This window comes from Nicotiana tomentosiformis, chromosome 2 (genome assembly GCF_000390325.3).
Source record: "Nicotiana tomentosiformis chromosome 2, ASM39032v3, whole genome shotgun sequence".
Classification (NCBI taxonomy): Eukaryota; Viridiplantae; Streptophyta; class Magnoliopsida; order Solanales; family Solanaceae; genus Nicotiana; species Nicotiana tomentosiformis.
In genome coordinates this window covers 84424417-84568595 of record NC_090813.1, presented here as the reverse complement: position 1 = coordinate 84568595, position 144179 = coordinate 84424417, and the positions used below count along the sequence as shown (strand labels likewise).

At 37.7% G+C, this 144179-nt stretch overlaps 9 protein-coding genes across 11 annotated transcripts in view; 6 read left to right on the top strand and 3 right to left on the bottom strand.

The window, feature by feature from the left end:
• Window positions 1-2370, top strand: part of LOC104106762 (plant UBX domain-containing protein 4) — a 3423-nt gene extending 1053 nt beyond the window's left edge. The window contains exons 2-4 of the mRNA XM_009615381.4: window positions 541-829; window positions 1259-1354; window positions 1733-2370. Coding sequence (XP_009613676.1) covers window positions 541-829; window positions 1259-1354; window positions 1733-2104 — 757 coding nt within the window. The 3' untranslated portion in view covers window positions 2105-2370. The remainder of the gene's footprint in view (window positions 1-540; window positions 830-1258; window positions 1355-1732) is intronic.
• Window positions 2371-64001: 61631 nt separating this feature from the next.
• LOC138905184 (uncharacterized) lies at window positions 64002-65228 on the top strand. The gene is made up of 2 exons (XM_070193690.1): window positions 64002-64736; window positions 65016-65228. The coding sequence occupies exons 1-2, from the start codon at window positions 64002-64004 to the stop codon at window positions 65226-65228; spliced, it is 948 nt and encodes a 315-aa protein (XP_070049791.1).
• Window positions 65229-84763: 19535 nt separating this feature from the next.
• LOC104106763 (homeobox protein knotted-1-like LET6) lies at window positions 84764-90699 on the top strand. 2 transcript variants are annotated; one of them, XM_009615383.4, is made up of 4 exons: window positions 84764-85861; window positions 86125-86371; window positions 89613-89857; window positions 90276-90699. In XM_009615383.4, exons 1-4 carry the CDS (start codon window positions 85535-85537, stop codon window positions 90477-90479), a joined length of 1023 nt encoding a protein of 340 aa, XP_009613678.1. In that variant the 5' UTR covers window positions 84764-85534; the 3' UTR covers window positions 90480-90699. The 2 variants fall into 2 exon arrangements, with proteins under 2 accessions (XP_009613678.1, XP_009613677.1); XM_009615382.4 differs by having other exon boundaries at window positions 84766-85861; window positions 89607-89857.
• A 1127-nt stretch (window positions 90700-91826) lies between these two features.
• Window positions 91827-96907, top strand: LOC104106764 (chromatin remodeling protein EBS-like). Of its 2 annotated transcripts, none has more exons than XM_009615384.4 (5): window positions 91827-92074; window positions 93147-93489; window positions 93572-93640; window positions 94451-94586; window positions 96645-96907. In XM_009615384.4, the coding sequence occupies exons 1-5, from the start codon at window positions 92002-92004 to the stop codon at window positions 96669-96671; spliced, it is 648 nt and encodes a 215-aa protein (XP_009613679.1). In that variant the 5' UTR covers window positions 91827-92001; the 3' UTR covers window positions 96672-96907. The 2 variants fall into 2 exon arrangements, with proteins under 2 accessions (XP_009613679.1, XP_009613680.1); XM_009615385.4 differs by lacking the exon at window positions 96645-96907 and adding an exon at window positions 95510-95970 and having other exon boundaries at window positions 91836-92074.
• A 2199-nt stretch (window positions 96908-99106) lies between these two features.
• Window positions 99107-104369, bottom strand: LOC104106766 (O-fucosyltransferase 15). The gene is made up of 10 exons (XM_009615386.4): window positions 103934-104369; window positions 103128-103217; window positions 102951-103050; window positions 102799-102860; window positions 102548-102636; window positions 101578-101698; window positions 101353-101496; window positions 100895-101229; window positions 100267-100507; window positions 99107-99578 (listed from the first exon to the last, which is right to left on the bottom strand). Exons 1-10 carry the CDS (start codon window positions 104273-104275, stop codon window positions 99273-99275), a joined length of 1830 nt encoding a protein of 609 aa, XP_009613681.1. The 5' UTR covers window positions 104276-104369; the 3' UTR covers window positions 99107-99272.
• A 3665-nt stretch (window positions 104370-108034) lies between these two features.
• Window positions 108035-108808, bottom strand: LOC104106773 (zinc finger BED domain-containing protein RICESLEEPER 1-like). Its single transcript, XM_009615396.1, has one exon. It carries the CDS (start codon window positions 108806-108808, stop codon window positions 108035-108037), a length of 774 nt encoding a protein of 257 aa, XP_009613691.1.
• A 2025-nt stretch (window positions 108809-110833) lies between these two features.
• Window positions 110834-111250, top strand: LOC138905183 (uncharacterized). The gene has a single exon (XM_070193689.1). The coding sequence runs from the start codon at window positions 110834-110836 to the stop codon at window positions 111248-111250; it is 417 nt and encodes a 138-aa protein (XP_070049790.1).
• Window positions 111251-122621: 11371 nt separating this feature from the next.
• Window positions 122622-129827, bottom strand: LOC104106767 (protein STRUBBELIG-RECEPTOR FAMILY 8). Its single transcript, XM_009615387.4, has 16 exons — window positions 129499-129827; window positions 128870-129002; window positions 128709-128780; window positions 128558-128623; window positions 128395-128466; window positions 128193-128264; window positions 127494-127565; window positions 127350-127415; window positions 127188-127253; window positions 126792-127102; window positions 126385-126641; window positions 124939-125210; window positions 124721-124856; window positions 124123-124265; window positions 123880-124036; window positions 122622-123064 (listed from the first exon to the last, which is right to left on the bottom strand). The coding sequence occupies exons 1-16, from the start codon at window positions 129629-129631 to the stop codon at window positions 122915-122917; spliced, it is 2178 nt and encodes a 725-aa protein (XP_009613682.1). The 5' UTR covers window positions 129632-129827; the 3' UTR covers window positions 122622-122914.
• A 9679-nt stretch (window positions 129828-139506) lies between these two features.
• On the top strand, window positions 139507-140184 carry LOC104106774 (uncharacterized). Its single transcript, XM_009615397.1, has one exon. The coding sequence runs from the start codon at window positions 139507-139509 to the stop codon at window positions 140182-140184; it is 678 nt and encodes a 225-aa protein (XP_009613692.1).
• The last annotated feature ends 3995 nt before the right edge of the window (window positions 140185-144179 follow it).

Below are 144179 nucleotides of genomic sequence, written 5' to 3'. Positions count from 1 at the left end.
GAGCTATAATTTTTATATCAATCTTGTAACTCGATGATGTCAGACTACAAACTTATTTCAACTTGATATTTACATATACCTTCAGTCTTTTCCTTATTTTCAGGTTGTGTATATGACCAGTATATAATTTAGACATCCCATGAGCAGTTTTTTTTTTTTTTTTTTTTTAGAGAAGTCCATAAGCAAGTTTTTTCTTTTTTTCTCATCTCAAAAAATGCATGTCAATTTGTTTGTTATTATACCTATATTTTTTGGCTGTATCTTGATTTCTACTATTCAACTTGAATGTTATTCTTATCTCGATCTAAGGTAGCTTTTGAGCACGTCATATGTGTTCTTGCTAAGTGTGTCGCAACTCGTGATTCTAACAACTAAGTAACGTTAGTTTGTCCCTTGTATCCATGAAGCATCTTCTGTCTTTTTTGCTATTTTGTGCACATTGAAGATTTGATATATAAAACTTTGAAGGGAAGATAGAGAGGCCAGCATGTTTCTGATGCATAACTGTATCCCTGATCCTAGCTATGATTATGCTTGTAGTGGAATGCTTGTTCAAGATCCTTCAAAGCATAATGATGTGGACTCCATCTTTGACCGAGCTAGGCAAGTCGGTGCCACGCAAGGTCCTCTGGACAATGTCGTCCCTAGTTCAAGCTCAACAAGCTTTACTGGAACTGGGAGAACACTTGCAGGGGAGACAGTACCAACATCAGCTCCTCAACCGCCTGAGTCCATTGTACACAATATTATCTTCTGGAGAAATGGTTTCACTGTAAATGATGGCCCTTTGAGAAGGCTGGATGATCCTGAAAATGCATCTTTTCTTGAGGTAACTGTAGTGAGAACTAAAACAAAAAATTCATGAAAAGGAACAAACATCGTGGGTCGCACGATCCTACTAGATAGTGAGTAGTCAACGCGTATTTCTGCTTTACAAATTCTCATGCTGCTAATATTAGTTGTCCTTTCTTATCATACAATTTCTACCCTCCTATTATCAGGAGAGTAGGGGCATGACATCTGCAGATGGCTTCTGTAATTTAAACTCTCCATTTGGAGTAAATGCCCGGAGTTAGCCATAGCTAGATTTTCGTTTAAGACCATGCTCTTAAGCTCGCATTTGCATATTGTTCATCTGTTTCATATGCAAATTAGCCACTTCGTTTTTTCTGAATATTTTGCACAGTGTTTTTGAAGCTAAAATGTTTTCAGTTTTGGATAATTTTGGGTTCTTAATGTACTGGTGCTTCATTTGCAGAGTATCACAAAGTCTGAATGTCCAAGAGAGTTGGCTCCTGCAGATACTAGGTCCCAAGTGCACTGCAACCTCATAAGGAGGGATGAGAACTGTCCTGTGAGTATTGCATGTTCAGTCCACCGTTTTTCTCGTTTTTATCTCCTCTTGACACACCGAATATGGAAAAGGGGATATAAAAAGGAAGAGGAACAAGCTAAGTAACACACATATCATTGGCCATAGTATGTTAGGTTTTAGTGGATGTGTACTCTATTATATATGATAGGAGAAAAACATGACAACTAATCTATTTGGAGAGTCTTTATTTCTCCCCCTTACCCTAGATACCCGTTAGGTTTCGTCCTTTTTGAGAAGCTGCAAAATCCCTTCTCTGATATTGACCGCAAAAGAATTTAAAAAAAAAAAGTCAATAAACGTGTCATTCAACAGTTGACACAAACCTTAACCATGATTTCTTTTCCGGCGCACTTGTAGGTACCAGAGAAACGCCAAGTACCATTTCAGGGAGTGGGAAGAACACTAGGAAGCAGCTCAACTCCAGCAACCTCCGAGCCATCTGCTTTGGTTCCCATAAGCACTGCCTCGGCACCTACAAGCGTTCTGGATGATTCATTGCCGTCAACCTCGCTTCAAATTAGATTGGCTGATGGAACTCGCATGGTTGCACACTTCAATTTCCAGCAGACTGTTGGTGATATCAATGCCTTCATTGATGCTTCAAGGCCAAGTGACACCAGGGCCTATCAACTGCAAACGGTTGGATTTCCTCCTAGAATCCTCAGTGACCCAACCCAAACAATTGAGCAAGCAGGACTGGCGAATTCAGTGGTTATACAAAAATTTTGATGAGCTGCAAAATCAATTTCTTTTTATTTATTAATTCCGTACTGCTGGCAGGATATATGTTATACGTTTACGGCTGGATATTATTTTTAATCTTTGTGAATCTAATGTTCATCTGAATGAAGATAGCAGTGGTTTTTTGTTTAGAATCTATGTATTTCTTTAATGGGATGTTGTACCTTCTCGGTCTACTACTCTGTCATATGGTATTTTGTTTATTTCGTGTAAGAACAACTGTGGTGTGGAAAGTAAGTATAATGGTTTTTACACGATTGGAGCATTTAAGAAGAGTTCCCAGTATATGGTTTAATGTTGACTTGATGTGGTGGAATATTGACACACAGTGTGTAGATCTTAAGATGAATTTTGTGGTATGCTAAATGCATTGGCTAACTGTTGTATTTGGTATGAAAGTTGAACTGAATGAAAATATTTACACGAGAGCAGTAAAAAGTTCAATGGTGCGGACAGGATCATAGAAGCCATTGAAACTTCTTAATCTTTAGTTTAATCATTTGATTATAATTTGTCTTATATTTTGTAAGTTTCTTAGGATTTGGTCATACAATTGTGTGCATTTCATCAATTTCATAAATTTATCTGCATTTTGTTTTATATTACCCATTGAAAACACCACTTAACTCCATATACATTTAAAATATTTACTAGTATCTATAAACGTGCTGTCACGACCCGGAATTCCCACCGTTGGGACCGTCGGAATTCCCAACGTTAGAGAATCATTAAACCAATCCTTATTTCATTCAGTGATTAATACCAAATTAGCTAAGATGAAATATAGTGAGTGCGGAATAATATCAAAATTTTATTAACTACTACCATCCGGATCTTGAGTCATAATTCACGAGCATTCAAGAATTCACTACAAGAAATAGTCTGAAAGAAATACAACTGTCTGAATGAAAGAAACAGTAGAACATAAAAGATAGACGGGGACTTCAAGGTCTGTGAACGCCGACAGATCTATCTTGAGTCTTCAGATAGCGGTCCAATAGCAAAATCTCGATCAACCCGAGTCGGTACCAAAATCTGCGCAGAAAATGCAGAGTGCAGTATCAGTACAACTGACCCCATGTACTGGTAAGTGTCGAGCCTAACCTCGACGAAGTAGTGACGAGACTAAGGCAAGGCACCTACAAATCAACTCGTACAATTTAACAGCGTATATACAAATAACAGTAATGAAGAGTTAGACAGGAAATATTGGGAGGGGGAAACATGCTGGGGGAAATATGGGATAAGGAACTACTGCAGAATGAAAATCGGAACAACCAATATACTATGAATCAACAGAAACAACAAATACAGTAAAGGAAAAGTGCACGACATCACCTTTCGCGCTTTACTCTCAATCTCACCATTAAACAATAGAAACGGCACGGTATCACCCTTCGTGCATTAACTCTCATCTCATAGCACGACATCACCCTTCGTGCATTAACACTCACAATATGGCACGGCATCACCCTTCGTGCATTAACACTCACAATATAGCACGACATCACCCTTCGTGCATTAACACTCATAATATGGCATGGCATCACCCTTCGTGCATTAACACTCTCCCTTACCATAATGTAATGCATAAATAACAACAGGGAGATAGAATAACAAGTACAAGCCTTACTTCAACATTTGGTTCCACAATATCAATCTCAACTTTGAAATAAATACTCAATTATCACCAGAGAATCCGTAATCATGATAAGAACGATCAGTTTAACAACACTAGTCTAAACACGTAACAATTAGGCATAGGAAAGAGACAATATAAGAAAAATGGGAGAAAACAGGGAAAACAGGTAAATTGGCGACGTATAAGTACTCATCACCTCACATATACGCCGCTCACATGAATTTCACATAGCAAATAATCTGAGGTTCCTAATTCCCTCAAGTCAGGGTTAGACACAACACTTACCTTGTTCCGAAGGCCACTTAATTCTCAATCACAGCTTTTTCACTAGAATTCACCTCCAAATCAGTCGTATCTATTCAAAAATGACTAAATAATATCAAATATTGCTAAAGGAATCATGTATATTGCATAAATTAAATTTCTCAAATTTTCCTCCAGAAAGTCAAAAATCGACCCCGGGCACTCTTGGTCAAAACCCGAGGTTCGGACCAAAATCCATTTACCCATTCACCCCCGAGCCCCCATATATAATTGGTTTTGGAATTTGACCTCAAATTGAGGTCTAAATTCTCAAATTTTCGAAATCTCTAGTTTCTACCCAAACCCCTAATTCTACCATGAAAATTCTAGATTTTAGGTTGAAAATTTATGAAATGAAATGGGTAATTGAAAGAAAATGGTTTAGAATCACTTACCAACACTTTGGGGAAGAAAATGACTCTTGAAAATCGCCTCTAACCGTTTGGTTCTTGAAAATATTGAAGAAATGGCTTAAGTCCCGTTTTGATTCTGTTTTATGCACTGGGCGACAGTCGAGGCACTGTCGCGTTCGCGAAGAGTATTGGCTGCCAAGCCTTCGCGTTCGCGAGACCTTGCCCCCCGGCCTCCGCGTTCGCGAGACATGGCTCGCGTTCGCGATGAAGGAACGACCAACCCTCCCCCAGGTCCCCAAGTGCTTCGCGTTCGCGATAAGCCGGTCGCGTTCGCGAAGGGTAAATCCCCCATCACTTCGCGTTCACGACCAGGCCTTCGCGTTCACGAAGAAGAAATTTCAGCCTCACCAGTTTACTCTTCGTATTCGCGAGAGTACCTTCGCGAACGCGAAGAAGGACATGCCAGAACACCGGAATCTGCAGAAAACCAGATTTTTCCAAATCTAAAACATCTCGTGGCCTATCCGGAACTCACCCGAGCCCTCGGGGCTCCAAACCAAAAGTGCGCACAAGTCTAAAAAGATCATACAAACTTGCTCGCGCGATCAAATCGCCAAAATAACACCTAGAACTACGAATTTAGCACCAAATCGAATGAAACTTTCAAGTAAGCTTTAAAATTCCTATCTTCTCAACTGAACGTCTGAATCACGTCAAATCAACTCCGTTTCTCACCAAATTTCACAGACATGTCTTAAATACTATAATGAACCTGTACCGGGCTCCGGAACCAAAATACAAACCCGATACTAACAATGCCAAACACCAATCAATTCTTAAAAATAATAAATTTTCAGACTTTTAATTTTCATCAAAAATTCATCACTCGAGTTGGGGACCTCCGAATTCGATTCCGGGCATACGCCCAGGTCCCATAATTCGATACGGATCCATCGGGACCATCAAAATATGGATCCAGGCCTGTTTACCAGAAATATTGACCAAAGTCAACTAAAATCAACTTTTAAGGCAAACATTCTTATTTTTATCAATTTTCAACATAATAGTTTTTCGGAAACACGCCCGACTGTGCACACAAATTGAGGAGGGTAAAAATGAGATTTTAAGGCTCAAGAGCACAGATTCGAGTTCTAAAACATAAGATGACCTTTTGGGTCATCACATTCTTCACCTCTAAAACAACCGTTCGTCCTCAAACGGACATAGAAAAGTACCTGAGCTGGTGAAAAGGTGGGGATATCTACTTCGCATATCGGACTTGGACTCCCAAGTAGCTGCCTCAATAGGTTGACCTCTCCACTACACTTGAACTGAAGGGTAACTCTTTGATCTCAGCTGGCGAATTTGCCGGGCTAGAATAGCCACCGGCTCCTCCTCGTAAGTCAAATCCTTGTCCAACTGGACAGAGCTGAAATCTAACACATGGGACGGATCGCCGTGATACTTTCGAAGCATGGACAACTATGAATGCAACATCACGAACCTCATCACACCCTTCATGGGTGATACCCAAAGAAATACTCTCTCCCCAACTATGAATGCAACATCACGAACCTTGCGGTTGGCATAACTCTTCTGCCTAGACTGAGCTGTGCGAAGTCGATCCTGAATAATCTTGACCTTATCTAAGGCATCCTGTACTAAGTCTGTGCCAAACAACCGAGACTCCCCCGGCTTGAACCACCTAATTGGCGACCGGCACCGCCTACCATATAATGCCTCATAGGGAGCCATCTGAATGCTCGACTGGTAAGTGTTGTTGTAGGCGAACTCTACAAGGGGTAAGAACTGATCCCACAATCCTTCGAAGTCTATAACACATGCGCGGAGCATATCCTCCAAGATCTGAATAGTGCGCTCGGACTGCCCGTCCGTCTGAGGATGAAATGTTATGCTCAACTCAACCTGCGTACCCAACTCACGCTGTACTGCCCTCCAGAAGTGCGAGGTGAACTGCGTACCTTGATCAGAAATGATATATACGGGCACACCGTGAAGACGGACGATCTCACAAATGTAAATCTCTGCCAACCGCTCCGAAGAATAGGTAACTTCCACAGGAATGAAGTGCGCTGACTTGGTCAGCCTGTCCACAATGACCCAATCTGCATCGAACTTCCTCTGAGTTCGTGGGAGTCCAACAATAAAATCCATAGTGATACGCTCCCACTTCCACTCAGGAATCTCTATCTTCTGAAGCAAACCACCAGGTATCTGATGCTCGTACTTTACTTGCAGGCAATTTAGACATCGAGCTACATATGCAACTATGTCTTTCTTCATCCTCCTCCACCAATAATGTTGCCGCAATCTTGATACATCTTGGCGACACTCGAATGAATAGAATACCAGGAACTGTGGGCCTCCTCAAGAATCAACTCACGAAGTCCATCCACATTAGGCACACAAATAGGACTCTGCATCCTCAAAACTCTATCATCTCCAACAGTAACATGCTTGGAACCACCGTGCCGCATTGTGTCTCTAAGGAAAAGTAAATGAGGATCGTCATCCTGCTGATCTTTGATGTGCTCAAACAAAGAAGACCGAGCAGCTGTAAAAGCTAGAACATGGCCGGGCTCAGAAACATCCAACCCCACGAACTGGTTGGCGATCTCTCACTAACTGGAATATAAGCAAGGCTACCCATACTAGCTAAATTTCTACTCAAAGCATCAGCCACCACATTGGCCTTTCCGGGATGATACAATATGGTGATATCATAGTCTTTCAATAGCTCCAACCACCTCCTATGCCTCAAATTGAGTTCCTTCTTCTTGAACAAATACTGCAAGCTCCGATGATCCGTGAAAACCTCACATGGCACGCCGTAAAGATAGTGCCTCCAAATCTTCAGCGCGTGAACAATGGCTGCCAGCTCTAAATCATGAACATGGTAATTCTTCTCGTGAACCTTCAGTTGCCGTGAAGCATATGCAATAACCTTGCCACCCTGCATCAATACCGCACCCAGACCAATACGAGATGCGTCACAATATGCTGTATAAGATCCTGAACCTGTGAGTAACACCAATACGGGTGCCGAAGTTAAAGCTGTCTTGAGCTTCTGGAAGCTCGCCTCACACTCATTTGACCACCTGAACGGGGCACCCTTCTGGGTTAACCTGGTCAACGGGGCTGCTATGGATGAAAACTCCTCCACAAATTAACGGTAGTAGCCCGCCAAACCCAGGAAACTACGGATCTCTATAGCTGATGTGGGTCTAGGCCAGTTCTGAACTGCCTCAATCTTCCTAGGATCCACCTGAAGACCATCTACTGATACAACGTGACCCAAGAAAGCAACTGAACTCAACCAAAACTTGCATTTTGAGAACTTAGCATATAACTGGCTGTCTCTCAGAGTCTGAAGAATGATCCGAAGGTGCTGCTCATGCTCCTCTCGGCTGTGGGAGTAGACCAAGATATCATCAATAAACACGATCACAAAGGAAAGCAAGTAGGGCTTGAACACCCAGTTCATCAAATCCATGAATGCTGCTGGGGTATTTGTCAACCCAAATAACATAACTAGAAACTCATAATACCCATACCGAGTCCAAAAAGCTGTCTTAGGGACATCGGATGCCCTAATCCTCAACTGATGGTAGCCAGATCTCAGATTAATCTTCGAAAACACCTGGGCACCCTGAAACTGATCAAATAAATCATCAATCATCGGCAATGGGTACTTGTTCTTGATGGTGATTTTGTTCAACTGCCGATAATCTATACACATCCTCATCGATCCATCTTTCTTCTTCACAAACAACATAGGTGCACCTCAGGGTGAGACACTAGGCCTAATGAAGCCCTTGTCAATCAAATCTTACAACTGTTTCTTCAATTCTTTCAACTCTGGCGGGGCTATGCGGTATGGCAGAATGGAAATGGGTTGAGTGCCCAGAGCCAAATCAATGCAGAAATCAATATCCCTATCGGGTGGCATCCTCGACAGATCTGCAAGAAACACCTCTGGAAACTCACAAATAACCAGCACTGACTCCATGGAAGGAACCTCCGCACTAGAATCGCGGACATAAGCCAAGTAAGCTAGACACCCCTTCTCGACCATATGTCGAGCCTTTACATAAGAGATAACCCTACTAGTAGAATGGCCAAGAGTCGCTCTCTACTCTAATCAAGGCAACCCCTGCAAGGCTAAGGTCATCGTCTTGGCGTGACAATCTAATATAGCATGATAGGATAACAGCTAATCCATACCCAGTATGACATCAAAATAAACCATATCGAGAAGTAGAAGATCTACACGAGTCTCAAGACTCCCAATAGTGACCACACACGAACGATAAACACGGTCTACAATAATAGCATCCCCCACTGGCATGGACACATACACAGGAGCACTCAAAGAATCATGGGGCACAACTAAATATGAAGCAAAACAGGATGACATATAGGAGTAAGTAGATCCCGGATCAAATAGAACGGAAGCATCTCTACTGCAAACTGAAACAGTACCTGTGATAACAACGTCAGATGACTCAGCCTCAGGCCTGGCTGGAAAAGCATAACACCAGGGCTGGGCCCCACCACTCTGAACTACGTCCCTGGGACGGCCTCTAACTGGCTAGTCTCCACCTCTAACGGCATGACCTCCACCCTTAACAGTTTGGCCTCTAGCTCTGGCTGCCTGACCCCTACCTCTGGCTGGCTGAGCAGGTGGTGTAGCAACTGGTGTCGGAACCATGGCACGAAAATTCTGATATAGTGAGCTTTCTGTTGCCCGAGGGCAAAATCTAGCAATGTGCCTCGGATCACCACAAGTATAACATAGCCTTGGCTGCTGTGACTACTGACCCTGAAACTGACCCTGTCGACCTGAGTAACCACCCTGATAACTCTGGAGTGGAGGTGTACTAATAGGAGTTGGTGGTGCACTATAAGCTAGTTGGTCAGAATAAGGCATAAGAGGACCACGACCACCTGAGGCACCGTGGGATGCCTGGAGTGCTGAATGAAATAGCCTGGGAGGATGGCCTCTACCAAAAGTACCCCTGCCTCTAGATGAGGCATTGTTGAACTCACCGGAGTAACGAGGCCTCTTGTCAGACCCCTGACCTCCCTGAGCAAGAACCATCTCGACTCGTCTGGAAACATTAACAGCCGCCTAAAAAGAAATTTCACTCCCAGTCTCCTTAGCATATGCAATCTGATAGGCTGAGCAAGTCCATCAATAAACCTCCTCACCCTCTCTCTCTCTCTCTCTCTCTCGGTGGGAAGCAGAAGAATAGCATGGCGGGCCAAGTCTACAAAACGAGTCTCATACTGAGTAACAGTCATACTGCCCTGCTGGAGATGCCTAAACTAATGGAGATGCTCCTCTCTCAATGTGATAGGTATAAACTTCTCTATGAAGAGCTGAGAGAACTGGTCCCAAGTAAGAGTAGGCGACCCGGCTGGTATGGTCAACAAATAATCTCTCCACCATTTCTTGGCAGAATCAGTCATCTGGAATGTAGCAAAATCGACCCCATTGGTCTCCACTTTACCGATGTTCCGTAGAACCTCGTGACAGCTATCGGGATACTCCTAGGGATCCTCTGAAGGAGAACCACTGAAGTGAACTGGGAAGAGCTTGGTAAACCTGTCCAATCTCCACAAAGCCTCAGAAGACATAGCTAATCCATCACCGGTCTGTGGTGCAACAACCGGTTGAACTACTCCGACTGGATGAGCTGCTGGAGCCTGATACTGGGGAGCTATCTGCTCCAGAGCGGGAGTAGTGGAAGTCCGGGCCCCTCCTCCAGCCTGAGAGACGGCTGGTGCCATGGGAAATGCGCCAGTCTGGGCCACACTCTCCATAAGACCCATAAAACAGACCAAAGTGTCCTGAAGTAATGGGGTGGCAGTGAACCCCTCTGGAACCTGAACTGGTCCGGCAGGAACAGTGTGGGCTGGAACCTCCTCGTCAAGCTCTATCAGAGGCTCCACTACTGGGGCTGCTGCTCGGGCTCTAGGCTGAGCCTTCCCCTACCTCGGCCTCTGGCACGGCCTCGGCCTCAACCCCTGCCCCGCATAAGAGCTGCCACTGGAGGCTCTGGCTGCTGCTCAGTTGAAGAAGCGGTACGTGTTCTCGCCATCTGTGAGAGAATAAGAGTAGAAAAGTTCAATCAGTATTGAGAAAACAACATCGCACGACAGAGGAGAATAGAAGTGAAATTTGTTCCTAAACTTCATAGCCTCTGGAAGTTAAGCACAGACGTCTTCGTACCGATCCTCCAGACTCTACTAAGCTTGCTCGTGAATTGTGAGACCTAGGAAACCTAGTGCTTTGATACCAACTTGTCACGACACAGAATTCCCACCGTCGGGACCGTGATGACGCCTAACATTTCACTTGCTAGGCAAGCCACTGTTAGAGAATCATTAAACCAATCCTTATTACATTCAGTGATTAACAGCAAATTAGCTAAGATGAAATATAGTGAGTGCGGAATAATATCAAAATTTTATTAACTACTACCACCCGGATCTGAAGTCATAATTCACGAGCATTCTAGAATTCACTACAAGTAATAGTCTGAAAGAAATACAACTATCTGAATAAAAGAAACAGTAGAACAGAAAAAATATATGGGGACTTCAAGGTCTATGAAAAGTGTACGACATCACCCTTCGTGCTTTTACTCTCAATCTCACCATTAAACAATAGAAACGACACGACATCACCATTCGTACATTAACTCTCATCTCATGGTACGGCATCACCCTTCGTGCATTAACACTCACAATATGGCACGGCATCACCCTTCGTGCATTAACACTCACAATATGGCACGGCATCACCCTTCGTGCATTAACACTCACAATATGGCACGACATCACCCTTCGTGCATTAACACTCTCCCTTACCATAATGCAATGCATAAATAACAAAAGGGAGATAGAATAACAAGTACAAGCTTTACTTCAACATTTGGTTCCACAATATCAATCTCAACTTTGAAATAAATACTCAACTATCACCAGAGAATCCGTAATCATGATAAGAACGATCAGTTTAACAACACTAGTCTAAACACATAACAATTAGGCATAGGAAAGAGACGATATAAAAAATGGCAGAAAACAGGGAAAATAGGTAAATTGGCGAGGCATAAGTACTCGTCACCTCACATATACGCCGCTCACATGAATTTTACATAGCAAATAATCTGAGGTTCCTAATTCCCTCAAGTCAGGGTTAGACACAACACTTACCTTGCTCCGAAGGCCACTTAATTCTCAATCACAGCTTTTCCACTAGAATTCACCTCCAAATCAGTCGTATCTATTCAAAACTGACTCGATAATATCAAATATTGCTAAAGGAATCATGTATATTGCATAAGTTAAATTTTCCAAATTTTCCTCTAGAAAGTCAAAAATCGACCCCAGGCCTGCTTGGTCAAAACCCGAGGTTTGGACCAAAATCCATTTACCCATTCACCCCCGAGCCCAGATATATAATAGGTTTTGGAATTCGACCTCAAATTGAGGTCTAAATCCCCAAATTTCTGAAATCCCTAGTTTCTACCCAAACCCCTAATTCTACCATGAAAACTCTAGAATTTAGGTTGAAAATTTATGAAATGAAATGGGTAATTGAAAGAAAATGGTTTAGAATCACTTATCAACACTTTGGGGAAGAAAATAACTGTTGAAAATCGCCTCTAACCGTTTGGTTCTTGAAAATGTTGAAGAAATGACTTAAGTCCCGTTTTGATTCTGTTTTATGCACTGGGCGACAGTGTGCATCGCGTTCGCGAGGCCACTGTCGCGTTCGCGAAGAGTATCGGCTGTCAAGACTTCGCGTTCACGAGACCTTACTCGCGTTTGCGATGGTTACTCCCCCTGGCCTTCGCGTTCGCGATGAAGGAATGACCAACCCTCCCCCAGGTCCCCAAGTGCTTCGCATTCGCGATGAGCCGGTCGCGTTTGCGAAGCGTAAATCCCCCATCACTTCACGTTCGCGACCAGGCCTTCGCGTTCACGACCAGGCCTTCGTGTTCGCGAAGAAGAAATTTCAGCCTCACCATTTTACTCTTCGTGTTCGCGAGAGTACCTTCGCGAACGCGAAGAAGGACATGCCAGAAAACCAAAATCTGCAGAAAACCAGATTTTTCCAAATCCAAAACATCCTGTGGCCTATACGGAACTCACCCGAGCCCTCGGGGCTCCAAACCAAAAGTGCACACAAGCCTAAAACTATCATACGAACTTGTTCGCATGATCAAATCACCAAAATAACACCTAGAACTACGAATTTAGCACCAAATCGAATGTAATTTTCAAGTAAGCTTTAAAATTCCTATCTTCTCCACTGAACGTCCGAATCACATCAAATCAACTTTGCTTCTCACCAAATTTTACAAACAAGTCTTAAATACTATAATGAACATGTACCAGGCATCAGAACCAAAATACGGACCCGATACTAACAATGCCAAACATCAATCAATTCTTAAAAATAATAAATTTTCAGACTTTTAATTTTCATCAAAAATTCATAACTCGAGCTGGGGACCTCCGAATTTGATTTCAGGCATACGCCCAGGTCCCATAATTCGATACAGACCCACCGAGACCATCAAAATACGGATCTAGGCCCTTTTACTAGAAATGTTGACCAAAGTCAACTAAAATTAACTTTTAAGCAAACATTCTTATTTTCATCAATTTTCAACATAAAAGTTTTCCGGAAATACGCCCGGACTGTGCACGCAAATTGAGGAGGGTAAAAATAAAAATTTTAAGGCTCAAGAGTGCATATATTCGAGTTCTAAAATATAAGATAATTTTTTGGGTCATCACAGCGTTCTACGTTAATAATGACACATTATGGTTTAAATATTTATTTATATGAAGGAAGAAAAAAATTTAATTAATGAGAAAAATTATATGTATAATAATACAACAATCGTCCAAATACTGAAAATATTACTACATTAGCATAATACGCGAATTCAAAATGAAAGGACTGTTTGACCAAAAAGTGTAACTTCCGATTAAACTATTAAGTTTATGTAATAATGGATTAAATATATTAAAGGATAACAACTCTAGACACTAATCCCGAAAACATACAGTAGATGGGACAAATCCCGTAAATGGTTTATGACAATAAGTGCAAATAATATTTTAAAGCATGAACATTAATGGAGATATAACTAACAATAAATGGCAATAAATGACATTTAAGTAAATAAGGAGAAAGATTCACCCAATAATGGATGGGTTGAACGAATATTTCTCCTGGTAATGATGAATGACAGAAGGGTTTAAGATTCGTATGAATAATCCTCGGATATGGTGGAAATGTGGGGAATAATATGAACAAGAATCTTTATCAAAAGGTAGTCTTTGTATTTTTGCAAGAAAGAAAGTCTTCTTCTCAAAAGTGTTCTTATCAAAATAAATATTGCATGCCCCTATCATTGTCTCTTCTTTCTATATATATGGGGCATTTTCCTAGAAAATCTTAATAGTATAAAAATAAAGGAAATATCCACTAGAATATTCCCTTTTAATATCCTATCCTAACAAAGTAGTCGTTACAAGTCTTATCATCAATAGTCACTCTCGACCTCGACCCTTGTCGACTACGACTCTTGTTGCCATCTCGATTACGGCTCATGTCGGCACCTCGGCCAATGACTTCGTTACATCTTAGGCGAACTCGACCGACTCTTTCCTTAATGCCATATTACGTTAAATTTCCTAGGGACAGATTTTGTCCTATACAATTAGTCCCTCCGCTTATTAAGGCCGACGCCAGAAGGCCTTGATGAGCGAACTCTGTATAACGTGACCGAAGTTTTTAGATAAGATGGATTAGCCATAGTGATTAGGGACGAGTAAGCGGCGTGTCCCATAGTGAATCGTAAGTTATGGGATCATAAATCCCATGAATCAAGGTGACATCATGGCGGCTGACGTCATTATGGCGCAATTTCCAGAGACACTACTTCGTTTTGCGTGCGCCTCCCGATAGAGCATGTCGCTTCAGTTATAGTGTCACGCAATGATGGTTAATTTCTTGGTTTTGATGCCTGCATCTCTATAAATAGGGGTGTGTGGGTAACGTATTAACATTTTACGAAACTTCTTATACCCATAAAACTTTGCATCTTCTTCTTCCTCCATTGTTTGAAACTCTTTAGTGGTTTTAGTGATTCTCACTGCTTTTCAACACTTCTGTGCTTAAAACATCTTTTCTCGAAAATATGGTTAACATACCTTCTGATTCTGGTACGGCGGCTGACCCTACCCTTGGAGGTACGTATGCCTCTTTACGGCGACGATGTTTCTGTTGCCCTTTAATATGAGAGGTTTCCTACGATGGAGAAAATAATTACTCGCAGTGAAAAGACTAGATCTGACTTTTCAAAGTTGACTGAAGGCGATCCAGAGGCCTCGGAGTCGATGATGAACGAGGTCGGCCTCGTTGAGTTTAGGGCAAAGTTCAAAATTTTGGCTCACATCGATCTGATTCCGGTAGGGCGTGATGTGGTACAGATACATCGCCCAGGATATTGCACGTTCTATGCATATCCGTTCTATGTAGGTTATTCCTTTCCTATTCTCCCATTGGCGGAGGAATTTTGCCGCTACTACGGCATCTGCCCGGCCCAACTCTAACTTTACATCTACAAGCGTATCCCTATGTTGAGGAAATATGCGGAATTGGCTGGCCGTGGGGTCTCACTTTGCCACATGATGCATCTCTTCGCCCCTAATTTCTATAAGGGGACGATGCTGCACCTTCACCACCGAGGAAGTAAAAGTTTGGTGGTGAAGATGGACGATAAGGCAAATCATCAGTTCTGGCTCAACTACTTCTTCGTCAAAACCGAGGACGTGATGGTCAACGCGAGCGGATTCCCCGAGGCTTGGAATTATGCCAGTAAGTATCTTTTTGCCTCGTATTTGTTTTACCTGTTTTAGTCGTAGTCTAACATTCCGTCCCTTCTTCGCGCAGCCGAGACTTTGCCCCCTCCTTTGGTCGGGGACATTCATAACTAGGTCAGCCAGGTCTTGCCTCACACAGTGGGGGATCGTGAATGGCCAGCTTGTATCAAGAAATTTAGGCCTGCGCCTTCAATGATCGATGAGTTCGTCTATATGTATCTATCTTTAAACTTATTATCTTTAATCCATACCGTTTTGACCTCATGGTCGCCTGCTCATTACGGTTTTATATAGGAAGTGGCAGACTTTTAATTTTTCGTTTTCAGTCCGAGGATCTTCGAGAAGGCCGAGAGCTCCTGCTCTAGTGTTCCGCAAAAGGAAAGCAACTTTTGTTCCTTCTGCCATGGTGAGGTATGCTAGGTCATCGACTATGCCTGTAGCAGGACTCTCGACTTCCCCTCTGCATTATCTAGTAGACGAGGATGATGAGGAGGAATTGTCACCGAATGGTGATAACTTGCTTCCGTGTAAGAGGCAATCTCTAGATGTCGGCGAAGGAGTTGTCCGTGCGGGGATTCGGTGATGGAGAATTTCGTCATCCGAGTAACGGTGACCATAGAGCTTGGAGATGACACCGAGTTACCGCCCACGATTCCACCGTCGTCGGGAATCGAGGACGGCACATCCCTCCCTGATGCCATGATGGATTTTGAAGGGCCGTTAGCGAGAATCCCTGACATCTTACTGCAGGATGAGGCATCGATCTCGCTACCAGCCGAGGATCCTTCTTCCATGGTCGACATAAAAGGAAAACGCATAGCCTAAGAAGGTTACGAGACGGGCTCCAATATGGATGACGAGGAAGTAAGGATGATGGGGGAAGGACTTACCCGACTTGAGGTGAGATTGGAGGGGACCACACAGACTATTGCGATCCCCTTGGACCGGGATTTGCTGGTTAATACAGAGGACGTGATCCCTTCTCTTGGTCCCCTCTGTACCGATGTGGAGGGTAAAACCCTCGAGAAGCTAAAGGACGCCACTTTATCAAGGAGTATAGTCGGCCTCACTCTTAGGATAAGCATTTTGATCTCTCTCAGTTTTTTTTTACGTTGAGTTCAAAGTCTCGTCCTTACTCCTCGTTTTCTGTCTTTCTTTCAGACCGTGATTTTGGAGATCGAGAGTGCCTGATGGGAGGAGAGGCGTAATGTCATTTTTCAGAAGATAGAGCGGAAATATCGTGAATACCATGATAAGCACCGTGAGATTTGCAGGTGGTTCGGCGAGGGCGACAATTTTTGGGCTCTCATTGACGAACTGAAGGAGAAGGATGACGAGTTGGTGAGGGTCATTAGAAAATGTAGCATCCTCGAAGGGGCGTTGAGGGACAAAGAAGAAGAACTTGAGGTGAGCACGGGGGTTGAGGCCCAATGTGCCAATTTTCAAGCCCACGTGGTTTCGTTGCGCGCCGAGCTCGAGGGGTGTCAACTCAGAGTAGACGCTTTGAGTGGCGAGGCTGCTGATAAGGTAGCGGGCTTAGAGAAGGTAGAGTTGGCTCAGTTGTCGGCTATAAGGAAAGCAGAGGATTTTACAATCATGATCCGCATTCTTCGTTTTGAGCTGGAGAGTGTTTTGGAGATAGCCAGGCTCAGAGAGGAGTGGCTTGATGAGTGGATAGGGGAGCTGGAGAAAGAGGCTTCGAGCCTTAATGATCGAGTTGCTGTTCTCGAGGCCGAGAAGGCGCAGTTGTTGGCTCAGCCGTCCTCTTCCCGCACTTCTGCTTTTCCTGATGTTCCACGGGATTTGTACAAGGAATCGATTCATGCCGAGGCCTAGCTAGATATATTCAGGGATTTGATGGGGGAGGGGACTATTTCAGAACCTGACTTCGAGGATGCTCGTGCTAAGGCGCGTAAAGCTCAGTTTGCTTGCGGCTATGATCCCGCTACACCGAAAGCCGACGACGATGAGGAGGATGTGAGCATGGATCGGATTAAACAGGTTGCCTGGTACGAGGATGAATATCCCACTAGCGATGGCGATAGCAAGGAGGTAGGTGGAGATGATCTGGGCTATCAAGCTGGTGGTGCTGCTGGTCCAGGCAGTGATTAGTTGTTCTTCTTTTATGTTTAGCCGCAGACTTGTGTGTACTTTTTGTAGGCGTATATTCGAGCCTTTGTAAAAAATATTCTAAGTATGAAGTGTTAGTTTTGTTATTCGTACCTGATTCCTTTTCTTTGTTCGGGTTTGTGCACTTTTTTGATTTTGTTGCTTGGTTGACTTTGTCATAATAAATTTTTTTGAGTAGATTGAACGAGGTTGAAACGAAGCCTAGGTTTGATTGCGGCCGAGGGCAAGTAGGTGTTGGTTCGAGGTCGAACATGTCACATATTTAGTTAAGGCCGTGGGCCGATTAGGTGTTAATTCGAATGAGGTCAAATGTAACTTTCATTTAGTTAAGTTCGTGGGCCGATTAAGTGTTAATTCGAACGAGGTTGAATGAAACCTTTATTTAGTTGAGGCCGTGGGCCAAGTAGGTGTTAATTCGAACGAGGTCGAATGTAATCTTTAATTAGTTGAGGCTATGGGCCACGTAGGTGTAAATTCGAACGAGGTCGAATGTAACCTTGATTTAGTTGAGGTCGTGGGCCGAGTAGGTGTAAATTCGAACGAGGTCGAATGTAACCTTCATTTAGTTGAGGCCGTGGGCCGAGTAGGTGTATATTCAAACGAGGTCGAATGTAACCTTCATTTAGGTGAGGTCGTGGGCTGAGCAGGTGTAAGTTCAAACGAGGTCGAATGTAACCTTCATTTAGTTGAGGTCGTGGGCCGAGTAGGTGTAAATTCAAACGAGGTCGAATGTAACCTTCGTTTAGTTGAGGTCATGTGCCGAGTAGGTGTAAATTCGAACAAGGTCGAATGTAGCCTTCATTTAATTTAGGCCGTGGGCCGAGTAGGTATAAATTCGAACGAGGCCGAATGTAACCTTTGCTTGGGGAGAGTAGAAATAAACTTCATGTACTTGTGCTTTGTTCATATTCTTGGAGAGATTTACATATTTTTCGGGCATTGGCTGGTAGTTCAGTCCCAGTCCCGGTCTATCTAGTCCCTTTATTGGTCGAACTGGAAAAATAGTGAGAGATCGAGTAATGAACTAGTCGTCCAGTGTCTTCGTCTGTGCGAACTTCAATCCTGAAGTATCCCCGTCATCGCCTCATTAAAAACCTCCTCGAGAAAACCCAATTGGGACAAAACTCGAGTGAGGGAAAAAGAGTGCGACTTTGGGGACCTCATCCTTTAAAAGTTAAAGTACTTGAGGTGTGTAATGTTCCAGTTGTTTAGTAATCGCTTTCCTTCCATTGTTTCTAGTGTGAATGACCCTTTGCTTGTAGCTGCCATGATTTTGTAGGGGTCATCCTAGTTTGTTCCTAGTTTGCCTTCCCGTGGATCTTTGCTTGCTTGTGTTTTAGCTTTAAGCACGTAGTCCCCGAATTTAAGTAACCTGATCTTTGCTCTTTTGTTATAGTAGCGTTCTGCTTGTTGCTTTTGGGAGACCATTCTCACGTAGGCCATATCTCTTTGTTCCCCGACTTCATCGAGTTCCTGTCTTCCATTGTCATCGTTTTGGGGTCCTCTTTCACGGAAGTATCTTAGGCTGAGCTCCCCGACCTCGACTGGTATTACTGCATCAGTCCAATAGACAAACGAGTATGGCATTTCCCCTGTGCTTGTTTTTGGCATTGTACGGTAGGCCCAGATTACTTCTGGTAATATTTCCAGCCACAGTCCCTTGGCGTCTTCGAGCTTCTTCTTTATGATGTTCAGTATTGACTTGTAGGAGGACTCCGCTTTCCCGTTGCCCGCGGAGTGGTAAGGCGTAGACAATATTCTTTTGATGTGCCATTTTTCAAAAAGGTCGGCGACCTTTTTTCCTGCAAATTGAGGTTCGTTGTTATAGCTGATTTCTTTGGGGAGACCGAAATGGAATATGATGTTTTTCCATATGAAGGAAATCACTTCATGTTTGTGTATTTGGGCGAATGCTCCTGCTTCTACCCATTTAAAGAAGTAGTTAGTGAAAAGCAAGAGAAATCGTACGTTACCTCATTCTGCCGGGAGGGGGCCCACGATGTCCATTCCCCCATTTGATGATCGACCAAGGAGAAGTTACTGAGTGTAGGTGTTCGCCTTCTTGGTGGATCATTGGGTCGTACTTCTGGCATTGCTCACATTTTTCACGAATTTGCGACCTCATTTTTCATGGTGGGCCAGTAATACCCCGCTCATATGAGGCACCTGACCAAAGCTCGATTGCCGTAGTGAGCTCCATAGTGGCCTTTGTGTACTTCAAGGATGCGCCGCATCTGATTTGGGCCTAAGCATTTCTCCAGAGGGCCGCCATATGTCTTTTTGTACAGGTCGTTGTGAACGATGTTGTATCTGGCCGCTGTCATTCGCCGCTTCTTGGCCTCTTTTTTATCGTTGGGGAGTATGCCATCCTGCAAATATGTAATAATATGGTTTTGCCAGTCCCAAGTCAGGTTTATGGTTCTTACATCGATTTGGTCTATCGACGAGTTGAGGAGGTCGACCATATTTTGGTCTCCGATTGTAATGTTTTTGGTGGCTGCTGCTAATTTGGCGAGGCCGTCCACTTCGATATTCTGTGCTCGGGAAATCTGGTCGAGCTGACATTCGTCGAACTCGGGTAGTAGTTTGCAGATTTTGGTTTGTTATTTTTGGAACCTCTGCTCCTTGATTTGGAAAGTCCCTATGACTTGGTTGACCACGAGCTTGAGAATTGCAGCGCAACCTTAGCCGATATGCCCCGTATTTGAGTGATAGTATTAATCCTGCAATTACGGCCTCATACTCGGCTTCGTTGTTAGTCATGTCTGGGCACCTTATGGACTGGCGAATCGCTTCGCCTGTTGGAACTTCGAGTAGGAATCCCAGCCCGGACCCCGACGTATTAAATGCGTCGTCGGTGTGCAGGACCCAGAGGTCTTGTGTTGGGGAAGAAGCGTGGGCGGCTTCCTTTTCGACTTCGGGCATTATTTGCGCATTGAGGTCAGCGAGGTCCTGTGACTTTATCGTCGTTCGCGGTCGATAGGTAATATCGTGCTCACTTAGTTCGATGGCCCATTTGGCCAATCTGCCTGATATTTCAAGTTTGTGTAAAATGCTTCTTAAGGGGAAAGTTGTGACGACCGAGATGGGATGGCATTGGAAATACGGTCTAAGCTTTCGTGAAGCTACGACTAAGGCCAGAGCCAGTTTTTCAAGATGGGGGTACTTGGTCTCGGCGTCGACTAGTGTCTTGCTAATGTAATAAATGGGAGATTGCATACCTTTATTTTCTTGGACTAAGACTGCGCTCACAACTACTTCGGATACGGCAAGATAGACGAGGAAGGGTTGTCCTGGTTCCGATTTTGAGAGCAATGGTGGCGAGGACAAGTACACCTTTAACTTCTTCAGGGCTTGGATGCATTCAGGGGTCCATTGGAGGTTGTTCTCCTTTTTTAGTACGCTGAAGAACTTGTGGCATCTATCGGAGGATCGTGAGATGAACCTCGAAAGGGCGACGATACGGCCAATCAGCTTCTTGACCTGCTTTTTGGTGGTCAAGTGCTCTGGTTTCCCGTCGATGGCCTTGATTTTGTCGGGGTTGACCTCAATACCCCGCTGCGACACTAGGAAACCCGAGAATTTCCCTGAGGCCACGCCAAATGCACATTTTTCGGGGTTCAGTTTCATGTCGTATTGCCTGAGTTTGCCGAAGGCTTCTCTTAAGTGTTCGATGTGATCTTCTTTCCTTTCAGATTTGACCAGTATGTCGTTGATGTATACCTCCATTATTTTTTCGAGTTGTTCTTTGAACATCTTCGTCACCAGCCTTTAGTAAGTTGCCCCCGCATTTTTCGATCCGAAAGGCATGACCCTGTAGCAGTATGTCCCCTGGTGGGTGATGAGGGCGGTCTTTTCCTGGTCTTCTTCCTCCATAAGGATCTGGTTGTAGCCCGAGTAGGCATCCAAGAAATTTAGCAACTCGTGCCCGGCTGTCGCGTTAATGAGCTGGTCGATATAGGGTAATAGGAATGAATCCTCGGGGCAAACTTTGTTCAGGTCGTTGAAATCTACACACATCCGCCACTTGCCATTCTTCTTTTTCACCATGACCACGTTGGCGACCCATTGGGGGTACTTCGACTCCCTGATGGAACCATTTTACAATAATTTTTCCATTTCTTCGCGCACTGCATCATTGATTGCGGAGTTGAACTTACGTCAAACCTGCTTCACCAGGGGTAGAGTGGATCGACGTTTAATTTGTGTGTGGCGATCTCCTTTGAGATACCTGGCATATCTGCATGGCTAAAAGCAAACAAGTCCACATTAACAGTTAAAAATTCACGAAACTTACTCGGTTCTTGAAGTTTGTAGCCGATGTGAGCTTTCTTGCTGTGGTCGTTGCCGTCTAATTGGATGGGGTCGAGGTCCTCTATGGTCGATCCTGCGGTCTCGATCGAGTCGGGATCTTTGATGACGTCTTTGTTGTCATCGCTTACCGACCATGACCCTGTTGATTGCTATGCCTCTCTCTCTCTCTCTCTCTCTTAATTGTTGGGTGGTCGTGCAGTCCAGGGCGATGCGATAGCACTCTTGGGATGTGCGTTGTTCCCCACATATGCTGAATATGCCCCAAGGAGTTGGGAATTTGATGACCTGGTATAATCTGGAGGGTATAGCTCTCATGGTGTGTATCCATGGTCGCCCAATTATGATGTTGTATGACGTGTCCTGGTCCATGATGTGGAATGTGGTCTCCAGAGTGACGCCACCCGTAGGACGGGGAGTGTGATCTCTCCAGATGTTCGTTCAACTGCATTGTTAAAGCCTATTAGTGCGATGCAGCATGGTACTATCTTGTCCTTGAGTTTCATTTGTGTGAGTACTCGAGGATGGATAATACCTGTGCCGCTCCCATCATCTACCATAATTCGTCTTACGTCGGTATCTAAAATTTGTAAAGTAATAACGAGAGCGTCATAGTGAGGGAATGCCAAACCGTTGGTAACTGACTTATCGAAGATGATACTTTCTTCGAGTTCGTTATACCGTTTGTGGGTGATCGGCCGTTTGAGCTTGTGGGTTATGGTGAACTTGATGTTGTTGATGGAAGCGTTGTCCCCACCACCGATGATCATGTAGATGGTACGGGCCGGTGATGGCGGCTTCAGCGGCCCTTGATGTTGTTCGCATCCGCTGGCGAAGTTGGTCCTTCCCTAATCGCTCAGCAATTCTTTGAGGTGTCCCTGTCACAGCATGTTTACGACCTCCTGTCTTAGGGCGATGTAATCTTTGATTTTGTGTCCTCGCTCTTGATGGAACTCACAGAGGGCGTCTGATTTTCTAGTATTCGGATCCGACCTCATCTTTTGTGGCCACTTCACCTTTGGTCCGAGCTTCTCCAAGGTGTAGACGATCTCTGTAGGTGACACACAAAAATTATGAGCAGATAGTAAAGGGGGTATACCTCTCTCATTCCGGTGAGTCCCTGTTCTTGACCGGGGTGGGCCTTCTTCATGGCGAGATGAGGATACAATGGTAGTTCTGACATATGGGAGATGTCGTTCCTGGTTTGGCCGTGAGGCCACTGGATCTTTTCTGATATCACTTCTCCGATCTTTTCTGGATTCTGCTTGTACTGAGGTCAGTCGATGAGTCGGCCCATTGAGGTCGTCTTTGCCTGCTCGGACTTCGGCACAGTACGCATTATGTATTTCGTCCCAAGTTGTTGGGGGATATTTCATAAGCCGACTTAATAATTTTCTTGTTGCCCTTGAACCATTCATGTTCAGCCCGTTTTGAAAAGCGGCTACGCCATTCCTTCTGATACATTGGGCAAAGTCATTCTTATTCGGTTGAAACGGGCGAGGAAGTCCTTCAATCCTTTTCCCGGGGACTGTTTGATAGCAAAGCTACCATTCACTCTTACCTCGGCCTTCTTGGCCCCGGCATGGGCCGTCATGAACTTATCGGCGATTTCCTCAAAGGTATCGATGGAATGAGTTGGAAGTTGCGAGTACCAGGTTAATGCACCTCCTGTGAGGGTTTCGCCGAATTTCTTTAGTAGAATGGAGGATACTTGTTCTTTGGCGAGGTCATTGCCTTTCATGGTGGTGACATAATGGGTCATGTGATCCTCGAGGTCGGTCGTGCCATCGTATATTTTTGGATAAGGTGGCATTTTAAAGGTCTTTGGTATGGCATGTGAGGCAGCGCTATCACTGTACGGCTGCTCGAAGAACCGACTGACATCTCTCTTCGGCAATAACTTAGGAGCGCCTAGTATTTTATCGACCCTTTCTTGGTGCTCTCTCATTTGATCCCGAAGTGTCTTGTTCTCGTTTTCCATTTCCTCCATCCTCTTCAAAATGGCTGTGAGAGCATCGTCGCCTGCATTGTTAACAACACTGTGAGTAATACTTGTCGTCATGGGTGGAGGAGGCTGATCATGTTGCTCGTCCACTAGTGGTGCAGCACAAGTTCTCGCCTTTACTGCACCCGCGTCCTGAACGGGATTATGGAGGACGCTGGTTAGTGTATCAGTTAGCCAAGCCTCAAGGAACTTTTTTATCGCTGGTGGTGTCTCCTCTCCCACGAATGTGAAGGCTATCTTGCCATGGGGTTTTGTGATGCTGCAGTGGGGAGGGGGTGATCCCCCTCGCCCAGAAGAGGCATTAGGCATTGTGTCCTCGTCAACTGCTTCAGAGCTTTCGTGGATGATGTCCATGAGGTTAGTTGGGAGGTCACTCATTATTCTCCTTCTTTATTCTTTGTTACCTGTCATTTTAGATCTATGCCTACAAAGAGAAGAAGGTTCTTCTTGTTTTTTTTTTTTTTGCATCAGTAACCAGTGTCGGTTGTAGATCTAGAAGAAACTAAAAGACTTAGCTAGAAAATCCCCACAGACGGCGTCAAATTGTTTGACCAAAAAGTATAACTTCTGGTTAAATTATTAAATTTATGTCATAATGGGTTAAATCTAGTCAAGGATAATAACTCTAGACACTAATCTCGAAAATGTACAGTAGATGAGACAGATCCCGTAAATGGTTGATGACAATAAGTGCAAAATATTCTTAAAGCATGAACATTAATGGAGATTTAACTAACAATAAATGGCATTTAATTAAATAAGGAGAAAGATTCACCCAATAATGGATGGGTTGAATGAATATTTCTCCTTGCAATGATGAATGACAGATGGGTTCAAGATTAGTATGAACAATCCTCGGATCTGGTAGAAAGGTGGGGAATAATATGAACAAGAATCTTTATCAAAAAGTAGTCTTTGTATTTTTGCAAGAGAGAAAGTCTTCTTCTCAAAAAGTGTTCTTATCAAAATAAATATTACATACCCCTATCATTGTCTCTTTTTTCTCTATATATATGGGGCATTTTCCTAGGAAACCCTAATAATACAAAAATAAAGGGAATATTCACTAGAATATTCCCTTTTAATATCCTATCCTGACAAAGTAGTTGTTACAAGTCTTATCATCAATAGTACCTCGACCCTTGTCGACTATGACTTCTGTCGCCATCTCGATTACGGCTTATGTCGGCACCTCGGCCAATGACTTCGCTGCATCTTGGGCGAGCTCGACCGACTCTTTTCTTAATGCCATATTACGCTAAATTTTCTAAAGACGGATTTTGGCCTATACAAGGACATCATCAGAACTTACACAAATGACCAATTTAGTTATGTTAATTAAATCATTATGTATTATAGTTTAAAGGTATCTGATGTGATGGTATCTTACCGAACACTTCCTTGTAGACGATATTTTTTTGTGTATGTTTCCTTCTAATGCTTTGATTGTTCTGCCATAACCAGAACTCTTATTGTCGATATTAATATCCCTCTTGAAAGTGCAATATATAGTTATTCGTGCAAAAAAATATATTGTTGTAAATGTAGTCCAATAGTTAAGCGTAGATTTTGGAACTACTGATAGTACTTGCCAGGAATCACCTCCTAAACTATTACTTTTCCACAAAACTGTTCATTGATATCTAATATATCTCTAAAACTCTAGGCAATTGTTTCGATCCTTTGACACTTAGCCATAAATACTTCATCCCATATTATCAATTTAGCTTTCCTTATAAATTTAGCACTATTTCTCTGCTTTGATATGTTTGTGATGGGCATTTCACTTGTTTGAAGAGGTATATTAAAGCTAAAGTGAGTTGTATGACCTCATAATAAAATTGCTGATGATACACTAATTGTTATTACTGCTAACAGTATCATGCATCTTGATCTAACATTTGCAAGTAATGCATGACAAAGGAATATTATTTCGATTCTAGTGGAGGCATCTACAAAGGAGAATCCCGCTATACCAGAATCGACTCTTTATAATATAGTCTTGAGAGTCTGTTCTTTTTCAGAATTTAGCTTTGATTGTGCTTCTTCAGACACTTAATACTATATTAATTTTTTTTACTTTGTTATCTAATTTTTTAAATCTCTAACGCTCTTTTTATGGAATAAATTTATGTAACCTAAGATTTTTATTTTTAACTTAAAAAATAATTTTTGTCATATGATGAATTTAAAAAATAATTGAATTGAATTCTGTTGCTAAATAATTAATTGAAAGATTTGGTTATTTGGTCTTAACATAAAAAATAATCGGTTGATTCAGATTCTTAATATTAGTTCATCTCTGATTTTGAATATTTAATCGTAATTATAATTTTATCCACCATAAATGTAATTTCAAAGAGTAAAAAGATCAATCTGACATTTCACTTTTAGATATTTTTGCAAAATTATTAGTGGTATTAATTCTTAGTTGTTCTTTAGTAATTGGGTATATTTTTCAATATTACACGAAAAATTAATAATAATAAAATATTTTGAGTAGGAAAGCAGTTCAAATATAACATAAAAAGGAAATTTTACCTCCTATAGCAAAGGTATACACCCTATTTATTATAAACCAAAATTATTTTAAAATATTATTTTCTATAGCTACCTTTTATATTTTATAGCAAAATAAGTATTTTATGGTATATACTACCATTAAGGCATGAAATATACTATTTATGTTTTTTCTCTCTCTTAGACAGCTGGACATACCTATTTTTTAGGGATTACCGTTACTGTATTCATGAATACATGGCGCGAATAAATGTGAATACATGTGCGTACAGCTGTATTCATGAATACAACATCGCGAATACAAGCGCGTACAGCTGGACTGCCCTGGTTTTAGACGCTTTTTGCTACTATATTCATGAATACATGGCGCGAATACATGTGAATACATGCGCGTACAGCTGGACTACCCTGATTTTAGGCTCTTTTTACTGATGTATTCATGAATATAGCAGCGCGAATACATGTGCGTATAGCTGGACTGCCCTGATTTTAGGTGCTTTTTACTGTTGTATTCATGAATACATGACGCGAATACATGTGAATACATGCACGTACAGCTGGATTGCCCTGATTTTAGGTACTTTTGCTGCTATATTCATGAATACAGCAGTGCGAATACATGTGAATACACTACCGTAACAACTTAATAGTAGCTATAGGAAGTAATTATGTATATGGTAGCTATAGGAAGTTAATAGGTGATTTCTGAAAATTATCGTGGGGATTCCCCCCCCCCCCCCCCAAAATTTCAACGCGTTATGCAGTCAATTTAACATTACTTTTTTTTTTTGGTATTGGATATTATGGAGTGATAATGTATTACCAATACGGAGGTTTCTTATGAAATTGATTTTATTAAATTAAACCTCCCTACATATTTTTAATAAGAATTCAATAGATAAAATTTTATTAATTTTAAAATATTAAATATTAAAAAAATTAATATAGAAGTTATTGTAGTCCAAAGAATAGGTTATTACAGTTATGTCATTTCCCTATGAGTTCTTTTGTTTAATAATTTAGGACTATTTTGGTCTATCAATATTGTATTCGTGCTTTTATAACAACTAGTTTTTGGACACGTGCGTTGCACGTATATTGCTTAATATACAAACTCAAAAACGGAGTAACACATATTCTAAATAAGAAAAAATACAAGATCAAAGTGATGGATAAACAATATTTTTCGAACTCTTCTTTATTCGTTATTGTGATTTACCCTGTAATAGCTATGAAGCATATCCTAACACCAACTATAGCTGTTATATAAGTGTATTTTTCTGTAATCTAACACAATTCAGACACACTATAAGTTTTTTTTAAAAAAAATGAAAAGGCAAGCATATTCAGCTAACAATAAATATGATCATATTACTTAATAATATAACTAACTCTAAGTACAAAATGGGCAGAATTGTTATTAGTTTTGTGATAGAGAATCCAAGTAACTTTTTGGAAGAATTATAACACCAATTTAAGCTTAAGTAGCAAATTATTAATCCAATACTCCTTCCAAATAATAAATAATAACGCTTTAAAATGAAACTAGAGACGATTGATTGGCCTGAATAAGACCCCGTATGAATCTTATATTCTCCATTTTTCTAGTAAGATGTTGGTTGTTACGTGAAGATAGAAGGTAAAAATATACATATGGAAGGTCATGTGTTTTGTTCTAGCTGCTTGCGAGTACATATAGGCATCAATGCATCATAATTAACATATTAATTTTCAAAAAGTAAATGCCAAGATATGTGTTGGAAGATTTTTAAAAACTGATTAAGGATGGATATGAGCCTTAATTTCGTCCTCGACCTCAACCCTTAACCCTAGCTCTCTCTAAAGATTTTATGGTTTTAGGCAAAATATCATTTGCAAGGAACAATTCGTCCTCATGGTAAAAAGAGCAACTTCAATACCTCTCGGTATAGAACGTAACTAAATGCATGACCAGACTCGAATATAACATACAAAGAGAAAATGATGTAAAAGAAATTATAAACATAAGCTTGTGAAATATATACTTTCTTTAATTTCCTTACCTCCTCCCTTTTCATGAACTGAATCAACATTCTTTCCACTACTTATCTTCAATTACCCTAACAGATAGTAATAAATTCTCTAATACCTTACAAGTTAAAACTAACCCTTTTTGGGATGAATAATATCCTTGAAGCCCTTTCAAAACCACATCAATTAGAATAAAACCGTCAATCATATTGGCGGACTTTTCTTTTGAGGTGCAGCCTCCTATTGAACGACTAACATTTACAAACCAAATTTATTAGCCAAAATTCAACAATTCTATAATATGAAAGTCGGGGGAAAGAACTTCTTTTTTTGATAGATGAAAATTTATTGACGTAAAAAAGGTACAACTTTACAAAGGTAGCGTACTATATTATATATTTAACGCCCCTAAAATCAAGCTGACTATTCACATAAACTGGAAATCTCTTATCTACTAAAGAAAGTAGAGCGCGTTAATTTGACCCATAACGATAGATATTTGGCTCCTTCAAAATGTTTCATGGCATGCAAGAGAATATGTTGCATAAATGCTACAATATTTAGTCAATATTCGTAATAGTACTCATACCTCACTGTTGCAGAATATAAAGCTTAATATCCCATCCACGAGAAACACTTCCTAAATTACTTTCGAGAAGGAACTTCAGTCCTTGAGGAGGAACAATTACCTACTCAACACTTACTCCAAGTACTTGATCGGGATATATATTTTGGAAAAGTTGGTGGTTATTGACTTTAATTGGAGATACTTTGGAGGCTGATATACTACGAATATCTTGCCCATCGAATACTCGCATGTTTTTCAATTTGAATCCAAATAAGAAAAATATTTCAGAAACTTCACAAAAAAAATAAATCACATACTCCAAATGCTCTTATAGTTTTTCCTCTTTTTGGTAGATAATGAGCAACAGAAGATTCATACTTAATAGAATATACAACACCGAGCATTGGATATGGTTATATATATAAATATGATACAAAAGTAGGAAATCTGGTACTCCTACTGTCACACATATCTGTCCGCTTAGCTATTATTGGATCATTATAACTTTCTTTTCTTGAATGAAGCAATAGAGATCACCCAGTATAAGGAGATCGAGTAGGAATGTAGAAAGAGTGTCTCTTGTGATTCCATTACTATCACACAGATTTGAGAGAAAATAATTTATAACTAAGAGAAGAAAATGTCCAGTCATCAGCCATAAGTTGTCCGCCTATCCTAATCCATCCCTATAATTGTTAACCCAGATGGGTCTCCGGCCCAAGCTGATAAAGGAAAGCAACAGGTCCATTAAGAGAGGCAGCCCAATTTACTTGTATTCATTTTATGTTAGGCTGTAGATATTATTTTATCTTTGAATTCAATTAACAAAATGTATATACATGCCACGTGATTAAAATAATAAGACAGATTGGTCAAGATATATTGGACCGACTCATTCCCTCATATATCTTCATCTCTCTCTTCGCATCTTTTTCATCTAGGGTTTCTTTCCCTTTGAATCCTCCAAAGCTCGTACAAAATTCAAGTTAATATGGTATCAGAGCAGGGATCTCGATTCCTGTCGTTATAAGCTTTACTCTGATGGTATTTTTCTTCAAAAACACTGTCAATTTAGGTATTTGTTCGATACTCACTGCGGACCTGGCGATCTTCGATTTTAGCCGATAAAAATTGGGAATTTCCTCATTTCTGACTTCAGACAACTTAATCCAGCAGGAATCTTCGATTGCTCAAGTTTTTTCGGCGACTTCGTGTGTTCAATTGTTTTCTAGGGTTTGTGTGTTCTCAAGACCTTACTTCTTGGGTTCTAGAAGAAGGTTGGTAACATCTTTCTGGACTATATTCTTCGAGTTTATGTAGATTTTGCTTTGCATGCAATTAGTATTTTGTCAGCATATATTTTGCCTGAAATTTAGTGTGAACCTATTTGTTTATCTCTAGACTTTTGCTATTGTTGTACTCTATACTATGGGTAGCCTCACGAACAACGTTGAACCTTTGTCTACTACCAACGGCTTTGCTCCGTTTACGCTAGACCCTTCTCACCCTTTCTATACCTATCCATCTCACAATCCTGGCAGTCAATTAGTGTTTGTGTCGTTCAATGGGTGTGGTTTTGCTCTTTGGCGTAGTTGTATGCTCACTTCTCTCTCTACAAAAAACAAACTTAGTATATTGGATGGGAGAGTTTCACAACCCTCCCCTGAATCACCTTATTTTCCATATTAGGAACGATGTAATGATATGGTGAAAGCCTGGATAATAAATTATGTATCCAAGGACTTAGCTACTAGTGTTATGTGCTTCAAGACTGCCAAAGAAGTATGGAAGGACATTAATGAGAGATTTGGTCAGTTTAATGGCTCTAAGTACATCCAAATCCAGAGGGAAATCAGCTCAACTACTCAGGGTTCATCTGACATAGCTTCCTACTTCACAAAAATGAGGAGTTTATGGGATGAATTAAATTCCTCCTATGTATGGCATGTTTGTTCTTGTGGGGACCTACCTAAATTCATTGAAGATCAACAGTTATTTCAGTTTCTCAATGGCCTAAATGATTCTTATTCCATAGTCAAAAGTGTTATTATGTTGATGAACCCTCTTCCACCCATCAGTAAAGTCTAGTCACTCTTGCAACAAGATGAAAGCCAAAAGGAAGCCCAATCTCCTGCACCAAATTTCTCTGGTGATATATCCTTCTTCCTGGTCTCTCATGCATCCTCCATCACTAATAGGAACTTCACTCTAAAGATCAATTTTGAGACTAGGAAGGGTACTACATCTCGTACTTGCAAGTACTGCAAGAAACCTGGTCACAGTGTGGATAAGTGCTACAAACTCCATGACTTTCCACCAGATTTCAAATTTACCATAAATAAGAAGTCTGCCTCATGTGTTCAAGTTGAGAATGCAGCAGTTGTCCCTACAAATTCCTTTCCACAAACTACTAACTCCTCAACACATGGGTCCACCAAAGAACAATACAAACATCTTTTGACCCTGTTTCAGCAAGCTCAAATGTCTGTTGGTCATACTTCTGAAGCTACAAATGTGGACAACTCTGCTTTTGCTCACTTTGCAGGTTTGTTTAGCAGATATGATGTAGCTTCTGTTGATTCTCATACATGTGCATCATCACAATTAGGGGTAAATCCTTGGATCCTAGATACTGGTGCAAATAATCACATGACACCATATAAATACCTTCTATTCAATGTGCATTCATTGATTAAATCTTTTCTGGTAACTCTACCTAATGGATATAAAGTTAAAGTTATATCAATTGGATCACTGCATCTTAGACATGATATAATTTTGCTGAATTTCCTCCTTGTACCATCTTTTCACTTTAACTTGATATTTGTCCACCAGCTTATATCTCAACTGGATTGTTTAGCACTTTTTACCAAATTATTATGTTATTTACATGGCCCTTCTCTGAAGAGGCCATTGGAAATTGATAATGCTGTAGGCAGTCTCTACTACCTCTATCCAGATGCAGACATGTTTCCTACTTCATCTACTTCTATGTCTTATTGTTCTCCTTATAATTCTTTACTTGTTTCTAACTCTGATGCTAGTATTCCTGCTTGTAATCAATCTTCTACACTTGTTTCATTACCCGTATCTTCTGATAAGTCCAATCAACTTACTCATCAAAGACTTATTTTGGCATCAAAGATTGAGGCACATGCCTTTTAATAGAATGAGATCTATATCATATTTGTCTTATAAAGTATCATCTAAACAGTCTTTTATCTGTCCTATATGTCCAATGGCCAAACAACAGAGATTGCCTTTCTCTGACAGTATTATACATTCTTTTGCCCCTTTCCAGTTAATTCACATTGATATTTGAGGTCCATACAACACTAGAACATATAATAGTTTTAGATATTTCCTAACATTAGTTGATGATCATACAAGAGTTACTTGGACTCATCTTTTATCTTGTAAGAGAAATGCCTATCTATTCTTAAAGCTTTTGTTAACATGGTTAGGGTACATTTTTAGTCATCTGTTCAAGCTTTTAGATCTGATAATGCCTTTGAACTTGGTAGTAGTTCTGAGGCCATTATGTTCTTCTCTAGCCAAGGGATCTTACATCAAACTACAATCCCTCATACTGCTCAACAGAATGGAGTTGTAGAGAGAAAATATAAGCATTTGTTAGAAGTTTCGAGGGCACTCATGTTCCAATCTAATCTTCCCCTCAAATATTGGGGAGATTGTGTATTGACTGCAACCTACCTCATAAACAGAGTGCCCTCAACTATACTTCAGAATGTTTCTCCTTATGAGAAACTTCATCACACTACTCCAACATCTTAAATCTTTTGGTTGCTTATGTTTTGCCATTTCCCCTAAGATTGGTAGAGATAAGTTTCAATCCAGGTCTATCACTTCTGTTTTTCTGGGGTACCCTTGTTGTAAAAAGGGCTACAAACTCCTCAACCTTGACAATCATGCCATATTTTTCTCAAGGGATGTAGTGTTTCATGAGCATGTTTTTCCTTATAAATCCATTTCTCCTTCTATGTTTCCCTCTCCCTCAGAATTTATGGATCCTATCTCTCCATAAACTACTTCTGTTCATGCCTCTGATTCTCCTAACACTTCTCCTGCTAACACTCTTTCTCCTTCTGATTCTTTTCCTAATACTTCTCCTCCTCCTAGTGCTCCTAATCCTAACATTTTACTTTTTGATTTTAATAGTTCTGTTTCTACTTCTCCAATTACTCCTACAAATACCTCTACTCCTATTTTGAGGATGTGATGACCCGATAGGTCATCTCATGTTTTGAAACCTAATTCTTAAACTGAAGCCTTAAAATCATGTTTTAGACTTTCTCGATTTTCGTGCGTAGTCCAGGCGTTGTTCCAGAAAGCTTTATGCTCAAAACTGAGAAACATTAGGAATGTTTGCTTAAAAACTTTATTGAGTTGACTTCGGTCAACATTTTTAGTAAACATACTCGGATTCGTGTTTTAACGGTCTCGGTTGATCCGTACTGTGATTTAGGACTTGGGCGTATGCCCGGAATCACATTCGGAAGTCCCTAGCCCGTGATATCGGACTTTGTCAAAATTTGAAAGTTGAAAGCTTAATGAATTTGAAATGTTTGACCAAAGTTTGACTTTTTAGATAACGGGTCCGTATTTTAGTTCCGGAATCTGATATAGGTCCAATACCATATTCATGACTTGTCTGTGAAATTTGATGAAAACGGAACTGGTTTGACGTGATTCAGACATTCGGTTGTGAAAATAGAAGTTTCAAAGTTTTCCTGAAAATTTCATTTGATTTGGTGTTTAATTCGTTGTTTTAGGTATTATTTTGGCGAGTTGATCGCGCGAGCAAGTTTGTATTATGTTTTTAGACTTGTGTGCATAGTTTGTTTGGAGCCCCGATGGCTCGGGTGAGTTTTGGATAGGCTACGAAGTGAATTTGGACTTAGAACATTGCTGGTGTGCTTCAGTTCTTGTTGCAGGCCTCAGATCTCGCAAATGCGAGATCAAGCTTCACATTTGCGACTACTGTTGAGTTCGCATTTGCGATCTACTCATCGTATTTATGAAGTGTAGCTGGGGAGGCCAGAGTTTGCATTTGCGAACAATTTCTCGCAATTGCGATGGGAGCTAGGAGGGGGTACTCTTTGCATTTGCGATCACTAGGTCGCATTTGCGATCTAGCCTGAGTTCGCATTTGCGAACTACCCTTCGTACTTGCGAATAATGCAGAAGTGGGATGTTTCTCGCATTTGCAATGGAATCTTCGCATTTGCGGGCTTCGCATTTGCGGGCTTCGCATTTGCGAAGCCCAGGTCGCAAATGCGACATCTGCAGCTGAAGAAATAGGACTTAGACAGGATTTTTGGTTCATTTCTCAAATTTTCAAAACCAAAAACCTTAGAGGCGATTTTTCCAAGACTTCTTCTTCCCCAAATCGTTGGTAAGTGATTCTAACCTATTTCCTTTCAACCTTTCTCTACTTTTCCTAAGATTTCAACCTAAAATCTAAGGTTTTTCATGGTGGAATTGGGGGTTTTTGGGTAGAAACTAGGGATTTGGTAAATTGGGGATTTAGACCTCAAATTGAGGTCGGATTCCAAAAAAAAATAACATAACCGGGCTCGGGTGAATGGGTAATCGGGTTTTGGTCCGAATTTCGGGTTGGATCAAGCGGACTCGGGTGTTGACTTTTTTAAAAATGGCCTAAATTGAATTCTTGCAATCGTGGGTAGTTCCTAAGGCTTAATTCGAATCGTTAGGTTGGTAATTTGCTAGATTCTATCGGTACGGAGGCTTGTTTGAGAGGCAAGGTTGTGGTTGAGCAGTGAGTGATCTTTGGAGCGAGGTAAGTGTTATGTCTAACCTTGATTTGAGGGAATTAGGAACCCTCGACCTATTTGCTATATGAAATTCATGTGTGCGACGTATATGTGAGGTGATGAGTACTTATGCGCCGCCAAATTATCTGTTTTTCCTTGTTTTCCTGTTTTTCTCATATTGTCTCTTTCCCTGTCTTAGTTGCTATATGCTCTAATTGTATTCTCATGCCTATTTGCTACTTGTTAGACATTGTTTCCCCCTGTTAATGATATTAGTTCTTCCATAGTCTCATTATCTCCTATTAATTGCTTAAGCCGGTTTATCAATACCTTCTTGTCATATATTCTGAATTGGTCTCACTGTGTAGTATTATTTATGTGAACTTCCATGGTGTACAAGCTTCCTATTTGTTTCGGTTTGAAGTTTAAATATTGTGAAGGGTTCTGTTATTTGAATTGTAAAATTTCTGTACATACTGAGTAATTAGTATTGATATGGTAGGATCAGGTTGCACGCCGCAACAGGTGGAATAAGGGTGATATATTAAGGAGGAATAAGGGTGAATTGATACTGTACGGTGAGAACGGATTACACGCTGCAACAGGTGTAATAAGGGTGGATTGTTGGTGGAATAAGGGTGAACTATAATTGTGTTATTGTGATATGATGGGATCGGGTTGCATGCCGCAACACTTTTATTTATATTCTGTTGTTTATGCTATTATAAGAAAATAAGGGAGGAATATGAGATGTACGGTGAGATCGGGTTGCACGCCGCAACAACCTATGTGTTTATGTTTTCCCTGGACTGTGTTAGCTTTACGGTATTCTTTATTACACTTAAGGATTGGTAATATTTGAACGATGTTGACTTACTTCTGAGAGTTGTAATTATTCTTGTAGATTACTGCTTTATCCTATTCTGTCTTCCTTCTTTTGCTTTTATCATATATACTATGTACAAGCTGTTATGTGAGTGACCCGCCGTAGCCTCGTCACTACTTCGTCGAGGTTAGGCTCGGCACTTACCAGTACATGGGGTCGATTGTACTGATACTGCACTCTGCACTTTCTGTGCAGATTTTAGTGTTGTTCCGAGCTGATCGTGAGGTTGGTTGCAGGATTCATCTGATAGGAGACCCAAGGTAGATCTGCCGGCGTCCGCAGACCCTGGCGTCCACTTCTATACATTACACTTTACTGTTTTTTCCATTTCGAAAATAGTTGAATTTCTTTCAGACATTTACTTGTAGTGAAATCTTAGAAGTTCATGAATTGTGACTCCAGATTTGGGTAGTAGTAGTAGTATACACACACACACACATACACACACACACACACACATATATATATATATATATATATATATATATATATATATATATATATATATATATATATATATATATATATATGAGGCTATTATATATAATTCCGCACTCATTTTAACTCGTTATAGCTTATTTGTTGTTAATTACGGAATTGTAAGGAAATTGGCTTAATAATTCTCTAATGTTAGCTTGCCTAGCAATTGAAATGTTAGGCATCATCACGGTTCCGACGGTGGGAATTTCGGGTCGTGACAAGTTGGTAATCTACCAGAACTGTACAACAACCCACTTATCTTAAGGATTACCTCTGCTCTTCTGCTCAATTCCTTGATCCTCATTTATCTTCCTCCAAGGTTTCTTCTGGTGATATACATGTGTATGAACCTCAGTTCTACTAGTAGGAAGCTTCACATCCTACATAGCAAAAGGCAATGTTAATGGAATTTTAGGCACTCGAGGGAAATCAGACTTGGTATATTATACCTCTCTCACCTCACAAGAAGGCTATCCCTTGTAAGTGGGTGTATAAGATCAAACAAAGAGCTGGTGGCTCCATTGAGAGGTATAAAGCCAGGTTGGTGATTAGAGGGGACACACATAAGGAGGGCATTGACTATACTGAAACCTTCTCTCCTGTTGTCAAACTCACCACCATCAAGTGTTTGCTCACCCTTGCTGTTAAGTGGGGATGGACTGTTTTCCAGCTTGATGTGAACAATGCTTTCCTACATGGTGATCTTCATGAGGAGGTTTATATGAAGATTCCTCCTGGTCTTGAAGTGTGTGCTTATCCTGATTTTGGCCCTTTAGTATACAGACTCAAGAAGTCTCTTTATGGCCTTAGGCAGGCTTCCAGACAGTGGTTTTCAAAGATGTCTGAAGCTCTGCATTCCAAAGGCTACATTGCTAGCATGAACGACTACTCTCTATTCACTAAATTTCTTCAGGCTCTCAAGTAGTATTAGATGTATATATTGATGATATCTTATTAGCTGGTAATGACATTATGGAGATCATTAAAGTCCTTTTTAGATGCACAGTTTAAAATTAAAGACTTGGGGATAGTCCACTACTTCCTGGGTTTGGAGATCTCCCTATATTCTCAAGGATATATCATGTGCCAACACAAATTCACCACTGATCTTCTATCTGAATTTAATTGCCAACACTTCTCCCCTGTGATGACTCCCTTGGATCCCTCTGTCAAGCTTGTATTAGATATGGGTACTCCTGTTTCTGATCCCAGCTTGTATAGAAGGTTAATTGGGAAGCTCAATTTTCTCCAATATACCAGGTCTGATATTTCATTCTCAGTGCAACATATGAGTCAATTTCTTCAAAATCCATAAGTGCCCCACATGCTAGCTGCTATACATGTAATCAGATATTTGTTGAATGACCCTGTCAGGGTATCCTTCTCTCCAATTCTTCTGATTTTCTCTTTGCAAGCCTATTTTGATTCTGATTGGGCAGCTTGCTCCATTTCTCGCAAGTCAGTGACTGGTTATTACATTACTCTTGGAGGCAACCATATTTCTTGGGAAAGCAAGAAACAACCTACTATATCTCTATCTTCAGCAGAAGCTGAGTATCGGGCTCTTCGCAAAGTTAGAGCTGAAGTTACTTGGTTAACTAGGCTTCTGGGTGATCTTGGTTTGCCTATATCCAGCCATGTCCCCATATTTTGTGACATCCAGGCAGTTCTCCACATTGCCAAAAATCTAGTCTTCCATGAACGCACGAAGCACATTGAAATTGATTGTCATTATGTGCACACTTATCTAAACTCTAGGTTGATTTCTTTGTAGTTTGTCTCTAGCACACAACAGTTGGCTGTTATTATGACTAAGGCTCTTTCTGGTCCTTTGCATCATGGGATTCTCTGCAAGCTTGGTGTGTTCTCACCCTCCAACTTGAGGGGGGGGGGGGGGGGTTAACCCAGATGGGTCTCCGGCCAAAGCTGATAAAGGAAAGCAGCAGGCCCATTAAGAGAGGCGGCCCAATTTACTTGTATTCATTTTATGTTAGGCTGTAGATATTTTTTTATCTTTGAATTCAATTAACAAAATGTATATACATGCCACGTGAACAAAATAATAAGGCAGATTGGTCAAAATAGATTGGACTGACTCATTCCCTCATCTTCGTCTCTCTCTTCGCCTCTTTTTCATCTAGGGTTTCTTTCCCTTTGAATCCTCCATAGCTCGTGCAAAATTCAAGTTAACAATAATATACATGACTACATGAGAGAATTATTTTCTTTTAAATACATCATTAAATATATTCCTTCCGATCCACAATAAGTGACTATTTTATCTTTTTATTTTGGTCTAAAACAAGTGTCCATTTAAATAATCAAGAAGGAATTATTTTTATTTTTCCAAAATTTACTTTGCATATTCTAATGTGTCAAGGTAACAATTAATTAAGGTTAATTTAGTGAATATATTTTTTTTTTTAGGAGTTCATATTTCCTTAATGAGTGTGCCAAAGGTAAAATGGTCACTTATTGTGCACAAGAGAAAGTATTTTTGAAGAAAGACCCATGACTACATGAGAGACTTATTTTCTTTTAAATGCATTATTAAATATATTAATGAAGAAGACCATTCAGATACAGTAAGATGAATTTGGTGCATACGAGGAATAACTTTTCAATTCTTCGTAATCTATTTTGGCTTTTGAGCATAACAAAGAGAAGCTAGGTTAATCTGCATAGTAGTGTTTGAAGAAATAATATATTTCTTTAAGGGCATAAATATCCGTCAGCATTATAAGGGCATGTTCGTCTTTTAACTTTTAACTTTTTGCTTCATACTTATAATATAATATATAGTATATGATATATGATATGCTATACGCTTTTCTTTTTTCTAAATGGATTTGGATAATATAATACATTCTCAAATTAAATTAGTAATAGGACAATATAATAGGTTTTCAAATTAAATTAGTAATAGAAATTTTTTAAGAAGTATATCCTAAAAGTAATAGGATTACATGGCTAAAAATATGTCTCTATGCCGAATGTAATTATTATACTAATAAAAAACCTAACGTGTTCCTAAAGGTATTAGGTTTACATGCTAACATGTAGTATAATATGTCTATATGCCCGAAAGTAATTATACTAATAGTATTCCTAAAGGTAATCATGTACGATTTCTAATGTGTATTATGTCCTAAAACTAATAGGATTACAAGGCTAATGTCTAGAATTCCGATTATGTCCTTTTATTGTGAGTTATTATGCTTAATATTTAAAGGTTATTTTTGTAAACCAACATTATATTCATGCTTTTATAATAAATATATATATATATATATATATATATATTACATTCTATACCTACTTTATAAAACTTTATTTACTTTTTACATCTTTAATATCATTATATGCCATTAAACAAATTCCACCTTTTAAGGAATTGGATTATCTCTCTCTCCAACTTGATAAATCTCTTAAAACACTCCATCATCCCACGGAATTAGGATTATACATTTTCACCAAAAGATCTGAGCCCTAATAATTTCTCTTGTTCCAAATGAACAACCCTCTCTATTCTTTCTTATGACCTGTGGGGGCAGAAAGAGAAAGAATATGAAAATGGAGCATTAGTTTTGTATAAGACAATACCTCTTTACCATTTATTTGTTAGATGAAGTGTTACATCTTTTTTGTTTTTCTCTTATATCTGTGTAATCAAAAGAAAAGTTAAAATAAGATAAAAATATTTTAATTTGGGATATAGTATCTAAACTAAAGAAATATCGGAATATACTATTGAAACCAATACACCACAATATTCTAATAAAAAATACAATATTCAAATCAACACGCTACAGTATTCTAATTTGAAATACAATATTCAAACCAAACATACCATAATTTCCTAATAGAATACAATATTCAAACCAAATATACCACAATATTTTAATGTGCAATACATTCAGTGGCGAAGCCACATGCACCAAAGGACCGACACATCTTCGCCAAAAAATTATATTGTATAGCTCGATAATATTTTTAAAAATATGTATATATACTATATAATGACACCCTTGACTTCTTGGTGAGTTTGTTCCTTTATATTTTGACTCCCCTTAATGAAAATCCTGGCTCCGCCACTGGATACAATATCCATACCAAATTACAATTGATTATCAAAGAATATAGTATTCAAACATGTCACGCCTCGAACCTGGCCCTGGATGTAACACGACACTCGGTGCCTGACAACATGTGACCGAGCGAACCAACTGGCTGGCTGAATCAACATGTGATATCATAACATACTGAATGCGGAAGATAAACTAGCACATGCTGATATACTGAAAGTTTGAATGATATAAATCAAAGTGTGGAAACACTAATACAAGTCTGAAACACATCTGTAGTCAACATTTCCTAACATGAAAAGCTTGTGACTCTGTCTAACTGTTACTCTAGTCTATGAAGCCTCTAACGAAGTACTGAAAAAACTGACTGTTTGAAAATACTAAAGACTGTAAGGTAATGATAATGCCCCGAAAGAACTGGGGATCACCAAATAGCTGGTACGAGAAACCTACAATTCTGAATCGTCAACCTGTAAATCATTACATGTATCGTGAAATGCAGGCCACGGACAAAAGGGACGTCAATACATTTGTATTGCAATGGTATGTAAAGCAACAAAAAGAAAGAATTATAAATGTTAAAACTGAAACTAAGCTGATAAATAAGAATTGGTAATTGATAACTGAAATGATAACTATTGAAAGTAAGGATATGAATACTCCCTTTTTCAAGATGATGAATAACCTATTTATCTGAATAAACTACGGCCTCGGGCCCAATATATATGTGCACAAGCTACGGCCTCAGGCCCAAGTATATGTATATATAACTACGGCCTCAGGCCCAAAAATGTATAAAACATCAACTACGGCCTCAGGCCCAAACATGCATAAAGCATAAACTACGGCCTCAGGCCCAAATATGCATAAAGCATATAAACTACGGCCTCAGGCCCAAATACAGGTGTTCAACATTCAGGGATTTAAATTCAGGAATTGAGAATCATACAGCAATATATGATGCTGATATATTGAATCATATTGAGTTACATGATACTAGAATACTGAATAGGACTAGACTGAGACATGTATTGTTAGACTGATTATGAAAACTGAAACTTTAAATGTTTATGACATGCTGAATTATCTAGACTGAGACTCATGGGCATCAAAACCAAGTCTATATTGATTACACACTAAGCTCACAACAGTTAGAATGAAAGTCATGAACGAGTTATGAAGCTAGAGAATAGAATTTCTGCAACTATTCAAGGAACTAGGATTAACTATATTTCTAAGGTAATTAGTAACGTTGTAAAAGAAACGTAGTGTAGGGAGAATCATTAACATTCCCAAACATAGAGAGTTAGCCTCACATACCTTAACTTCCTGCTCTTGAGCATAATACAATATTTTCCAACCCTTTCAACTTTAATCTATATCAATACAAGTCAAAGGGATTTCATATTAGCAATAATACTCATGTTTTGGTCACTTAGGCATTTTATCAAATACTTGGTGGGTATAAAGCTTCATAACCCTTATTAATGGTGTTTCTACACCCAGCAACCTATTCTCTTCCTCCTAGCTAATCTTACAATCTCCAATTATTATAATCAATATCATTCTTCATCACCCATAAAATAAACAACACCCTTAACCAATAATTAATAACCAACAACCCAAATCCATAACCGTTCATGCTTTTCTATCAAACTCATCAACTCATATCTCATTAACTTAGAGTCTATAATTATTAATCTGATGTTATAATCAATTAGAGGGTGAATACATTACCTTTTTGAAGTTCAATCCTCTTGAATTCTTGGAGTAAGTTGAGAAGGACCAAGACAGAATACTTGGAGTGTAAGTTCAGTGGTGAGACTCAAGGAGGGGAAGGGGAGGTGAGGCTGGACTCGCAGGTCATCCCTATGAGAAGGAGTTTTAAGTACCTTGGGTCTATTATTCAGGGGGATGTGGAGATTGATGAGGATGCCATACATCGTATTGGGGCGGGATGGATGAAATGGAGACTCGCTTCGGGTGTTTTATGTGACAAGAAGGTGCCACCGAAACTTAAGGGTAAGTTCTACAGAGTGGTGGTCAGACCAACGATATTATATGGGACTGAGTGTTGGCCAGTCAAGATCGCTCATGTCCAGAAGATAAAGGTAGCAGAGATGAGGATGTTGAGATGGATGTGCGGGTACACCAGGTTAGATAGGATCAGAAATGAGGTTATTCACGACAAGGCGGGTGTGGCCCCTATTGAGGACAAGATGCGAAAAGCGCAGCTCAGGTGGTTTGGTCATGTGAGGAGGAGGAGAACAGACTCCACGGTGAAGAGGTGTGAGAGGTTGACATTGGAGGGCCAACGGAGAGGTAGAGGTAGGCCAAAGAAGAGGTGGAGAGAGGTGATTATACAAGACATAGTACAACTTCAGCTGACCGAGGACATGACCCTTGATAGGAAGGTATGGAGGTCGAGGATTAGGATAGTAGAGTAGGTAGTCTAGAGTATTCATAATAGTAGTATTGGCACGCAGCCTCACTTTCTGTTGGTAGTAGGTTTTTAAGCCTAACCGTTATTTTCTTTCATTGTTGATCACCTTACTGTCTTGTTGTTTTTATTCTGCTTTTATATGAATTTTTGGTACTGTCCCTTCTTGTCTATATTTTCATTAATGTGGTCCCTATGCTTTCCTAAGCCGAGGGTCTATTGGAAACAACCTCTCTATCCTCATAAGGTAGGGGTAAGGTCTGCATACTCACGACCCTCCCCAGACCCTACAGTCTGGGATAATACTGGGTATGTTGTTATTGTAATCCTCTTGAATTCAAGTTTTAGGGTTTCTTTTCTCAATCGTGATGTCCAATTCGAATATCTAATGATTTGGAGGGTTTACCCATGTTATTAAGGAATTGGAGAATTGAAATCAACTTAGAATCATCATTAGAACTTACCTTGGATGGTGGAGGAACCTTTGAGGAGTTAGGTTCTTGAGAGCTTCCCTTTCTAGAGCAAGTTTTTTATTTTTTGGGGGTGTGGGGGACGAAGTAGGGCTTTAAAAATGACCCCCCGGGTGCTCTCCTGCGCACCTAATGTGCAGAAGGTAGTAGCACTGCGACAAGTGCGTGGCCGCGCACGGGACCATCCGGCGCGCATATTGCAAATTGCTCTGTGAAATGCACATAACATTTTGCACAGAGATCCATTCGGGCTCCACAATATATTGTTGGAAAGCTATTTCAGAGGGCTACAACTTTCGGTTTTGCCTTTTCCAAAATTCCTTATATATTTTCACTACACCCTACTGCAAGACAGACCTTTTGTAAACTTAGTCGATTTTATCGAATCTTATGCACCTCACTCTTCGTCTTGATTCCAAAACAACTATTTTCACCCATACTAATCCTGCTAGGACTTCATATGTCTAAAATATCAAATTAATACCCATTTAACATATCCACACCTAGTCTGAATGTATGGAGTGTTACATTATCTCCCCCTTGGGATCATTCGTCCTCGAATGATTGTCCTAGCTGTAACTATGACTAACTCTGGACCTCAAAAGGGTCTGGTGGAAACATTTGAACAGTGAAATTTCATGAACGCTTATATACCAAACTGAACGAATACATGATTACTGAACTGTTGAGATATTGAACTGAATGACTACTGCATTAACTGAATATTGGTCTGCCATGGATACGTGAATACTGAACTAACATGGATATATGAATATTGAACTGGCACGAATATTTGAGTACTGAACTAACATCAATATTTGAGTATTAAGATGGCATGAATATCTGAGTACTGGACTGACATGAGTATCTGAGTATTGAACTAATATGAGTAAATGAGTACTGAACTGACATGAGTATCTAAGTACTGGAAACTTGAATGTCATAACATGACACGTGAAATACTAGTTGTACGGGCATAAATTCTGGTGGCAACTCTAACTCATAAGCTAATTGGTTGATCCTTCGTAGGACCCTATACGGCCCGATGTAGCTGGGATTGAGCTTTCCTTCCTTCCCAAATGCTATAACACCTTACATAGGCGAAACATTCAGAAACACCCAATCATAAACTTGAAACTCTAGGTCTCTATGTCTCGCGTCCGAATAGGACTTTTGCAGGCTCTAAGCTGTTTTCAATTGCTCTTGAATCAAATTGACTTTCTATATAGCGTGATGGACCAAATCTGGTCCAAACAACTCTGTTTCGCCAACTCTGAACCAACCAATTGGCGATCTATACCTTCACCCATATAGAGCTTCGTACGATGCCATCTTGATACTGGAATGGTAACTGCTATTATTAGAAAACTTAATGAGAGGTATGTGATCATCCCAATTACCTTTAACATCATGGACATATCCTCAAGTATCAAAATAATGCACTCTACCTGGCCATCTTTCTGAGGATAAAAAAACTTGTGCCTAATTCTTTCTGAAAGGTTTTCTAAAACTTCGATGTAAACTGAGCATCACGATATAAAATGATCGACAACGGGGACCCATGCACTCTGATGATTCCTGAATGTACAACTTGGCACAATCTTCTGCTGAATCTGTGTTCTTCACTGGCAAGAAGTGCGCTAACTTGGTAAGTAGATCTACAATCACCTAATCAAATCATGCTTTCAAAATGAGTGAGATAATCCTGTTATAAATAAAAATATTTACCATCTCCACTCAAGAATATGGGTATTATGTGGTAAAACACTAGGCTTTCTGCTGCTCGACTTTCACTTGCTAACAATTCGGACACTTGGCCACAAAGTTTGCGATGTTCTTTTTAATTTCTTCCATCAATGAATCTCCTTAATACCATGAAACATCTTTGTGGAACCTGGGTGAATAGAATAATTGCAATTGTGGGCTTCTGACATAATTTGCTCTCTGAGCCTATCTATGTCTGGAACGCATAGTCTGCCTTAGTACCTCAAAGTACCATCATCCCCCCCTTGTTCAAAAGCCATCATCTTATTCTTGTGAATCCCTTTTTTAAGTTGTAACTAGTAGGGATCATCAATCTATTTCTCTTTCACTTCAGATACTAAGAAGGAACAAGTCCCTTTCTGGTCAACAACTCCACCATCTTCGGTGTCCGAAAGTCAAACTCCTTGCCTGGCTAAGCGGTGAACTTATTTCACTATAGATCTATTGTCTACCTCAATCATGAGTTATACTTCCCATACTTGATTATCTTTTTAAGATACTTCCTAAAAACACTTATAGAATTGTTGTGAGCTAAGTCTATACTCCGAAGATCAGAGTCTCGTGAAATGGCACTACCCTTATGATACATACCTGGGCATGGTTTCGTAGTTTTTATATCCCTTGCTAACTATGTGGGTTTCAAATGTCCAATTGGACTTACTGACGATTTTCACATCTCCCCCTTAGACCCAGGGTTAAGGTTTCGTACTTGCGTATCCTTCTCTTATGTTGGGATCCAAACAACTTCCCTTATGTTCTACAATTCTTTGCACTTTACATCAATGACAACTCATCTTCTGACTTACTTTTGAGCAATCTTCCTTACTAGGAAAAACTAGATTACTTACATAAACATAAAGTTAATGTATTCACAATTATCATATACAAACATAACCTAAGGGGGAACTGTCATATCTTTTATCTCACAATAATAGCTGCTTCTTATAGTAACTAACATGGTACTTTCTAGTTCAAATATGAATAGATTTGAACAACTTAAAATCATTCCCTAAAATTCATATCGGTTGCTCTTAGTTCTCATTTCATACATCATGTCTTCTTAGTCATATACATTAGTCGTACGAAAAATACATCTCTGATAAATCACTTCCTGCACCATCCGGCGAGTCTTGAGTCTTAATCCGGACCTAAAACATGCAAAATTTTTGCTATAACCATTGTTACCTACATTCTCTTTTAGTACCCATATGCATCACTATATACTCACAAGTCACCAAAAATTGGATACACTGAAAATTGGAGATCTGGCAACTAAGTAACTGAATACTGGCATACTGAATAACTATACGCCTGCTAACTGAAACACTGTATAACTGGTAACTGAGATAAACTGATAACCATAAAACATGGTAACTGCTTTTGTACTTTCTGATAAGGTTATGCTCTAATATGTACTAGTATCCATTGTATCCCATTTTCAACATCCTCTCAAGTCTCATTTGTTACCAACTTGTACTTCATAATTATACCCCAATAGGCGATCATATCCTCTAGGACCTTGGGTTTTTCTTGCATGTCGCATGGGCATTCGATACGTTTGGAATTCGATAGGAAGAGAAGGTTACCTATTGCTCTAAGCTTCATGGCATGATCTAGAGTAGAAAGAAATGAGACAATCCTGAATGTCTTGGTAGTTAACCATTTATATGAGTGGTCGGCACACACATATATAGGAAACTCCACTGGACACGGCTTCATAGACTCACTAGGACTCTTGAACCTAGTGCTCTGATACCAAGCTTTGTCACGCCCTGAACCTGGGCTTGGATGTAACACGGCACTCGGTGCCTGACTACATGTGGCTGAGCAAACCAACTGGATGGCTGAATCAACATGTGATATCATAACATATTGAATGCAGAATATAGACTAACAAATGCTGATATACTGAAAGTCTGAATGATATAAATCAAAGGTTGGAAACACTAATACAAGTCTGAAACATATATGTAGTCAACATTGCCTAACATGAAAAGCTTGTGACACTGTCTAACTGTTACTCTAGTCTATGAAGCCTCTAATAAAGTACTGAAAACACTGATTATCTGAAAATACTGAAGACTGTAAGGTAATGATAATGCCCCAAAAGAACTGGGGATCACCAAATAGCTGGTACGAGAATTCTAGTGCTCTGAATCGTCAACCTGTAAATCATTACCTGCATCGTGAGATGCAGGCCCTGGGCAAAAGGGACGCCAATATATTTGAATTGCACTAGTAGTTAAAGCAACTGAAAGAAAGAATTATAAATATTGAAATCGAAACTAAGCTGATAACTGAGAATTGATAATTGATAACTAAAATGATAACTATTGAAAGTAAGGATATGAATACTCCCTCTTCTGAATGATGAACAACATGTTTATCTGAATAAACTACAGTCTCTGGCCCAATATATATGTGCACAAGCTACAACCTCAAGCCCAAGTATATGATGAGTGGGGATTTTGACTACTTATTGGCACCTTTTTGCTTTCATTTTAGTCCAAAAGCATTTAATTGTGTTCCCAAAAACTAATGAAATATGCTTAATTGCAAGAATGGTGGAAAATGAGCCCAAAAGATAAAATCCAACTCAAGAAGGAGTAATCTGAACCAAGGACAAAAACAGGCACATAAGCTCTAAAGTTCGGACCGCAGATTGTGCACAAGAACTTGTTAGAGATCTGTGAGAAGTGCGGTCCGCACATGAGATGGGCGGCCACAGAACCAAGGCAAGACCGGAAGTTCAGAGAACATGCATAGCAAGTTCAATGGAAGTGCGGACCGCACAATTATTGTGCAGCCGTAGAAGATCAGCTATGCAGTCGTAGTTACATTTGTGCGGACCGCAGAAGAGCTATGTGCGGCCGCACTCAGAAATGTGCGGACCGTAGAAAGAGAGAGATGCGGCCTCGGTTAAGAATTGTGCGACCGCAAGATTCTAATCCTGTCAGGTTTAAGCAAAAGTGTGGACCGCACATGGAATTGTGCGGCCGCAGAACCTCCAAAAGGGCATTTTTGTCTGAAAATTCCAGCTTTGTATAAATAGAAGAGTTTCACTTTTTTAGGTCAAGTTTTGACATCAGTAGATACATTAGTCGTTTTTCTTTACTCTCTTTAGTAGTTTTTGCCATTTTGAGCTTTTTGAACATAGATTTCTTTATTCTAATTATCAATATGGGTTTAATTATCATTTCTTCTTTTATTTCTTTTGTCTTAAGCATGAGTAGCTAGATTTTCACTAGGGTTGTGACCCAACCCTAGAGTGTAAATTTAATGGGTATTTGAATTATGGCTTGTTTACGGTTGGGTGTTTATTATTTAGTCTTGTTCTTACTTTTGATTGTAGAATTAATGGTTGCAAATATTAGTTCATGCCTATTTGACTTGGTCTCTACTTGAGAAAGAGAGACTTAGTCTAGGAAAACTTGGCTAACAAGGAATTGGGGTGAATCAAGACATTGATAGTCCTAATTAAAGAGTTGAATCTAGAGATAGTAAAACCCGACTTGAGCTTGTTATCAACCGCTTTGTTCTACACCCATTTGGACTTGAGAAAGCCAAATTGGGAAAAGTCACTCTCTGACCGAGAGGTATTGAGTGGGTACTCAAGTGTTGATGGCTATAATACACCCCGACCAATAAAGCAAGCTTTAAAGTTTACAACCCGTTAGGCAAACACCTAGGTGAAGGTCATAGCCCTAGGTTTTTTTATCATTTGAAAATCAACAAAAATAATTTCTTAGTTTCATTACTTAATCTTGCAATCTTAAATTGGAATAGACATAGAACAAGCATCAATTTGTGGAAGTGTAATTTGAGATAGTTCATACTCAAACACTGCAATTTTACTCCTAAATCCCACGTATAGCTCCCTGTGGAATTCGACCCCAACTCCTTGTTGGGTACTACTATTGCAATCGACCGTTTTATAACCTTGAATTGAGGTGTGAATTTAGACGAGAATAATTTTTGGCGCCGTTGTCGGGGAGCATAAAAAATAGATTTAGCTATATATTTAGTTTTATGTGTGAAGTGTCTTCTTTTCCTTCCTTGTTACTGATTTGTGTGAATCAATTTTAGGTACCATAATGGACAACAACAATGATCAACTCGGAAAAATGCCTTTGGGGGATGTGGACGTTGAAGAGGTTCCTCTTGAACCTCAAGCAAATAGAAGAGGTCGGGCACCTCAAGACAACGTCCCAGTTCCACCTCCACCAAGAGCAGCACCACATCGGGTGTTTCCAAATAAAGGGTATGCAAGTTCCATTGTCCCGCCCCGTATTAGGGCGGGCAACTTTCAAATCACGAATGTAATGCTCACATTGTTAGAGCAACGGGGATTCTTCACCGGGGCTCCGAGTCAAAATGCATACAAATACTTGAAAGGGTTTGGGGACACTTGTTGGGGGAGTAAACAGACAAACGTCTCCGAGGATGCTTTTAGGTTGAGGCTATTTCCTTTCTCTCTACGAGGGAAAGCCTTGGATTAGTTAGAAAGATTGCCAAATCACTCAATCCATACATGGGATGAATTGGCGGAGAAATGTATTTCCAAGTTCTTTTCTCCCGAGCATATGGCTACACTTAGAGACGAGGTTCTAGCATTCAAACAAGAGCCCAATGAGCCGTTGCATGAAATATGGGAGAGGTACCGAACTATGGTCAAAAAGGACCCAAATAATGACATGATGGAGGCTATGATTCAACAAACTTTCTATCGAGGGATCAATACTACCAAGCAGTGTGTGGTTAATCAACTTGCTGGTGGTAATTTCATGACAATGCCGTATGCGGAAGTTTGTGAGGTTTTAAATAAAATGGCGGATACTTCTTCGGCATGGCAAAGTAGAGCAAATGTTCCTCAAGGTGATCCGAACGTGATTCACCTACATAAAGAGTTGCATGACCATGGGCAAGCCATTGCCGAGTTGACCACCGCAATGAATAAATTAGCAAAAGCTCAACTTCAACAAGTGCAAAACCCGAGGCAAGTCAATGCCATGGAGGGAGTTAGTATGATGGTGAACAAAAGAAGGCCCAAAGTCTACAAGTGCAAAACCGAGCAGAGAATTATGTGCAAGAAGATAGTGGGTTTGATCAAGATGAATCTTACAATGAACAAGAGGAGGAAATGCAATATGTGAACAACATTCAAGGGCAAAGAAACAACTCTCAAGGCTCGAATCAACAACAATGGCAACCTTAAGGTAATCAGGGAAATTGGAATTCTAACAACCAAGGTAATTATAATGGTGGAAACAATCAAGGGAATTGGAATAGTAACAATACTCAAGGAAATTAGAGTGGTGGTAATAACCAAGGCAATTGGAGTGGCAATAATCAAGGATATTGGGGAGGTAGATAAGTAGGGATTTTAACCTATTATTTGCTCTCTTTTACTTGTGTTTTAGGCCAAAAATACTTGGAGGTATTTTCGAAAACTAATGAAATATGCTTGCTTGCAGGAATTGTTCAAAATGAGCCAAAGGAATCAAAATCAACTCACAAAGGAATCAAAAGTTGAACAAAAACCAAAGCTGAGCAAAGAGGTCTGAAGCGCGAACCGCACAAATATTGTGCGGCCGTGAAAGCCATGATGCGGCCGCAATCAAAATTACGTGGTCCGTGAGGGGGAGATCCATAGAGTGATTTTTGGGCTAAATGATGAGCGCGGACCGCACCAGAAATGTGCGGCCGCGAAAGTCCATGTGCGGTTGCGATTGAAATTACGTGGACCGCGATGACTGAGATTCAGAGAGATGAAAACTTGAGCAAAAAAGAGAAGTGCAGACCGCACCAGAATTGTGCGGCCGCAGAATCCGTTGTGCGGCCGCGATCGAAATTATGTTATGTTTTGTATACGACTGACTTTTCTGTTTTTGGAGTTTTTGTACTAGATTCACTTTTTAACATTAGATTTTAATTCCACAAATTAATATTATGGATTTTATCATCATTTCATCTTTACTTTCTGTTATTTCCATGAGTAGCTAAACCTATAGCTAGGGTTGTGACACAACCCTAGTGTGGGTATTTAATGGGTATTTGATTTTAGGGCTTGAATGTGAATAGGTTAGTGATATTTAGCCTAGTTCTTGCTAGAACTCAAGAATTAATAGTTGCAAATATTGATTCATGCCTTTATGACTTAGTCTCTACTTGAGAAAGAGGGGCTAAGTCTAGGAAAACTAGGCTTAACAAGGAATTGGGTTGAACTCAAGAAATTGATAGCCCCAATTAAAGGGATAAACTTAGAGATAATAATATCCAACTTGAGCTAATATCACTTGATTTGCATGGATACCCATTTGGACTTGAAAAAGCCAAAATGGGCAAAATCACTCAAACTACCGAGAGGTATAGAGTGAATACCCGGGTGTGATAACTATATTACAATCCCAACTAATCAAGCTTGCCCTAGATTATGCTACCCGTTAGATATCCACCTAGGTAGAAGTTACTACCCTAGTCTCTTTAAACATTTGAAAAACAACAACAAAAATATTGTCCTTAGATCCAATTATTGCAATCTTTAGAGTAAAGTTAGAAGTAGAAAAACCAATCAAGTTTGTGGAAGTGCAATTAAAGCAAAAACTTTCTATTAACTTAGGTATACACCTAATCCCATATTCTAACTCCATGTGGATTCGATCCTGACCTTTGTTGGATTTATTATTGCATCGACCGCCTCGCTACTCAATTGTGGTACAGGTTTGGCACAGATCAATTTTTGGCGCCGTTGCTGGGGAGTTAAACGGATTTAGCTATATATCTAGGTATTTGTATGTTTTGTCTTTCTTTCCTTCTGAGTCACTAATTTTGTTTGTGAATTGCTTTTAGGTACAAAATGGCCCTAAAGAATGAGCCCCTCAGGAATTTACCGTTGGGGGAGGAGGTGGATGACGATCAAGTGGATGAGGTTCATCCCGAGCCTCAAGTAAACAGGCGAGACCGACCGCCTCCACCAAGAGCAGTGCACCAGGTGTTTCCGAATGAGCTCTATGCAAGTGCAATAGTCCCGTCTCGAATTAGGGCGGGCAACTACCAAATTACCAACGTGATACTTACACTGCTTGAGCAGCAGGGTTTCTTCACCGGATCTCCACACCAAAATGCCTACAAGCACCTAAAAGGGTTCGTTGATACTTGTTGGAAGAGAAATCAAACAAATGTCATCGAGGATGCACCGCGGTTAAGGCTATTTCCCTTTTGTCTACGGGGAAAGGCTTTGGACTGGTTAGAGAGATTGTCCAATCATTCCATCCACACTTGGTATGAGTTGGTCGAGAAGTTCATTGCCAAATTCTTCTCTTCGGGGCACATGGCTACACTAAGGGATGAATTTTTAGCTTTCAAACAAGAACCCAATGAGCCATTGCACGAGATTTGGGAAAGATATCGCACCATGGTCAAAGAATGCCAGAATAATGATATGACCGAGGCCATGATCCAACAGACCTTCTACAGGGGGATCGACACAACAAATCAGTGCGTGGTAAATTAACTCGCTGGGGGTAACTTCATGAACACGCCTTATTCTGAAGCTTGTGAGATCTTGGATGAGATGGCGGACACCTCTTCGGCATGGCAAAGTAGAGCCAATGTTCCTCAGGGTGACCCAAATGTTATTAACCTACACAAGGAGTTACATGATCATGGGCAACCTATTGCGAAGTTGACAGCCACCATGAACCTATTGGCCAAGGCTCAGATTCAACAGGTTCAAGGGTCGAAACAGGTGAATGCTATGGAAGGGGTGAACATAATAGTAAACAAGAGACGGCAACAAGGTCAACGAGTACAAAATCATACGGAGCAATTTGAGAAAAGTAATAGTGGGTATAATCAAGATGATTCATATGATGAGCAAGATGAAGAGGTTCAATATGTCAACAATTATCAAGGTCAAAGAAGCAATGCTCCAAATCGACAACAATGGAGTTCACAAGGAAACTGGAACAACCAAGGCCATCAAGGAAATTGGAATGGTGGCAACAACAATAATCAAAGCAATTGGGGTAATCAAGGCAATTGGGGAGAAAATAATCAAGGTAATTGGGGTGGCAACAATCAAAGCAATTGGGGGAACAACAATAATCAAGGGGGTTGGAACAATAGCAATCAAGGAAATTGAGGGTCAGGCTTTCAGAGGCCCCCGATGTATCAACAACCAAACAACCCGCCTCCATATCCGTCGCAAGGTCCTAGTTCTTCCAATAATGAAATGGAACGGATTGAAAACATGTTTAAACAAATGATGGACAAAAACGCCGACTCTGATGACTAATTAGCCTCCCACAACACTTCTATCCGCAACTTGGAGGTTCAACTTGGCCAAATTTCTCAAGCTTTAAATACTTGCCAAAAAGGGGGGCACTGCCTAGTGATACGGTGGTAAACCCGAAAGGTGGGAATACGGAAAATGCAATAGCCGTGACAACAAGAAGTGGGAGAGGTGGATTTGCTAATACCTCAAACCAAAGAAAACATGTGGGTAATGATGTGTCGGTGCAAGATGATGATGAGACAAGCAATGATGTTTAAGCTAATGAAGAAGCAAGGATTGATATTGATGTAAATGTGGAGGAGACGCAAGAAGAAGTGAACCCATCTAGGGAGCACGTGACTGACATGCCGGAACCGGTAGTGCCAAAGGCTAATGTACTAATGCCAAGGTCTAATCCTCCATACCCTCAAATATTTGCAAAGCAAATCAATGAGAATAAATTCAAGAAATTCATTGATATGACGAAAAGTTTGTCCATAAATGTGCCGTTGGTTAAAGCGTTAGAACAAATGCCGGGGTATGCCAAGTTCATGAAGGATTTGGTAACAAAGAAGAGATCAATAAACTGTGAAATGATCAAAATGACACATCAAGTGAGCTCTATGGTGCACTCCATGGCTCCAAAGTTGGAAGACCCTGATGCTTTCACAATCCCGTGCACTATTGGGAGTGCCGATTTCGCCAAAGCTTTATGTGATTTGGGGGCAAGCATTAATTTGATGCCCTATTATGTGTTCAAAACATTGGGGATTGGAAAACCAAGACCCACATCCATAAGGTTACAAATGGCGGATCGGATAATGAAAAGGCCATTGGGGATAATTTATGATGTGTTAGTTAGGGTCGACAAGTTCATCCTTCCCGCAAATTTTGTGATACTTGACTGTGAGGTTGACTACGAGGTGCCAGTCATTATGGGGAGACCTTTCCTTGCTACAGGGAAGGACATAGTTGATGTGGAAGCTGGAGAGCTCACCTTCCGAGATGGCGATGAAAAGGTAGTGTTCCATGTTTGTAAATCAATGAGGCAGCCAAATAGCAACAAAGTGTGTTCGTTCGTGGATCTTGTGACCAAAGTAATTGTTGATGACACAAGTGTTGTGATAAATGTGGAAGATACCTTGGAAATTGTGTTGTTGAATCATGATGAGGATGAGAAGGAAGGCTTTGTAGAATGTGTCAATGCTTTGCAAGGAATGGGATCATATACTCATAAGCCCCGAAAACTTTCCTTGGATCTCGAAAATCGGAAGACTCCACCAACAAAGCCCTCAATCGAGGAGCCTCCCACCTTGGAGTTAAAGCCTTTGCCTTTACACCTAAGGTATGAGTTTCTAGGCCCTTGTTCCACTTTACCTGTTATTCTTTCCTCGTGCTTAACTAACGTGTAGGTAGATGCCACCCTTGTGGTGCTTCAAAGGAGGAAGAAAGCAATAGGTTGGACATTGGCGGATATTCGGGGTATAAGCCCCGCCTTTTGCATGCACAAAATTATTTTGGAAGAGGATGTCAAACCCTCCTTGGAACATCAAAGGCGATTGAATGAGGCCATACAAGAGGTAGTAAAGAAAGAGATCATCAAGTGGTTGGATGTCGGGGTGGTTTACCCCATTTCCGATAGTTTGTGGGCCTCACCGGTGCAATGTGTCCCAATGAAAGGGGGCATGACTGTGATCATAAATGACAAAAATGAATTGATCCACACAAGAACTGTCACTAGGTGGAGAGTGTACATGGATTATAGAAAGCTCAACAAAGTTACGCGGAAAGACCATTTCCCGCTTCCATTTCTTGATAAAATGTTGGATAGGTTAGCCGGACGTGCTTATTATTGCTTCTTGGATGGATATTCCGGATATAACCAGATTCCTATTGCACCTTAAGACCAAGATAAGACCACCTTTACTCGTTCGTATGGCACTTTCGGCTTCTCGCGGATGCCATTCAAGTTATGCAATGCACCGGTAACTTTTCAGCAGCATATGATGTCCATCTTCACCGATATGGTGGAAGACTTTCTCGAGGTTTTCATGGATGATTTCTCTGTCGTGGGGGATTATTTTGAAGAGTGCTTAGATAACTTGGATAAGGTATTGGCATGTTGTGAAGAAACTAACTTGGTGCTGAATTGGGAGAAGTCTCACTTTATGGTCAACGAGGGCATTGTCCTCGGTCACATTATTTCCAAGAATGGTATTGAGGTTGATAAGGCAAAAATTGAAGTGATATCCAAAGTCCCTCCCCTTACTTCTGTAAAGGGAGTGAGAAGCTTTCTAGGTCATGCGGGGTTTTACCGCCGATTCATCAAGGACTTTTCTAAGGTGGTAAACCTCTTGTGAAAACTTTTAGAGAAAGATGCCAAGTTCCTTTTCAATGAAGATTGTATGAAGGCATTTGAACTACTCAAGTATAAGTTGACTACCACTCCTATTATAACCGCGCCAAATTGGAGCTTACTATTTGAGTTCATGTGTGATGCAATCGATGTGGCGGTTGGTGCGGTATTAGAAAAACAAATTAATAAGATCTTTCATCCGGTCTACTATGCTAGCAAGACCATGAATGAGGCCCAAGTCAACTATACGATGACCGAGAAAGAACTCCTAGCCATTGTTTTTGCTATGGAGAAGTTTCGCCCGTACCTAATGGGTACAAAGGTGATTGTTCACACCGACCATGCAGCACTTCATTATTTGATGAGCAAGAAAGACTCTAAGGCAAGGTTGATGCGGTGGGTGCTTCTATTGCAAGAGTTTGATCTAGAGATTCAAGACCGAAAGGGTAGTGAAAATCAAGTGGCGAACCACTTGTCCCGATTGGAGGAGGAAGGGAGGCCACATGATGGCCTTGAGATAAATGATTCATTTCCTGACGAACAACTCCTTTCCATTTCTATGACTGGATACCATGGTTTGCCGATGTGGCCAACTATCTTGTGAGTGGCATTATTCCGAATGAGTTCTCCTCAAACCAAAGGAAGAAGATCAAACGGGACTGCCTGGACTACTATTGGGATGAGCCATATCTCTTCATAATTTGCACTGATGGTGTTATCCGGAGATGTGTTCCAGAAGAAGAGCAATTGGGTATTCTTGAAGCTTGCCATTCTTCGCCCTATGGTGGTCACCATGGTAGGGCGAGAACTGCTACAAAGGTCCTAAGGTGTGGATTTTATTGGCCTACCTTGTACAAAGACGCTAGCTATCTCGTTAAGCGATGCGATGAATGCCAAAGGGCCGGTGGGATCTCCAATAAAAATGAGATGCCTCTCACCACCATCCTCGAGATTGATATTTTCGATGTGTGGGGCATCGACTTTATGGGTCCATTTGTGAGCTCGTGTGGGAACACCTATATTCTTGTTGTTGTGGATTATGTTTCCAAATGGGTTAAACATGTGGCTTTGCCCAACAATGAAGCACGGAGTGTGGTGGCTTTCTTGAAGAAAAACATATTCACAAGGTTCGGCACCCCAAGGACCATCATTAGTGATGGGGGTTCATATTTTTGCAACAAAGCCTTCGATACTTTACTCTCCAAGTATGGTGTCACTCACAAGGTGTCAACCCCCTATCACCCCCAGGCAAGTGGACAAGTTGAAGTCTCCAACAGGGAGATCAAGAGTATTCTATCCAAGACTGTCAATGCAAATCGGACTGATTGGTCAAGGAAACTTGACGATGCTCTTTGGGCCTATAGAATAGCTTACAAGACTCCAATTGGTATGTCTCTGTATCGGTTGGTGTTTGGGAAAGTATGTCACCTTTCGGTGGAATTAGAGAATAAGGCCATGTGGGCGTTAAAGAAATTGAACCTTGAGCGGGATGTAGCTGCCAATCTTCGGGTGGAGCAGTTGAATGAACTTGATGAGTTCTGGTTCCATGCTTACTCCAGTTCGTCCTTGTATAAGGACAAGATGAAGTACCTACATGATAAGTATATCCGGAATAAAGAATTTAAAGAAGGTGACCTCGTTCTTTTATTCAACTCTCGATTACGGATGTTTCCGGGAAAGCTTAAATCAAAGTGGAGTGGTCCTTTTGAATTGGTACATGTGACTCCTTTTGGTGCTCTTGATTTGAAAAATAAGAATGGTGAGATCTTTAGAGTCAATGGGCACCGGGTGAAGCACTACCTTGGTAAGGTCGATGATGGCCACGTTGTGGCATTGCTCTATTTCAAATGAATAATGGTAACATGCGTCGTGCTGCGACGTTAAATCAAGCGCTTCTTGGGAGGCAACCCATGTGTTTTTCTTTCTTTTGATTTTATTGTTATATTAGGCATTGTTTTGGACTAACTGGTTGTGAAGTGTATGCAAGAATTGGGTGTGCAGTGCAAAAAATTGACAAGACAAAAATTGGCCAAGTGGTGAAATTGTGCGGACCGCGCCAGAATTATGCGGCCACACAATTATGTGTGCAGTCGCATAGCTAAAAGATGGAAAATGCCAACTCTCTGAAGTTTGACCTGACAAAATCCCTTAAGGATTCGCGGCCACGATCAAAATTTTGCGGACCGCACAGATTATGCGGCCGCACCCATTTTTATGCGGACCGCGTCATTGAATCAACTGCTGAGTTAGAAAAGGTAAAGAGTGCGGACCGCGCCAAAATTGTGCGGCTGCACTCAGGTAAGTCGATGGGCCAAAGTATAAATATGACTTTTTGAGACTATTTACACTTTACACACTCTGACCTCTCAAGCACAGTGCACTCTTTCTTATTTTCAATTTCATTCCATATTCATCAATTGTTGATTTCCTACTACATTTCATTACTGATATGTTAATTTCAATGAATTAATTTTATCTTTTTCTTTTCTTTTTTCTTTGTTGTAGTTTTCAATTTATCTAGGGTTAAATTCATGCCAAAAATGTGAATTGATGCTTAATTCTTGTTTAGAAACATGTAGGTAGTGTTTGAATGCATAATGGGCTCTGGGGTTAGTAGCCGTTATTGTTCAACTGTCACAAATCATGCCTAATTAGTGAAAACCCTAGTATTAATCATACTTAAATGCCACTCTAATTTGGATTTCGCGGCCGCACACATTTTTGTGCGGTCCGCGCTAGGGTATGTGGCCGCATACAAAATTGTGCAGTCCACGATACCCTAGGTTGAAAGCACTTGTCATTGCTAAGTTTTTGCGGCCGCACTCAATTTTGTGCGGTACGCACAATTAAACTTCAGAGACCCAACAAATCGATTATGCGGCCGCACTCAATTTTGTGCGGTCCACGATGCGTTTTTGCGGCCGCACTCAAAAGTATGTGGTCCGCGCTGAGGTAACTTCAGATAACCAATAGTCTGAACCTGGGATGTTCGCGGCTGCACTCATTTTTGTGCGGTCTGCGATGGGCAGTCCGTGGTCACACTCAATTTTGTGTGGTCCGCGCTGCCCTGTTCTGAGAAGCAGTGTCTTTCTTTCCAACTGTAATTCAATAACACATGTTGAACCCCAATTCTAACTGACTTTCATTACTTGTTTGTTGCAGACAATGGTGCGTTCACGTGGTCGAGGTGATACTTCCAAGGGGAGGGTAGAATCCTCCCGAGGCCGGGTAGAGGATAACCTAACATGCCACTATCAGTCCAGAAAGTCGTTGGCAAAAAGACTACTCTCAGTAGACCACCTCTGAAATCCTCAGAAACCAGTGAATACCTCCCATCCTGGAAAACGTCTGAGGGGGATTCTGTACAACCATAACTGGGGGCACAATCACAACAATTCCCCGACAGATTCCATTTAGTCGATGAACCTACCTCCTCTTCTAGTTCTTCTGATGGCTCAGAGGGAGGTAGTTAGGCATCCGAACTATCTTCCCTACCTGCTACAACAACTGCCCCAAAAGCTACCCCAATCATTTTAGATGAGGATGATGAGGTCCTAGATGACGGGAGAGGGGGTGACACAATTATGGGAGGCCCGGCTAGATCAAAGAAGCCGAAGGTGTGGGCTGATAGGTTTGTAAGTGAGAAGGCGTATGAAAAATTTTGGGAATGGTGGCCCTAAACGTCGCTCACTCTTGAGCGATAATTCATAACAAAAGACCTAAGCGAGCATAATCCGAATGTCCTAAAGAAATTTACAGAGAGAAAAGGATGGAAATGGTTCAAATGCCAGATGCATGATGCAAATGAATACCTCGTCAAGGAATTTTATGCCAATGTTGCCCACATCAAAAAGGGTACAAAGGTGATGAAGGTACGGAACTTGAAAATCCTGTTTGATGGCCATGCACTGAACACATATGTAGGGTTTGAGGATGTCGAGGCAGTGCAATACCTGGAAAATCTAGCCTTGGGTGAGCAGTTCGCACATGGCTAGCTGAGATACTCGCTATTCCGGGGATAACACCTGCATGGCTCACAGCAGGAGTTAAAATTATCAAAGCCACCCTTAACTTTGAAGCAAAAGGGTGGGCAACTTTCGTGTGTAGCCATCTTGACCCGTGCCAGCATGAGAATGTCCTTTCACTCCCCCGGGCAGTATTGGTAGCTTCCATCATGGCAGGCTATCCTATTAATGTAGGAAACTTGATGTCCTAACATCTCCAATTCAATCCAGAAAGAAGAAAGATCGTATCCCTACCCCAACTTTCTCATTGAGTATTTCCAAGACCAAAGGGTAGAGCCGAGACATTTTAATATGGAGGTGAAGGCTAAAAAGCCTTTCTCATGATACCACTTCCAGGGAGAGGACAACCCTAAATTTAAGGGTAAAGCCACTACCTCCATTGGCCAGTCTAAAGAGCCGGTTCAGTTGCCGAGCCCTCCGCAGCAGCCGGCACTTCTGCCGGAGCAGCTGCCATGCCTCCTCCTTCCTCCGGACCTTCCCTCTCAGTGCCACTGTCAGTGCCCACATCTTCTACCTACCCTCAGACTACACTGCAGGTTTTATAGACACAATCCAGTCTCAACAACTGGACGCAGTCTGCTACCACAAAGCTGACTGCCATATCCAGTGCCGTGGCAGCACAGTCGTCAGCCCCATCAGAGCTTTAGGTACCTTCATCAGTGGAGGACAAGAAGATTCTGGACAACCAAAAAAAGATTCTAGATGACTAGAAGAAGATCCGGGAGACTCTTAATACACATGGGAGGATTATCAAGGATTTGGGGAAGCAGGTGAAGAAGATGCGTAAGACTCAGGCATCTAAGGAGTCGATGGAGAAGTTGAGCAAAGAGGATGAGAAGATTGCTTATGCTGGTGATATTCCACTAGACCTACTCATGGAGGAGACAGTCCCAGCAGCACATGCTGCAGTGCCCGAAGTATCAGATGCAGCAGCCGGCCAGTCTGAGGAGCCGACTACCACTACACACACTGCTGCAGAGCTGATTCACATGCTCAGCAACCCCGTATTCCCCCAGTCAGAGGATGCGGAGATCTAGTTAGAGGACACAAAGGGTGCTAATGACCCGATGGAGACAGAGACTACATAGGGAGTTTTCTCTACTCTCTACCCCTTCTCCATGTTCTTATTTGTTATGAGCATTGAGGACAATGCTATTCTTCTTTTGGGGGATGGTCCATTTGGATTTTATGACATTTGGTATGTAATAACCATTATACTATTTTTATTTATCTTTATTTCACTTTTGGTATGTATATACTCATTTCCATTATGTATATATTCGCTTTACTTCATTTTGTACATATTGAGTCTACTTTCCGTAGTTTAATTCATAACTTCTTTCGTCGTTTTTCCTTAGTAGCATAGCTTCTTATTTACTTTAGTAGATTATTTTTAAGTTGTTAGCTTCTTTTTACATTTTGTGTGAACAATAAACCTTTGGTTTTCTTAATACCACGGTTCTTTCCAAAGGTGGATGTTGTGTGAACCAGGTGGCTCTTCCCAACGATAGATGACGTGACAACCTTCTTAAGGGATTGAGTATGTTTTCTTTATATTTTTGTATATATAGTAGTAATGAATAAAAGTGTCTCAAGCAGGCTTCACTTGGTACTAACACATTTACCTTCGACCTTATGGTTAGAAACAAGTTGATTGACAAAGAATAGCTCTAGTTGTGACCTTTAGACTCTTGTGTTGACTAAAACAATCATTGAGTGGTTTCTTTGAGCCATTTGTGATTTTCAATCTTAGCTAGGGATGTTGCGGGCCCGTAACTCTGTTCTCTTTAACAATCCAGCAGCTTGAGAGGTGAGGTATTGAATTGCAAGTCCAAGTTCTGTGCCAATAAGTCTAGAACTTGCCCTGAATGTTTTTCTAGGCGAAATTCTAAGTGTAGCTCGACTTGAGAGATGATTGTAGGCTATCCTTGATCCAATTGAAAACTTGAAAGCTTTCATATCCTACCAATGTGACATCCCTAGTTAACCCCTTTGAGCCGAAGCCTTGTTTATTCAATAGCCATGTTATAAGCCTTTATCCATTTTATAATGACCCTCTCTTGGCACCCGATCTTTCCTTAGCATTCTTGATACAATTGGCAAAAGCATAAGTTTGGGGGAGAGACGAGGAATGTGAAAGTGATAAAAGGTACAAAGATGAAAGGTATTCAAAGTAAGCAATGATGAAAGGCATGGAGTGAAAGACGAGGAATAAAGTAGAAAGTTGAAGGGATTCAAAGAAAGTAATGATGAAAGGCATGGAGTGATTAGAGGAGAAAAATGATTGTAATGAGCAAGAAAGAGTGACATTACGTCTCTCTAGTTCCCCTAAGGAAGAAGAATATGACTCAAAGAGTCAAGAAAGTATGAGCCAAAAAGAGAAAATGGAGTGCTTAAGGAAAGATGAAACCATCATATGCCGATAAGTTCTACCTTGATCCAAAAGCCTTCATTACATTCCCGCAAAATCCCTATATGATTTCAAGTTGAGTGAGCTTGCATTAGTGGTGATTTACATAAGGGGCAAGCTTATGGTACTTAGAGCTGGACTTGTGACATTTCTTTAGAGAGAGATGAGTGCACTTCTTCACAACCCTTGTTTTGAGTGTTACATTCTAAAGTAAGAATTTCTCATGGAGAGTAGAGGAGGAGGAGTTTGGGTTCCACAATAACCTACGTGATAGAGCGAGCTTCCTTGGTGAATTAAGTCAACTCTTGATGCTCTAATGTCACATTAAAACTAGGGTCCTCAAAAGGTCTATGGTGTTGTTGATAACTCGTTTGTGTTAAGGGTAATTGTTAGTCCCAATTGATACATGATTGATTCACTTTAAGTTTGGGGGAGTTGATAAGTAGAGATTTTAACCTATTATTTTCTCTCTTTTACTTGTGTTTTAGGCTATAAATGCTTGGAGGTATTCCCGAAAACTAATGAAATATGCTTGCTTGGAGGAATTGTTCAAAATGAGCCAAAGGAATCAAAATCAACACACAAAGGAGTCAAAAGTTGAACAAAAACCAAGGCTGAGCAAACAGGTCTGAAGCGCGGACCGCACAAATATTGTGCGGCCGCGAAAGCCATGATGCGGTCGTGATCAAAATTACGTGGTACGCAAGAGGGAAATCCAGAGAGTGATTTTTGGGCTAAATGATAAGCGCGGACCGCACCAGAAATGTGCGGCCGCGATTGAAATTACGCGGACCGCGATGACTGAGATTCAAAGAGCTGACAACTTGAGCAAAAGAGAGAAGTGCGGACCGCACCAGAATTGTGTGGCCGTGAAATCCCTTGTGCGGCCGCACTTAGAATTATACGGTCCGTGAAAGTTCAACTCAACCCAGATCCAAAAGAGAAGAACGTGGACCGCATCAGAATTATGCGGCCGCAAAAGCAAAAGTGCGGCCGCACTCAGAATTACGTGATCGCACAACCTCCGCAGGAGCATTTTTGTCAGATATTTTCAGCTTAGTATAAATAGAACTTTTTGTCATTTTTAGGTTATGTTATGTTTTGTATACGGCTGACTTTTCTGTTTTTGGAGTTTTTGTACTAGATTCACTTTTTAACATTAGATTTTCATTCCACAAATTAATATTATGGATTTTATCTTCATTTCATCTTTACTTTCTGTTATTTCCATGAGGTTAAACCCATTGTGACCCAACCCTAGTGTGGATATTTAATGGGTATTTGATTTTAGGGCTTGAATGTGAATGGGTTAGTGATATTTAGCCTAGTTCTTGCTAGAACTCAAGAATTAATGGTTGCAAACATTGATTCATGCCTTTATGACTTAGTCTTTACTTGAGAAAGAAGGGTTAAGTCTAGGAAAACTAGGCTTAACAAGAAATTGGGTTGAACTCAAGAAATTGATAGCCCCAATTAAAGGGATAAACCTAGAGATAATAATACCCAACTTGAGCTAATATCACTTGATTTGCATGGATACCCATTTGGACTTGAAAATGCCAAATTTGACAAAATCACTCAAACTATCAAGAGGTATAGAGTGAGTACCCTGGGTGTGATAGCTATATTACAATCCTAACTAATCAATCTTGCCCTAGATTTTGCTACCCGTTAGATATCCACCTAGGTAGAAGTCACTACCCTAGTCTCTTTAAACATTTGAAAAACAACAACAAAAATATTGTCCTTAGATTCAATTATTGCAATCTTTAGAATAAAGTTAGAAGTAGAAAAACCCAATCAAGTTTGTGGAAGTGCAATTAAAGCCAAAACTTGCTATTAACTTAGGTATACACCTAATCCCATATTCTAACTCCCTGTGGATTCGATCCCGACCTTTGTTAGGTTTATTATTTCATCGACCACCTCACTACTCAATTGTGGTATGGGTTTGACACAGATCAGAGGCAACAACCAAGGAGTATGGAACAATAATCAAGGCAATCGGGGGTCGGGGACCCCGATGTATCAACAACCAAGCAACCCGCCTCCTTATCCTTCCTATGGTCCAAATTCTTCCAACAATGAGATAGGACAAATTGAGAACATGTTTTAGCAAATAATGGAGAAAAATGCTGACTCCGATGCCCAACTTAACTCTCATAACACATCTATCCGAAACTTGGAAGTCCAAATGGAGCAAATCTCTCAAGCCCTAAACACTCGTCCTAAGGGGGCACTACCAAATGACACGGTAGTGAACCCAAAGGGTGGAAACAACACGGGACATGCTATGGTCGTTACTACAAGGAGTGGAAAAGGTGGGGATGCACCCACCTCGAATCAACAGAAGCATGTAGATGATGAGCAAGTGGTTCAAAAAGATGAGATCCCGGACAATGTGGTGAAAGCAAATGAGGAAGTACGGATTGATATTGATGATAATGAGGAGGAAGATCAAGAGGAAGTGAACCCGTCTAGGGATCACATCATTGACATACCAGAACCGGTAGTGCAAAAGGCAAAGGCACCAATGCCTAGGCCTCCTCATCCATATCCTCAAAAGCTCGCCAAGCAAAATGGTGAGAATCAATTCACAAAGTTCATTGACATGATGAAGAGCCTATCTATCAATGTGCCATTAGTTGAAACCTTGGAGAAAATGCCCGGTTATGCAAAGTTTATGAAGGACTTAGTGACAAAGAAGCGAGCGATGAATTTTGAAACTAGAAAAATGACTCATCAAGTGAGTGCAATTGTGCATTCAATGGCTCCCAAGTTGGAGGATCCGGGCGCTTTCACGATTCCTTGTACCATTGGGAGTGACTACTTTGCAAAAGCTCTTTGTGATCTTGGGGCAAGTATCAATTTGATGCCCTATTCAGTTTTCAAGACTTTGGGAATTGGGCAACCAAGACCCATATCTATGAGATTACAAATGGCCGATCGTACCATGAAGAGACCATTGGGAGTAATTGAAGATGTATTAGTTCGTGTTGATAAATTCATTCTTCCGGCGGATTTGGTCAGTCTTGACTGTGAGGTTGATTATGAGGTGCCTATTATTCTTGGTAGACATTTACTTGCTACGGGGAAGGCTCTAGTTGATGTTTAAGCCGGAGAACTTACCTTCCAGGTTGGTGATGAAAAAGTGGTTTTCCATGTGTGTAAGTCCATGCGGCAACCCAATAGCAAAGAGGTGTGTTCTTTCGTAGACTTGGTGACCAATGTGATTGTATATGAAACAAGTGATGTGATGAATGTTGATGATACATTGGAGGTCGTCTTGCTCAACTTTGATGATGACGAAATGGATAGCTTCATGGAATATGTGAACTCGATGCAATGAATGGGGTCGTACACTTATGAGCCCCGCAAATTGTCCTTGGATATTGAAAATAGGACAAATCCCCCAACAAAGCCCTCGATCGAGGAGCCTCCTATCTTGGAGTTGAAGTCATTTCCTCCACATCTTCGGTATGAATTTCTTGGCCCTTCTTCTACTTAACCAATTATTCTTTCCTCTTGTTTGACTAACGTGCAAGTAGATGCTACATTGGCAGTGCTACAAAAGAGGAAGAAGGCTATTGGATGGACATTGGCGGATATTCGGGGGATAAGCCCCACAAGATTAAATTGGAGGAAGGTGCCAAACCATCTATTGAACATCAAAGGAAGAAGCTCAAACGGGATTGTCAAGACTATTATTGGGATGAACCGTACCTTTTCCGGATTTGTATGGATGGAGTAATTAGAAGATGTGTACCGAAGGACGAACAAGTTGAAATTCTTGAGGCTTGTCATTCTTCGCCATATGGTGGTCACCATGGTGGAGCAAGAACGGCAGCCAAAGTGCTAAATTGCAGTTTCTATTGGACCACCCTTTACAAGGATGCAAGTGATCTAGTCAAGCGTTGTGATAAATGTCAAATGGCCGGTGGAATCTCAAAGAAAAATAAAATGCCCCTCACCACTATTTTAGAGATTGATATTTTCGATGTATGGGGTATTGACTTCATGGGGTCTTTTGTGAGTTCTTGTGGAAATACCTACATCTTGGTCGTGGTTGATTATGTGTCCAAATGGGCTGAGGTCGTTGCTCTACCCAACAATGAAGCGAGAAGTGTGGTGGCGTTTTTGAAGAAAAATATTTTCATAAGATTTGATACTCTCAGGGCTATCATAAGTGATGGGGGATCGCATTTTTGCAACAAAGCTTTCGACATCTTACTCACCAAGTATGGTGTCACTCATAAAGTCACAACTCCCTATCATCCACAAGCAAGCGGTCAAGTGAAAGTCTCCAACTGGGAGATAAGGAGTATTTTGTCCAAAACTGTGAATGCTAACCGGACGGATTGGTCCAAGAAACTTGATGATTCTTTATGGGCTTATAGGACGGCTTACAAAACACCTATCGGAATGTCTCCATACTAGTTAGTGTTTGAAAAAGCATGTCATCTTCCGGTGGAACTTAAGCACAAAGCCATGTGGGCTTTAAAGAAGTTGAATTTTGAGTGGGATGTCGACACCAACTTAAGGGTGGCACATTTGAACGAGTTGGATGAGTTTCGGTATCATGCATACACAAGTTTGCCTTTATACAAAGAGAAGATTAAATATCTTCATGACAAGTGCATTTGGAACAAAGAGTTTAAATAGGGTGATCTTGTGTTATTGTTCAATTCGCGGTTAAGGATGTTTCCCAGGAAGTTAAAGTCTGAATGGAGTGGCCCGTTTGAGGTTGTGGGTGTGACACCCTTTGGTGTTTTGGACTTGAAGAATAAAAATAATGAGGTGTTTAGAGTCAATGGTCATCGGGTGAAACATTATCTGGGAAAATTTGGTGATGGCCACGTCGTGGCGGTAATTCATTTCAAATAATGGTAATCAGTGTCGTGCCGCGACGTTAAATCAGGCGCTTCTTGGGAGACAACCCGTATTTTTTTTTATTTATATAGGTCTTATTTTGTGCTAACTGGTTTTGAAGTGTGTTGAAGGAATGAGTGTACTATGATGGAACTGTGCTCAAACAAATTGGCTAAGTATGGAAAAAGTGCGGACCGCACATGAATTGTGTGGACCGCACAATTTTGAATGCTATAGCAGAAGTCAACTGCGACCACACAATTTGAGATGGGAAAATGCAAACTCTCTGAAGTTTGTTTGTCAGAGAAATGGCCAAAGTGCGACCGCACAAGGAAATCTGCGGACAGCACCAACATCTGCGGTCGCACAACTAATTATGCGGACCGCAGATAAATGAAGGGAACTTGAACAACAGGTAACAGAGTGCGGACCGCAGAAGGAATTCTACGGCCGCACTCTTCTCTTGAACCCTTAGCCAAAACCGGTTGGTATAAATAGTAGCCTTAATGCTACTGTTGAAACTTTCCAATCTCTGAAAAATTAAAACATAGGCTAAAATCTTGCACACAACTGATTCAATCATCTTCCACTTAATTGAGCATCTGTGGTCACTCCTTAACACCACTTCATCACTCGTATGTTCAAATCATTTCTAGGATTCTTCAATTTTCTTAGTTTAGTTTACAATTTGTTAGTTATTTTAGACTATTTATCAATTTCATATCTATGTGGGGTGTGAATTGTGTTGGGTAAACTACTAGTTGCTATTTGGGGAATGAGTATTTGGTTTTTCATGTTTAAGTGTTACTACAATGTCCAATTTATGCATAAAATTGAAACCCTAAGAACTCTGCCCGATTAAGTTTTGAAATGTGCGGCCGCACAAGGAATTGTACGGTCCGCAGAAGTATAGATTAGGGCTTTTGTGAAGCAAGATTGTGCGGACCGTACTTGAAATTGTGGGGTTCGCAGAAACGTATGTGCGACTGCAGATCAGGGCATTCTCTGTCTTCAGAGAGTTGCCATTTTAGGTGCCCATTGTGCGGCCCACTCAGAAAAATTTGCGTACCGCACTTCAACTCTGCGGCCGCACTTTAAAATTGTGCGGTCCATACAACCAGACCTGCGGCCGCACTTGCAATTGTGTGGACCGCACTTTCATACCCTGCAACCTATTTTGTTATGTGGACTTCTGATTATCTACACTTGAATTAGAACTAATTCCTGTTGCTGTTTGTTACAGAAAATGGTTAGATCCCATGGTCGTGGTGATACATCAAAGGGGAGGGGTGAACCTTCTAGAGGCACAGGCAAAAGCAATTTACCCTTCGCCCTCCAAAGAATAATCAGTAAGAAAGACACAGCAGGCCAAAGTAGACAGCTGGAAACCTTCGAGTCAAGTTCATATGCCCCGTCTAGGGAAGCATCAGAGGGCGACTCAGTGCAAGAGCATCCTGCTGTGCAATCACAGCCACAGCTGCCTCAGGACAGATACCAACTTAGAAACAAGCCTATATCTTCTCAGAGCACTTCTGAGGGTTTGGAAGGTAACACTCAAGATTCTGAGCCTTCATCCACACATGTCCCCAATGCACCTGCTACCATAGTGGATGTGGATGATCTCCCGAATGATGGCCAAGGGGGTGATACCAAAGTAGCCGGCCTTGAGAGGTCAAAGAAGAAAGAAATTTGGGAAGATAGGTTCGTCAGTCTTGCAACCTTCTCTAGATTCAGAGAGTGGTGGTCGTCAAGATCGCTCACTCTTGAGCATCAGTTCTTATTGAAAGACCTTGATAAATACATCCCGGCGATGTCGAGGCAATTTCGGGAGCGGAAAGGGTGGATATGGTTCACTAAAAGTGTGTTAGATGCCAAAGAGTACTTGGTCCGAGAATTTTATGCCAATGTGGCATACATAAAGAAGGGGACCAAAGTGACAAAAGTGAGGAACCTGAAAGTGAGGTTTGATCAGAACACCTTGAACACCTACTTGGGGTTTGAGGATGTTGAGCCAGTGCAATATTTGGAAAAGCTGTCTATGGGTGATGCAGCTCGCCCATGGCTAGCTGAGATTCTGGCAGCTCCGGAACCACAACCACCATGGATCACATCAGGGATTTTTATTCAAAGGAACACCCTGAACTTCGAGGCAAAGGGATGGCACACGTTCGTATGCAGAAGGCTAGACACATGCAAGAATGAGACAAAGCTTCCAATTCTTGGGGCAATGCTAGTTGCCTCTATCATGGCCAGTTACCCAATCAATGTGGGTGTCGTGATGTCGGCCAACATGTCTTTGGTCTCCAGGCAAGGTGTCACCTCTTACCCGTATCCTAACACTATCACTGAGTACCTTACGGATGCGGGGGTAAAGCCGATGGAATTTTATACCAAGGTGCAGACGAAGAAGCCCTTCTCATGGTATTCTTTGACGGGTGGTGGAAACCCAAAGAAAAATGGTCAGCCGACTACTACCGTAGGCCAGTCTGATGAGCCTTCGATGGTAGCTGCAGAGTCAGCTGACATGCCTTCTACTTCAGCAGTGCCTTCTACCAGTGCAGCTGCCATACCTCCACCTCCTTCTTCAGAGCCTTCAGTATCAGTTCCCCCCACCTCGACTTTAAGGTCGGTGCCTATGCCCACTCATCCACCCCAGCACCCCTGATCCCTCCGACAGTGGAGGACACATTGAAGAAGATCTTGGAAAAACAAACCACCATCATGAACACCTTGGTAGCACATGGATCGGTGATTGAGGAGCTGGGGAAGCAGGTAAAGAAAATGAGGAAATCCCAGACGTCCAAGAAATCAGTTGACATGTTGAGGAGAGAGGTGACCAAGATAGCAGCAGCAGGTGAGCTTCCATTCAATTTGCTCATAAGGTCAGACCCACCAACATCAGCAGCACCATCTATTCCAGTGGCACCAGTTGGCCAGTCTGAGGAGCCAGACATGGCTGCCGACATTGCTGAGGCAGTGCGACAGATGTTCACCCACCCAGTTACTCCCAGAGCCGAGGATGATGAGATCCAGTTAGAGGAGACTGAGGGCAGTGACGCTGCTATGGACACAACCATATAAGGAGTCCTCTTTACTCTTACCCTTCTTTATTCTTATTTTGTTAAGCATTGGGGACAATGCTTACTTTTATTCGGGGGGGGGGGGGGGGAGTTTATTGGATATTTGGATAATTTGACATTTGGTTTGTAATAACTAATAACATTTTCCTTCTTCTTTTTTTTCATGTATAGATTCTCCTCTTTCTCTCTCTATTGATGTATCTATTTTCTCTTTTCCTCCCTCATTATGTACATTCATTATGCTTGCAGTAGCTTGCTTTGCAGCTTCTTTATTTTATTTTCTTATTAGTCAATGTTTAATTCAGTAGCTTCTTTTTAATCTAATAGCTTCTTTTTAATCTAGTAGCTTCTTTTTATGTTTGATTGGACAATAAGCCTTTGGTTTTCTTAATGCCACATTTCTTTCCAAAGGTAGTTTTTGTGTGAACCGGGTGACTCTTCCCAACGATGGATGGCATGACAACCTTCTTAAGGGATTGAGTCTGTTTTTGGTGTTTAGGTAAGAATAGTAGTAATAAGAAATAAAAAGACCTAATTGAGTCAAGCTCGAAGAGTCAAATATGCTTCACTTGGTACTAACACACTTAACTACGTGCTTATGGTTAGAAGCAAGTTTTTTGTTTTAGAAAGAAATAGCTCTAGTTAGTGACCTTGTGACTTTTGTGTTGACTTAGGCAATCATCGAGTGGTTTAGTCGAGCCATAGTGATTTTCAAATCTTGATTATGGTCGTTGTGGGCCCTTGACTCTATCCTTTTTAACAATCCAGCTGCATGAGATATTTTTGTCGCAAGTCCAAGTACCCGTGAAAATGGTCTAGAACTTGCCCCGAATGTGTTTCTAGGTAAAATTTTAAGTTTTGCTTGGCTTGAGAAATGATTGTAGGCTCTCCTTGACCCGCTTGAAATTTTTCATGGCCCACCAATGTTGTTATCCCTAGTCAACCCATTTGAGCCTAAAACCCTTCTAATTTGATCACCATGTTACAAGCATTTACCAGTTCTTTCGTGACCCTCTCTTGGTACCCGAGCTTTCCTTAACACTCTTGTGAAACAATTAGCTGAAAACGTAAGTTTGGGGGAGAGACGAGGAGTTTGAAAAACCTATCAAGGCACAAAAAGAGAAAAGAAATGAAGAGAAGAAAAGGCAAGAAAAAGAAAGAAGAACAAAAAGAAAAATGCAAAAAGAAAGTGAATAAGTTGAAGAGTTGAACGGATTTCAAAGAATAGTAATGATGCAAGGCATGGAGAAAACAAAAAAAGGAGAAAATGAATATTATAACCAAGAAGGAGTGAAGCTAAGTCTCTCCAATCTCCCTATGGAAAAGAAAATGCCTCAAAAAGTTGGCAAAGCATGAGCCGATAAGAGAAAATGGAGTGCTTAAGGAAAGATGAACTTGTTCTATCATAGCATATCCAACCTTAGTCCAAAAGCCTTCATTGCATTTCGAAAAAGCCCTACGTGATTTCAAGTCGTGCTAGATTACATTAGTGGTGATTTACATGAGGGGCAAGCCTATGGTACTTAAGGCCGTACTTGTGACATTCTTTTAAGAGAGATGAGCGAACCTTTCACAAATCTTTGAATTGAGTACTACATTCTTAAGTGAGATAAGCAAATGGAGAGTAGAAAAGGAGAAGTTTGGGATCCACAATAACCTACATGAAAGAGAGAGCTTCCTTGATGAATTAAGTCAACTCTTGATGCTCAAGTGTCATATTAGATCTATTTGTGCTTAAAAATCCAACCCATTGCCTTGTTAATAATTCATAAGTGTGTGGGTAATTATTGGTCCCAAATTGATGTGTGATTGATTAGCTGGAATAGCTCTTAACTTGTGGAGGTGGGAATTACCTTATTTACTTAAGGACAAGCAAAAGCTTAAGTTTGGGGGAGTGAGGAGTGGGGATTTTGACTACTTATTGGCACCTTTTTGCTTTCGTTTTAGTCCAAAAGCGTTTAATTATGTTCCCAAAAACTGATGAAATATGCTTAATTGCAGGAATGGTGAAATTTTCTGCAATTAAGCATATTTCATCACAAATTCCCCAATCAAACGAAAACACCAGCGATACTCTTCAAGGGTAACATCGGACGATAGAGAACAACCAGATCTATGAGATTTCGGGCTCTGATACCACGTTAACAGCGAAAATAAGACGAAATCAGTGGAATCTATGATAGGGTTTACTGTGGTCGAGAGAGAAAGAGGGTTTCCTTTCATATGTCAAAAATGAGAAAATGTACAACCTGTTCTGTATCAGAACTCTTGGGTCTTATTATATGTGACTCGGCCCAACTATACACAAATGAAGAAAGAAAAGTAAAGAATAATTACAAGGCAATGTGGGCCTGGCCCAATACAAATAAAAATTGGTCTAACACATAAGCCTAGCTAATCTGGACTAGGATCAATATTTCCAACAAAGTCACCCTCCTCGAGCCAACCTCTTTGATTGCCCCCTAAATAATTATCAGTCTAATAGCCTGTTTGGCAAGCTTCTAAAATCAGCTTATTTTGAAATGTGTTTTTCTCAAAATTACGTTTCAAAAAAAATAATTTTGGTGAGAAACAATTTGTGTTTGACTTGTTAATTTGGAAATTACTTTTGAGCAGTAATTAGTGTTTTGCCAGGCTTTTAAACAGTACTTTTAAGTGTATTTTTCTTAAAAGTGCTTTTCGAAAAAGTATTTTTGGGGAAAAGTTATTTTTTCTGCTTCTTCTACTTCTATTCAAAAACGCTTTTTTTCTTTCCAAAAATTTGGCCAAACATATTAACTTAAAGAAAAAAGACACATTTGGACTAAAAAAAAAAAAGCCTTTCCGCCAAAAAAGTTCGGCCAAATTGGCTATAAGTCTATTACGATCAAACTCGCCCAAAAATGCCGTCTTGGTTTGTTCCTACACGAGCCAACATACTAGACATGACAGCCTTTTCATCTTGAAGATAATTAAGTTCATTCTTCATTATCTCCTTTTGAATGGGTTCTACTATTTGAACTTTATATAAGTCGATCATCTTATGATTTTAGAGAAAAAAAAGGTTCAAAACAAGAATATTAATGTTGAACGTGGTTAAGCTTTCCAATCTAGTCATTTTCATTAGCTATTCATCAAACATGTTTTATTAGGCTTTTAGCTAATCTTGATGTCACACATCTATTGCAAATGCGACACTGACCACGCTTGCTATATCCACGAGCCACTCTTGTGATTGTTTCCAAAATTTGCAATTAGATCTCATTGTCTTCCTTTCTTTACTCACAAGATTTTACTTAGATTTTGTCAAAAGATCAAAAGATTAGGAATTAGAAGGAGGAGAGAAAGTAGTAGTGACTAGTGAGGCATCTGAACTTGTTAAAACAGTTAACATCCATTCATAGTGGCATGTTGTGGATTAGACAACATAAAAAGGCCAAATCTTGTCGGCCAAAAGATGTATTTAGTGTAGCAGCTATATATATATCCTCCTAAAAGAAGAGATTACTCTTATCTAGGGTTTGGTCGACATAGGGCCCCTCCAGTCTTTCAAACAAGAATATAATCAATGCAAGGAGGTCTCTAGTGGAGTATTTAGGAGTCATGTCATGTAAAAGGAGAAGAAGAACAAAAAAAAAAATCGTTTTAAGCTATATAGACTGACGTTTGGTAGGATGTATTAAAAAATATATATATATGTATTAATTTTGATATTATTATTTTTATACCATAACTTTTAATACATAAATAAATAAATAAATATATATATATATATATATATATATATATATATATATATATATATAAAAACAGCATCGTCCTTTTAAAATTTTTAATACACCAAATCAGAAAGTCGAAAAAAATAGTTTCAGCACAAGTAATCCAAGAATTAGCATTTCCACTTTGTCATTATCTCTTGGGATAAAACGATAAGCAACATAAACATTGTGCCCATTGAAAAGACATCTTTATTCTTTATTTGCAAACTTTTGCGTCAATAGACCAATAAGAGAACATGAAACATTTTCCACTTTCAATATTCAGACAGTGTCGTGTCATCTGCCTATACGAGATTAATTGACAGGTGTGGACATAAGAGAAGTAAATTAGAATCAATAACTTAAGGATTTAGCTGTTGTCTTTCAAGGAACCTAGCTAACTAAAAGCATTACGTAACACAGCATCTCCGGTCTGACGCCACTTTGTGTAAGCTCAGAACCGATTGAGGATCGAGACGACAATACTTCGATCGAAAAGTATCTACGTAAGATCAGGTCGAGGTCCGAAGAAAGGGGCTTCAGGATTCGAGTTCCAAATCCGATCAAGGATCAGTTCGGTATCATTATCGGGCACATGACCAAATCGAACCACGAGGCAAAAGGTTGTCGGAGATGCACAGACCGACCAACACCCACCCCGAATATCAAGACTCCGAGTCAGGATCGAGCTCGAGTCAAGGCCAATGGCTCGACCCGATATCGAGTTCGAGTCAGTATCGAAGCTCACAGACAAGGCCGTTACAGCCGCACTAAGGGAGAGAATCATGGCGGGAAGTAGGGAAAAAACAATACATCATGGGCTCTCCACTACGTATTTTTTATTGTTGTATATAAAGTAGGATCCCTCTACTATAAAGAAAGAAATGGATTGTAAGCAGAGAGGCATGGGAATGAAAGATTTCTTTTCATATTGAAAGATATCCCCTTGTGTTTATTTCTATTTATCTTATTCGTTCTTCTTCTCACTATTCTCATTCTCATAGTCAAGAATACACGTATTTTTATTTCTCTATACAGTTTGTATCAAATTATATCAAATATCCTTAGAACCATACACAAATTTAACTCTATCCAATTTTTCGGGTAAAAACACTTGCCGAAAGGAAATCAATTGATACGTTTGCCAGCCTCCTACTCTTGTTTCTTTTTACCCTCTTAATCTCATACTTGTATCAAATTTTTTAACTATTTTGTCAGAAAGTTACTGGGCTGAATAATTTAATTTGCGTTGCATAGGCCTATTACAAAAGAAGCTTTTTTAATTAAAACGGAGAAATTTCATTCATTCCACAATATTCCTAGACGGTTAAGTATATCAACGTTTCAATTGCAGTTATCAAGTTCCTATATCAGAATACTTTACCTTTCTTTTAGTAGACTAACAGTTAATGTTACATAGAGGAATACAGTGATGTATTTATGCACCTAATGCATATTGTATATTGTACAAGTTTTTTTCTATATACAGTAGTGTGTGTTTAGATAGAATCTTAACTAGTACATCGAGGATGTTAGAGTTAAATGGTTTTTTTTTTGGTTAACCGAGTTAAAAAATAATTTTGTTAGAGTTTTAGTTATACTTCAACTATATGATGGCTAATGTATTATACAATCTTCATTCATCTCCTAACTTTATCTTGGACTTGGAATCTTCTCTTGCAAAATTCATTATCCGTGGCCTAAAGTATGAAGAATTTCATCCAACTAAATTTCTAATTAGTAGTTTATCTCTTATGTTTAATAAGATCTTAATTAATCCATGTTCTAAAAGAAAAACGACTGCTCTTTTTTTCATCTTCTTTTTTTTTCCCCTTTGAACAATAATGTGTAAGTGTTATTGCTTGATGGTGCTGCTTCATTTTTTTCATATTTTTTTGGAGTCGAAGGTCTACCAAAAATAATTTTCCTACCTTGAGGTAGTGATAAAGTTTGCGTACACGCTATCCTCTTCATAACCTACTTATGGGATTTTATTGAGTTTGTTGTTGTTGTTAACAAGTTAACGTTGCCGAACATAATAGAACTGTCATTTTTATTTTTCAATTTTTTTCCTTTGTTTTATGTTTTTCTCTTACTTTCCTATTCTTTTACCCTGGGACCTAGGTTGGCTTGGGGATGGCGAAGGAAGAAAAAGGGATTTATTCTGCATAAATTCTTATGCCAAAGTGAGAGGTTTTTGCAGTTTCCCAGTACTTACAAAACCCTACTGGAAAATATTCTCTCCCTTAATTTTATATGCCCAAAAAGCCATTTTTATATTCTTCTATAGTAACTAGTCTCTGCAACACCTTCACATACGAATATATATCTGGAATAAGAGTACATGTAGAACTGTAAATCAGTCTCATTAAACAAGAAATATTTTTGTAGTATAGTTTGATGTGCTTCTTTGTCCTCTTTTAAGTGGCCAACTTCTTTTCATAAGCTCAAGAGCCACCCACCTTGAAAAGTTTAATTTGCTTTAATAAAAAAAGTTCGAGAAAAAGAATTAGATAATTGATTTTTACCTATGTGTGTAATGATTAGAGCATATGAAAAACAATCATAATGAAATTCCAAAAGTGGAAAGAAGAACTGGAGAAGATATTAATGATCAGATTAATGAGTTCACTTAGTGGCTAACCTGATGGAGCTTATGATTGGGAATTCCTTGTTATGGCAAAGCTTTAACGGCTAAACTCTTTAGACTAAAAAGTTGATTTTCTTTCATAAACATGAATCATGGTTTTAACTGGATTGATTAAACTTAATTTAAATAGTTTCTGATGGACCACTCACCCGCACTTAGGGGTCATTTGCTATCATGATATTAAAAATATAACTCAGAATAAAATGTGGAATTACTTTATTCTATGTTTTGTTAAAAAAACTTATTTCGATATAAGTAATTTAAAATTATTTATTCCATAATTTTGGTATAAAATATCCTTCTCAAAAGCTCTTCCTTCAATAATGTCCTCAAAAGAAAGGCAAAGTTTAATTTGAAAATAATTGTTTATTTAAATTTAGATAAATCTTTCCTAGTGTAGAATCAAACATATACTTATTTTATATAGTACATCATATTTGATAAATCAAATATTTGTTCAGTAAAATATATACAAAAACTAATCTTTCCAATATTTAATCTACATATTTATTTTTTATAGACAAAACAAATGACACCATATTGTGTAGGCTCTTTTTTTCGGTTTTGCATGCGTTGTTTGACATCCGCATACTTTTTGTTTCAATTTAGCAAATCGATTTATGTCTAGACTATTCTTTTTTTGTATATTTTCTTCTTTTTTTACACGTTTCATAAATTTATAGGAATTCTGTATATTTCATATTTTAGATTTACTTATACAATATATACACTATCAATGTCGGGAAGTTCTTATTATTTAGGTTACTTAGATATTTTCATTCTAAGAAAAGGTAAAAAAACTAGGTTAGCCTCACTAAATTCGAATTCGCATTGGTTCTCATTGTATTGGTAAAACAGTCCATAACAAATCAAACTTTATATTCATGGCTCGAACCTGAAATTTCTTATTAAGAATGAAAGAATATTTATTAGTCACGCATAGGCTTTTAGAGAGCATTGATTGATGTGTGGGAGAGAAGAGGGGATAGTGTAGGGCAGATCTATAGTTCAAATTATAGGGCATATGAATTCATAATTTTCTGTCAAACTATATATTTTATATATTATTATTTTTTAAATTAATTTATTATATATATTAGTATATTTTAATGGTACACTCATATTTTAGAAATTATAGACGTGCTTACGGTGTTGGGTGACGAAGTGGGAAGAGTAGAGATAAATAATGTCCAAAAAACTAGTATCAAAATGTTCCTACTTTAACCAATTTTATATCTATCAGATATGGCAACTGGTTATGGACATGACGTAAAGGCAAATACAAAAGCTTTGCTATCAAAAGAGCCAAAGGCCCCTATGCATTGCAGCCTGCCACCTATAACCCTAAGCTTAGGCCTCAAAGCCCTACAATTTGGAATAGTACATTTATACCCTGTCTCTTGATATATACTTATCAACAAAATGCAAATCTAATCTTTTAAAATCCTCTTCATCTTCAATATACCTGCATTTCAGTTCTGACTTATTCTTCATTTTTTTTACACAACTTATATATATTTAAAGCATAAATAATTTTTATATTATTGATGTATATAAATTTAACTTATTGTAATAGGTTATTTATCTTAATATCAATTAAATAACTAGTTCTACTTATTATGATCGTCATTACATATTATCTGGGGCCTTGATTTCACTATCAATATATAAATTAAACTATTTTCTTATTAATTTGTCACATGACATTTTTCAGGTTAAAATGTTCCTTTAATTCTACTACTTGTGACGGATTCGCGTACAATGTATATTGGCATATTGCAGAGTCTTTCATGGGTGGACGAGATGTTTTGGTCCTATAGCCACTTAAACTTTAACACCCTAAAGCCCTCCTCCTGGAACCTAAGATTGTGTGACAAGTGATATATAACACTGCCTAAGTTCTTAATGTCTCTACTTTTAACAGTTGTACTTTCTATATTAACACTGCAGTTTATGGTACTTGTAACTTTCTCCCTCCTAATTAAAGTGGTATTATTTAATTAGACACAAATTTATAAATAAAAAAAATAAAATTGAAAAATGATATGCGAAAACTGATAAATAAAAATAAAAATTTATTTTTAGAATACTTTACTACTAAAAGTGAACGGATGGAAAAAAAGAACTGGAGAAAAAGAACCTTCGATATTTGTGATATACTCCTTCCGATCCATAATAAGTGATTTTTTAGCCTTTGTCACACTCTTTAAGAAAATACAAACTCCTAGAGATAAAAAAAATGTATTAACTAAATTATCCTTAATTAATTGTTACATTGACACATTGAGATATGTAAATAACGGCAAATTTTGAAAAAATAAAATTAATTCCTTCTTGATCGTAAAAGAATACTTATTTTGGATCAAAATAAAAAGGCTAAAATGTCACTTTTTATGAACCAGAAGGAGTAAAAATAATCCATGTTCCCAGTAGCTTATTTGTCTCGGAAATAACCCTACAAAGCTATTTTGTATTATAGTTACATATCTTCTTTGTTAGTATATCTTTTTTGAGATAATTTCTGGAGTTGAGTAAGTCTCACCTTAATTTTCAAAGGGTGAAGTAATTTTATGCGATTTATAATTCTGCCTATAGTTTTGAGGGTATTGGCCTTATATTGCCCCGTTGGAGTGTAGCTGTGTAGGGATGTTAGAGTCTCACGCATTGGGTTTATGATTGGTAGTCTCGTTGGATTGACGGAATTGGCCCTAAACTACCTTTTCGGACATTTAAGGAGTCGTTTTGTTTAAAATTAAAATATTTTAGAATTACAATTTTTGAATTATAACAAGGTTTATAGTTTGGTAACTTATTTTTGAAAAAATAAGTTATATTAAAATTTTCGATATCAATTTGAGCTAATACCTTCAACCAAAGATGAAATAAATTTAATATTAAAATTATTCAAAGATAATCCACCTAAATTCCATGAACCAAAAGGCTCCCAGGTGCATAAAACTAGCGACGATTATCATTTGGCTATTGGCACCACCCCATCAAGGTTTAAGGTTCAAGGAGTAGACATGATAGAGGGTTTCACCTGATTCTATTTCCTCTCTATTTAAGATTTTATTCTCTTTGTTTACTTTTAGTTATCTACTTCGAACTTTATATTTATTTTAATAATTTTATTGCATTTCTAAAAGTGAGCTTAATTACATCATTCGGAGAGATATTTTGGCTTATCGAGTAGTAGAAAATAATTATCGAGAGAAAGAGATGGGGGAATAGAAGAGATATTCGTACTGTCCCAAGAAGTACCAGCTTTTTGAAGCTGAAACTACACTTTTTTCTTATATGAAATAATTACACACTTAGATGGGATAGATGAAAGACTGATGATGATATAGAGCTTAGTTTTTTTTTTCGATGCGTTTACTCTAGTCTTAGTGGGCGTTTGGACATAAGAATTGTAAAATTCTAAAAGAAAGTAATTTTCTTTTTCAAGTAAAAATGGTATTTGAAAATTAGAGTTGTGTTTGGACATGAATATAATTTGGGATTGTTTTTAAAATTTTATGAGTGATCTGAGTAAAAATATTGAAAAACAAAAAAAATTAAAATTCATATTCAAGTAAAAATTGAAAAATTTATAGCTAAACACTGATTTTAAAAAACAATCGAAAAAAAATGAAAAAATTTTTTATGTCCAAACGGACTCTTAATTAGTTGTAAATTGAATAGGAGACAACTCGTGCTTTTCAATTTGTTGTCACATTTTGTTTGGGTGGAGATCGGCCTGGCTTATTCTTCAATTCAACAATGTCCTCATTAATTAACTACTTATCTTGGGACACTCGACTATTATTTTTATTTATTTACTATAAGAATAAACACTTGACACTATTCCTTAAAAAAAAGAGAAGAGTACCTTTACTTTAAAAAACACGTTTTCGAAAATAAATAAAAATTAAACAATCAAAGAAGCACTTTCTTGCAAAGAAAGACGTATCACGGTGGCATTTTTAATAAAAAAAGAGTTGGTAGAAGTGTTTTGTTTCAGAATTTCTTTTTATATTCAGACTAAACATTTAGAACTTTTTTTTCAATCTTTGCAAAAATTAGAAAACACTAATCGAGTAATTTTTTTACCAAGCGGTTGGATATAGATTTGGTTGAACCTTGAAAAACAAGTTTTTGAACTTGCGTTAAAAAATAATTTTTGGAAGTTAAAGTTGTATTTGGACATGTATTTTATTTGGAAAAAACTTGAAGTTTTGTGAGTGGAAGAAAAAATTTCACTCAAAGACTATCATAAACCAGCTTTTGGAAACTAGAAATTTTTTGAATTTTTTCCCGAAACATGATCATATTTCATAAATAAACAATATTTTCAAATATTTTTTGAACAAAAGAAGTTTAAATATATGGTCAAACGGGAGCTTAGTTTTAATACAAACTACACAAATAATGAAACAAACACCATATTAGGCGCCGCTCCTTAAATATGTGTACATAATATATGGATTATATAAATTTCCTCCAGCGTTTTCTGGTTGATTTAAAATTGTCACTATTTATTGTTCAGATAAGTGGGGTTTAATGTTCAAACTTTAAGATTTAAGGTTTATGTAAACGTGTTGATCGATATCAGTAAATTTTAAACTCCGTTCAGTGTTACACTTTCCTATATATCTCAGTTACACATTTGTATATATTATTTACCAAATGTTTTTATTATATGTTTAAAGTAAAACTTTTCTCGAGGCAATCCCAACTTGTGCACGCAGTTAACTAATTTACTTCTAACATCCGAACAATGGAGTCTGTTATTTCATTAATTTATCCTTTAACGTATTCGTGTGTTACACTCAGAAAATTCAAGTTTTAGGCATAATTATACAAATAGATAGTTAGGGCAAATCAGATGTTTCAAGGTTGATACTTGATTACTAAAACATGTAGTAGAAATATTATTAATCTTCTTGGAAAATAGGGGTAAAAACATTTTTTTTTTTTTAAAAAAACATTGTCTACAAATTCATAGGGAGGTTACTATAATTTAAGTGATCTTTTCACTTAGTGTGATTTTTCAACAGAAGATCATATTCAATTGAACTCCTTCACAAAAGTGGCAATGCCCTTGATTTAGTGCTATGCATAGAACAGTTATTGAGCTTTGAACATACTATTTCAAGTTTACAGCTACCATAGCATCATAGGAGTACTATATATCTTCCCTTGGTCAATAATTTCACTATACCCAAAAAATAAAATTGCTACGAATTTCGTTGTTAATTTATTGTTAATTCATTGTTAAATAGGATTAGAAATAAATATTTCTGGTTAGCTATAAAAATTATTTATCGCTAATTCATATTTTTTAGTAATGTTCAAGCTTTAAGGTTTAAAAAGTGCACCAAGAAAGAAAATAACATTGTCCAGGCATTTGCTGAAGAAAGGAGAGAAATGAAAAGATGGAGAATGAACATAAAAAGAAGCACTCGGTTAACACAATCGTTCACTTTCTTTATCTGATATAGTTATTTCTTTTACTTTTTTGGGGGCTATTTGTATGTTATTTTGTTGGATATACAGGTTGGAGTAACCTAAAAAATTAAATATTGCCTTCAAGATTCTTTTGGGGTGGGTAGCATTTTCCATAAAAGAGAGTAAAAACAATCTGAGGCAAAGTCCCCATGGTGTCCAAGTTACATTTTTTGCACTAAAATGGAAATTGGTGGGGATTGAAATACACAAACCAGAAGCTGCCATAAGATAATAATAGCATTGAATGCACCAAATTATCTAAATAAACTGAACAGGATATCTAGGAATGAAGTGTGCTGTTTGTCAATAATAGGAAACCGAAATTATATATGGCTATTGGAGCTTATTGAAATACTGACTCCGTTCACTTTTAATTGTCAAGTATTCTAAAAATAAATTTTTATTTTTATTTGTCACTTTTCGCATATCAAGAAAAAAATAATTTATTTTTTCTGTTTTACCCTTAGCATTAATTACTCATTCCAAATCCATTAAGACTATACATCAATTAATATGTGTATCGTGATACATTATGTACTTTATTTATTACTCTCTCCGGTCCACAATAATTGACCATTTTACCTTTGGCACACTCATTAAGGAAATAGAACTCCTAGAGATAAATGATATATTCACTAAATTAATCTTAATTAATTGTTAACTTGACACATTGGAATATGTAAATAAGGACATACTTTGAAAAAATAAAATTAATTCTGTCTTGATTATGCAAATGGATATTTATTTTGGACCAAAATAAAAAGGTAATATGGTCACTTTTTGTGAATCGGATGAAGTATTTCTTAAGTGATGTGCAAAATCAATAGTGGACAAGTAAAAACGAACGGAGTAAATATCAAATATCATGCCTTACAAGAAGAAAGAAGAAGAAGAAATAGACAACAAAGTTAATAGTCCCTATCCCAACAGGGTAAATCATATTTTATTCCAAACACTTGTTAGGCATTTTTCTCTTTTTATTTCTTCAGCAAGTTAGACCTATTTCTTAAAGGATACTTAATTTTTTTCTCCCTCTAAAAGGCTAATTAATGGACTTGATTAGTTAAATTTATATCTATATTATATTAAAAGTACGAAAACTCTTAGTGAAATGTTGTTCGCCTTTTTTACCCTTTATAATTTGACTTCATACTTGACAAAATAGACATTTAAATATTTTTTTAATATTTAGAATATTTTACGTAAGGAAAGATCTAATAACCAAAGTTAATTTTGTCCTAAATATTAAAAAAATAATTATTACATTTACCTAATAACTAAATTTTTGAATTCAAGTTATTCAACTATGATTTTGTTCCTTTAAAACTTGAATTCAAGTACGTATATTTTTATTCAGTAAAAAACGACAAGCTAATAGAAAATTCGTCTGGGAGAAGGAAACTACAATAAAAAAGAGAACACTTCAAAAAGCTATGTTTTCTGATTCAAACAGCTTTTGAAGTCACAAACGTCCTATTTTTTTTTTATATTTATGCTACGTCAAATTGTTTGGATGAACTTATGAAGATCATCAAGTGCAAAAATCAACGAAAGCAAATTGCCATAGGGGTTTGTAAGTTACTATCTAATCCTTATGCATTTTCTGTATTTTAGATTATGGTGTTATGAGTTGTTAGAAACTTTGGGATTTCATCGAATTCAACACCGCAACACATAGTTTTAATAAATTTTTATTTTTAATTTTATTTTATGTTCCTCACTCCTCAGAATCTATGTTTTGCAGCTATATATATGCCTTTTTTCAATTTATAATATGAAATTTACCAGACTTTGTTTATTAAAACGGCTTAAAATTACATAGTAGAATGACAGTAGCACATAATTGCCAGACATAGTTATCTGATATTTAGTCAATTTTGTATACACCTATTTGTTTAGTAGGATCATCACCTTTAAGCACAATAAGTTAAGTTAAATCTTAATTTCAAAAGTTTTTTCTACTTATATAAATATTTTTGAAACATTGATAAATTGAAGTATGTCAAATTTTCATTATACATCATAGTACTTTATAAAGAATATTACAAACTCTACGGACAAAGCAACAAAAGTATAATTTATTGAAAACCATGAGGGATTTTGTCCAAGTTGAAAAAATTACATGTAAAAAAGAAAGCTTTTTATTATTTGTTATATTTCTGATTGTGGAAAACAAATAATTTTCAAAGAATAAGGTGTTGTTTTAGAAAAATGGGAACAAAAATAAAATTAAATTAAGTTTTAGAAAAGAAACCTAGCAATCCGAAAAATTATTTATATAAATTTATTTGCAAGAAGTGGGGGCATATATTCTAATAGAGGGAAGAACCAAAGATTCAAATTTTTGCTATCGTTCTTTCTAACTCCTTACTGGTTAATGCTTTTTTTTTTTTTGGGTATAATATATAATTTCTGGCAATTGATGCATAATTCTTTCTATGTTCACCAATTGAAGGCTAAAGTAACAATAATATATGTTGGTTACTAATTTTAAGTATAAATCGACTACCATAAAGATAAAAAATACTATACAAGACAAATTTACTAATTTTAGTTCATTTTTCCTTTAAATTTATTTTTAACTCCACACAATTTTTATTTATATAAATTTTTTAAAACTTATATTCATTAATATAGAGTTTCACGCTACTCTAAATCTAGTACACTAATAAGATAAAAGAAGTTATTATTTTTATCAAATTAAATAATGATCATCTGATATCTTTGGGGTTATCCAATAATAATATTTTTGCACATTATCGAATTTATAAGTTAAATGCAATCTATAATAGAAATATTCAAGCACAAAGTTCTTCACTTTGCATTATTTTTATTTAAGTACATCTTTAACCAATTCACTATTGTACATTAATCTACTATTAAGCTCAGAACTAACTAGAATAAAGTCAATTTACTGGTTATCAAAGGAAATATAATAAGGGAAAGCAAAACGAATCATAATAAATGAACGGACAAAATAACTCTCAACTTTTAATAGCAACAATACGGGTAATTCACTCTGCCTAGTCTCCCAATAACCCAAAGAACGAGAACCAACCCCAACCCCCCCAAGAAAAAGAGGGGAAAACACACACAAGAAACACATAAAAACACAGAAGAAACTGCACTGCACTGCACCTCGATTTGATCATTCCTCCTTGTGTCTGAAAAATCAAATTTATTTTTACTTAGACTACTAAGTTGCTACACTTTGTTTCACACACTCTCTCTCTATCTAGTCTAGGAGGGGATATTGCCAGTAATTGCAGTGTTTCAGTGGCAGTGCAAGAAAAGGGGGTTGGAGTTTTCATTGGGAAGGTAAAATATTTGCACCCAAAAACAAGCGAACCCATAAACACCTTCATGTTTTTCATAGGAACTCTCTTCTTCTTATTATTATTGTAAAAATACACAAGCTACCCTTTCCTTGTTACACAGTAGATAGATTATAGAGAGAGAGAAAAAGAGAACCCTATTTCTATTTTCACTTGCAGAGGGAAAAGAAAAGAAAAAGGAAAAAGAGTTGGGGTTGCAGGCTATGCTCTTTCTGAGAAGGAGAGAGAGAGGCAGTGTTTCTTATCTGACTACTACTATTACTAACTATGTATTCCATTAAGGATTTCCTGTAAAAAGCCTGATTTCAGTAAGCATAAAACTCGGGAGATCACTTGCTGCCTCTTTAGCCCCAAAAAGAGAGGGAAAACAAAGGATAATTACACAGAGTGCGCGTGTGTGTGTTTGTTTGGTTTCATAGGCAAAAACAAAAAGAACAAAATTAACACAAGAGAGTTATAAGAAACTCAGAGAAAGAAAAAGATACTAAGAGTTAATGGAGGGGGGTGGTTCTAGTGGAAATACTTCATGTTTAATGGGTTATAACGGAGATGACAACAACAACAACAGTGGAAATGCAGCCCTATGTCCTCCTCCAATGATGATGATGATGATGCCTCCTCCTATTAATAATAACAATGCAGAAAGCAGCAATAATATTGGTGGCAACAACAACAACAATATCCTGTTTCTTCCTTTCATGGACAACAACAACAATAATCCACATGAAGACGCAAACTGTTCTTCTACTTCCATCAAGTCTAAGATTATGGCTCATCCTCACTACCCTCGTCTCTTGTCTGCTTATGTCAATTGTCAAAAGGTGAAATTCACCCCCCCCCCCCCCCCAAATTAATAAAAGGAAAAAGAACACATTTTTTTGAGAATTGCAAATTAAAATTCTTGTGAGAAACAAAGGGTTTGGTTTTCTATAGTTGACTCTTTATTGAAAAAAAGAGTGTGTTTCCCAAACCCCTGAAGGAAATTTGTTTTTATGAAAGGGACGGTAACTGATGTTCTTTTTACACACTTTTATATCTTTTGAAATGTTGATGAGAAGATAACCTAGTTATATATGTATTACAGATAGGAGCTCCGCCGGAAGTGGTGGCAAGGCTAGAGGAAGTATGTGCCACGTCAGCAACAATAGGCCGTAACAGTGGCGGCATTATCGGAGAAGATCCAGCGCTAGATCAGTTCATGGAAGCTTACTGTGAAATGCTGACAAAATATGAACAAGAACTCTCAAAACCCTTTAAGGAAGCCATGGTTTTTCTCTCAAGAATTGAGTGCCAGTTCAAAGCTCTCACTCTTACTTCCTCCTGTGAATCTGGTGATGACTCCTTCTCTAACCCCCTTTTCTTTGATGTTTCCCCCCTTAATATCGGTGGCTTCTATTCTTTTCAGATCCTAACTGTTTTTTTGAGTTTATTTTGATCAGTTGGTTTGTTTTTCTAAAAATTAATGTCCTCTGCATGTGCATGTTTCCAAGGATATGAGTATTTAATTAACTTTAAACGAGCTCCATTCCAGATGCAATTATTATTTTCCCATTCTTTAATCACATTCTACTCTCTTTTAGTACTAATCTTTTTATTTTCGGTATTTTTCTACATATTCAAACTAGTTTCTAGGGTAATATGGTATGCATCTTATAAGGCGTTGCTTTGTTATATATAGGTATGTAACAATGACTCTTTGTTTTGATTCCCTCTCAATGAACCTGTTTTGTTCTTCTACATATTCATCTTCTGTTTATGTTTGGAAATGTATAGTATGAGTAGGTGTAAACAGCAACATACATTTGTCCCTTGTTAATTATTTCAAACTTGATGTTTGTGTATGCTGAAGAAACCAATTTGTCTTGTTTCTTTATATGGTATGACCCTGGGGAATATGACTTTCATGTTGCAGTTTTTTTTAAGAACAGCCAATCAAATTTCTTTTCACTATTCGTGTCCAGGTATTGTTTCTGTTATCATGTAGTTATCTAGTTAGTTTCATTCGAATCTTTATCTTTTGCGGAATAATTAAAAGCTTGTACCTGATCTAGTGAAATTCTAACCCCTAGTGTTAAATAAATTTTTATTTGGAATCAACTAAGTTATTTTATCTCTCACACTCTAAGAACCAGATTGTTGCAATTTATTTTTTTGGCGAACTCTTTTTCCACTATAAACTTGCATTTGAAGTCAGTTCTTATGGTTTAGTATTTAATAATTCACATAAATGCAAGTTCTGGTGGCATTTCATTTGTTTTAGGATAAATTGAAACTCTATCCTTTGCATGAATGTGGATGTTCTGATGTTCAAAGAGAAAGATTCTCTTTTTGTTAATGTAGAGTTTAAGTTAAAAAGTATTTGCAAGTAAATCTGTTTCATAGCATTTATTTATAACCTAACATGAATGACAGATTAACCTATATTTAACCTAAATAAAACTTAAATATTTGGTAAATAATAGTATTGTTTTAAGGCATAAAAATGGAGTTTATGAAAAATTTCGCTGAAGCATGCACTAATTTGTTGTCTTGGAAATGATTCATAGTTTACAAAATGCTTAAATGCAATGGTCTTTTGTTTAACTTTGAGAAAAGAACCTTCATCTACTGGGAGTAGTTTGTATATATTTGAATTCAAACTTTTTAACTTAATTAGTTTAACCTAGAAAGCAACAATTCAGTATGATTCCCCTGATCGTTCTCTTTGCCAGCACTAAATTTTCATTTATGGGCTGTGAGGAAGTGCTTGAGCTGAATGATTAAGGCATCACGAATAGTTCCAAACTTTGACATGATTTCAGGTCCCTCTAAATGTCGTCTCTAGTTACTACAGAAAAGAATATAAAGATAAATGACAACTGATGGAGATATGCACCTTGTTTTTAGAGGGACCCATACATGACTCTTGATTAGATTTGGAGCTTTGATTGGAGTATATGATAACCTCCTTGATATTTCATTAAAAAATATTTCTTTTCTCATGCAGTAAATCATTGGGTGTTCCATTTCCCTGAAATGGGAAAAATGAAATCACGCTTTGCTTGTCTTCACTTCCTCTTTTTGCTTATTATTTGACAAATAGAATGTGATTTCTAGCTACTACTATTTTAATGTTTCCTGATTAATGAAGTTGGTGCATTTATATCGGAACTTCTGTTTGATTTTATAGTTCGTCCAGTTTTTTGGTTGATTTCGTTTTCTTTTTGGTCCACCAAATATCTGATCAAATTTATTCCCAAATGAAAAACACTGACTGCTTATTATGATCTCGTCGTATTATTGTTCATATGCTAGTTGGCAAGCAGTTTCTTATTCAGTCAATGTTGTATGTAATTTTCTTTCTTTTTGGACTTATTATTGATTTAGTCGACATACATAGAACTTGTGAAATAGTAAGGTATTTTTAAATGAGCCTTTAATTGGCTGAAGGACCCTTTGAGGTGCGAAAGTAAATCTTGTGGTGCCTACTTTCCTTTGTGCAAAAGGAGTGTCATTCCACGAGAATGAGCATTTTTAGTGCTTGCACTCAAGAGACAACCGAAAGAATTAGCTCTTTTTGAACTTATTCTTAACCATTGATAGGGACCCTCAAGTTTGTTGGTTGATGATTAATAATGCAGTCATTCTCAAGTTTATAGTAACTAAGTTACGTTGCTCAAAGTTTATAAGCTTCTGAAATGTTGTTGTACCTTGCACAGATTTGGTGAATTAGGAATTCTTTCTTTTATTATTGTGTTAATTCTAGCATATACTTTTGCTACTCTAATGTGAGAAAGCACTGAAAGAGGTATTCAAATGCAAACACTAAGAGCAAATGATTAAGAATTTGTTTGTACATAACTAAAAGATCTATGTCAGCCTAGTATTTGGCAACTCTAATCCTGCCAAACCTTTAAGGACTTCCCCTAATTAAAGCAGAAAAGTGTCCGAGAAACTTTGGCCGTACTCATACGTAAATTTGTTAACAAATACATATCTATTAATTGTGGTTTTCTATTCATTCATTGAGATGACTGAGCCTCTTTTGCATTAAAACAAGAAAATTACTACTTTGCACTATATTGCACTTTGCTAAAGCATGATTTTATCCTTGGATGTTCTAAATTCACTTCAGCTAGAGACTGATATCTTTCTTTCTTTTTTATGCTGATATAGATGGTACTATTGATTGCTTGATCTTCTTGCATGTACATTGATAACCTATCATGAGTTTTTGCTGTTTTTATTTGCCTGTTTACTTCTCGGTTTTCATCAGTTGACTTACTGTTAAATATGCCTTTTGTATTTGATTTTATTAAATTATGGAGCTCTGAATACATGAATCCTGGAGAAATTTATTCACAGTTCAATGAAATTGAACGGCTTTTGGACTTTAGTAACCATATGGGTTCTAAAAGTGGCGTGACATTGGTTTGTTGATCCCCATCTGAAAGCTTGTCATGTATCTTAATATCTAGTGATTCTTTCTATTATGTTCCAGTGAAGCAGAAACTCATTTAAGCGACAAGAGTTGCTGCAGCTTTTAAAAATTCTTATTTGGCTGATGCTTATGCTAAAGTCTTACAGTTGCAGCTCTTGGTGAGGCAATCGATAGAAATGGATCATCTGAAGAGGAGGTTGATGTGAATAATGGTTTCATCGACCCTCAGGCTGAAGATCAAGAACTGAAAGGTCAATTGCTGCGCAAATACAGCGGTTACTTGGGTAGCCTTAAGCAGGAGTTCATGAAGAAGAGGAAGAAAGGCAAACTGCCTAAGGAAGCAAGGCAACAACTGCTGGACTGGTGGACCAGACATTACAAATGGCCATATCCATCGGTATTACCCTCTTTGCCTTTATATCATTATTTTTCTATTGATGTATGAAATATGCATCTATTAATCCATTGTTTTACATATATCGATCATTTCATCAATTTCTGTTCTGCGTCATTTCGGTGTAATACTCACCACGCTTGCCTTACAAGTGATCAGGAGTTGTGATGATGACGCATACTGATAAGTTTAACTTTTGTGCACCAGCGAATACTTTTTTTACCATTAGGTTAAGATGTCTTAACAACAATAGGTAAGTGCTTTCAGTATTCCTAATCTTGTAGTAACATAAAATTTTGCAATAAATAGCCTTCTATAACCAGTTAAAAAACACTGCAGTGTAAATTCATAAAAGAAATGTACAATTCCGAGGAAAATCTCATGATCCATTTACCTGTGTGTGTGTGTTATATATTAACAGGAATCCCAGAAGCTGGCACTTGCTGAATCTACAGGATTGGACCAGAAGCAAATAAACAACTGGTTTATCAACCAAAGAAAAAGGCACTGGAAACCTTCAGAGGATATGCAGTTTGTGGTAATGGATGCTGCTCATCCACATTACTATATGGACAATGTTCTGGGTAATCCTTTCCCAATGGATATGACACCAACTCTCCTCTAAATTCTGGAGATGGCCAATTCCAACTTATGAAAATTAGAGTGATTCTTGAATCTTCAAAATGTGTATTTCTAAATCTATTGTCAAGGATGTTTTGCATATATATTTCTCGTATGCATGTAGTTATTGTAATTCCAAGGCTAATACCTTAAGTACTGGTAGTTCGAGCTATTTCTGTTATGGTTAACTCTCTGAAATTAAATTTACTACTAGTTTGTTTTAAGGTCCGATGTCTATTTTAAAGTTCATGTATTTGCGTATTAGTGTCGGTGACTAAGCTTGTACGGATAATAACTAGAATAACCTTATTGTTTTATTTATAGTTGCTTTCATTTTATGATGGTATAGATATACATTTTAAAAGTAGTTCAGTTGGATACACTGTATTTGAGCTCCTGAACGATATCTCATGTGCTGCGATTTGAGTATTAAATTCTTGACAAATCTGAGACGAAATGGTGTATTTATAGTTGGAAAGTTGAGCAATAATATTTGATGAATTGTACTCGTCAAATGGGCCCCAAAGCCTTTTTCATTAGCGTGTGAAATAGTGGTCTTTGAACACAAAATTGCACACTTACCCACCCAAATGGCTTCAGTAGCAAACTGAAGCCCACTTCATGAAGAAGGCTTTCCTAGAATTGGGATCTTTACACAAATAGCCGGTGTTTACTTTTTTAGCCATATATATAGATTATACATTGATTATAGTTTAATCATATCACTTATTCACTGGCTATTTTTAGTTTAAGTGATATGATGAACGGCTATTTGGATTAATTCTTAAAGAATTAAGGGCAAATTACACATTTGACCGGTCAGCAAAAATAATTGTATCTCTTAGCTAAGTATACAAATATAATAGAAATTACATGTTTAAATGTTAGTTAAAATTTATACTATATTCTGAATCTCGAGAAACGGAAAATCTCATATAAATTGATTTGGAGGGAGTACTATTTATAGTTCTGCTGAGACTTATGGCAAATGTTGTATTTTACTCCATGAGAAAGAACTTTGTCCGACAATATTATTATTTTTATTTTTGAGAGGCTTCACAGTTATTACTTATTTTATTTTATGGGTTAATCCTAAGTTTTATATTAAAAACTCTAAATGAAACAAATTAAGTCCTTGCCCAAAAATATAACAAAATAAAAGTAAGTAAAAATAGCAACTCCTTCCGCCGAGAAAGTTACTTTTGCACAACTTATTTAAAGACGAGGCCTATTTTACTGTATATTGGATTCTATATATTGTACTCAAAAAACTATAATAAATCTTCTAGTCAATAGTAAGCCAAAAAGAAAAAAAACTCCAACTTTGTATTAGTGTCAAATTAAAAAAAAAGAATAAAAAATTCTAGGGTTTATAAGGAAACCCTTCAGTTTCAGGAGAATCAAATGAATGCCATCCATCTTCGAGAAGCTACGAAAGCATCCACAAGAATGCACCTAGATTTTCGTCTTCCCTTTTGAATCTACATCTTAATACGCTCTCACACTGCAAAATCCCCTCATTTTCCATGGCCAAGACCCGACCTGGAAAACGTGACTTGGACTCTTACACCATTAGACGCACCAACAAAGTTGTCAGAGGTATCTACAAATTCCATCTGCATTGTTTTTTCTCTAAAAAATGTGGTCTTTTGGAATCAGCTTACGTGTAACTCGACTAACCTGTTGCAACCCACCAGTACATGTGGGGCATGTGGGTTCGCTCTAGGGGGTTGTAGCGGCTATTTGAACGTGGGATTTAGGTTTTGTTAGGATTTTTGTGTGGTGTTTGCTTTAGGTTTTTGAAGAAGAAGATAAGGCTCTTTGTGAGACATGCATGTGTATACCCGCCTATTAAGGTGTTTGAAATTGTTTCTGCATTTGTTTTTGCTTGTGTCTATGCTCATATAGAATTATAGATAGTGGCTTAGAAGAAAGATTGTTTCTTTGTAATGGTTAGCAGCTGGCATTTTTTGGCCATAATTTGTTTTTAATCTTTTCTTCCTTTATACCCTGTGCATTCAACTGCTTTATCTGTTTTTCCATGTAAATGGCTTAGTAGGAATGATTATTACCCCATTTTTGTGGATATTAGTGAGTTATTCTCCTTCATATTTATCTGTTCTCCTACAAGCGCCTAAATATACTCATTCATATGAGCAATTATGATTGAATTTCCTGGAACTTAGATGGATTATTGTTTCTGATTTCTGTTTTTGCACCATTGAAAAAGGAAAAAGGCCTGTGCTATGCAAAAGAAGAGAATCTGTTGTGCTTTAGTAAGTTTGTAGACAGGCAGAGAAACGTGCATACACATGGAACATGTTATATGCCATTTGGAGAGCATTCAGCATAATTTTATGGCCATTAGAGAGGATGAGATTGTTGAGGAGTTGGATAATGGTAAAGATGCTAGTTATGCTTTTTTTATGTACGTTGACAGAAGTATCCAGCTGTTTTATGCAGGCAATGCCTCTGCACTCGTTCCTAACAGTGGAACCACTCGAATGACTGTGCTCATTTTGTACTTCTCTTTAGTACTTAAGATCTGCATTAGCTGCTTAATTATGTTGCTGTTGCTGGGGATTTTAGAAATGACATTTGATCCTTATCATGTAGTTGTGATCTGTGAATTGCATAACTGAATTTGGTTTTGATTGCTATGACTGTGAAGCTGGAGACTGTGTGTTGATGCGACCATCAGAAGGCGATACGGCTCCATATGTGGCACGTGTAGAAAAAATTGAAGCTGATAACCGGAACAATATAAAGGTGCATGTTAGATGGTATTACCGGCCAGAGGAGTCACTGGGAGGGCGGAGACAGTTTCATGGAGCAAAGGAGTTATTCTTGTCTGACCACTACGATGTCCAAAGTGCCCACACTATAGATGGGAAGTGCATTGTTCACTCTTTCAAGAACTATACTAAGCTTGAGAATGTTGGTCCGGAGGATTACTACTGCCGGTTTGAGTATAAAGCAGCAACCGGAGCTTTTGTGCCAGATCGTGTTGCAGTGTAAGTGTATGAGATGTCATTTGTTCTGATTGAACTTGAGTAATATTCTTCTAACTCATATTTCTTTTTTTTCGCTCTGAAGGTATTGCAAATGCGAGATGCCATATAACCCAGATGATTTAATGGTACAATGTGAGGAGTGCAAGGACTGGTATACACACACCATTTTATCTTACTGATTAAATTTCCGACTATCAGTAATGAATTATTTACATTGATTTCCTCTTCTCTTGAATGCTGGAAAACCAAATGATAAAACAAGTAAATAAACAGGAAAAGGAACATGAAAGAGTAGAGATCTTCTTTCTTGTTGCCTGTGTATGGCAGCTGAAAGAACCTTAGACAGTTGGGCTACCTCTGCTCTTCCTTCTTAGAGAGTTCTGCTATGTTATTATTTTTAAATCTTTTTTTTTATATGTTAAAAAGGGCGCTATCTCAAGGAATGTTTAGTTTTTCTTGCTTATTTTTCCGTAGTATTCATTATGTGCAATATATGAAGAGCATATCTGTGTGGTGAAAGTGGTGGCTGATCTTTGCACTATGATTATTTTGTGTAAAGCACAAATATTAAGTAAATGGATATTCATCCCTAGCAACTTATCCGAAAAGAAGAATAAAAAGTTTTCTTAGTTCGAATTGGTGATTTCTTAGTTTCCAGCATGAAAATTGCATAGGCCTATCTATAAGTTTTGAATTGGTCGTAATGTTGTGCATACATAAAAGACTTCCACATCTCAATTATCTAGCAACAATCTGGGGTTGAGTGAATTTTTTCTGGGTGCTGTCCAAGTATGAGTTCCACATTGTATATAACCTGTTATAGCCACTGTTCTCAAGACGGGACTGTACTTTCACGTTATATCTGATTGGTTAAACCAAAAAAGCAGCCAGGCATGTAGTTCCAGTTTTAAAAGCATTGCATGCTTTCATTTCTTACAATTCGTTCCCTTGATCTTTGTAGGTATCATCCAGCCTGTGTGGGCCTGACTAGTGAACAAGCTAAACAAATAGGTGACTTTGTTTGTTCCGACTGCTCGTCCGAAGATCTGAAGAAGTCTCATAATACTTATGCTGCATCCCCTCTGTCTAATGGCAAGGTAGCATGTTCATGGCTTCTTTTAGCTGTTGTTGATTGGTTTTTAACATGTTAAAAGATGGAGTTTGTAGTAGTTATCCGCTTCAGCTAATTTTTTATGATAGCATGAATAAGAATTTGCTGGAATAGGTCCAAATGGAGTGGAATGGATATAGGGGATTCTATAGCATACTCAACTAGTCTGGGATTAAGACATTATTGTTGCAGTGACAAACAGCATCTCCTACCATAAGGATGAAAGGGTTAAACAAGTGATGAGCTTTAGACATTAGGATGGACAGAATCCATTAATTATAGACTTTTCTTTAGGTTCTAGAACTATCTAGGTGGACTAACTTCTGAAATTATGAAAGGTGAAAAGTCATTTATTATTACCATTTATTATTACCATGATTGCCATCATTGAGTCCTTTTGACTCCGTTCTGATTTCACAGAAAAAAAGAGAGCAAGAACTCGTCTTTTATTTTCGTCATGCGAGTTTCAAATTAGCGACTGTATCGGCTGCTACCATGAGTCTCAATCCAGTTTCTTAAAATTTGTTATTTTAGCCAAGTAGTTAGTCCCGTTGCATTGGCTAAGTGACTGAAATACATGTACTTATAAATCTGCTTCATTTTCTAGTCAACGTGATGTTGAACTTTTGCGTAAAGATGACTATAAGAAGTCCTCCCTTTATGCATCTTCTGGAAACATTATTTTGTCAAAAACTTTCTTACTATATTCTAAAAAGGGGAAAGAAAACAAAAAAGATGTTCTCCCACTTGAGATACGTGCCAAGGCTATCTGTGGTAAAAAAAAAAAAAGGTGAGCTTTTAAGTACTTATTTAGTCATCCTTACATGAAATAGAAGTTACATATTGCAGATTCAAAGGTACAGGTGCATGTAGACTGAGAAGTGTGCTTTTGTGGTTGTGAAACTGTAGGACTCTTGTTATTAGAGATGTGTTTAAGGCTTGAAGATGGATGGCTTACGCAAAGGCACCATTGAAGCTGAGGCTCTTGGACTCCCTCTAAACAATAAATATGGGCGGAAAATCGAATATTATTTGTTAGGAATATGTCGTTATAAAATGTATTTGGTAATTATGGATTTGGGGGAGTGTTAAGTCCATATTGGTTGAGGGAATGAGTTGTAGTCTCCTTATATGGTCTTGGGCAATCATCCCCAGATGAGAAACTTCTTGGATTGAGTTAGGCCCAAGGTGTTGAGTGGGATTTCACTGGGTTGTTGAGTAGAACCCTCGTCTATGCTGTTGGAACTTTGTTGTTGAGCAACAAGTTCCCTTTGATGATGCTGTAATTGCATTTTCATTCTCATCTGATCCTTGCTTTGGTTGATTATTGTAATTCTTCTTTTTGAAAAGGTAAGTATTATTATTCACAACTTCAGCACTAAGAATGTGCTGGCAATGCTGTACAGAGGTGAGCAAAAAACCAAAAAAACATATCCCTTTTCTACTCTTGGAGGGACCATATGAAATCTAAAATAGATTCAACATCATTTAGAAGTTCTCTTTTATGCCAAAGTAAAACAAAAAATTCTGCTGGGTTTCATCTTATGGATAGAATTGAATATGTCCTCGAAGCATCTTGAATTTCTTTTCGTCCATCATCGACCAAATGCAAGCACAGGGGTTTTATTCCACGAGTTAGCTCTTCCTTTATCCAGTCCTGCTCTATTCCAGCATCTCAAAAGGTCAACTGTAGCAGCATAACCCATTGGACCCCCCTCTCCCCCCCCCCCCCAACCCAACAAAATTCAAGAAAAGTTGCTATAGCTGATCTGTAATAGGACAATGTAGTAACAGGTGTCGATGAGATAAGGCAGGGCCCTCATTTTTTCTGATGTCCTTTCCTTGTCATAGTCACCATTGCTTTGTTTAATCTTTGAAAGTACTAGGGAAACTTGCTAAATACTTTGAACATACGCAAGTGTGGTACATACTTGTATGGTATGCATACTTAAGTCCTTGCTTCATCTTTCCTGGTTGTAGTTAGACTCTCTCTCTCACACACACACAGCCATAATTGCTTAATAATTCTCCAACGACTTTTCAGGTTGAGCCGAAGCGCCAGAAGAGGTAGGCGGAGCTGTAGTAAGAAGGACGAAGCTAGTTTTCTTCATGTTTTGGATGCTCATCTGCATTTTGTACAGTGCAATGAACGGAAACTATGTTCTTTGCATAGATTAGCTGGTATCTGTTATGTCTTCCTTATCAGTAGTTCTTGTATGTACTAGAAGATTGGAAGACGACTCTTCAAAAATATTGTTAGATTAACAAGACTTTCTTTTGAATTTGAATCCGACATTTAGTGTGAAAGCATCGACATGTCATCTTACTAATGCTTAGAATTTGGACACTGGATGATATTATTCCCGGCTTACTACCCGCTGAGCAATCTTCAATCCAAAACTTGCTTTTTTTGACAGTGGTTAAGCAGCTTACTGTTTTGATGTAAGACATCTAGGAAACTGCTAATTATCAAGGAAAAAAATATATTATTAAAAAATAGACCCTTGGAATGCTATTTACTCTCAGTATCTATTACTCCTAGTTGCTCTACTTGTTTCAAACTAATCATTTTCAGGGATCAATTAGATCAAATTTTGAAATAATAGATTGGATATGAGATTAAATTGGCCTTTTCAAATTAAAATCAAGAAAGATCTAGAAACTGATGAGGAAGTACAGTGTTACAATCTGTATCTCTCAATATATTTACATAACCTAAAAAGAAACTATGAAAGCATAGTAGGCTGTAATTTACATCTCTCATGCCTTCGAGAGGAGTAATAAGGACTTAAATCATGTGAAATGTATTAAAAACGATTCTCAATAAATGCTGACAAGAGATATTGAGAACAAGGAAAGTTGCAGAGGTTTTAACTCATCACAAGAATAGGTCACAATGGAAAAAGATTTAATTCCATGTTTAAATGTGGATTTAAGTTTTCTAGAGGACGAAAAAGCCCCTCTAATTGACGTGTTGTTGAACCACTGTCAAGGGTGTTTAGAGGAAAGGAGAAATTAAGACAATGCTAAGATACTATAGCCATGTAATAGTATACAGCCGATACCAATTAATTGAGTTTAAGTTTTAGACATGTTCATAATGTTACTTTTAAGTCCCAATGTCTTCTAGGAATTCTTTGGTCTTCTTAAAAATTTATATGTCAGTAAAAAATAAAGAGAATGAGCTTAAATAAAGCGATGTACATACTGAAAATTAATTAATATAGACCTTAACTTACTCCGGATTGAGGTGAAGTAATAGTAGTTGTAGCAACCACATATATCTTGATCGAAGAGCGGAGATGAGGCTTAATTGAAGTTGCTATTTGTTTCATTTATATGAAGTCTTGATGAGATAATGTAGAATTATACACCCGCTTTCCCTGCAAAATACACATTTCTCTCCTACAAAGCCAATCTTAGTCTCTCCTATTCTACGGGCAACTTTTTTGTATTTGCAGTTTCAGAGATTTTATACTACATAATACTAGCTAATAGAGCTGAGCTTGTAATAAAATCCTAGTCTCATATTATGAAACGATTTTTCACGTCGATTTGTGCGTACGTTACTGGTTTACAGGTAATTACAGCAAAGAGCTAAAAAGCTGCTCTTACCAAATTAATTAACTATGTAAAGAACAATTATATGGAGATTACGAAAGTAAAACAGGAAACTAAAATGATTATCATTTATCATGAAAGTAGGATATACTACTAAACAAGAAAATGGAAATTTTAACGTGCTAAGGCTTTATGCGCTGATGCCATTTTAGCACATCATTAGTTTGCGTGGCGGATTACGAACAAAAATATCAACTTATCTGCAGGATGAGAAAAATAGCACTTTCTGCCATTTCAAATAACTTACTGCAAAATAGGAAGAAGAAACCATGCATGCACAGCGCAGAAACACACAGTCAAGATGCTTTCCAACTTCCAAGTCATTTCACAAATAGTCACAGGCCAGGAACTAATTTTCCACTCAATCAATTATCTTATTATCTTGTTGTTACTCTTTTCTTTTTGCTTCTCCACTATATACCGTATTTATTTTTCAAAATTGCTATAATTTTTGCTTTCCTTGAGCCGAAGGTCTATTGGAAACTGCCTCTCTACCTTCACAAGGTAGGGGTAATATCTGCGTACACACTACCTTCCTCAGACCCCACTTGTGAAATTACACTGGGTATGTTATTGTTGTTGTAAGTAGAAACAAAAATTTTCAATACACCAAAAGTTAAAAAGTTGAATTTTCTATATTGACAGCAAGTAACTATTCAGTATAAGTGTAAGCAATCACCCATCAGGTCGCTTAAAGTTAAAGAAAGAGTTTATGGTAAACATGTGTTAGTAAAGAAAAAGGAGTAGCTAAGTTGTTGTAGCAAGTAAAATTATCCTAAGCGTGTCAGTATATAGAATTTTTTTGAATTCTATTAATTGTAGTTTCACAGTAACTAAGCGGTTTACACATCAATATATAGTTGGCAGACAACTCAACAAAGCTCATCTCAAAAAATTGTCACTGCATTAGAAATTAGAAGAATAACAAATGTATCATATAATGCTATAGAATATCAAGCCACAAGTTTAAAATGAAGACATTATACATTTACAGTTGCTTGTGAAATTTTTTTCCTAACCTCAACTACAATGGACCTATTTAACTTAAGACCTATGTGTTGCACATGCATTCCTTACACCGTGGATATCTATATACGCTCCTTCCAACAGGTCGTGAAAATACCCGTTTGGTTTGTCTCACTGCCTTCCTCACTCTTTGCTCAAAAGTCCTCCAATCTATTGTGTTGTTCTTGACAAAGATATCAGCGAGTCTCCGTTTGTTTGGACGTATAGTAGCCATTTTACCTCCACCATAGTATACTCGAAAACCAGATATCAATGATGAAAATTGGCTTCCCGAGTCTGTCATGGCAAACACGTCTGCAGCACTGCAGACTATGAAGTCCAATGCTGCTAGCTGCATAAAAGAGTTAAATGTCAGCTCCAGTTACATGAGTTAATTAGTCCTCAAATCAAACACATATGACGATTACACTCTCAGTGTATTCTGCAGAAAGCTACAACTGAAGCTTAGCAACAAGGAACTACATGCGTGATAGCTACAGGTTCAAGGTAGATGCATGTTAAGTTTGAAGAACAGCTAAGTTTTTAGAGGAAATTTGACAGCCCTACACAAATAAGTTATAATACCAAACAAGGTAAGAATTTGAAGAATACAAGCACATGTATTTATATTGCTCTGCCACGAGGTGTGATATTTTAATTTGCCTTCTTTCTAGACCTAAGTTTAAAGACCCTCATTGCTGATTAAGTTCATTAATTGTATCACCCTAAGAATTACATAGAACAACCTTTTCTGTATGTGTCAGCAATTTATATTTTCAAATTGACGTATATAACTTTGCTTTCTGATTCATTTTAAATTTACTCCCTCTCCCCACCACCTCACATGTTGCATGTATTGGCTTTCTGTTTGCCAATATTACGCACGAAAGGAAATAGCTCTTCTTTGAGAAGCCAACTGATCATGACTATCCATACCAAGCACATAAATTGTTTATAGTGTTATTCATTTGGTGCTAAATTTAACATAAATCACCAGGGGTATTGCAAGAGTAAAACCATGTCAAACCAATACGTTTTACCTGAGATGAGAAATTCTTGAACGGTTCAATCTCGGCAGAGGAAAGTAAGCTTTCCTTTGTAACCAGATTAGGATACAAGGTAGTCAAGGAGGCCAGTCTTGATTTCCCTCCATAGATATGTGCACCGGCCAAATATATGCGCGTCTGCCGATTAAAACCAAGGGCAGCAAGCATTAGCACCGTCTCTTCAGGCATTAAAGGACACAGTCCTTCAGCCTTTAGAGCTGCTGAGGAGGGCAACCTGAGCACATGTTTTTTCAGAGATCAATAATTGAACTGGGGCTAGTTCTAATAAATTGAATGTACAGCCTCAATAGCATGTCTCTAGAATTACGTTCAGGTTATTTTGAATCAATGAAGAAAATATTATCACACTTTTAAGACATGCATGATTACAATAACCCAAAAGAGGTAATCCAGAATTCTCCCTGCAACAAGAAGATGTGAACCTGATCCAGATGGTGAGAGATAATATGTAGCTTTAAGTAAGTTCAATACAATTTTGCGTGCCTCGGGTGCAATTTTTGGCACATCAAATGCAAGCAACACTTTAGGACAAGCTCACAAGTTAGAATAAGCTTTTGGTTATGCAGGTATAGGGATTAAGCAAGACTTCTACATAACATACTTCTTGGTCTTCTTAAGCTCCACCAATGCAGGGAAATGGATTTCACGATATGCTTCCAGTTCATTTCTTTCTTCTTCACCCCCACCATATTCACAGAGGGAATGAGCCACCATGTCAATTTCAAACCTCAGATGCAAAGCTAAATATCTCGCAACTTTTCCTCCACGATTTCGTTCACCCTTCATCATTGACTTTGAAAAGGAGCCCACTAGGTGACGATCCAAGGGTCCCAAGCGTGTAACATTCTGACGCATTCTTCGAATAAGTAAAGCTCCTGTTTCTTGTATCTTTGGAACAAATTTCAGAGCATGAAAATTACATCTGCATCGAAGTCTCTAAATGAAGTCTCAAAATTAGGAACCAAGGTAGAAATTATGGAATCAGACTAGATAAAAAAGATAACATAAATAACTCATAAATCAACAAGGAACCCTAATATCAAGTTTGACAGGTTTTACCTGCACTTGAAATGGCAACGGGTCAGATGCCAAGCGATTCCCAAATCCAAGAAAATGGACAACTCTGTTTTTATGCAAAATTGGAAGAATATATTTCTTATAGAAACTTGGCTTTGCTTCTTTTACAACATCTGCATCTGTCACCTGCATTTGTTTCCAGATCATAAGAAACTAATTTCCTAACATGATCATAAGAAAAATGATTGATTTAGATGAAAATCTTACCAAACTGCCAATGGCCTCAAGATCCAATGACTGTAACTCCTGAGGAAGTTCTCTAACTATAGGGATATCAGGTTTCAGGTAGTCGATGAAATGCTCCTCCTGGTAGATATCGCCAAACTGGCTACGAATATATAGATTTCATCTATCAATCTTCAGTTTAAGGATATAATAAGGTATAAAATGTTTCAAATTATCAAGAGAACGGAAAAAGTTTGAAGGACGTAAAACAGACATAAGGCAAATAAATATCTTAGTAAAACTTTTAATTTCTATTTGATGTTTAATTTCTATTTGATGAAGTACATGCTAAAAGTTACTGAATGAAAAACTTCCAAGATAACACCATACATAAAAAATTGGAGGGGGCATAATTAGTTACAAACGAAAGGGTGGTTAAAAAGTAGCAAAAAAAATGCAAACAAAGAATGTTATTTAGCTGAAACTTCATCGCATATTGGAAAAGAGTTTAGAAAAAAAACTAAAGTGAACAATCTTTCGATGCAATAATGTGGATGTATGACAAATTATTAGAGTAGATACCAGAAAATAACAACCGGATGATACATGCAGTTCTCAAAGATACGCAGCAAAAGGAAAGCCAAGCAAACATTTGGGACAATCAGAAGGTCTTGGAAAACTTATGTAGTTTAGACAAGAGAGAAATCAGTGCTACATCACAAACTTCCAATTACTGAGTTCAAGAATTCCAAGATGAAGCCAGTTCAGATAGTTTACTAGTTATGACAAGAAAATGAAATACTATTCAACTAGCACGTATTTCAAGTGAACAACAAGAATTGACAAGTGTGAAAGTACACAATAGTATATGGAAGATAATGTGAATCTGTAAATGAAATTTTCAGTATTTTGACTCTTTCACATATTGTTCTCATAATATTCTGCAATCCTTATTGTACAATAGGAAAAGGAAAGAGATAAGTGAAAATGACGGCAAGTAGTAAGTTTTCACCTCACATCTCTCCATACGCTACTGTACATAAATTTGGGAAGAACCAAGGTTGCATCAAGTAATCTTGCAACAGCGACAGCATTGCAGACCTGTTGTGCAAGAAAAAAATATATCAGTTAAGAAAAAGAGACCACAGCTTTCTTATAATATTAGTGCTGGGCCTTTTTCTTTTGCTTGGCAAGCTAAACTAAAGAAATACAGGTTGTCAAGCAGATGGAAAAAATTATGTCAAAGCAGAAGACATAACTTACAGCTACTCGCTGTTGATTTATCCCACCATTTGCAGTGACCATAATGTAACCATTTTTTCCCTCTGAAAATTTCATTATGACCCGCATAAGAAGCAAGTAACTACAAGAAATGTGACAAGCATGAATAGAGACAGAGAGACCGAGAGAGATACCACTAGGTCGCAAGTCACGCTGCTCAGCACAAGGTTTCCAAGAGGAAGCAACAAAATAGGGTTCAGCCCACAAATCTTTCGGCTCGGGTTTATTCTGTCCCTGAAGTCAGCAAGCTCACATTGTAAAGTAAGATCAACTATTAGATCTACTCACTTCCTTCTAGAAACAAAAAGTACCTCAGCTAAGGCATGAGCAGCCCTCGCCAGCAATCGTGCATAGATTGTTTTCTGCGGCTTTCTCGCTTTGCCAAGCCTTACCAGTTCTTCCTGCATAATCAAAAAAAACATTTGCTCCATGTGTAGCTAACTAGCAAAAAGTATTCCAGCACAAATGAATCTATCCATACTTCAACAATCAACTAAGCCTCATTCCTAAACTAGTTAGTCTCAGCTATATGAATCCTCTATATCCATCAAGTCTATTTGCCCCTATTTCATTCCAACACTAAATAGTTTGAAAAATATTTAGAAAGATATTTGGAAGACACTTCATAGTTTGCTAGGAAGTAACATGTACATCTAGTTGCTGAACATCTCAGATTCATTTTTTCAACTTCACAGCTAAAGTAAGTGATAATGCCAAAATATAAGAATCCTACCTTTAGGCGGATCCAGAATTTGAGTTTATGGGTTCTGGATTCTGGAAAGGCATATTACTGGGTTCTGGATAAACAATTTATACATATTAAGTGGATTTCTTAACATAAATATACAAATTTGGCCAAAGCTACTGGGTTTTGTTGAACCTGTGACTAGAACTCTACCTCCGCATTATTTATTCTTTATCATTAAAAACATCAGCTATATATAGTTTTTTTTTTAATCAGGGATTAAACACATAATTATTCCCAGCCTAAAGTCTAAATTCTCAAAATTCATTTCCACAACCCAGCTTTCATAACTTGAACCACGTTTCAATATTTATACATTTTCAAAAACATTTCAACAATCTAAATTGATAATAAAGACTGATTGAAACATACCCGAATGAATAAAGTGGAGGAATTGGCTTTCAAGAACCTGAACTCAACCCCAGGAGCCCGACCCGATTTCTGGATCCGGGAAAGCATCCACCAATTGGCCAACACAAAAGCGATCATAAATAGAGCCAATCCCACAGGTGCAATATTCTGAGAAAATGGTTTCTTCTTCCTCATCTTCTTCGACCCGAACGTGAAACCCAGCAACCCGTTAAAGGAGTTGTTCCTATGACCCGGATTCAGGGGGGCAACCCGATCCGGAGTCGGAACGCTGCTGGGTTGTTCGTGATCGTCGTAGGATGAAGATTCTGAGAAATTAGAACTAGAATTGGTTCGAGAAGCCATGGGAAGTGTTTTTATGTTTTAAGTTTTTTTTTTTTATTGGGATATTCTCGAAATTAACGGTTTTAGGACAAGGTGAGCGGAAAAACCGTCAGGTCTTGATGTTGCGAGTCTTTGGTTCCGTACTTACGTTTGATGCAAGAAAAGTGTCAAAAATAGAGTCCACTCTCATTTTCTTGAACTTCTTTTTTCTTCAAATCATTTTCTTCCACTTGAAAAAGAAAAATGAGTTTTCGTAGTAACTAAAGAATTTTTTTTACATATTCGATTGAACGGATTTATTTTGGGAATTACTTTTTGAAAGAGAAACAGTTTGTGTTTGGTTAATCGCTCTTAAAAGCACTTTTGAGCAATAGTTTGTGTTTGACCAAACTTTTCAGAAAGTGCTTTTAAGTATCAAATTACGAATAAGGACATTAATAAATTTATATAGTTAATATTATAAGTAAATAAATAATCTTAAAATTTTGTTATTACATGCAATAATTAAATCTTTTCATTTTATTTAAGTAAAATATGAAAATAAAATTTAAAAGTACTTAATTCTTTTAATATAAGTTAAATATATTAAAAATCATTCAACAAATATAAAAGCATTCACCCCTAAAGTCACTATATATTAGAAAACTATCCTAAAAATAATAAGAAATATTTATACATTAATATCCTAAGTATTAGGTTTAACGATTATTTTGGTATATACTATATTTTGTTAAGGGTATTTTTAGTAAGAAGAAAAATCAAAACTGCTTCTGCTTCTGCTATTGGGAAGAAGCTACTTTTTTCTACTTCTCAGAAATTGCTTCTGCTTCTTCCCAAAAGCACTCCCTCTCCCCAAAAAAAAAAAGATTGGCCGAATACCTCAAGTTAGGGAAAAAATACTTTTGAGAAAAAAATATTTTTGACCTATTGAGAAGCTTGGCCAAACAAGCTACTAATTGAGTTGATTTTATTGGAGTAGTTATTTTTCATAAATACGAAAGTTTTGATTTGAACATATAATTGTATCAAATAAATATAAGTAGGTTTTTATTTTCATATAAAGAACGAAAAAATGCCGAACCAAACCTATTTAATAATATAAAGGCCAAATACATATAAGACCCCTTAAAGTTGACTTTAATTTTTATTTTGACAGGTAAGTACCTAGGGAACACTTCAACCTAGCAAAAATGTATATATTAAACGCGCATGAATTGACTTTCACTTAGTGTTGAGGGCGTGGAATGTGATTTTCTTTCTTTCTTTCTCTTTCTTCTCTCTTCTTTTTAACATATAATTTTCTGACTGATAGAAAAATACACCGGCACAGGACCACCGATCCTTACTCATAATCTATCGTATGACTCAACTTCTCATTCCATCATCCATAAACGGGTCCATTCACCACCAATTTACAACACCACCTACCGACCGCAAACACAACTTCCATTTCCTTTCCTCCATCTCTGGCCAAATCCAAATTTTCAATCAGTTTCATCCAAATAAAATATCATCTTCATTCATTGATATTCATATTCCTACTCACCAGAACAACTTCACCAACAAAAATCACTAAACCAATCATATAAACAACATCCTTACAGAACCACCTTTTTCATTCAAACTTTTTAACAAACATCTCCTCTGCTTCTTCAACTCCACCAGCTCTCGACCAATTTTACCTTCCATTCTCCTTAAAATTATTACAAAATTAGAAAAACGTTCTGACAATACAACACAGAAGCAAAATTAGATATCGGCATTGTAGCTGACCAATTGTTTGGAAATACGTCATTGTTGTGGAGGTGAAAATCGGTGGCCCTTATAATGGAGGAGATGTTAATGCAAGTTACCACCTTTTAACGTTGCCAACTAATTGCTTTGAGATTTATGATCAAAATTTTTGGCACTCTAGTCATGATTCAATACATAGCCAAAAGGAGTATGTAGACAGTAGCAGGGACGGGTTCGGGGCGGAAGGGGTTCAATACTTATAGACAAACACCACAGCACATGGCACAACTTGCCCTGATATTTTCTTGTTTCATTTGTTTCACCCAAAGATCAAGTGTGACCCATGAAACTAGTCTTCAAATTATTTGATCATTGCTTACTCTCCGCATGGTCATGCATTATTTTTAATGCATTGTTTGTTCTTTTTCCCCCAAGTAATGGTATTGTTCAAATTGTCTTATGCACACTGAAGATACACCTCAACTATTTTTCGAGTTACTTATTACTTTTCACTAGCCAATTATCTAATAAGAAAAAAAATCAAGGAACACAAATAAGAAAAAAATGCTTTAACTTTTTCCACCTTTTTTCTGAGATTTAATAAAATTAGAGGCCTAAAACCATATTTTAATAAGAGACCTTATACTTTTTTTATTATTACACATACACACATATACAGAAAAAAATTAGTGTTGCCATTTTTTCATATTTGTTTTTTATAGTATAATATTCTTAAATAATAAAGTCTTTAACTTCACATAGTAGTAGTAGTATTTATATTAGTAAGAGGTAACTTAAATAAATAAGATGTTAAACATGTATTTTCAATATGTTACCTTTGATGTTGTTGTAAAAAAATATATTTACTAATATGAAGATTTAAGTAAATTAATTCAAAGTTCTAAAATATTTGTAGTGTTAAAGAGTAGACAATCTTTCTTTAATTCAAAGTTCTAAATATTTTTAGTGTTAAGGAGTAGACAATCTTTCTTTCTTTCTTCTGTGGGTATTCATGGTTCGGTTTGGTCGATTTTTGATTAAAACCAAAACCAAACCAAATTAAATACAAACCAACGATTTGGTTGTTGTTGGTTTGGTTCAGTTTGGTTCGATTTTTCGGTTCTTAATAAGCTAGTGATAAGTCGATAATAGTAAAACGACACTAGACAATAATCTGAAATATTTTTGCTAAAGTTTTGCTTTTATATATATTTTTTTCACAACTGAAAGTTTAATTACCTGTTTATATGAAAAGAATGAAAAAAAAAAACAAAAAAGTAGACCAAAGTTGCATCTTAACAGAAAGAAAATGCCAATTGGTTCCAAGTAAAAAACAAAAAGAAAAGCTTGCAATTTCGGGGGTTGTAAGCCATAGCCAACTACGAAACATGGTAATATATAAGATCTACATATTAAAAGTTCTGCTATTAGAAGATTGAAAGATATAACAATATTTTAAGTACTACTAGAGCATAATTCCAAATATCTACAAAGATAGTTCTTTTAACTATTTGTATTTGAAAATGTAGCATAAAGATATAAAGCCGAGTATTAAAATTGTAGCAATAATATAAGATAGAAAACTGTACCGGGTGAACTAAGTTGGAACACATGATAGAATCAAAAAAAATAAGCCAAAACAAAGGTTCCAAAGTATAAACAACTTTGTCCATGTGAAAGTAAAAATTATGTATTTAAACTAAAAAAAGAATAAGAGAATCGATAATATCATATTCACTTCTATTTTTTTTCTTCATAAAGATCACTTTCGCAGCTGCTTCCATCATTGTCCTTAGCTTAAGCTACAACCTAGTCAATGCTCAAAGCAGTGTCCGGATATTCTGAAGAAAGAATTATCATATTAGGCATTACTCTTCAAAAACATAAAAGTAATCATAAAGTTAATTGTATAAAGTTACCATTTTCAACGATTTCAAGTTTTTGAATTTCTTCTAAAAGATATTCAAGCTTGCATTCTTTAGATGATGACCGCAACCATTGTTGACAACAAATAAGAGCTTTAGCTGTCTTTGTTGATAAAGAACCTCAATAACAATCAAGAATCCGACCACCGGTGCTAAAAGTTGATTCCAAGGCAACAGTAAATGTAGGAATAGCAAGCACATTTCTTGCAATCTTAGAGACAGTTGGATATCTTTCATATGAAACTTTCCACCAAGCTAAGACATTTAAATCCTTATTCTTCTCCATATCATCCATCAAATACTTCTCAAGCTTAGTCGTATTACCAATATTATTCTCATCTTCAAGAAATTTCTCCCATTGAGATTGCCACACATCACAACTATGCATTGCATCAGTTTGACTCACACTAGTTTGATCTCCAATATTTTCATTAGAAGTCCCAGATATAGAATCCTTATAGTGATTATACATGCGAGATAAAGTATCCATCACTTTGGTAGACTTTCCGTGTCCCTCCAAAGGACTATAAAATTTGCTAAAAAGGAACTTCACATACTTCATTTTGTACCGAGGATCCAACACAACAACAACAAATAACAACATATTCATATCCTCAAAATCAGCCCAATATTTATCAAACTTAAGTTTCATCTTCTTAGCCATATTAGTCAAGCTAGAATCAACATCATCAGAATATTGGACAATTAAGCTTTGAAGATTAAAAAGCTCATGAAAGAAAGAATTAGAGGTAATATGTGAAGTTTCAGAAAATTTCAAAGTGGTTTGGTAAAATATTTCAAGAAACTTGAGAAAGACTTTCACATTCTGCCAATCTTCTGAAGATGGATGCCCTGCCGTTTCACTCAATTCTAGACAATGATCATCAACATACATTCATGAAAAGGCTTTTTCAAATTTTACTGCAGTATCTAACATCAAATATGTAGAGTTCCACCATGTCTCAACATCTAAACTCAAAAGACCATGAGTGTCTAGTTTGACCTTATCAACATGTGACTTGAAGGAAGTAGATCACTCATGGTAAAATATTTCAAGAAACTTGAGAAAGACTTTAATATTCTGCCAATCTTCTGAAGATGGATGCCCTGTCGTTTCACTCAATTCTAGACAATGATCATCAACATACATTCATGAAAAGGCTTTTTCAAATTTTACTGTAGTATTTAACATCAAATATGTAGAGTTTCAACATGTCTCAACATCTAAACTCAAAAGACCATGAGTGTCTAGTTTGACCTTCTCAACATGTGACTTGAAGGAAGCAGATATTGCAGGAAAAGACTTCATATATTTCACAGCCATCCTCACACGAGAAATAGACTCATGTTGCTCACTTAATCCTTCTTTTACAATTAAATTTAAGATATGTGCATTATACCTAACATGTAAAAATTCATTTTCCAAGATGACACATTTCCAATCATTAATTCTCCCTTTCAAGTATTTGATTGCAGCATCATTAGCTGTCGCATTATCTAGCGTCAATGTGAATGGTTTTTCAATCCCCCAATATAATAAACAAGCCTCAATACCCTTAGCAATTGTCTCACCCTTATGATCTGGAGTTTGAAAAAACTTAAGAATTTGTTTTTTGCTAATTCCATTCATCATCAATCCAATGGGCAGTAATGACCATATAAGTCAAAATTTTGAATTGATGTTTGTGTATCACTAGTAAGACATACACGTTGATCTCTAATAAGTCTTTTAAGCTTATGTTTCTCCTCTTGATAAATTTTTAAACATTGCCTAGCAACAGTAATGCGAGAAGGTAACTCATAATTAGGCAAAATAACCGACATTAATCTCTTAAAGCCTTCCCCTCGACAACTTTAAATGGTCGTTCATCAATTATAACAAACTCGTCAATTGCCCTCTTAACCTCAGCAACCCTTTCTAAACTTACTTGTTCCTCTCCTTCAATGGGTATAAGTTTGAGTGTTGGTTGCTTTCTATCAATTACCTTGAAAGGGGATTATCACACTTGTTAGTTAAATATGCCCAAAGTTTAGAAGTCTCATTCCTACTAAGATAAGCAAAGTCTTTAGGACAGTAATTGCATTTTCCCCCTCGTGTCACCCTTTTTATCAGTAAACTTTGTGAAGTGTGGCCAAATTTCATATTTTCCCCGACCATTTTCCCCAGGGTCTCGACCACACAGAGTTGTTCTTTTTTGCTTTTTAGGAGGATTGCGCATAATAGAAGTATCAGGAGTGTTACCATGTGTTAGAGTTGCCACAGATGTTGGTGTAGCTGGAGTAGTATTTTTTAAGGTGGCCTCCAAATCTTCAACCTTAGTCCTTTTCATCTGAAATAAATTAGAACCCATTTTATCAGATGTCAAGAATAAATATTGATTAACATCACTTTGTTGAATGAATAAAAAATCAAGTGAGTAACAAAGAAAAATTAATTTTAGAACGTAATGTCTAACGTCACTTTGTTGAATCAATAATAAAGTATTCATAGTAACAAAATTAGATTCTTGTTATAAGAAATATCAAATTATGGTGGATGTCTACTCTTCCACCATGATCTTCGTCTCAAATACTTAATAACATATTCAATGACATATTTTTTATGTTTAATGACATATTCAATGACATATTTTCTTCACTTTTCATACCTATATAAAAGCCTTGTAATAAATAGGAAAATACACACAATTGAAGAAGAAATAAGAATCTCTTCTCTCTTTCTCCATATATCTCTTAGCTTGTTTTTCCTTATTCCATATTGTTACTTTGAGTTATATTTTATAACACGTTATCAGCAAGAGACTCTACCATCTCAAGAAGCTCTTTGAGAAGACTAAGGTATAACTTTTCTCCTCTTTTAATTATGACCGATATTGTGAAAAGAAAGTTCGTTACCCTTGAAATTTCGGGCAAGAACTATATGACATGGGTGTTGGATGCTGAAATCCATTTAGATGCAATGGGTCTTGGAGACGCCATTAAAGACAAAAATAAAGCATCTACCCAAGACTGTGCTAAGGTCTTGATTTTCTTGCGCCATCACCTTGATGAATGGTTGAAGCTAGAATATCTCACAGTAAAAGATCCACTTGTTTTTTGGAATGACTTAAAGGAAAGATATGACAACTTAAAGTTGGTCACTCTTCCACAAGCACAATATGATTGGGCTCATCTGAGACTCCAAGACTTTAAGTGTATTTCTGAATATAATTCTGCGATGTTCAGAATTACTTCTAAATTGAAACTCTATGGAGATACTATCACTGACTATGATATGCTTGAAAAAACGTTCACAACGTTTCATGCCTCCAATATGGTCTTGCAACAGCAGTACTGAGAGAAAGGTTTCAAGAAGTATTCTGAGTTGATTTCTCTTCTCTTTGTGGCTGAACGAAATAATGACTTGCTCATGAGAAATCACGAAATCGACCCATTGGTCTACACCATTGCCTGAAGTGAATGAGGTGTATTCCCATTATTCTAAGCATGGAAAAGGTCGTGGACCTGTTCGTAGTCATGGTCGTGGCCAAGGAAGAAATTTTTCTGGTATTAATCACCCCCCCAAAGAAAAATAAACACCAAAGTGGAAAGGACTAAAGGAAAATGGTTCAGAAACTGAATGTTATCGTTGTAGTGGAAAAGGGCATTGGGCAAGTATTTGTCGCATACCAAAATATTTGGTTGAGCTTTATCAAGCATCTCTAAAGACTAAAGGCCCTGAAACTAATTTTGTCTATGACAATAAATTTGACATCACCCACTTGGATCTGGCAGATTTTTTTGAGCATCCTAATGAAAAAATAAACCACTCGATCGGTGATGGATCTGTGGTTAAAGATGATTGAGTAGTTTGATTTTTATGTTTTCCTATTCGTAGTATCTAATGAATAAACATCTTGTAATTTTTATTGCACTTAATAATACTTCTTATGTAGTTCTTAAAAATATATGTATTTTCGAAATTTCATAAATTTCACAAACAAAGAGCAATATCTAAGTAATTAGTGTCCAAGTCTCATTAATCTTTTAACGCTTTTTGATTTTCCTTTACGTTACTTTAATTCTCTTTAAGAAAACGTTTACAAGCACCCTAAAATAACTTTTATTACTTGACCCTCAATTCCCATCTTTCTTTGAAAAATAAAAAATTAAAAAAATTAAAAAAAATCTAATACATCGGGACCTCAATTTTTTCATGTACATGGATAAATATTAGGAATAAAGGAAAGAGAAGCAACTAAGTATGTTCTTTTCTTACACGGGTCAATTGTTTTTCATGCAATATGTAAGAAAATGTAAATAACTTATACATGTAAATAATATTGTTGTAGTTGTATTAGTCATATGTGTAATGTACTTATAATTGTATTATTTTTGCTACGTAATTATTTGTATCATAATTAGAATTTGCTGGAAATGGCATTAAAAGGCCACTATTTATTTTTTTGGGCAAATTATACTACTAGGCATGCCTAGCAGCTATTTTATTAATAACAAATGAAAAAAGAAACCACAATGGAAAAGTACAAGTAAGGGGGCTAGCTACAACAATGGTGCTTCTATGCCTTGGCTATATAATCACTCTTCTGCGCCTCCATTGCCTTAAGATGGCAGCCTCATGTAGAGGATCATGGTGTAGCTGCCGACAGAAGTCTCACGAGGGCATATAATCTCATAGCCGCTTGGATCTTCCCAAAAGAATAGGAATATAGCACACACATACCGTGCTAGAACTTACCTTACAAATCCTATTGAGGCATAAAAAATCTCATCTACTGGCAAGCATGAAGAAAATATGAGCTAGAAATAACTAAGTACTCTATGATCATCACAGAGTTTAAAACATACTCTGTAATGATATTACAAATGATGATACTTAAAAAGTGATAAAATAAAGCAATGTAGAAATTTGTGTCTTGGCCCTCTTTCTTCAACCTTGTGCACTCTTCAATTTGTAGCTCATTGGCTTCTTCTTCCACTGTCTTCAAATATTCTTCAAACTTTTTCATTTCTTTTTTGATTTATTTGACCTTGTGGAGGTGGTAGGGACACTCGCCTTTTGCTTTGCAGTTCTCATTGGTAGTTTCCTAATGACAACCTCTTGTGTTGCTTTTCCATCCCAGCTATGTTGCCTTTCATGTGCCTTCTTTTTATTTTTGTTTGATCCACTTCTCATTTGACGGGGTGATAGGTTTCCCTCGCTGGCTACATTTTTAAAGCAAGCATCTAGTAGTTCTTCCTCTTCCCCTTCTTCATACCAATCTCGACCCATTTCCACCCTGAAAGCGTCAATAGGATTGTGTGCGGGTACTAGGGCTCCTCTTTCGATCCTCGGATTGTCAAGAGCCTTTAAAGTATCCATGTCATGAGTTACCAGAGCTCGGAAGATGTTTGTCGGAGTCAAGCTATATTATGCAGCCACTCCACTCGTACTAGCTACCTGTCCAGTTTTATGGATCAATTTAAGATTGGAAATCGTACCTGATAGTTGTTGTCCAGTAGGAACAAAAACAGCAGCATTAGGACTTAGTTTTGTTTTGATTTGCATTCTTGGCGGAGTACTAGCAACCTGCTCAAACACAGTAACTGCTCCTTCTTGTGCGTTGTCACCTCGTCGTGTTAACGAACATATTTCTTGAGTGTTTTGTTCCTGAGAATCAACACCATAATCTTCTTCACCTTCTTCATACCCTTCTGCTTGGTCAACCCATAACTTATGCTTAGAGCTAACTACCTCCTGTAGCTCGTTTAAAATTTGGACAGGTTCATCACTTGCCTCGTCTTCACTCATCGTGTCTTCATGTGCTTCTCCATTGTGGTCAGCCCCTCCTTTTTTTGTTGCCGACGACATCATGGATAAAGTTTGTTGGTTGTCTGAAACTTGTAACATGTTTCCAGATCGATCGAACAAATCATTGGAAGGGATATCATGTTGTGATGTATTCAAACCAACCCTTTCCATGCCATTATCATCTTGAAGAGACAGCTCTTTCGTTGGATTATGCATAAACCCAGGCAGAACTTGCGACTGCCCAGCTTGTTCCTTTGCCTTAACACTAGTTCTACCTGAATTTACAAGCACCTGCCCAGCCTTTTCCTCCTTCCTTTCTAATATTACATGCTCCTGTGTATTGAGAGGATTGTTATGCCTTATTACTGCTGTCTGCCATTCCTTGACCATTTTATCTAATTCCGGACCATAGAATTGCAGTTTTGGAGCAATGTGATTTTCAGTAGTTATACTATCTGGTCGAGCACCTCTGTCAGTTGAATTTTTCTGCTGCTTTCCAAGACCTGTAGAGCTTGTTTGTTCAACATCTTCCAGATGTTGTTCATTCATCAAAGCCTCAAACGAGTTAGAAACAGTAACAGTTTTTGCTGCACTAGTCTGAGTTTTGTGAATTGAAACATTGCTTTTGCTAGGTGAGGACTGTGTACGATTTATCACTGCCCAATCTCTTGTTTTTGATTGATCCAATACTTGAGTTATTGGACCTAATGATTTTTCAATTAAATCAGCATGTGCAGCAGCTGGTTGATCGTGCGAAATCCCTCGTTCATTACCAATTTGAATCCCAGATGCCCCATCGACTTGTTGAACATTATCAATCTGGTGTGAATTAACATGTCGATCAGCATCAGACTTTAAAGCAGTAGCAGTATCATCTTGACAATCAAAAACCCCAGTAACCCCAATAAGCTGCCCAGATTTTTCCTCCCCTGCTTGAACTCTTAATGTTTTTTCAATTGTAAGTGCAACAGTAGGTTTATTAACTGGAGTGATTTTTTTAGGAGTATTCTGCCTGTTTGCTGATGCCCAGTCCCTACCATTTGATCTTTGTATTGTTTGAAAATCTGACTTTTGTGTAGCCTGCCCAGGTTGCATACCAGTATCTACAAAGGCTGCTGAGTTTTTTCAACTGGATCAAATAATGCAGTATTATTTGTAGCAACTCGTGCAACATGTTTTTTCCCCTGTAATACCTGCGAAGCCTCAACAGCTGATTGCTCATTTACCCGATCACCAAAATTTACAGGTGCATTCAACGCCGCAACAGCTTTAGTGTTACTTGATACTCCTCGCTCAATAACAGTCACCTTTTCCCCCTCAGAAAACAGAGGACTCTGTTTCAGTATTGTATATTTAGAACCTGCATTTTCAACAGTTGGTTGATCATGAAACATTCCGCGATCATCATCAATTTGAATACCAGATCCCCCAGTGATTTGTTGAACCACTAGACCTTGGGCAGCTTTCAATCTCATCTGCAATTCTTTTTCTCCAGATTTTTGGGTCTGCATATCCACACCCATGAAATATGTTGCTTCTTTGTATTGCGCCAAACTTCCTTCATGTACATGACTTTCATGTGGCACGTTTAAGACATGAGCATCCACAATTGTGACTGCCTCATTTCCAGTAGTGTCAACTTGAGCTCCAACTGTTTTTTCCTCTTCTGTCAGACCTCTCATTTCGTTCAGCAGCAACCTCAAATCACCATTATATTTATCACCAACACCTGCATCAACTTGCTCATTCTCATGAGATTTGGCAATGAGATGTCGACATGAACTCTCATCGTGGCCTTGGTGCTTACAATGAGAACAATATAACGGCAAATTATCATACACCACCTCCTGCAAAACATCAACAATTTTCCTAGTGTTGTTGTCGATACTTTGAATTATAATTTTATTTGGAAGCTTGTCCAACAAGTCCACAATCACCCTTACTCTAGCCGTACTAGGTCTCGACCTCACCTGCATCGCCTTATCCACTGCGATTGGCCTCCCCACAGCAGCAACTATGGACAGTAACGAACGACGAGCAAACAATTCTGGTGACAGGCTTGGTAAGGAAATCCAAACTGCAGCCATTGATGTTTCCTCATTAGGATTGAAACCAATACTCCATGGAAAAATTCTAACTTGATGCTCCTTGCCATTGTATGAGAAATAATTCACACTACGTGCTAGTGTAACGACAAAATCTTCATATTGATCAAGACGCAACAAAAATTGTCTTTGTGCGAGTAATCCTAGTAAACTGTTACCTTTCACACCAAAGGAACTTGGGCAGTAACGTTCTCAGGATTTCCAGATTTGGTGCACCATTAGAGATGTTTTATCACAATAGCTTGATGTAATCCTTCTTCCTTAGCAAATTCTTCCCTTTCTTCCATTGTAAACTGCAGAGTTGGGATCCCATGAACAACTTCAGTTTTCTTGAGAATTGTCTTTGTTAGATTTGTTGTGTTTTGTGTGTGATTCAAACGACCAGCATATGATTCATGTTTGGTATTGTTTTGGTTACTGTTGTTTGGGTGTAACACAGAAACCAGATGGGAAATCTCAGAACTGCCCAGTTGATTGCTTGCTACAGTAAACGCGGATCCATTTTTGAGATGTGGAGCAGCTCGTTTTGAATCTTGGACTGAAGCTTGTTGGGGTGTGTTCGCCTTATCAAGACACATCTTTTGGGATAGGTCCGGTGGTTTTCCACCGCCGGACGGCGAAGCTTTGGCCATTATATCACCGCCCGTTACTGTAGCGGCTTGTCTCTTGTATAGAGAGCGTTTTTTTTGGGGGGGGGGGGGGGGTTTAGGGTTTTTATTTTTATTTTTAAAGCAAATTATACTAATAGGCGGTCCGCCGAATAGCTAATTTACTAATAGTAAAAAAAAAAATCACAAAGGAAGATTACAAGTGGGGGGGGACAAAAACTATATTAGTGTTGCATCTAATAGCAAACACATATTGGGTTTAGGTTTTTTTTATTTTTTATTTTTTATTTTTGGGTTTAAGGTTTAGGGTTTAAGGTTTTTTTTTTGTTGGCAATCCACTAAAGGCCACTATTGAATCATTGGTTTAACTTTATTATTTTTTTCTTTTTCTCTGAAAATGCTAATATTTATTCATATACTTCTTTTTGTATGTCAAACCATGGGAAGCAAGTATGGATATCTCTCAAAGCAAACTTCAAATTTCAATTGTAAAAATATTTGCCTAATTGATTCATGCACGACATATACAATATTCAAAGAGAAGAAATATTTTTCTCATTTAGGTATGTGTAAGGCAGATGCTACTACAATTTCTGGTAGTAGTAATCTAATTAAAGGCTCTATTACTCTGCCTAATGGAACAATACTTATCATAGAGAATGCAATGTTCTCCTCCAAGTCCAAGAGGAACTTGTTGAGCTTTAAAGATATCTCTCTAAATGGATTTCATATTTAGACAATAGATGAGAATAATATCGAATATCTCATCGTTATCAAGAATGTCTCTCGCCAGAAAAGGGTTATTGAGAAGTTCCCATCTTTATCTTGTGGCCTGTATTGGACAAGAATTAGTGCAATTGAGGCACATTCTATCGTGAACCAAAAGGTTACTGATTCCAATACTTTTGTACTTTGGCATGATCGATTGGGACACTCTGGATCAATTATGATGAGACAAATTTTAGAAAACTCAAATGGGCATCCATTAAAGAATTTAAAGATTCTTTTAAATAATGAATTTTCTTGCACTTCTTGTTATCAAAGCAAGTTAATTATTAGACCATCACCAACAAAGGTTGGGATTGAGTCCCCTGCGTTTTTGGAACATATACAAGGGGATATTTGTGGACCTATTCACCCACCTAGTGGGTAGTTTATGTATTTTATGGTCTTGATAGACGCATCTTCTAGATGGTCTCATGTATGCCTATTGTCATCTCGCAACCCGGCGTTTGCAAAATTAATGGCACAAATAATTTGATTACGGGCAGAGTTTTCCGATAATTCAATTAAGTCTATTCGACTTGATAATGTTGTTGAGTTTTCATCCCAAACATTTAATGATTATTTCTTATCAATTGGGATAAAAGTAGAACATCCTGTAGCTCATGTTCACACTCAAAATGGCCTTGCAGAGTCTTTGATTAAACGTCTGCAATTGATAGCAAGACTGTTACCCATGAAAACGAAATTACCCACCTCTGTTTGGGGTCATGCCATTTTGCATGCAACAGTGCTAATTCGTCTCAGACTGACAAATTATCATAAATATTCCCCGTTGAAATTAGTTGGGTCATGAACCTAATATATCCCATCTAAGAATTTTTGGATGCGCTGTATATGTGCATGTAGCACCGCTATATCGCACCAAAATGGGTCTCCAAAGAAGGTTAGGAATATATCTTGGGTTTGAATCGCCCTCCATTATTCGCTACCTTGAAACATTAACGGAAAATTTGTTCACTGCTCGATTTACAGATTGTCGATTCGATGAGACATTTTTTCCAAAATTAGGGGGAGAAATTGGTGAAACCAAACGTGAATTTTTGTGAAAAAATACATCATTATCTCATCTTGATCCACGTGCCTTTATTTGTGGGAAAAAGTGCAAAAGACTATTCATTTGCATAAAATAGCAAATTAAATGCCAGATGCATTTACGGATCTGAAAAAGATAACGAAATCACATATCCCTGCAGAGAATGTTCCAATCCGTATTGATGTCCCTGTTTGACAATCTTCTAGTATCATAGCTAATAAGTCAAAAGCACGCCTAAAGTGTGGCAAACCATTGGGTTCTAAGGATCGAAATCCTAGAAAAAAATAAATAAATGATCAAGATGACACTATGAATGAGTCTCATAAAGAAACCCATGATTTAACCAATCCTGAAATTCACGAGGAAATCAATGAGCCTGAGACTCAAGAAAATAAGGAACTATCAATAAACCCAATCGATATTGAGATAAATTTGAATCGATTGAATATAGTTGTTGATTATGTCTTTGCATATAATGTTGCATCTAGCATTATGCAAGATAATGAGGATCTTAAACCTAAATCCATTGGAGAATGTCGACAAAGACGTGATTGGCCAAAATGGCAAGAAGCAATCCAATCTCAGTTGGATTCACTTGCGAAACGTGAAGTTTTTAGGTATGTAGTCCAAACACCTAATGGTGTTAACCCTGTTGGCTATAAATGAGTCTTTGTACGTAAAAGGAATGAGAAAAATGAGGTACAAAGATATAAGGCACGCCTTGTTGCACAAGGATTTTCATAAAGGCCTGGCGTCGATTATGAAGAGACGTATTCTCTTGTTATGGATGTTATAACGTTCCATTATCTCATTAGTCTTGATGTCCATGAAAAGCTTGACATGAATTTAATGGATGTGGTTACACCCTACTTTTACGTCTCACTTGATAATGAGATATACATGAAAATTTCCGAGAGATTTAAAATGCTTGACGCACATAATTCAAAGTCCAGGGAAATATTTTCAATCAAATTGCAAAAATCTTTGTATGGTCTAAAGAAATCAGGAAGAATGTTGTATAACCGCCTTAGTGAATATTTATTAAAGGAAGGTTATATAATTGATGTCATTTGTCCATGTGTTTTTATAAAGAAAACAACATCGGAGTTTGTTGTACTTGCCGTATATGTTGATGACATAAACCTTATTGGAATTCCTAGAGAACTCCAAAAGGTAATTGATTATTTAAGGAACGAATTCGAGATGAAAGATCTCGGAAAGACAAAATTATGTCTCGATTTGCAAATTGAACATTTGACAAACAGGATTTTTGTTCATCAATTTGCCTACATAAAAAATGTATTGAAACGGTTTTATATGGATGGAGCACATCCATTAAGTACTCTGATAGTTGTTTGATCACTTGATGTGAATAAGGACCCGTTCCGACCTTAAGAAAAGAATTAAGAGTTTCTTGGTCCTGAAGTATCATATCTTAGTGCAATTGGTGCACTAATGTATCTTTCTAATATTAGAAAGTCTCACATAACTTTTTCAGTTAATGTTTTAGCAAGATATATCTCTGCTCATACAAGGAGACATTGGAATAGAATCAAACACATATTGTGGTATCTAAAAGAGACTGCCGATATGGGCTTATTTTATGGCAATGATTGTAGTCCCGATCTTGTTGGTTATGCTGATGCTGAGTATTTATCTACACATGGCTCGGTCTCAAACAAGCTATGTGTTTACATGTGGAAGCACTGCAATATCTTGGTGATCGACTAATCAATCAATCGTGGCTACTTCATCTATTCATACTGAGATAATTGCTATTCATGAATCAAGTCAAGAATGTTTATGGTTGAAGTCTGTAATATACCTTATTCGAGACAAATGTAGTTTAAAGTGTGATAAATTACCCACAATTTTGTATGAAGACAATGCGGCATCCATAACTCAATTGAAGGGAGGATTCATAAAAGGAGATAGAACAAAACACATTTCACCAAAGCTATTTTTCACACATGATCTTCAAAAGAATGGTGATATCAGTGTGCAACAGATCCGTTCAAGTGATAATATGGCTGATTTGTTCACCAAATCTCTATCGACGTCAACCTTCAAGAAACTAGTGTAAAAATTGGGATGCGAAGGCTCAAGGATGTGAATTAATGCTCTCATCAAGGGGAGTTAATACGCGGTATACTCTTTTTTCCTTACAAGATTTTATCCCACTGGTTTTTCCTTGCAAGGTTTTTAATAAGGCAACCAAAAAGCGTATTCCTAAACATGTGTACTCTTTTCCTTCACTAGAATTTTTTTTTCTAATAAGGTTTTAACGAGGCATATTATCTATGGACATCCAAGGGAGAGTGTTATAAGAAATATCAAATTATGGTGGATGTCTACTCTTCCTCCGTGATCTTCATCTCAAATGCTTAATGACATATTCAATGACATATTTTCTATGTTTAATGACATATTCAATGACATATTTTTTTTACTTTTCATTCCTATATAAATGTCTTGTAATAGATAGAAAAATACACACAATTGAAGAAGAAATAAGAATTTCGTCTCTCTTTCTCCATATATCTCTTAGCTTGTTTTTCCTTATTCCATATTATTATTTTGAGTTATATTTTATAACAATTCTTGCGTTCTTAGAAACCTTCTCAAACTTTAGCCACTGTAGTCTTGCAATTTGAGTTTGCTTTCTTTACTCTTATGATAGGTATTTTTTTTAACTCTTCTGTAAGGCAAAAGTAGGTGCGTAGGGTTAGAGAATTTGAGTTTCTTAAGAAAAATAAAATTGACCGATTCCTATTACTTTGGGTTTAGGCAATCTTTTAAGATATAAGTAGTATAAATCAAAATCTATATCTTTATATAATAATTAAAATGCAGAAAATATTTAAAATTATTTACAAAAATATATGATACTATATATAAATAATTATTACATTTTATATATAATTTATCGGTTTGGTTCGGTTTATTTTTTGATTTTTAATAATAGAACCAAAACCAAACCAACTATTATCGGTTTTTAAAATTTAAAACCAAAACCAATCCATATCAAGAAAAATATCGGTTTACGTAATCGGTTTGGTTCGATTTTTGGTTTGGATCGGTTTTTCGTCAAACCGTGAACAACCCTACTTTTGTCCAAGGTTTTTTGTACTTTTTTTTTTGGTTGCAAACTTTAACATTGTCTTAACTTGAAATAAAATCATAAAATCCTTTATTGAAATTTTTGGGGACATATATCAAAGCTTTACTAGTCTTCTACTTGAGCCGCCTGTCCACCCATTGTCAATCAAATTTTATAGAGTTTCAATTAAGATAAGATAACAATCAGCGAATGTGTTATTTAATTACTGAATGTGAATGAAACTGGTTGAATAACACGTTCATGGGGCAGTGATATATAAATAATTATTGATCATTAATCAGGGCGGCTCAACGGAACTGGTGGCTTAAAACTAAAATATATTAAAAGACCCTGAAATTTCTATCATAAAATCCATATAATATTGAGACAAAAAAAGTCTACATGGCTTTGATCTAGTGGTAAGGGAACAACGTATAATGTGTGGGTTAGGCACACGTAATATGGTATTGAACTCTCAGATACAAAACTATAGCATTAATTGAAAAGGGTAAAAAGGCTGAACCTATTATCTATCGTGTTTTAAACCTTACAACACTTGTCTCGGGGAGTTCTTAGTTAAAAAAGACGAGATACAAAAGAACTTACTTTCTGATATTTGGATCAATCAAAAGTGATAAAGGAATAGCTAATTTAGAGAATTTGAGTTGAAATTAGAAAGTAAAATAGTGAAAAAAAACTACACATAAAGAAAGAAAAATAAAATTGATGAGAAGGTAAATATATTATTTAATTTAGTGAGAGAAAAGTTTTGTCCTATTAACTCACCTCTAGCAAATTTTAAAAAAATATTATAATGTGAAATATTTTATCAATAATTGTATAAATATAAATTACATAGTATTATATAATGATATAGTAGTCCTTAAATATTTATGGTGTAAGGCAAGAGCTTCACTTGCCTTACCTAGAGCCGCCATTGAAACCTTGATCTTCATGGTTTTTGATCGCTAAAGCCACGCCCTTAAGTGCCTTCCTAATGCACTACTAGTTAAACAACAGAGATGGGCACCTCCACCATAATTCTTGGCATTCTTTTACATTTAGTCAAAAGAGAGAAAAGAAACACGCTTGCAGATGTGGACTCCTACTCTTGTTTAAAAAACTTAGCTCGCCTGGATTGACCAATTTAGTGACTGGAAAACTGAAAGAAAGATCCAAAAAAGAAAAAGCAATATGTATGCTGTTTATCATAATCTTGGAATAAATGCAGAAAATCCTAATGAGAACAATGATCAACCATAGCCGGCAGGCAAGCCAAGAGTACTGCTGGAAAAATTGTAATATAAACAACATAGAATGATAATTTGTTGCAGTATTCTTATTGACAGTGATGATCTTGACATATATCCATTATCCCAACGATGGTTGTAAATACACTCTGAAGGACATTGTCAGTGAATTATGTACCTCAAATTGGGATGGAAAGATGTGAAAAATAATTACATTTTTAATGTGTCTGGTATTGACACCTCCGAAATTTATCCGCCATAGTTATCCTTGACCTTTGCAGAAGTTACTTACAAAATTGCAAAGGCTGCTTCATCATGTAAGTTTCTATTATGGCATGTCAACCGTTTCATGATCTGGAGTCTTGTATGTGAAAGCTGATTCATCACTGGATCGCCTTTTGACCACACTCGCCCTTTGCATTAATCGGACCAGTGCTTGCACAACTTCAGACATTGGGGGTCGAAACTCAGGTTCAGGCTGTACAAGAAATAATTGACCGGATGTAAAAAGGTTACTACCAGAGAGAAAAAGGTCACATTCAAATTATTGAAAGTAAAGTAATTCACTTCAGGTATATCAATGAGCAAGTATTCATTATATTTTGGTTGAGTCCACCAAATCTTTCTTCATGAGTTGGCTGATCTCGAAGGTGCCTTACATAAAGAAAAGCTCAACTAAAAGTCACTTTCGACCATGGTATGCAATAACTTTGCCTTCGAAGTTCCCAAACTTTATTAACCATTTGGGCCGCCATACCAAGACTCATAGGCATTAAGGGGTCATTTGGTAGGATTGTATTAGGGGAAAATAATACATGTATTAGCTTTAGTATAATTAATCCCTTGTTTGGTGGTGTTCTTCAACCTATGTATAACTAATACATGTATTAGTTATACACCCTATTTGGTATTATCCTATGTATAACTAATACATAGCAAACCATGGCATTAATAATATCATGGTTTTTAATACATGGATAAGCACGTATACACCCCTATGCAATGCAAGTTATTTTTAATACACCAAACCAAATTGTGGATAAGAAATAATCCCAGCATTACTAATACACTCTATTCAGTACTATTCTTATACACCCTACCAAACGACCTCTAAATGCAAGAAAGGTCATTTATTTGCTGTAGCATTTGGTCCTTGAGTATGTAAATTCCCTATGATTATTGACTTTCCCTTCCATCAGATATTTTGGGAGTCCTTTCATCTGTTAAGCTTCCTACAGATAGATAAACAAATGTGTATACTCCAAATGAAAGATTGTGCATGTAAAATCTCACCTGAACACAAAGTGCAATAATATCAGCAAATCGGGACAAAGACTTTGCAGGATACATGCCATTTAGTGCAGGATCAACCATTTTTGATAAGGCATCTATATCATGGAGTTGAGGCGTAGCCCATCTCACAAGTGACTGTTCCGATCTCATTCTTGAACTAAATGATTTATTAACAAAATATCAGGTCATTAATAGAATTCAACAGAGTAAGTCAACTAGCAATGTCTGCATAATCAAGTTTACCTATCAAGTGGCTTCCTTCCTGTCAGCAACTCCAACATTACCACACCGAAACTGTATACATCACTTTTTACAGTATATATTCCAGATAAAGCAAATTCCGGAGCGCTATAACCAAATGAACCAACCATCTGTGTGGATGAAACCTGTCAACATTAAGAGGAAATTACAACTTTAGGCAATAATCATTACCATAATCAGTTAGCCTTTTGAAGCATGAGCTTCCTTCACAGGAACTTCTGCATAAGGAGATTCTTTCTTTTCCAAAAACCATTGACACAACTAAAAGGATTTTCTAGGCTGGGGAAAATGGGTCTTCACTAAAGGTTGTGCACATTGGTAATGAGCGTGTTTAAGCACCTAACAAGCTCCAGAAGAACAAAAACAAAATTAAGCTGTCACAATCAGAATCTCCAATTCATGACTAGTCTTTAAAGCTGTACCGAGAAACAACTGCTTATCAATATTTGCTCTTACTAGAGTATTTCAACTGGTAAATTGATTGTCATCATGTCATAAACATTATATGTACCACCCAACATTATAAACAACAAACGACAATAATAATTTAGATTACAGACAATCAGCTTTACTAACTCACCGGGCGTTCTGTGTTTGGATTCAGAGCTGCTAACCCACAATCTGATAAATGAGGATTGAGCTCTTCGTCTAGTAAAATATTTGCGGATTTGAAATTTCTATGTACAACAGAAGGTAGACAAACTTCATGCAAGTACCTGAAAATGCGAGGTTTAAATTTTAAGCCAACCCAACAATAATGGGCTGAGACATGTAAAATACTATACAGCTACTACATACTCTAAAGCTCGAGCAGTGCCAAGTGCTACTCTAACCCGTGCATTCCAAGTAAGCAATGTGCTCCTCTCATCAGCAAAGTGCAGCATATCATGCAAGCTACCATTTGCGACATGGTCATAAACCAGAAGACGCTGCCCGTGCTCGGCACAGTATCCTATCAATGCAACAATGTTTTGGTGTCTCAGCCTTGACATATTTGAGACAGCTTCAAGAAAGTTATCTTCCTCCTGCAGCGACAATGCTGCACTATCGATCTTTTTGATGGCCATTATCTGGTATAGACAGTTGTTAGTTCATACGACCATTGACAGTTTCAGTTAGCATGTTCTATAGAAGCTACATGAATGCAAAATAAAAGTTTCCCTATCAATACTGTTATTGACACGTCAAATATCAAATCATTTATTTGAACAGTTGGCATCAAGTTGGGAGCAGAGAAATAGTCGACATTGGTTCATTAGAAAAGAAATAACCAGCAGCACATCCTATAATAAACCAAAAAGTAGAAGATATACTAAGTCGAACTCTAAAACTTTTAAGAACGTTTTTGCTTAAGACTACATCATATAACCGAAGGACAAGGTTAGAATATCATAATTAGTTCTGGCTGAGAAGAGAAGTGAGATGACCATCAAAGTGGCCATATTATTACACCCATCAATACAAGACGACAGACAAAAGCAAAGATGTGACCACACAGAGGAGTGAACAATTGCCACGTGTTCATCACAACCTGAGCCAATTGTGGGCAATCAACTATGTAAAAGATCCAACAGGCAAGGTGAATCAAAGAGTATCAAGGACATAATCTCAGTAAAGAATCACTAAACAGATTACCTACTAGCAAGAAGACCTAAAATTTTAACTTCCATGCAGCAGAGCATCAAGAAGTGTGCTAACTTCTAATTAGCTTTAGTAATACACAGATCAAATATTTACCCTTGTAAAGATTGCCAGAAAAAGAATATTGTGAAAGAATCTGACAGTTCCACCCAAACATTAAGGCAATGGATATGGTAGGACAAGATGTTCATAAACTGCTTTGGATGCCCCCTCATTTACCGAGGCGGGAAATTATATAACACAACAATCTTTTTTTTCTTTTTTTGAGTAAGGTAACATTTATATAACACAACAATCTCCCGCACGTTTAATGGCTCGATACCATGTCAAAGCATCTTAGCAACCACCCAAAACCTTATGGTGATGGGTGGAGTGGCCAAGATCTTTATATACCTCTTTTGATGTCCTTGAGGATCCGATGAACATTATACAACTCACAAGTATGCAAATTCTCAAAGCATCAAAATGAGGATGTCCTTGAGTGACAGATTAACTTTATTCAATGTTGTTCAGCTTTAAATAGTTCGAATGCACATCCCACATAAGTACCAAAGGTAAGAAGTGACATGGTATAACAATTGGAAAGTAAACATCTCAAATTACCTTCCCGTTAGGAAACTCTGCCCTATAAACACGCCCGAGAGATCCTTCACCGATGAGATTTTCTTGACTGAAGCTGTTTGTTGATGTTTGCAGAGCAGCAACAGTATAAGAAGTTGCAGTTATCGGGGACTTCACTCTCCTTACAGATCCATTCTTCCCTTGTATCCTTTCAACTGTCACCTTCTCTGTAGGTGGGGGCTTCAAGTCAGCTACAGCAGCCGCAGGCTTTGCCCTTTGCTCTTGTACCTCCATATTCACTAAGATTAAGCAGAATATATGAGAAATGAACCAAGCTAGTGCCAATTTCCAAATGAAGATAGTACATCACAATACAATGGTTTTTCATCTGAGGATATTAGCACCAATCACAATAATGAGTCAGGAGGAAAAAAGTTAATAGAACAAACCTTTTTCTGTGTTAACTGGAAGACTTCCTGAAGAGGGTCTAGCAGCAATTTCCTTGCCCTTACCCCTCCGGAAGCAAAATACAAGTGCTACCAGAGCAAAAAGAACTGCTAGAGAAGATCCAAGAACTATGCCAATGATAGCTCCAGTTGTCAATCCCTTCTTTTTATCGCCATTTTCTGGATTAGAACCTGGTCTTGTACGTGAACGAGGAGGAGAGCGGTTACGGTTGTTGCGAGATCTGCCAGGAGGAGGTGGAGTGTATGGTGGTGGAGGAGGAGCTGGACCATTTGCAAAAGAATTTCCATCGTATCTGTCATGTTAGACGTTATGTCACACCCCTTGAAACTGTAACAGTCTAAACCATGTAAAAATATATAAGATGTGAAGACACTTACACGAAGTTAGGGATAGATAGGAGTTCATTTGGGATCCATCCATTAAAATGATTCTTTGCAACATTTCTGCAGAAAGGTTTTGTTTTTCCCATAAAAATCTCTATTGACATTGAATCAAACTAGCTATGCCCATTAATTTACGAATAAAGTGTTGAGACTTACAAATTAGTCAAAGGTAAACCAACCAGGATATTGAGAGTACCACTGAGCTGATTGTTTTGCAGATGGCTGCCAGAAATTTCAATATCATGTGCAAGTCAAACAAAGGAACAGTAAATCCTATGAGTAGAAAATTATTGTACTTACAGTGTGGAAAGATTTGTCAACAAACTGAATGAAGGAGGGAGATCTCCAGAAAAGTTATTCGAAGACAAATCCCTGCAGTAGCAGCAAATCAGTGAGATTAAAACTAGTGAAACAAATCTTCTCAAGCCATGAGGAATCAACATAGCCAGAAAGCTCAGCAGGGTTCTGAGCGCTACCGCAAATTTCACTGTTTCCTTGAATTGGATTCTGATAGATCCAATAAATGAAAACGAAAAGCAATTAAAGCTTCAAAGAGGAGCAGGACACCAATCCTATTACAATCAAAATGATTTTTCACATAAAAAGTGTATGAAAGAAAATAAAAAGTTGGAGTTTGCAAATCATTGTTCGTTAAAATTGAGCAGATAGCGAATCTAAAAGACATCTATACATGATTACATCCTATATTTAGCATGTGTTATCTACGTCTGGAAGCACTCATGTCTGTCCATTGTAGGCAAATCAAAACAAATGAAGGGCCAGAAACTACAGGTTGGAGCCACCATGTTATGATGAATTCAACCTAGTAACTGGACTTGAACTGGAATAGGAAAAGGAGAACTTCAACTGTGGCAATGTATGAACTCATTTAAAAAGTTATTCAGAAAAATAAAAATAAAGAAGGCAGAAGAAGTAAGAAGAGAAGAAAAGAAAGGAACCAGAAAACATCAAATAAGTAAAGATTAGTAGAATACTTACAAGGTTGCCAGGTCGGAGTGGTTGGTGAACACATCTCCAATTGTTTGAGAGAGTGAATTACGGCTAAGATTCCTAAAAAATGAACTGCTGAGTTAGCTATTTTGAAAAACATTGCCAGAAATGATCAACGAAAGAAGAAAACGAAGACCAAGCAAATGCTAATTTTGTTTTGGGAAAGACCGTAGCAAGTCTGGCCACTCACAGATAATTAAGTGTAACCATGCCAGCAATAGAATAAGGAACGTTGCCACTTATATTGTTCTTTGCAAGATTCCTGCATTGACAATGATTATATTGTCAGTGAGTCAATCACAAGCAGAAAAGTTTTCAAATAAACCAAACACTTTATAAGGAGCGAACATTACAGGCTGGTGAGATTGGGTGGAAGCTGATATGGAATAGAATCATGAATGTTGTTGCCGCTCATATCCCTAAAGACAACAGAGTGCAGAAGTTTAATTTTATTGCAATAGAAGGTCTAAATTACCCTATACCACTAAATGAAAAAGTTCTTACAAGTTCTTTAACGAGGTAAGACCATTGAGCATGTATCCCAACGTTCCATTGAGTCCCAAATCAGGAATTTGACTGTCACAGAAAGAACCAAATGTTATATCAATCAAATCATAACTAAAATGTACAACTACGTGCACTAGGTTAACGGTATACAAACTTACATTGAAACAACGGAAGTTCCCTGACAGCTGATTCCTTTCCAAGACTCGTTACAGGGATCACCACCATTAGACTTCCAATTAGTGAGTTGTGAAGGACTATTCAACGAACTATACAAGACCTGAAGAGCTTGCACTGCAGATTACAAGAGTCAGGCAATGAACATAGCCAGATAATCTCTCCAACAAGAAAAACAAGATTCAATGTTTATGTAGGAAAGCCTCAATCTTTAACTAGCATTGGCTCTGAAACTAGCTAAAAAGAAGGAAGACACTTAGAATGTGCAAGAAAAGATAGTACTAAAACAACAAATCCTGCATTCAAATCAAACAAGTTTAACATTCCAATCCAAACGCATGCCTTCTTAGATCACAATCTCAAAAACATCCAAATAAAATAGATGAGTTATATTATTTTTAGTACAAAAAGAATCAAGACTCAATCTTTGACTTGCATTGACTCAGAAAACCAACAAGAAGGGGGAAAAAGGAATCCCAGAAAATGGGCAAGCAAATACATTACCACATTAATCAATTCAGGCATTCAAACATCAAACAATCATGTTCTAGATACGGATCCAAGATTTTAAAAAATCAGTGAGGTGCAAAAGGTAAAAGGTGGGAAAACTCACAATCATTAGGATCAGTGTTTGCTTCAACAACAAGAAGAGATGAGCTAAAAAATGCTGCCACGATCACCACCACTACTAGCAAAGGGGGGAAAAGGGTGTCCTGCTTACACCTATTTCTCTTCATTTCTGCCATAATGTTCTTGTTATATCTTAGTGCGACAAGAATTAATTAAAGGGGTTGGGCAGAAACAGAGCTAAAGGGAAAAATCAAAGAGGAGAGACATGGGAATAACAAGGTAACATTGGCACTAGTGGTAGTAGGTGTCACCATCGTTAAAAGAGCTCCCTCATTCCTAACTCTCTTCCTAGCAATGAAGAAAGAGAAATTTATATGTACGACTCCACTTGTAGTGTGTATCTATAGCTGTCGGCGAAAAATTAAGAAAGATAATATACTCGTAGTAGCTTTAATTAAGAAATTACTTAACTAAATACCAACTCAAATTTATTCCGCTAGGTCTCATTTAAACTCTTAACATTAGTAGATCACAAATTTAAAATCAATAATACTTTTGATATAATTTCTTGATATGTAATTTCTTTTTTAAATTAAGAAATGAATATTCGAATTCGCATAAAACTTTGGATGCATTCATTCTTATATTTGAGCTTTGCTATTTTTAGTATTTATCTTCTTCTTTGCGATGTAATGGAGTAATTTGTTACAGTAGTTTCTTATTTTATTGCTATCATGATTGGAAAAGATCTCTTTAAAAAATTGGGAGTGAAAAGTTTGGTATGAAGTAGGCAGTCAACCGGCAAGCGACATCTTTGCAAGGAAGATTACTTTAAAGGGAATTCGAAAAAGAAAATTACTTTAAAGGGAAGACCTTTTTAGTGGACGAAACTGCCCCTCATAAATGAGGCTTATTGCCAATGTACCATTTCATTACCGACGTAGGATTTGGAAATAATAAATAATGGGGTATGAACGGGGCACTGGGCATGCGGAATAAGATTAGACTTTCTTTCAGGAGGCATTATTGAAAGGGACTAAATTGTAGGGATGTGAATTTGGAGGGGTAGCTTTTGTCATTACTGCAACTTTTTCCTAATTTCCACATGTTTGACTTCCTTAGTTGGAACTTGGAAAAGCAAATTCTGATCCATCAAATCTACCAAATAAACTCAAAATAATTCATCCAAAAAGAACATGGGAATACACCTTCTGTAATCAAAATTTTCCGTAAAATAAAAGAATTTCTTAATCAACATTTCCCCTTTCACTTAGTTATATGTTTCTTTAATTTTGATAAATAAATTTTATAATTTATGATCGGAAACTCTTTAAAATCTATGAAATAGAGTTGTTGAAGATTCTTTGAGTAGGAAAGCTTGCTAGGAACCAAATTCTTACAAGTGTTCTTCAAGTGTAAACAAGATTGTAACTTTGAACCGACGAATTGGCATTTTGGATAATCTTTTAGTAAAGAACCATTTATTAGTGTTTCATAAGCAATATATAAAAAGTGTGATTACGAATTCGCCTAATTCTGTAGTCTGAACTAAATTAAATACTAATAATTACTATAATTGTTGGTATTGATAATACTAGGAATTATTAAAAATTACTTAACAACAACAACAACTCAGTAAAATCTCACAAGTAGGGAATTAAAAGTTACTTAAGTAACTTATATGTTCAATTTTACATAAAAATTATATTTAACTTATGCTATTAGATTATAATAGAAAAGATATTTGTAGATATTTATTATGCTATTCAGGTCTAAATATCTTATTCATCCGTTTACTAGTTTACTTTTACGATAGAGTCACTGGGAGTAGTCACTTTATCGTATTTGAATTTGAAATCGACTATGTATTATATAAACGGAGTCTTCCAAAACCACTTTCCTAAAGAGATTAGAACATTATTTCTTTAGTATATTCAGCTAAATTGATTAACATAGAAGGGAAGATTGGAATATTTTTTATTACTTTGAAACGTTTCCTCTTTGACTGATGTTTGATGGAGTTTCTTCATATAGATACAAACCAACCCTCGTTTACATAAATAGGAAGAGACAGGAACTTTTTGTTCACTTGAGATTAGAGGCAGCATCACAAATTAGATTCCATTCTAAGAGCATAAAGCAATGTCTATCTCGTGAGTCTTTTTAGATTCCATCTTTTAACAACTCTGCATTATAACGATGTCTTTTTGCTCACGAGATTAATAGACGTTCATATTCATGTTAAGTTTTTTGTGCACGTTTCTCCTCCCAAAATAAAGTATAAGTATTTTGCACTAACAATATAACAAAATCAAATCAGTTATACGAAAATTACAAGTAAACTCTATAATAAGCAATGAGTTGTGTTTCAAAATATTTTCCCATGTACGAGTTGAGTTTGGTCAAAGTAACATTATGACTACTATACATTCAAAAAGCATTATAACCAAGCAAGAAAATAGTAAACTAGATAGAAAGCGCTATCACATAAAATGTTTCAGAATTTTCTAAAATTACATTAAAGAGCAATCCGTTACTAATAAGTTCCTAGTCTACTACGGAGTTTGAGAAAATGCCAGACCACATTGATCTAAAATGTATTTTTTCAAAATATATATGGTTTGACTTTTGAAAAATCAATATGGACAAAATATATGGTGAGGAAGGGGGTAATAGTAAAGATGTAGAGTTCTTGAACTCAGTGTCACGACCACAATTATCAAAACCCAGAACATGATGTTGTTGGTAGAAAAGTAGATCTAACTTGCACATAAAGAAAATTTTTAAGGCCTAACTAGCTAGCATTAAGGCCTGTTAATTAAGTTGATTAATTAAACAGCTCAGAAGAAAACATGATTTTCTTATGGATCAATGATCAAGAAAAATCTATTTTACTTATTGCAAGTCTTAAAATGTACTCTAAGAAGTATGTAATATAGTTGTATTTAATTTCATGCATATATATATTGCTAGAAAATGATTAAAAAAAACTCATTGAGATAATGATCCGTTGCAACTTCTTTTCATTGGTCGCGTTTACCTTCCAGTTGGTTAAAATTGAAGTTCGATAGAATTTAATCTTTTGGTACGACATGTTATTATTGTGAACTAACCACTTAGACTTAATTCAGTGCTCTCTTTCTATTTAATGCCCTCTCGATAACGGTCATACTTGGGCATAGGCATTTAAGTGAGTTATTTAACTTGTTAGCTAGATTTTTATGTAATGACTCTAATATACAGTTGAGAAAATTACCAGACAAACAAATGATAATAACAGCAAATTAACAATTAATATCAGGAAACAATTAACCGTTTAAACTCATTACAATGTAGGCACGACGCAAATAACATATATTGTACTCTATATGTTTCATGCAGTAAAAAGGTTGAAACTCCAGCTTTGCCATTCAGATGTAAGTTTTCAAAAATTATAGCTCCTGTTTGTTGGATAAGGTTGGAAGGTTGGTGGGTTGTGAACGTACATGTATGTTAAAAGTACTTGTTGTGATCATCTGGTTCTTTGATGTGATTGCCTGGTTCTGTGTACAAAGTTTGTTATCATCAAAAAGGGGAAATTTGTTGAGTATTGAAGTTTTGATGATTAACAAAGTGTGACTACTTGCTCAAAGAACCACGTCCTCAATGTAGTTGCTTAACTGTTGTGAAAAACTAGCTCCTCAGGTTAAAGGATCATCTCCTCATGATTGATATTTGTACGTATGAATAAGACAATAACTTTATCTCAAAGTTATCCATGTCCGAGTTTGATGGAAGATGGCTACTATAAGTGATAAGGGTTGTTGCTCAAGAAGATACGGATAAGTCAGTCAGAGACAAAAGTCCCAAAGTTTGTGGAATCCTTGGAACAGTAGGAGTCCTATCAAAGAGGAAACTGGCTATGAATATGACTCCTAGAAGATCCCAAGTCGTGTTTAAATAAGATTGACTTTGGACTTCTGACCTATCCTTTTACAAATCAACTAAAGTGTCAATAAATTATTTTTACTTATGTTGAGTACTTGCTTTATATTCTTCCGAGTTAGTCTAGTGAATGTGTTTTAAGAAATTGAGTTGTAATCAAACGTCATAAACAGTTAGTGAGTTGGAGTGAATATTTTATTTTACAAGTTAGAGTAACTTGTGAATCAAATAGGAGTAGTAGGAGTACTGGAGAGTATTGAATTACAGTCTTGTAATTGATACATTTTGGCTCATTATTCTAATGGAGTTGGAGTTGAAAATCCTACGTGATAGGTCGTGGTTTTTGCACCTTTTGAGCCGGGTGATTTTCCAGTAAAAATCATTGTGTTCATTGTATTATTTATTTACTTTACGCTTAAGGAATATGGTAAAGAACCAAGTTCTTTAGTAATCTATACGGGCACTCAAACTAACAATTGGTATCAGAGCAGGTTATCTCATTTATACGGCTAATACCTAGAGAGCTCTTGGAAGAAAGATGAGTGATCCACCTGGAATTAATGAAGGACAATCAACTACCAGATCACCCTTGTTCAATGGAAAATATTACAGTTGGTGGAAAGCAAGAATGGAAGATTTCTTGACAGCTGAAGACTATAAACTATGGACCATATTAAACCAATGTCCTTTGATTCCTACTAAACAAAATGCATAAAGTGAAACAGTTCCTAAGGACCCCTCCGAATTTGTGGCAGCAGATTTCAGAATGATGAAGAAGAATGCAAAGGCTAAGAAAATCCTTATATGTGGACTTGGTCCTAATGAGTACAATAGAATTTTTTTGTGCTCTAATGCGAAGTAGATATGGGATACACTCCAAACTGCTCATGAAGGAACAAATCAAGTAAAGAGATCAAGGATTGAACTTCTCATGAGAAACTATGAGCTTTTCTCCATGAAGGAGTATGAGCCCATCCAGGATATGATGACTAGGTTCACTATAATAACCAATGAACTGAAATCACTTGAAAAGGTGTTTACCTTAGAAGAGTTGGCTAGCAAAGTTCTAAGAATCCTTCGAGCTTCATGGGAATCAAAAGTCACTGCAATTCAGGAAGCCAAGGAATTGGATAAAATCTCACTTCATGAGTTGGTTGGAAACTTAAAAACTCATGAAATGAGAAAGGTAGAACTGCGCAAAGAAGAACCAAAGAAGGATAAAGCATTGGTTCTTAAAGCATATGAGGATGATGAATATGACTATGATAATCCTAATTTAGCAATGTTTGCCAAGTTTAAGAGGTTCATGAAGAATTCCAAAAGTGCATCCAAGAGAGAGACCAGTAGTAAACACAAGCAGGCCGACAAAGCTAACTATGATGGGTGCTACAAGTGTGGCAAGATAGATCCCATGGTAAAGGACTGCCCAATTTGGGAAATCGAGTGGAGGAAAGAACGAGCTGAAAAGGAGAAACGGAAGAAGATGAGAGAAAAGGGTTCCAATAAAGGAAAAATCCTAGGCAAAGGATTTACTGAAGCCATGAAGCAGGCATTCCTGGCAGCATATGAGGATAGTGGGAGTCACTACTAAAAAATCAGGTTTTAGCGATGAACAAATTATGTAGCTAAACAGAAAAATCTATCACTAATCTCATTTAGCGACAGATTAGCAACAGATTATCAAGAACTTATGCTAGCTACGAGCGTTTTAGCGACAGATTAGACGTTCATAGCTAATTTCAGTTTTTTTTTTTGTAGTGAGTGATCAAGAGGAAGAAAATGAGGATGAGGCTATAAGTCTCTATGCTGTGATTGATGAACACCAAGCTGTGAAGACAGAACCCTCAGTACAGCTTGGGATGCACATTGGAAAACCTCTTTTGTTTGATGAACACCACTATGATAAATGGAAGCTACGTATGGAAACATTTCTTCAGGCTACTAACTTTGACCTATGGGTAATTGTCATTCATGTACCAATTCTCCCAATCAAATTGGATGGTGAAGGTAACAAGTGCAACAAAAGAGAAGAAGAATACGATGAGGATGATCGTTAGCTAGTTCAGAAAAATGCTAAAGCAAAAAACTTTCTCTACAGAAGTCTGTCTAGAAACACCCTCCTCAGAGTGTCCTCTTGCATATTTGCTCATGACATATGGAGGATCATGGAAATTAACTTTGGAAATGAAAACATCGAAGTGGCTCTGATGGCGATTGAAGAATCAAAAATAGAGGAAGAAGTGATAGGAATAATGGCCATTAGTGATTCAGAAACTGAAGATGAGGCAAACCAGATAAGTATATCTGACTTGAAAGAAAATATTCATGTTATGTCCAAAAAGTAACTGATGACCATAATTGTGACCTTAATGAATGAAATGGATAAAATGAGTAATGGAAATGATCAGCTAATCAACAACCTTTATTGTGTCAAATTTGACATCAAAGAGCTTGAATCTGACAAAGCTAGTTTAGAGAAACAAGTCAAAGGCCTTAAGAACCGGGTTCTTGAACTTACTTCTAAGAATGAGAAGTCTCTTGATACACATGACAAAGGAAAAATGAGTGATCTGTAGGATAAGCTTGAAAAGGAACTAAAAATTGCTAATGATAATCTTTACGGCAAAGGGCTAAATATACCTCTCTACTTTCGAATATGGTCTAAGAATACCCCTCGTTATACTATTGGGTTATCTATACCCGTGTAGTCGTACTTTGGTTCAAATATACCCCTCATTTAAATGGAGGGACACGTGTCATCGTCCTGTTGGTCAATTCTAAATATCTCCTAATTAATTAAAAAGAATCATTACCCATACACGAAAAATAATTTTTTTTTTTGTAAAAATTGGAAAAAACTGAAATTATTTTTACTAAAAACTGGAAAAAACGAAAATATTTTTTTTTTCCAGTTTTTACAAAAAAATTGCCTTAGAAAAAACTTAAAAACAAAAGCTGAAAACCAATTTTCTAAACCAATTTTTTTGTAAAAACTGAAAAAAATTGAAATATTTTTTACTAGAAACTGAAAAACACGAAAATATTTTTTTTCCGGTTTTTACAAAAAAACTGCTTTAAAAAAGGCTGAAACATATTTTCTAAAATAATATTTTTGTAAAAACTGGAAAAAAAAAAACCTAAAAAGTAATTTTCTAATGCAATATTTTTGTAAAAACTGAAAAAATAAATATTTTTTTTTTCGATTTTTAGTTAAAAATATTTCAGTTTTTTCTAGTTTTTACTTGCTTTAGAAAATTGATTTTCAGCTTTTTGTTTTTTCAGTTTTTATTTAAACATTGTTTTAGAAAATATGTTTTAGTTTTTTCTAAGACAGTTTTTTTGTAAAAACTGGAAAAAAATATTTTCGTTTTTTCCAGTTTTTAGTAAAAATAATTTCAGTTTTTTCCAGTTTTTACAAATTTTTGTTTTTCGTGTATGGGTAATGATTCTTTTTAATTAATTAGGAGATATTTAGAATTGATCAACAGGACGATGACACATGTCCCTCCGTTTAAATGAGGGGTATATTTGAACCAAAAGTATGACTGCAGGGGTATAGATAACCCAATAGTATAACGAGGGGTATTCTTAGACCATTTTCGAAAGTAGAGGGGTATATTTGGCCATTTGCCGTAATCTTTATGATGCTGAATATAGAAATAAAGTCCTCCATGAAAACCTAGAAAGGGATAATTATGAACTCTCTAGACTAAGCAAATGGCATAGATCTTCTGATGCCTTGAATTGGCTGAATGAAAACTGTAGCCCTAACAAATCTAGAATTGGCTACAGAAAACATGTCCCTAAGTTTGACCCAAAGTATGTAGGAATTTCTGAAAATAACATGTACACTCATTATGGAAGAGTAGGACACTTTAGAGACACTTGTCCTGCCTTAATTTATGCTAAGTTTAAAAACACCTTTGGTATTGCTAAAATGTGAAGAAAGAAGAGGAGCCAAAGGTTAATCATCCTATCTATACTAAGTAGATTAAGGTTAACAAAAAAATAGCGTCTAATCCTCTCCCCTTCTGGGCAAGAAGGGATCTGATTCATCATTTTTCAAACAAAAAGGGACCCAAGCTAGTCTGGATTCCCAAAACTAACTCGTGAATTTTGGTGTAGGCTAAGGTGAGAGAAAACAATCAGGATTGGTATCTAGACAGTGGATGCTCAAGACATATGAATGGAGAAAAGAAAAACTTTCTCTCACTGACAGCCTTCCAAGAAGGGAGTGTGTCATTTGGAAATGGGAAAAAAGGCCAGATAACAGGTATTGGCAAGGTTGGTAAATCACTCTCTCATACTATAGAAGATGTGTATTATGTGGTAGGTGATTTTGGGCATATTTCTATATGTTTTAATATTACTTTACCCATATTTTAATCGCTTTTTGGTGCTTTATGGTGTTTAGAATGCCCGACATGTGTTAATTATTAGTTTTATGACTAATTGAGTTGTGTGTGATGATTTCGGGCGTTTGGAGTGCAAAAATATGAAGAAAAGATGCTCCGGCTATAGGAGAAGAGGGTGGATGCGTGGCATCCAACCTAGTAAAAAATGTATTTGGTGCACCCCTAGCAGTGAAGTCGGGCTAAGGCATCCGCATTAGCATCCGCACCTGGGCACAACAGAGATGAAGGAACAGAGGGTGGATGCGATGCTGAGAAGCTGAAGCTGAGACGAAATAGGATACGAGTTAAGCTTTTATTAGTTATTTGTTCAAATTTTAATTTTCAGTTTGCTTTGTGTTAATGCATGCTCTTCTCTTGAATGCGGAGGAATAGAAGCGCAAACAACCTCCTTCCTCTTGATCCGGAAATTGAACGAACACTTCACAGGGTGAGGAGGGAAGTCAAAGCTAGAACTAGAATAGAAAGAGAGTTGGACATCGTAGTTCAACCACAACTGCTAGAGATGGCAGTTAATGAAGAGTGACCGGTGATAGAAGCCGCTAGGCCCAATCTTGCTAATATGACCCAGGCTATTGTGAAGCCTGATATCACAGGTCATTTTGAACTCAAACAGTACATGGTCCAGCTGATTTAGTCCACAGGGCAGTATGTGGGTTTATCTCATGAAGACCCGCATCATCATATTTAGAACTTCCTGGAAATTACGGATACTTACAATTATCCGAACGTCTCTAAGTATTATGTCAGACTGACATTATTCCCCTTTTCACTGTTGGGGGAAACCAAAGAATGGTTGCAAAAAGAGCCCCCGAACTCGATCCACACTTGGGATGATCTAGCAAGAAAATTCTTAATCAAGTTTTTTCCCACTAAAAAGACAAAGTCGCCGAGGAGCCAGATTCTTGGGTTCCAACAACGGGAGGGAGAGACTCTTCGTCAAGCTTGGGAAAAATACAAGAAGCTACTCAGACACTGCACACATCATTATCAGACTGATGAGATGTTGGGTCACACTTTTGTTGATGGGTTAGACGAGACATCAAAGATGAATCTTGATTTAGCTTGTGGGGGTAGTTACATGGCAATGTCGTATAGTGAAATCCAACTCCTGCTAAACAATTTCACTGCTAATGATAATAATTGGCAAGGAGATGGGGAATCACGAAGAGCACCTAAACAGAAGGCAGCAGGTGTAATTGAGCTTGATGATTTCTCAGCCATGAGAGAAGATATAGCGAAATCAGCAAATCAGATAAATAGAATGACAATGCACCAAATGCAACAGATGCAACATGTGCAACACTTGTCGACTTGCTATGAGTTATGTGTTGAAGGTCACACGAGTGACATATGTCCCACGAATCCAGAATCCATCTATTATGTGGGGCAATAAAGCAAGGGTCCGATGAATCTGCATGCACAATATGGGAACACTTACAACCCAAACTGGAAGAATCACCCTTTCTCCTGGGGTGGAAATCAGGCGACTCAGAATCAGTATAGACCCCAAGGAAACTACAGTCAACCTCAGAAGCCACCCCAGCAAGTTAAGGAGAGTACAAATGACTTATTAAAGAAGTTGTTGCTTGACAATCAACAACTCAGGACCGATTTCAGAAATTTTGAGAGGCAAGTTGGGCAGTTAGCATCAAATCAAAATACCAGGCCTGCAGGCGCTCTTCCTAGTGATACAGAGAAGAACCCTCAAGTTAATGCAGTCACACTCAGAAACCGGAGGAAATTGGAAGAAGAGAAAAGATAAGCCTACACCTGAGGGGGGGTTGATTTCTAAGGCAACACCCGAGTCAAAGAAAGATGATGCAAGTTCAGAGCCAGTGAGTGCTGCAAGGCCACCGTCACCTTTCGCCCAAAGGTTACAGAAGAAGATTGATGATCGCATGTTTAACAAATTTCTCTCTATGTTGAGCCACGTTCAATTAAATATTCCATTGGTGGATGTACTCCGTGGAATTCAAAAATATGCTAAGTACATCAAAGATATAGTGGCTCACAAGAGGAGATTGGCTAAATTCGAGACAGTTGCACTTACTGAGGAGTGCACTTCGAGAGTCAAAAACAAGCTTCCTCAAAAGCTTAAGGACCCTGGCAACTTCACTATCCCTGTGCGGATTGGTAATATTGATGTGAAACGTGCTCTTTGTGATTTGGGGGCGAGCATAAATCTAATGTCCTTGTCCTTGTTCAAGAAATTGGGTCTGGGAGCTCCAAGACCAACCACTATGATGTTGCAACTAGCTGATAAATCCATAGCTTACCCTGAAGGAGTGATTGAAGATGTGTTGTTGCAAATTGAGAAATTCATCTTCCCAGCGGACTTCATTATCCTAGATTATGAGGCTGATGAACAAGTCCCAATCATATTAGGATGACCTCTCTTGGCTACAAGTGATGCAATTATTAAAGTAAGAGAGGGAAAAATGATTATGAGGGTGGACAACGAGGAAGCTATTTTCAATGTTTACAAGGCGATTCAACTTCCCCGCCATTATGAGGAGCTCTCTATGATATCTGTTATGGAGGTGGATGAGAAACTGATAGATCAGAGTGTATATCTAGACGATTCTTTAGAGAAAGCACTTAAATTGTTCGATAGCTTGGATATTGATGATGAGGTTGAGAAGATGATGCATATACTAGATGCATCATATGTCTACATGCAAGGATTAAACCCCTTTGAGCCCTTAAATAGGCTGAGTGGGCCTCCGCCAAAGCCGCAGATTAAAGAGGCTCCAAAATTGTAACTTAAACCCTTGCCCTCTCACCTTCAATATGCTTATTTGGGTGGTTCTGACACTCTACCTATTATTTTTTCCTCTGACTTGTCTAAATTACAGGAAGAAAAGCTGTTAAAAGTACTGCATGAGCACAAGCAATCTATTGGGTGGACGATGTCTGACATTAGAGGCATTAGTCCAATCTTCTGCATGCATAAAATCCTCATGAAGGACGGACACAAGCCAAGTGTAGAGCACCAGCACCGCCTAAATCCAATCATGAAAGAGATGGTAAGAAAAGAAGTGATTAAGTGGCTCGATGCAGGTATTATATTTCCAATCTCTGATAGCAAATAGGTAAGCCCCGTCCAATATATGCATAAGAAGGGGGGATGACTGTAGTGGTTAATGAAAATAATGACTTGATTCCCACAAGTACTGTGACATGGTGGATAATTTGTAGATTATAGAAAATTAAACAATGCCACCCGCAAGGACCACTTTCCCCTCTCCTTTATTGACCAAATGCTTGATAGACTAGCTGGACAGGAATACTATTATTTCTTGGATGGCTATTCGGGGTATAATCAGATTGTTATAACCCTAGAGAACCAAGAGAAGACCACATTTATGTGTCCCTATGGCACGTATATGTTCAAGAGAATGTCATTTGGTCTTTGTAATGCACCTGCGACTTTTCAAAGGTGTATGATGGCTATTTTTACTGACATGGTTGAAAGAGTTTTAGAAGTGTTCATGGATAATTTTTCTGTGTTTGGGTGTTCTTTTGATAATTATTTAATGAACCTTGATAAATTATTTGCTAGGTGTGAAGAGATAAACTTGGTGCTAAACTGGGGAAAATGACATTTCATGGTACGCGAAGGTATAATCTTGGGGCACAAGGTGTCCAAAAATGGTTTGCAGGTGGACAAGGCAAAGGTGGAGGCGGTTGAAAAATTGCCCCCACCAACATCCGTTAAGGGCATTCGTAGTTTCTTGGGCCATGCAGGTTTTTATCGTCGTTTCATTAAAGATTTTTCAAAAATTTCTTCTCCTCTGTGCAGGCTTCTTGAGAAAGATATCCCCTTCAAATTTGATGATTCTTGTTTGAGAGCATTTGAAGAGCTGAAGAACAAATTGGTGATTGTGCCAATTATCCTTGCCCCGGACTCGGCGCAGCCATTTGAGTTGATGTGCGATGCAAGTGACGTCACAATAGGAGCTGTTTTGGGGCAAAGGAGGGATAAAAATTTTCACTTCATTTACTACGCGAGCAAAACTCTGAATCCAGCCTAGATGAACTATATTGTTACTGATAAAGAATTGCTTGCAGTAGTGTGGGCGTTTGACAAGTTTAGATCTTATCTAGTGGGAACCAAAGTCATCGTCTACACCGATCATTTAGCTATAAGTTATTTGTTTGAAAAGAGAGACGCCAAGCTGAGGCTGATTCATTGGGTCCTCCTTTTTCAAGAATTTGACTTAGAGATCCGAGATCGAAAAGGAACAGAGAATCAAGTGGCTGATCACTTGTCCATATTAGAAAATCGGAACGATGTGGCTGAGGGAGGTTCGATTAAGGAAACATTTCCGGATGAGCAGTTATTGGCAATCACCTCAAGTGAAGCCCTGTGGTATGCAGACTACGTGAATTTTATTACAAGTGGGGTGACGCCACCAGAATTGACACCTGATAATAGAAGAATATTTCTATATGATGTGAGGCTCTACTTGTGGGATGAGCCATTCCTGTATAAGCAGTGTGCAGATTAGTTAGTACGAATCCTGAGGATGAGATGAATGCAATCTTTCATGACTATCACGCGTCTCCATATGGAGGTCATCACGGTAGGGATAGAACCGCCCAAAAAGTGTTGCAATCGGGTTTCTATTGCCCAAAATTGTTTAGGGATGCACACGCCTTTTGTTAAACAGTGTGACAAGTGCCAAAGAACCGAAACAATCACGAAGAAGCACGAGATGCCTTTGCAAAACATTCTGGCAGTAGAGATCTTTGATGATTGGGGGATTGATTTCATGGGACCGTTCTCGTACTCTAATGGTCACAGATACATCTTGTTGGCGGTCGACTATGTGTCTAAGTGGGTGGAGGCCATTTTTCTTCCTACTAATGACGCAAAGGTTGTGGTAAACTTTGTAAAAACACATCTTCACACGCTTTGGGACTCCAAGGGTGCTGATAAGTGCCAGAGGAACTCACTTCTGTAACAAGTTGTTGAACGACGTTCTAGAAAAGTATGGAGTTAAGCACAAGGTTTCCACCACCTATCATCCCCAAATGATTGGTCAAGTGGAAGTGTCAAACAGAGAGGTGAAGCAAATTCTGGAAAAAACGGTGAGTGGAAATAGGAAGGACTGGGCCATAAAGCTTGACGATGCATTATGGGCTTATCGAACTGCATACAAGACTTCCATTGGAACATCTCCGTATAAGTTGGTTTATGGGAAGGCATGCCACTTGCCCGTCGAGCTTGAACACAAAGCCTATTAGGCGATTAAAAAGATAAATATGGATATGGACTTAACCGGAGAGAAGAGGTTGCTACAGCTCAATGATCTTGATGAGTTTCAATTGCATGCGTACGAAAATGCCAAGTTGTATAAAGAAAAGACCAAGAGGTGGCATGATAAGCAGATCCAACATCGCGAGTTTGATCCAGGTCAAGAAGTTCTCTTGTTTAATTAGAGGTCGTAGCTTTTCCCCAGAAAGCTTAAATCTCGATGGGTGGGTCCTTTTGAAGTGGTTAGTGTGAAGCATCATGGAGTGGTGGAATTGTGTGATACGAGTTCCAGTGCGACATTCTTGGTAAATGGGCAGAGAGTAAAACACTATTGGGGTGATGACATTGCACGTCACAAGACCTCAATGGACTTGGCCGATGCGTGAAGAACGTATTGCGTCGTGCCGCGACGTTAAATCATGTGCTTCTTGGGAGGCAACCCAAGCATTTTCTTTTGTTTTTTGTAGTTTGTTCATTTTTCCAGTTCGTTTTGTATTTTTGATTTATTTTTGGGAGTTCGTTAATTTTTTTTTGTAGGAATTAATTCTTGCATGTATTTATCAACAAAAAAAGACTAAAGGCATGGGAAAACAGGGTGGATGCGTCGCATCCCCCTTAGCGTCCAAAAAATTAAAGGCCAACTGCACAAGGCAGTGAAGAGCTGCCATAGCGTCCACAGCCGCATTCGTAAAATTTCAAAGAAATCAGCTGGGACGCGTCGCATCCAAGCTAGCACACAAAATGTAAGTGTTATATTGTTATTACACTTCACAAGTCTTAAAATCCCAACTCCTTCTCCCACCCATTTCCTCTCAACCCAAACATAACCTCCTCTCACTGTTGCTGCGCGATTTGATCAAGCATTCAGGTATGTGCTTCGTCTTCCTCTCTCCCTCAACTATCATCTCTTCTTGTTCCTCTAAGTAGCAATAGAATTCACACCCCCAAGTCTCCCACGTTAGGTTAAATTAGATTGATCTTCCCTCATGAAACTAAGAAGGGAAATTGGAAAATTTTGAGGCATTGCTAGCTGCCTCTGATTGGTTGTGATGTTTGATGATGACAAACTATAATTCCCGTCGTCTACTAAATTTTGGAAGGGTATTTTAATTGCCCAACTATTAG

Bases quoted from the DNA above. Each gene is read 5' to 3' on its own strand.
- LOC104106766 (XM_009615386.4), bottom strand. From the start codon at position 104,275: ATGGCTTCTCGAACCAATTCTAGTTCTAATTTCTCAGAATCTTCATCC. The intron at 101,699-102,547 runs GTGAAAACTTAC...ATATATTCGTAG, and splicing joins AGCGTATGGAGAGATGTGAG to CCAGTTTGGCGATATCTACC. The intron at 100,508-100,894 runs GTATGTTATGTA...ACATGTGCTCAG, and splicing joins GAGCTTAAGAAGACCAAGAA to GTTGCCCTCCTCAGCAGCTC.
- LOC104106763 (XM_009615382.4), top strand. From the start codon at position 85,535: ATGGAGGGGGGTGGTTCTAGTGGAAATACTTCATGTTTAATGGGTTAT. The intron at 85,862-86,124 runs GTGAAATTCACC...TATGTATTACAG, and splicing joins CTTATGTCAATTGTCAAAAG to ATAGGAGCTCCGCCGGAAGT. The intron at 86,372-89,606 runs GTGATGACTCCT...AAAGTCTTACAG, and splicing joins TACTTCCTCCTGTGAATCTG to TTGCAGCTCTTGGTGAGGCA.
- LOC104106764 (XM_009615384.4), top strand. From the start codon at position 92,002: ATGGCCAAGACCCGACCTGGAAAACGTGACTTGGACTCTTACACCATT. The intron at 93,490-93,571 runs GTAAGTGTATGA...TTCGCTCTGAAG, and splicing joins GTGCCAGATCGTGTTGCAGT to GTATTGCAAATGCGAGATGC. The intron at 94,587-96,644 runs GTAGCATGTTCA...ACGACTTTTCAG, and splicing joins CCCCTCTGTCTAATGGCAAG to GTTGAGCCGAAGCGCCAGAA.
- LOC138905184 (XM_070193690.1), top strand. From the start codon at position 64,002: ATGGAGAAAAATGCTGACTCCGATGCCCAACTTAACTCTCATAACACA. The intron at 64,737-65,015 runs GCAAGTATCAAT...CTTACCTTCCAG, and splicing joins AAGCTCTTTGTGATCTTGGG to GTTGGTGATGAAAAAGTGGT.
- LOC138905183 (XM_070193689.1), top strand. From the start codon at position 110,834: ATGACATGGGTGTTGGATGCTGAAATCCATTTAGATGCAATGGGTCTT.
- LOC104106767 (XM_009615387.4), bottom strand. From the start codon at position 129,631: ATGGCAGAAATGAAGAGAAATAGGTGTAAGCAGGACACCCTTTTCCCC. The intron at 127,416-127,493 runs GTAAGTACAATA...AATTTCTGGCAG, and splicing joins TTGACAAATCTTTCCACACT to CCATCTGCAAAACAATCAGC. The intron at 123,065-123,879 runs GTGAGATTTTAC...TTTCTTGTACAG, and splicing joins TTATTGCACTTTGTGTTCAG to CCTGAACCTGAGTTTCGACC.
- LOC104106773 (XM_009615396.1), bottom strand. From the start codon at position 108,808: ATGTATGTTGATGATCATTGTCTAGAATTGAGTGAAACGGCAGGGCAT.
- LOC104106774 (XM_009615397.1), top strand. From the start codon at position 139,507: ATGCAGTCACACTCAGAAACCGGAGGAAATTGGAAGAAGAGAAAAGAT.